Source organism: Hemibagrus wyckioides, linkage group LG09, assembly GCF_019097595.1.
Source record: "Hemibagrus wyckioides isolate EC202008001 linkage group LG09, SWU_Hwy_1.0, whole genome shotgun sequence".
NCBI classification, from domain to species: Eukaryota; Metazoa; Chordata; class Actinopteri; order Siluriformes; family Bagridae; genus Hemibagrus; species Hemibagrus wyckioides.
This window is the reverse complement of record NC_080718.1, coordinates 15957755-16101933: the sequence shown is the minus strand read 5'-3', so window position 1 is coordinate 16101933 and position 144179 is coordinate 15957755. Positions and strand designations below refer to the sequence as shown.

General features: G+C 39.0%; 2 protein-coding genes across 5 annotated transcripts; one reads left to right on the top strand and one right to left on the bottom strand.

The window, feature by feature from the left end:
• Nucleotides 1-23538: 23538 nt before the first annotated feature.
• On the top strand, nucleotides 23539-26095 carry insm1b (insulinoma-associated 1b). The gene has a single exon (XM_058398342.1). It carries the CDS (start codon nucleotides 23768-23770, stop codon nucleotides 25163-25165), a length of 1398 nt encoding a protein of 465 aa, XP_058254325.1. The 5' UTR covers nucleotides 23539-23767; the 3' UTR covers nucleotides 25166-26095.
• A 3149-nt stretch (nucleotides 26096-29244) lies between these two features.
• Nucleotides 29245-120942, bottom strand: ralgapa2 (Ral GTPase activating protein catalytic subunit alpha 2). 4 transcript variants are annotated; one of them, XM_058398466.1, is made up of 42 exons: nucleotides 120706-120942; nucleotides 101615-101725; nucleotides 99355-99404; nucleotides 87893-87950; nucleotides 86076-86119; nucleotides 84890-85070; nucleotides 83906-84021; nucleotides 83233-83371; nucleotides 82500-82702; nucleotides 81828-82058; nucleotides 81432-81608; nucleotides 80630-80758; nucleotides 80268-80416; nucleotides 79182-79293; nucleotides 78807-79044; nucleotides 77857-78030; nucleotides 76557-76700; nucleotides 75655-75777; nucleotides 75431-75525; nucleotides 75243-75333; nucleotides 74677-74868; nucleotides 73423-73557; nucleotides 72696-72889; nucleotides 72457-72555; nucleotides 72109-72264; nucleotides 69142-69270; nucleotides 68238-68366; nucleotides 68093-68151; nucleotides 66957-67065; nucleotides 65702-65812; nucleotides 65514-65582; nucleotides 65198-65335; nucleotides 62064-62247; nucleotides 60096-60906; nucleotides 59531-59602; nucleotides 58257-58380; nucleotides 57978-58133; nucleotides 53913-54071; nucleotides 52783-52910; nucleotides 37908-38032; nucleotides 31510-31546; nucleotides 29681-29818 (listed from the first exon to the last, which is right to left on the bottom strand). In XM_058398466.1, the coding sequence occupies exons 1-41, from the start codon at nucleotides 120809-120811 to the stop codon at nucleotides 31542-31544; spliced, it is 5955 nt and encodes a 1984-aa protein (XP_058254449.1). In that variant the 5' UTR covers nucleotides 120812-120942; the 3' UTR covers nucleotides 29681-29818; nucleotides 31510-31541. The 4 variants fall into 4 exon arrangements, with proteins under 4 accessions (XP_058254445.1, XP_058254447.1, XP_058254448.1 ...); XM_058398462.1 differs by lacking the exon at nucleotides 31510-31546 and having other exon boundaries at nucleotides 29245-29818; XM_058398464.1 differs by lacking the exons at nucleotides 31510-31546; nucleotides 73423-73557 and having other exon boundaries at nucleotides 29245-29818.
• Nucleotides 120943-144179: the final 23237 nt, after the last annotated feature.

The following is a 144179-nucleotide window of genomic DNA, read 5'->3' as shown; positions in this document are numbered from 1 at the left end:
ATGGTATGCTGTTACTCAGTTGTGGCTCATATAGCAATTATCACAGAATTATAAAGCTAGAGAGCTTTTTTGGTTTTTATTACACTATGCGCTTTTTCAAGCTTGCTATAAGCTTGTTTCATGTGTAAAGGGTTGCTTGGTCATAGTAATAAAATTCTCAAAATTCAGGGTAATCCATTCTGTGATAAATCATTAAATCAGCTAGCCTTTACTTTTATCACAGCAAAAATAGATATTTAATGCCAAAACACTAATATAATGCTGTTTCTATCAAATTCCATTTGCCTGTAGGGATTGTTTTTACTGTGGGAGAGAATTTCTTTTCACACAAAATACTGTTAATGAACTGCAGAATACCCAGCATCTTTTCTTCTTATTCTAACATAAACCAGATGCAGATAAGTGTATCCTTATTTGTCCTTAAGACTGTCTAGTCCATATATACAGACCTGAAACAAAAGCCAGTGAAATCGTTAGAGAGTGTGTAGGCATGTGGTCTCTTACCTTACAACTTTCTATTCATTATGCCTAACTGGCTAATCAAAATTAGAGAAAATAAACATTTTCTGCTTTAATGGAAACTTAATGGGCTTTGCATAACTGTGTTTATGATTCCCTCGTCTTTATGAGGAAAAGTAGTTCCTAAGCCTCACCCTTGTATAAGGCCCTGCTTGAATAGTGGCAACTGCTCAAGACTATTACATGATTACTCACCCTGTAATCAAACAAATTATCTCTCTACCATTTCCATCCATGAAATAAGCTTCAATAACAAACATTTGGAATAGTGTTCCGACTTGGGAAAATGCCCATGTGTTTGCTGGAGAAATAATAGATTGACATGTCAGTCAGTTAACCACTAGTATATTAATCTATGCCTGTTTTATTATAAATGGGTTAGGTATTTCTGGAAAAGTGGATTTACCCGTTACACATATAAAAAGTATTAAAACTGTTTTCACAATTGGCATTGCCTCATGCTATTCCAAAGAAAACGAGTAGATCACTGCATGATTATCTAAGATGATTCAACCCAAGAGTATCATTTATCAAAAACTCAGGAAAGAAAGTATGAATGGTAATATTTTATTATTACTTTCAGTTCAGGACAATGTACCATGGTGCATGTTTGTGGATGCTCTTGCTATGAGTCTGAATAAATAATCTAGCTGATCTACCACAACTGAGAAAATAAAATCACCAATGAGACATCATTATGTAATCACTGTGTAATCAAATCTAGATCTGAATCAGATGCTGAACAAAAAAACTAATTATCAGTAAGACAACCTTATGCAGCCTGGGTTCCCCTAAAACATTACTAACATGTTATGACTATATGCAATGTTGAACAGTGGTGACTCATTTCCAGAGAATATTCAAGTAAGGCCAAATGATCAGCCCCTAGGTCATATCTAAGAAATCTCCAGCAGTTCTTACGTGCTATTTTTCAAGGAACTTCCTTGTGAGAGTTACTTGCACTTTTTTTCTATAATTTGGAGGTTGATGGTTTTGAAATCTGATGGCATGGGAGCTGCTATTTAACGGACGGAAAAGAAAAACTGAAAGGCTATATTTGAAGTGATGATTTGGAAAGTGTTTGAGAAGCCTAGAGGCACAGTGGAAAAGCTACTGTTGTTTGTGGTCTGAAGGTACCCAGAGCTTGCAGACCTCAAGCTTTCACTCTTCAACCCTTTCTGTGTGCTTGAGGCATTTTTTTTTTTTTGAGCCTCAGGTTTAATGGGATAAAATGCACTCATCTGCAAACCACACTTTTAAAAGCTAACAGATAAACCATTAAGAGGAAATTACATTTTTCAAGTTAAGTAGAAACGTTTTCTCTGTTGTGGTTAAACTGCAACTTGATATGAGTTTTGTGAATGACAGTAGATATCACCAAATATGATAATGTTGTAATTAGCTTTTGTAATTAGTTTTACAAATTTGTCTCCTTAAATATTACTCAGATATACCCAGTCTCCTGAGGAATTGGCTTGAAAGAGTGAAGGTAATGTTGTTTGGATTGCATAGGATTTCATACAAACGAAGTTTTATGAACAGTTACGAATACTAACGAATAACGAATGCTAACCCTTTCATAAACTTTCATATGAAGTGAGTTGTTCTTGGTTCATTGTTCTTGGTCAGTTTTTTTCCCCCACATAATTACAAATAATTGTCCAATTATGCAACAGGAGAATTTTATGAAATTTACAAACCACTGTTTTTGCCAACTCCTTATGCCTGTATGTCATTTACCTCATGCATAATAAGGGCTTTAAACACAGAACACAAGCCTTCGCAAATGTGAGACGTGGAATTGGTGAACAGATTAGAGAAACTGCAGATGTGTCAAAGAATATCTGGGAAACCAAAACATATTGTAGTTATTCGCACATTATTTATCAGTACTGCGTTGAATAGTGCTGACAGTATTATTTTGTTTTATCAGCACATTCTCTGACTGCTCTGGAGTGGGATAGATACATTCTGCAGGATTTTTCTTCTTTATGTTTGTTGCAGAAAGCATGATGTGCATTTCAGTTTACCAGTTACTATTAGATGGCAACATTTCCATGACTTAGTTGTCGTCATTTTTTCCTTGGCTCCACAGCGTCTGCTGGAAAGAGCCCTAAGGAGGGAATACATGTCCTCTGTGCCGAGACCTCCTGAGCCCTTTGTAGCCAATGTGGTGGATCATGCATCAGAGGCTGTCTAGACAAGATAATAGCCTCCCTGTGCCTCAGATATGCAGGGACATGTTCTCAGGTTGATGTATCTTCTCCTTCTTTCCAGTTTATTGTTGATTTGCTGTATTACTAATCATTTGTCAAAGTTGCAACTTAGGTTTGGCATCAAAGCATGTTCCATATATTTTCACGGAGATGTACAGTTCAACAAGATGGCCAGGGGTTTTCACCTCTGCTTACAGTGGAGAAATAAGACCAAAAGGTTAGTTAGGTCAGTGTTATGTCTAAGGAAACTTTTTTTGTTGTGTTATTCTACCTTGTTTAACAGGGGTTTACGGATTAAAGGAATTATTATTTTCAATTCCAGTATTTACCCATGGTTTCCTGGCAAGGGCTGCAGTTCCTTATGTTTTTAAACTGTTATTTATACATTTATTTATTGGTGACTGTTCATTTTTTTCCCATTAGACATGAAATGAACTAACGAGACCGCAGTCTGGTTTGGAATCAACAAAAAACAGCTAAAGTTGCTCAATACTGGAATTCTTATGTGGTTATGTGGAAGAAAGAAAATTCCATAAGCTAGCTATATATTTAGTTATATAATATTCCTGGTATACTGTAGTTCCTCAAAGTGGAGAGGATTTCATTTTTCCCTATAAAAGAAAGAAAGAATAGTCAGGAAAGAAAATGGTCAAGTCACAGTGTGTTACAGAAGAGTCTGGTGTTATATTACATATTAATGAATGTGTCATGTGAATGAGAACCTGGAGATGGTTCATATGTTCACATGTGGAAAATTGTGGCCGTGAATGGAAGCACATGGTCAGCAATAATCAGTTAGACTGTACCATTCACATAATGATTGAGACCCAAAGTGCGCCAAGAAAACTTGCTCACTGCAAGTTTTTTCTTTATTTCACTATTCTAAATAAACCTGACTGCTGTGTGTGAAATCCTAGGAGATCAGCATTTATAGAATACTCAAACCAGCCCGTCTGGCACCAACAGAGGTTCAATTTTTTCCCCACTTGATGGTTGATGTGAACATTATCTAAAGCTGCTGGCCCGTGTCTCCACTGCACTCATGCCACCCGATTGGCTGATTAGATAGTTGCATGAATGTGTAAGTGTGCAAGTGTTCCTAATAAACTGTTCAGTGAATATAATTTGGTGTATTATTTGGTACTACATTAGGGTACCTCTGGATATAATTTTTCATAAACATTGTATTCGTTTCCACTTCTATGATGATAACCAGCCAACAGGAACCCATGCTCTTCTGGATGACCCTGACACTGGATGCTGAAAAATCAGAAAATAACTTTCCAATTATTTACTAAAACAATTGATAGTATTTCAGTTACATCATAGTCATCAAGTAGTGAAAGAACTCTGGATCTGCCTGATTCGTCTTGAATGTCTACTTCTGCTTTGGAGCATCTGCTCATGTCACACAAATTCTGCTGCTGTGGAAAGTCGCATATGGATATCCTAAGAACCAAAAATATATGTGTATGTAAAATACTCTTTTTAGTGGATAATCTCACCTGGATGCTGGAGATTTGTTGCCTTAAACCAACTGCTGCTATAGCCATAAAGACTCTTCTGTTTATCTTAAGTCTTCCGTATACTATAATGAGTTATGTTCAGGGTCATCCCGAAGAGCATGGGTTCCCGTTTGATCCTTGTACCTCTCGAGGTTTCTTCATTTTGTTGTTTTTCCTTGCCTCTGGCTTGCTCATTAGTGATCTACTACAGCCATGTTTCTGTAAAGTGCTTTGTGACAATCTATTTTAAATGTGCTACACAATTAAAACAAATAAATAATAATATAATATAATAATTTAGTTGTTTTAACTATTAAAGAGAATGATTTTGTGAAAGTTATTAGTGAGGTTACCAAACACATGATTATACTATTAAGGAATTTTTATTAGGAAGAAAATATTTTTAAAAATACTTTAATTACCATAAAGTGTATGTCTGAGAGCTTTAACTGTTTAAGTTTGTTATCACTGGATAGGTGTAAGTATGAATGAAAATGAAAAATGAAAAGAAAAATAAACGAAAGAAGCATAGTAAACATTGTGCGGTCTGCCAAACATTGTAGGCCACTTTTATGATATTATTTGGTAAAAACTGTGGTGGGAAAAAAAATCACATCAGAGAGATTTATACCCACCACAGGTCCTGCAAAAGTCTTTATACTTCAAGACAATATTTAGATAAGGGCTTGGGCCGGTCAGTTTAAGGGCGAGTCAGTGGTAAGAAACTGGGTAGAGAGGAAGGAAAGAAAGAAAAAAATGTATGTCTGTCATATTTCTAAGGGAAACTGAGTGGTTTTGGAAACTCTTCATTCTCCTCCAGTTCATTTGTTCTTTTAATAACACTGAACATGGGTTTATTTTAACAGCCTAGCTGTTCATCAGTCCCCTGCACCCTGCTACTGCATTCATTTGAAACTTGTCTCAGCCTCTTTTGGCTAGATCTAAATGTTTCTTGACATGTTTCATTGACTATAAGCCATGAATAACTGGGTCTGTGCCCATGCTCATTAAAAAGCAATAATTTGACAGTGCAAATCAAGCAACGGGAAGCCAATGGCTTCCAAAAGCTTCCTTCTTCCACTCTTAATGTCTCTGCAGTTCTAAATAACAGTCAAAGCCATAGAAAGAGATGTTGACCTACCAAGACATAAATGTTCTTGATTACACTGATTTGAGTACAGAAATGTTCTTTGGTATTTGACTTGAAAAAATAGTTAAAAAGTCACATTTAAAGAGAAAAGTAGTAGTTTACTGCAAACTGTATTATATAAGTATATACCATTAAAGCTTAACCTAATTCATTCACAGTTCAGCTTCTCAATGAGATCAGATACTACAGATCCTGTGTCTAAAATCACATAATAATTATGAAATATTTATTCTCAACATAGTGTTCTCCTGCCCTGCAACCTGTCAAATTCACACCCCCTGATATTGCATATCTCTCAGTGATTATCACGAAACCAGTGGAAATCTGCATCTGCTGAATTACAGTATGTGATGGAATAAAGCTCAGGGTTTGCACACTTTGTTTTGAACCTGATGTGATTACTGACAGAGTATTAGTTTTTGAAACCTAGATTTATTAATCAGTATGCTACATTTTATACTCTTGCGGTACGTGTTTTGTAGACCATTTTTCCAGAGAAGAAATTCTGGTCACAGGATTTAAGTAGTGCTTATCAGGTTGCAGGATTCCATTACCACCCAGGAGTTTATATAATTATACTATTACATAACTGTTGATCTGTTTGGACACATTCATGTTCCATTACACTCAGATTCACTGTTTAAGTTAATCAAAAACACAACGCTAGATCAGAGGCCAGAGTCGGTGCATTTGGCACTGCTCTCACTGTTAATTGAGCAAACGTCTGATTTTGTATTGAATTATACAACAATAATATTTGTTAAATATGTATACTTGCAGAGCCATGTGTAGCTATAATCAAAATCAGAATCAGTTTATTGGTCACATATGTCTGAACATATACCAAATATGACTCTCGGTAGCTCTTAAAATCATACACATAATTTTAGTAATTTAATATAAACTTCTAACAATGAACATTTCAGGTAGTTACTTTCTGATTCATTATTCTTTATCAAATTTATTGAAGTTGTATTTTTGCATTACTTAATAATACTGGTGTAGGAGTGGGTTGGAGCGCTGGTGGCTCGAGGTAGGATGGTATTAAGGTTCAGAACCCACAGTATATACACGGATAAAAGTTATTAAGGTTTTACTGATGATTTTCAATGAATAATGTTGATTCAGTGATTTCTGTGATTCTGTTAGTTATAGTTCTAAACAATGAAAATATGGCTTTCATCAGCAAATGCTACATTTAGCAGAAAATTCAGGACCACTGTGTTTAACACTGAGTGTGCCTTGCCTTTCTCTCATAAAGGTATAGTTGGTCTAAATGTAAATGGATCCTGAAAGAGGACATACCATGTCTTTGTTACAACAACTGTTTAGCATGTTAGAGGGAATCTTCTGAGTGAGACATGGGGAATCTTAACATATAACAGCCAGTGCCGTCTAATCAGAAGAATGGTATTTGGAATAACAACACCTTACACACCACATAAATCAACCCACCGGCACCCAGCCATGCATATGTCATCAACTAAGCATACATTGACACTCATACACATTGTAGACAGGCGAGGATTATAATTACTCACACACCCCAGGCTAGAGAGGCGAAACTATTCCTCCCTAATGTGGATAAAGTGTTTAGCCTTTGTGAGTGTAGGTGTCATTCCTGGTTTTTTCCTGGTCTATACAAGTCTAATTATGTATAATGTGCAAGACTGAAACTGCTCCATTTACATGAACTCATATAGTGGGATGTAGATGCCTTACAATGATGAAGCTAAATAAACACGCAGGCTGGGTGGGATGAGAGCTCAAAATGATTTCCATGACATTTCAGCATGTCATGCCAAAAAGCACCTCAAACAGGAAGGCAGTGCTTTTCTAAGCCTCACAGTTATTGTTTACATTTAGTGAAGTCTATATGAGTGTGTGTGTTAATAGTACAATACAGATTGTGCTTTCATTTCTGTTTTATATGACTGTACTGTGAAAATGGTACTTAAAGCTACAAGTTACATATCAGCTCAGTGTGTGTGTTTTCCATAAAGCCTGTGAGTAAACACTCTGTACGGTAGCAGTACTTTTCTCATCAAATTATTGTTGCTTTTTTTTATTTTTAACCACATCAAAGCTATTTCAAATGCTCAAGGCTGATTAAATGCTTGTTGGTTGAGGCACATGATGACAAGTCTATGCAATCTTCACAGATGTATACACCCATGGCTCCTGTGACAACAGCACAAATGCCTCAGGGTAGGAATTTTACAAAAGTATGATTTTTACAGCTAGGACATTTCATCCTGAACGTGTAAAATAAAAAGTCAAATTAAAAAGTATGAGAAATCAAATAAAACCATTTTTTGCATTAAAATAAGATTTTCTACGTTTAAATGTGGGTCAACACTAACTAACACACACTTAATGATCATGTCAAATCTTCGGTATCTGCCAGACTAGTTAAAATCCAAATGTCTAAAATCGAAATATCTAATAATCGAAGTGATTATTGTTTAAGCAATTGTATTCCTTATTATAATCTGTCAAGTGTAATCTTTATCTTAAATGTTCAGTAATAACTAAAGCATGTGTGTGATGACAGACTGATTGTAGTAATTACTCATGTGTATTCATCTGTTTCCTGTAAAGTCTGAATTTATCTCTGCTTTTCTCTCCACCAGCCAGACAGCACATGTCAACATCTGGTGAGAGGACATGCTACACTGCCACCTAGTGTTATTATTAATATAACAATAGTGTTATATAATAATAATAATAATAATAATAATAATAATAATAATAATAATAATTATTATTATTATTATTATTATTATTATTATGGGAGGAAAACAGAGTACCCATAGGAAACCTCCAAAGCATGGGGAGAACATGCAAACACTAATAATATTTTTTATTATTAATAATAATAATAATAATAATAATAATAATAATAATAATAATAATAATAATAATAATAATAATAATAATAATAACTGCTTGTTACTTCAAATAGAGATGCACTTGGTATTGTGTATAAATGGTTTTTGACTGTAGCCTTACAGAATCAGAGAAAAGCCCATTACCACCCATTAAGCCTTTTCCCTGCTGACTGAGCAACTTCCCCCAGGATCCTGTTTATGGCAACTGCCACTGAACAAAATATACCATAACAGTCATTTACTGTGTTTATACCTAATGTGGCCATGTGTTTGGTTTTCACTTTAAGTGGCTTTTCTGAGGAGCACATGCATTTCCCCTGCCGCTTCATTGATGTTTATGTTTCCATAAGAGCCTCACGCTAGGGAAGGATGAGAAAGTTGAAAGCGCAACATGTTTATGGAAGCTGGTATCCCTGATTACATCCAGGGCATGGAGCTGTTTTTGTGTATACTATACCATAATGTACACGATCGTGTTGCAATGGTTGGTTTCACTGTATCAAAAATCTCACTGACAGTCGCTGGGATTCATCTTTGGTCACATTGGAAGGTCATTAAACTGCCAGGAGTTAAGTGCTGTGTTCTTCCTAAAAGAAGAACCTTTATCTTAGACTAACATAGTCAAAACATTGACATACTACACCTGTAGACAGTCTCACACTGACAGACGCAAACCCACCAGGTTAAGGACAAATGAAAAGTCAAGCCCTTAATATATTGCTGTATTTAGGACTGTGTGTCCTATTCATTTAACTCAAATACTGCATATGGTAAAGTTTGCAATGCATACACTACACACACATTGTACAGTATGTTCCTTTACAAGGTAGTCTGAAATGCTTTGAGAAATTCTTCCCATCTGTTCTGCAGCACTGTTGTGTATTTATTGGATTTTATATTCTTTCCCCTGCGGTTATCCAGCACGGGTGGAAATGGCTTCATTTCATGTGATGGTATCAAAAGTGCAGCCATCCTGGGGCTAATTGGAAGCAGTCCTGTTCAGGAAGGCGTGTAAGCTATCTATGTTTTCAAGGCAGGCCACATAGAGCACCTAGACACAGCTGAAGAAACAACACTCCAAACCAACCACAAAAACCAAAAGTCAATGACTACAGAGAGATTGATTTATCTACACTATCATTTTGTGTATTAAGGTTAAAGACAAATCTGCTGTTATTTTCCAAAATTTGTATGAAGCCTATATAACAGATAGAACGAATAATTAACCAGAAAGAATGAAACTCAGGTTTAGTCTCATAAAATTGGAGAAGCTCAAAATTATGTTGTTGTTTTTTTTTTTTAAATGGCAAGAGATTGTGCTGTCAAAATATGATTGATAAACATCATTAAACTCACATAATCAACATAATTTTCAGTTCACATGACCTCAAGCAAAACGAGCACTGCATGACTATGTTTCTGCGATTGTGGCAGCACAGGGCTTAAAATGTTGGATTTGCATCAAGCCTTAAAAGAGCCAGTCTTGCAGTAAGTAACACATCGTTTCCAGATGTGTCTGAGAAGGACCGTATATTATGCTGCATTATGCCGCATTAGGTTGGTTTGACTTATATGCAAGGCTGAAGGTATTTCATTTCCAGTATTTAATTACGTATATAATTAAAATAAAACATATGTGCTCTATATTCACCTGGGGCACTAAGCCATTTCAGTATATTGAATCAGGCAGGATTTAGGAATAAACATTTAAAGAGGATTTACTGAACTTGCTAAGAATTTTATTTTTGGTCAGACAAATGAAACTAAGGTGAAAGTCAGCAGTAGTGTTCTGTGTGCTCCATATATTTTTAAGCAGTAGACAGACACATTATCCGATAAAGATGTAAGCAGTTAAATGCTTAATGAGGAGGAAATAAAACGCTTACCTCAGCATTAGCTTACCGAATGTGGACCATTTCGTTGTTGCGCTTCTCCAGCAGCCTCTTCATTGTTAATAGATTTGGATAAGCAATTATTTGATGACAAAGAAAAGGACCTCATGTTCTATCACTGTATTTTCTATTCAATCAGTTGGATATTTAGCAAATCCTTCTACTATTTATTTGTCTAACATATTAAGTTCAGCTTTAATGACTGAAACATTAAGAATAATTGATAAAAATACTACAAGCAAATGATTTATAGGTTTTTGCGTGTTCTTTCTATGTCTGTGTGAAGTGAACTGACAACACTTAAACTACCCCTAGGTGTGAATCTGAGTGTAATCCGACCTTGAACACAGTATTCCTGTAATAGGCTCCAGACCTAGAGTTACCCTGACCTGGATACAGCAGTTACTGAAAATGAATGAGTGAATGAAGGAATCATTCAGAAATCAACATGTGACACTTTTAAGAAGTTGTTATGCCGAACTAATCTGAAACATAAAGTCCAATGAACAAAGATGTAACATTTGAATGATAAAGAATGATTACAAATAGGGATAACGTCTTAATCAAGGTCAGAAATAATGTAACAAGAGCATATCTACCAGTGAGAACACCAGATTTTCAAAGCACTGGAATGATACGTGAGAAACAAGTAGATCCGTACAGAATTTACATGAACCAGGTCCTGAGAAAGCAGCACATGGCCATAAAATAACTGATGTCAGAAGCTGTTATTGTGTCTGGATGTACTTTCCAGTGGTATATAGCACATTTACAGAGTTTAGCATTCCAACTGGCCCATGGCTTTACAGAGACCAGGGAATGTTTTTTACTGAATTTATCATCTGTGCTCTGCTTTACACGCTGTGTGCGATGCAGATGTAGGCGTTGTGTTGTGTCACTCTCCCAGGACTGATATGTTTGAACCTAAACTATTGCCCTGACAGCACAGTGTGTACAAAACACCACACATACTCCCAAACAACCTCTATACAATTGCACAATCAGGATCATTACAAACCAGAACATTTCTACACAGATTCATCATCCCAGATGTGCTTACAGATGGGTTACTGGCTCCAAATGCTTAAAGAACTTTAAAATATGAGACAAGATTGCTTAATATAAAGCAACAATACCTAGGTTATGAGACATTTCCTTCCTGTTTAAAAGTAATAATGAAGTATGTTGCCTGTTCTGGATATCACAACTAGTTTGCATGCATGTGCATTGCTAATGTCAAACAAGTGTTTCACAATTGTGAATTACTTTCTGCTGCCTGCAATCTCCAGTGCAGTCCTACATGGTGTCCTGATATCACATGACTCCAAGTAACAGAAAGCAAATATACCCAAGTATATCACTGGCAAATGTTTATCACAATGATCACAAGGCTGTGGATGATGAGAAGTTTAGGATGAATTACAGCAGATATACATGTTAAAGCCAGATACATTCCTTAACATGCGTGAAGTGTAAGCACAGCTTGCTTGCAACATCTCTGTAAAAGAGTTCAAAATCAGAACCAGTTTTATAATTCGAGTGGGAATCACATACGAGGCTTTTGGAATTTGGCAGTTGCTTATGTTAAAACAGAGATTGCAAAAGAAAAAAATAACAAATAGAATCTGTGTATCTCTGTAGAATCTCTCTCTCTCTCTCTATGTATATATATATATATATATATATATATATATATATATATATATATATATATATATATATATATATATATATATATATATATATATATACACAGAGCTATGCATTGATGTGTACTATAACTGTCACTGGTGATGAATCTGAGGGCAGAGTGAGAAGAATCCAGATGCTTGGGGCAACAGAAGAATGTCCATACATACATATCACACATATCACATAGAATAAATCAAGAACAGGCTTGGAAACTTGCCTCTCAGCAGTCACCCAACCATTTCATTAAAGGAAACCAAATCTTCAAAAGAAATTTTTCAAAAAATAAACAATCAAAGCCAAATGCTATTAAAATAATAGAATATGCCTGTGTACTACTGTATTTGAGCAGAAACAAATTATAAACTAATATGCTGTCTCTGTTGTTTTAGAGGTCTGTGTACAACAGCATGTTGCAGCGTCTCCTCTGACGGGATGGTGCCACTATACTGGGTGAAGTAAACAGGTCCATTACTGAGGGTGTGAAAGTGCACACTATGGTGAAAGAGCAGAGCTTTCTGGTAGACTGGACTCTTTCCAGCTCAAACTTTGTTCTCTGCAATGCTTCATATTGATTCACTCAGCGATGGCCTCAGTGAAGTCCCAAAACATGATGGGAGTATTTCACTACAATTTCTTTGACTGTGCAGCAGGACACAAGCTGGTCCACTTCTCGCCTGCACTGTACACATCAAACTAAATTATGGGATACGTAGTGTGACACTTTAAGAGCAGTTTAATGTAGTGTTAATACACTGCAAGTTGTGATAGTGAAGATAGTTAGCAACACATCCCCTGTGCTCATGAAAATCTTGAAAAGCAGTATATGGATGAACGAATCCTGAAAGACTCACAGTGTACACATTCAGTGTCGTCTTCAGAAACTGTAAAAAGGACTGTCACTGGTATGAGACAGGTGAGACCTCATGACTTTTCTTAAGATGAAATATAAAATATAACAGGACAAGTCTCAAGGTGCCTTTTAACTATTTGAATGATGAAGGCTATTTGGTGAAGTGTAAAAAGCTTTAGTTTAGTGTAAGAAGTTTTAGTTTTGAAATCCAACATCCATTAAAAGCAGTAGTATTGGTTTAATCTTTTTAACACAAATGACTTTTGTTTTGCAAATCTTGACACTGGCATATAAACTGGCATTCAGTGACATGTAATGTTTACTGATTGTCAAACTGATGTAATCAGTATTATATGAGGGCGGTGGTAGCTCAAGTGGTTAAGGCTCAAGCCCCAGCACCGCCAAGCTGACGCCATTGGGCTCTTGAGCAAGGTCCCCAACCCACCCTGCTCCAGGGATACTGCATCATGGCTGACCCTGCGCTCTGACCCCAAGGATGGGATATTCGAAGAAAGAATTTCACTGTGCAGTAATGTATATGTGACAAATAAAGACAACTTAACTTAATGTAAGAAGTCTATTTAAATGACACTGACTGGATTTTACCTGGCACGAAAATGATACTGTGTGCTCGAAATTGGCAAGCTACAAGAATTATTCAAAACTTACCTTGTCACTGTGCATGCAGATTAAACAACCTGTATGTCTTTTCGACTGTATTGTTATACCCCACTTTGACCAGACGAGGGCAGTCTTCTTTTCCTAACCGCGTACACTGCAAGCTCGGTATTTTATGCCTGTGGTTTATTTGCACTTCAATATTATTACCACATTGTTGATAAATGTGATTAGATTCTCCTTATGACATTTTACAGGTTTTAAAAGTATATATATGGTGTAAAAAAAAAAACAAAAAAAAAACAACAGGATCACAGGTTCTTCTGATCAGAAGTGTGTAAGTTCTAATCCCAGGACTGCTGCTGTTACTGTCCTGCTCTAGGGCAAGGCCCTTAACTCTCACACTGAACTCTATGCTTAGATTGTAAACTGTTTCAGTGATCAGTCACTTTGGATAAAAGCTTATGCCAAATATATAAAATGTAATTGGTATCCTGGACAAGCCGTCCACACATGGTGAGTATGCTCGATTGCCTTGAAAGCAGTTCCTTTAAACTGAATAAGGAGAAATATTAGTCTGAATTAAAAGTGAAATGGTGACTAAAATCAATATCACTCTGTGGAAAGCATTACTTTTCTTTTTCCATTCCAGGAAATCCTAGTGTGTGTGTGTGTGTGTGTGTGCTATGGATGAGTGAAGGCAGAAAGAAAAGCTGGAGTGTGTGAGGAGATCTTCAGAGGGATGAAGGCTTCTCCGGGGAGGATGTGATTCTGCACTGAATCCTTTCAGAGTGTCTGTTAATCCTGCTCCACTCCTCATGGAGAGCAGCTCTCCTGAATACACTGCCACTATGACAAACCCCATTCACATTAGCTGTGTGAAACGTCCCAGCTCTGTATGCACAACCCAATACTGATTAGAGATTAGTGTCACTCTCTCTGGGTTCTCAAATTGAATGCCTCATCGTCTTCTCCCAACAACACAATTAAGTATGGCGTAACCTCTCACTAGTGTAGAGACTTCCTCATATTGTTAATTTTCCTGAACAAATTTGAATCAGATAATTTGATTAGAAGGTTTGAACAGAATTACAGTGAGGCAAAAAAAAAAAAAAAAAGAGAAAAGAGACAGAGAGGAGAAACAGAGAAAACCCGAGCACAGCAGAGAAGTCAAAATGATGTGCTTTAACTAAATTAGGCAGTGGAATTCTAATGTGGATCAGTAAAACATGGCTGTGATTAATTCTCAAAGAGAAAAGAAATCCTTCAGAGAAAAAAAAAGAAAAAGCTCTCCATGTCAGAGCTCTTGTTTTTCCCTTTCCATTCCCATAGAGACAGTAACGTAATTACTCAGCTAATTAGCATCATTAGTACTGGCAGCTGTAGACGGTTCATAGCTAGACTCTTGAAAGCCTTGTTTTCAAACAACCAAACCAGACCCATGCTCCCACACTGCTGCTACATTTGCACCTTCTTTCCTCCTCCTTCTCCTCCCTTTTAGTTTGTTCACAAATGGGAGATTAGAAGAGTTTGCCTAAACCGTCCTACATCTCAAGACTGGACCGTCTGAGGTTCCACCACATGAGGGCACCAAACCCCAAACACTGCTGATGTACTGAAAGCTCACCTAAAAACTGGCCATTGTCCTGAACAGGAGCATTTTGACTCAGTAAGTTTTTCCTTTAATATTAAAAAGATGATGTGTTTGACTCGCAGGGATTATAAAAAAAAATATTGAGATACATTGATATAGAATCTAATCTATGTACATGCATTATTTTTTAATTAGCTACATTGCAAATGAAGTGCTGCTTATTACAGCATAATAAGTAAAATAAAATAACTTCAGTGGAAATGAATTACATTACGTACATCACACAGCTAAAGTTATCTCAAATGATGTAACGCAACCTTAAAATGCTAGGATTTAACTGATTTTGTCATTTTTTTTATAATAGGTAATAGACCTTTTAAGCCTTGAACAATGCAATCCATTTATTTCAGGCTATTTTGTGTATTAATAATATTATTAGCAAAACATCAGAACGTCTCAGTGTATAGCTGACATAATGGTAACCTGGGTGATGACAGCAAGATCCAGATTATTCCTGCTTTTTCAAAGATATATAAGTATTGTCATTTCATTTCATTTTCAGGCAGTTCAATCAGTAAATGTCTCAAGTTATAATTAGTAAATGAAACTGGTACATTGCTCATTTGTTTCATCTTTTATTTTACACTGTAAATAAATCATCTTTCGTCTTATAACAATATGGCAATTTTTTACATAAGCATCCACATATATGAAAAAGACCTTTCTCTTTCTGACCGCAAAGAGAATAAAAACAATTTTTTTTTTCTTTTATCATTTTTAATGTTTCTCACTTATCTATCTATCTCTCTTTACTCCAATTAAAAAATGCCTTTTTCTGATTAGCATTATAGTCTACTACAGCAGACTGTCCATATCACCATATCATCCTTAGTAACCTTAGCAACAGGGTTGGCATTTCTGGCTTATGTCAGCCATAACTCTTCATATGGTGAAGTAAATGGTATTGATGTTGTGGAAGTTTACATGCATGCTCTGTACAGTTTGATTCCTCCGAAGGAAATGATACCACTTCTACAAAATCAGAGCAAAGCTGGGGACTTATTATTAATCATTTAAGTTACATGTGATGAAAATATGATGGAATACAATTTGAAAGATTCTGGACAAGTATGGACACACAATAAGAACTAAGAGCAGATTTTAGATTTTTTATTCATTTCTATTTCTTTTAGTGCTATATTTTGTTGGAAAATCCCTTGATTATATTAGAGATTTATTTTATATATTTTAAATATATTTTAAAAACATATTCAAAAGATCTTATCTCAATTTTAAAAAATCTGTTTTGTTTTTTTTACTGAAAATACATAATAATTTATAACAGACAATTAAAATGTAGATGCTTTAAACATTTTTATAATGCAGCAATTTGGATTAACGACCTATGAATCATGTATATATAAGGAGTCCCTGGAGTGTAACATAATTCACGATGCCTCTAAGTGTAGGGTGGCATTTGTTATTCTGTTCTGGCACAGTTTATGGTAAATTCATATTCAAATTCATTTGTCATGTATACTTGCTGTCATTCCTGACACTAATGTAATATTAATAAGCAACAAAAAGGACATTTTGATGATCTGAAGTGCATCTCCTGAAATTGGCTTTTTTTATTGCCAACGTCTAGTGACAAGAGGAGACCTGTATAAGGATTGTGTCCTAGAGTGTATGGGGAGGTAAATGTCATGCACTGCTTGTCTTTATTGGAGACTTCAGTGTGATCTGCCCTTTTCCGTTCTTGGGCGCTGTTGTTTAAATAGGCACTTTTAATACTAGGCACCAGATGGGCTCTCAAACAAGTGTGGACTGAGGCATGTTTACCGCTCAGCAGTGTACGTGTGCAGAACAGGTGAAAATATCAAATCCTGCGCACCGATGGCTGAGCGGCAGATGCCAGGCCTGTAAAGCTTTATTGGGCATATGCAATTGTTTGGGCGATAATAACACAGAGGAGGTAGGACTGGATAAGATATGTGTAATGATCTGAAAGACAGTCTGGTGTGGGGTTGAAAAGGGGTGTTGAAAGCTCTACTGGGGCTGAATGATAGTTTAAAAAAAGAATTTTTATAAAAACACGAGAAGTGGAGATCAATTTTATCGGACATTAATAAATAAATCAAATGCATTTGATTTAAACCTAAACATTCCTCGCACAAATCTTTCCAATCGAGTTGAAATGCAAGTTCCAGATCCTGACTCAAACAAAATATTTACACATTTTTGCTTCACATTTCCATTAAATGTCTTGTTATATATGAGCTCTATGTGCAAATATATGAACACCTGGCTCTTTCTGTCAGCACAGGATCAGATTATTGTGTACATGGCAGATCACACATGCGGCCCTACAGAGTGACACAAAAAGGTTCACCATTTCCTGTAATTAAAACGAACAGCCAGTCCATAACACACATAACTTTGATTGACCTGCCTTACAGTCCTTTGATAACTGATCTGTGTGACTCTGTGTTTAATGTAATGCAGGGTGCTGTGTTGACATGGTTCTTGAGTTGATGATCTCCATCCAGCACAATACAACTAGATTCAACTAGAAGGGTAGAAACATACACCCATAGAAGACATTCACAGAATTACAGAGCAGTATGTTATAGGAATTTGATATTCTACAGGAGGTGATTGCTCTGATGGAGACTTGTTTATATCGTGATATCTGGAGATTCATTCCACTAGATCATTGATTCCTGCTTAAAAACCACCACCCAGACTGCAAACATGAATAAATCCTACCTGGAGTGCAAGACCAATGGGAACCTTTCAAGATTAAATAGTCTCCATCTCCAGTGTAACTGAAAAAGGTTAGATCAGTATTCAAGATGTATCATCAATAGCAAACCCAAGCCCTTTCTCATATGATTACCTTAAAATAATTTGTTGTTAATAAATATAATAATGACATTAAAACAACGATAAAGCTCAGATTTCTGACTGTGCATGCTCTCCTGTCTGTAAGAGTTTCCACAGGGTTCTCCAGTTTTCTTCCACTTCCCGGAAACATGCAGTAGACAGACTGTCCACTAAATTGTCCTACGTGTGACTGGCATCCCATTGAGGGCATATTCCTGCCTGATACACAGTGTTCCCAAGATGCACTGTGACTCTGAACTGAATCAAGCACTTATTGAAAATGAATGAATGAAAGTGTTGTTTCAGGTGAATGTAGTGTTTTTGTTCCATTTCCTTTAGCTGTTTTACTACAGTTTAGATACAGTATTGGTATGCACGATTATTTCTCTCCTATATTTACAACCTTTAATGCTTCCATGTGGCCTCCATTCCCTAGGTAAAGGGACATGTTGTAGTATTTTGTATTCATGGCTGAACAAATGATTGTTTTGTATTAAACATTTAATTATGGAGCCATAACACAGTTGTGATGAACATATAAATGCATAAACACGCATGCACAGCATGTCACTTCCTTTAATCTTACCAGCTGCTTCTGACCCTTGATCATTGGCCTGTTCATTCGAGGCATGTGCTGAGATGTCGTGAGCTCCCCTGCCATCACTCACATAGACAGCTCCTTTTCCTAACAGAATCAGACACACAGCCCCTCCTAATCCCCTCCAAGACAGAGACGGATGGGTTCATGCTGACCCGCACCTTCTCTCTCTCTCTCTCTCTCTCTCTCTCTCTCACTCTCTCTCTCTCTCTGCAGTTCAGCCACAATGGGCATCTGTCACAGAGCATAATAGCAACAGCCAATGGTGCAGAGATCAGGTCAAGTTTGGAAATTTCCACATGGGGCCACAGTCAAGCTCGTCAAATCCATCATACTGCACACGCAGCCTGTCAGTGAACAGATTTCAGATAGACACCTTAATGGATTGGCATGGGTTTGACACACCTTATCATCCAATGTACTGTATGTGGAGTATGGTGGAAACTTTCTGTTCAGTATTTGGTGATGTTATTTAGAGTGAATGACAAAATCCAAAATACTGATAAAGTGGTAACTCCACTGCTCTATTGTATCCAGATCATAATATCATTCTGCACAACAGCAACAGGAAGTTCCGACATGTGTATATTTGATGGGATGTGCGCAGCACCCGTCTGCCCCCACATCTTACAGAACATCTGTCAGCTCAGCTGGCCCACTGCTGACTGTGCTGGAGGAATGCAGCTGTGGATTAGACCCTCCTGCCAGGCTGAGATACCAGAGCACTACACCACTGACATTTCCACATGACATTTGAGATCCCCTCTCTCTTTCTCTCTCACTCTTGGTGAACGACTCGGAGGAGAGCGCTTCTCTTGTAAGCAGTCATGTCATTTGAAGGATAGATCAAACTAGAAAATAATGAACACAATCACATTTGCACACCACAACTTGATATGAGATAAAAGGAAAGCGTGCTGGGATCAACAAACAGATTAGGGTGTACATTGTTTCAAACAAATGTGCTATTGTGCTATGTTAATGTGCTATGTTATTTTATACTTTGTGATAGTTACATTTAATATGCAATTCGGTGTGGTTGGAGTTCAGTAGATCCTGAAGGCTTATTAACTGTTTACAACAGTACTGTAGACTCTACTACTTGCTTGACAGCATTCATACAGGACCTTGCATATGCAGACATCTAGCTTATGGAGGTGAAAAGTGACACAGTTTCAAAAATAAAAGAAGGATAAAAATGAAACAGGATTAACCAAATGATTGAGAGGCTTTGGTCTGATTACCTAATCACATTCTTTGTATGTTGCATCAGCCCTTTGAAATACTGTTGTTCTGGTTCATTATGGCTGATCATGTGAAGAGAGAAAGAAATCAGCTCAGAGAATCTTAAGCATTAGACAGTGAATGAGCATGATTATTGTAACAACAAAGACTATGAGTTTATTTTAACACAACTAACCATGCCAGAGCTCATCAGCAAGCCCTGATTATCAAGAATCAAGTCTACTTCATCTCAAAGCCTGATACTGCAGATGGATGCAATCATAGGGAATATGCAGTTCAATTTGTCTAATTTATAAAAAGGTGAACTTACACAATAACACTGCTTAATATCATTACCCCAAGTCCAGTCCTGTATTGATTCTACCTAGAACTGGATTGGTGTCTAAGCATAGCTGCTAGTGGTTTTGTTTTTTAATGGTTATAGATCATTAACACAAATTCCCAATGAACTGTTAATCGACACGCCACATACACTCAGGTACACACTCTGTCTCCCACTCTGTGATATGTTGGATGAATCCATGAGGGAGATGTAAAGGCATTGCCTGAAGCGCAGGGTCTGATCTCATTTGCTGCCTCTTATTATGCAAACCACTCCCTGACGCCAACCTTCTAATTAGTCCTAAATTAATTTGAGTACAATCTTTCATGTCTCAGGCCTGGGCTGTGCCTCTTTCCTCCATTTACAGAATTATATTAATGTTTGTGTGGGAACACTACTCCTGCAGATGAAAAGACTGATACAATTAATTAAGTCCTGCCTCTGTTTTCCCCCTCCTCTTGCAGGAGAAATGATAAGTGTGATGAGCAGGCTCTGATTAACCCCATTATACGGGCTAATAAGGAAGATCATATAAAAATCAAGGAAGCTGTACAATTATGAGGGAATGCAAATTATGCAAGCTAACGAGCTACATGTCAATTTAGGAAATGCTTCGTTGGGAAAATGTGATGTTCAGCATTCTCAACACAGGGTCATTTATTCATTTGTATGTACATGTGTGTGCATGCATAATTGCAAGGGGCATACGAGCGCGTGCATGTGAGTTTGATATTGTCTTTGCGTCTCTGTCATGCTGTGTTTGTGCGCTGCAACAGTCTGAAGCACGCTTTCAGAACCATGGACAGCAGCGACAAACACACGATATAATTCTTGGCCATAAGAGACGCGGAATAAATCATATATTTGAATGCATTTATACATCCTTCCATTTAGCATTAATCAGTATTATTTAGAGTGGCAATAATTTGCTTACCTGCGACTTGTTTAGAAGCTGTACATTGGTAGATCTAAAACTGTTGCCTATTTGCTGCTCTCTGTCTCACACACTGTGATCAACAGAACGCATAACCTTTGTACACCACGTGTAATATTGACTAAGAAAGTATGCCAGGACTTTAATAAAGATGTATAAAGTGCAGAGAAAGCTGTTTTGGGATGTTAGGACAAGAATACCGAAACAGAGTGAAAATTCTACTACATAATAGCATTATAAGTATATAAAGGTAGGCTTGCACACCACTTTGTTTTATTTAATTTACTTTCTAACGTATAGTATAGTACAGTATAGTACAGTATAGTATAGTATAGTATAGTATAGTATAGTATAGTATAGTATAGTATAGTCTTTACTTGGGATGGTGATTGAGCTATAAAAATGCACTTATGTCCCCACTGTTCAGTCTTAAAAGCAGTTTTTCAAATCACGGACTATACAGCATTTGTCTTGTCTTGAACAACTCATTTCCAGAAACATGTTTTCAAACAAAGATTTCATATTAGACATTATGCTAGCGAATAAAGCTTTATAAAACTCCGGGCGCAGAGTTTGTGTGGAGAGTCCCTGGGGGAAGCCTATGGCAGCTGTATGCAAATGAGAGGCCAGACAAGCATGCGCCACAGAGCAAACACACACACACACACACACACACAGACAAGAGCCTATACAGTGTCTATATAAATGCCATCGAGGCAAAGAATCTGCAGGACAAATTACGACAAAAAAGAATCACCAGTAAAAGTTTTGAGTCAGTAAATACATTTGTTCCGGAATATAATGCTATATAGTTTGGGAATAAATAAATAGTGCAAATGAACAGTTCTTTAACGCTACATACTCAGTACGCTGCTTTTCAAATATTTGTAAGGCAGATGCTCTTGCGTTTACACAAGTACATATCGAAGCCCATCCTTCTAGGCACACGATGTAAAATCATACACTTTTAATAAGTGATGAAAGCAGAACAATGAGGCATTGCAGTGTTGCAGCCTGGGGCAGCAGGAGTGTGATGAAGGTGGAGGCCTGTAACTCAGAGATGATTACAGCACGCTCATGCAGCACAGCTTTATGCTAATGAACCCAACAATACGCCATGATGCCTGCACATTCACCCAGATCGGCTTTCCCCGACCACCCCGACCTGCACCACTACAATGCAATACAGTTTTACTAAATACACTAAACACGCTCTTTACAACACAGGGTCAAAGAAAGGGTTAGGCTTCTGCCTGAACAAATGCAGACAAGGATAAATATTAGTAGAATTTGTCTTAATAAATATGTTATGGATAAACGCTTAATACAGTTTTGTTGAAATGGTATAGAACTTTTTTGCAAATCCGTGTCAGAAATGTAAAGCCCCGGCTATAGTTTCGTTTGCCCCTGTGCAGTATTAAACAAAATGCCATTTGAAATAAATGCTCGTTCACAGTTGAAATAAAAGTCGGAAAAACAAAACAAAAACAATGAGACAGGTACATAGTGCTATGTCAGGATCGTTGCAATTCTATTGAAACAACCAGATAAAAAATTTTGATGGTTCCGAAAATAGTTGAAGATGTGGCTAATCCGGGAGGTTTCTGAGATTTAATGGTGTCTAACTAGTGGAGTGACCTTGAGGGCAGCACCCATCTCCCTGATTTCCCCCAGCACGCGTCTATATTTGGGCCAGATTGCTTGTGTGTTCTGTTTCACAGTGGAGAGGTCAATTTGCTTTTCAAACGCAAAAGGCTCTGACGGCTGGGCAGACGCGGCCATTGTGTTAAAAGATGAGAGCCCTTCTTATTACTTATGTATGCGCTAGCCGGCTGATTTATAAGTCCAGTTAAACTACCGAGAAAGACACGTGCCCTATTAAATATGTGCCTGCTTGAAACCTCTCCATTCCTCTCCACTTCTACTGAAGGCGTTGCTTAAAGCTTGTAGTAATAAGGGGAATTAGAAAGGTTTCTTATATATATATATATATATATAGCTTGATAATATAAGAAAGATAATAATAATAATAATAATAATAATAATAATAATAATAATAATAATAAAATAATTAAAAATTAAAAATTAATAAAAATTAAAAATAATAATAGCAGCAATTTCCGCACACTTCATACTGGTCCTAGTGGGTGAACTAAACGGAAAAGAAGCTGAAAAAATAACAGAAATAAATACAAAAGAAATAAAAAACACGTACAAAAATGTACATAACAAATATCTGAATAAGAAAAAAAGTTATTAGAAATTTTTGACTAAAATTACATTTCTTTTTATTTGCATAAAGTGTTCTATCTGAATTCCATTTTAAACTGGGATTATTGTGGTGCTGATAAGCGTTTCCTTTGGGCAGATCGGCGGCCCCTGAAGACACGCACACTGCCACGGCACGTGTTCATCTCTATAGAAAGCCATCAGACCGTAAACGGAGAAAAAGTCTCGGCGTGTGTTCTCTTAAGGGAGGGGCTTCGAGGGCGAATTAATATAATAAAGCGCAGGTACATCTGCTCAGCAAATCGGCAGCGTTTTCCTGTGCAGCCCCCAGCCCAAGTGCTCCATTCCCTCCCACAGGCAATTCCACAGAGATCCACCGGGCGCCTGATTGGATGAGAAGCAAACGATAAGGGGCGAGAACAATAGCATCATCCCTCCTTAAAAAGAGTGCAGCTATGTATTAAGAGGAAAGAAGAAAAAAAAAAAACGTTACGGGGAGGGGAGGTAGGCACACCCTGACCAAAAGGTACTGCACCCGGCGTGTCTGTAGCCAAGTGCACAGCCGTGGATCACATTCAACACACATCGCATCCTCTCCAAGTGCCTTTCTTCATCCTCCCGCCGACATGCCCAAAGGTTTCCTGGTGAAAAGAAACAAGAAAGCGGCGCACGTCTCTTACCGGATTCGTTGCGATGATGATGATGGACAGGAAGCGACGCTGGAATGTCAGATTCAACGCGATGCGTCCCCGCCTCTGTCCGGTACCTGCAGCCCGGAGATCGCAGCATCATCACCATCCGATGCAGCAGACACGCCGGTCCACAGCCACGGAGCCAAACCGGTGCAGTTTGGTAATCCGGAGGCGGTTTATCAAGCCCTCTACAGCCCCACCCGCCCCATCAGCAAGGACCATGAGAGGAAATATTTCGAGAGAAGTTTCAACCTGGGCTCGCCCATCTCCGCCGAATCATTTCCGACTCCTACCTCTCTCACCAGCCTGGACCACCTCCTTTTTGCTCCGGTAGACTTGAAAATCGGCTCCAGCAACAGCACCGCGCTGACATCGGCTGTTAGGAGCGCTGGGAAAAGGCCCTCCACCGACAACGAGCGCAAAAGTAAAAGCGGAGCCAAGAAACCCAAAGCCATACGGAAGCTGACCTTCGAGGACGAGGTGACCACTTCACCGGTACTCGGCCTTAAAATCAAAGAGGGCCCTGTCGACCTGAAACCGCGAGCCTTATCGACCGGTGGCAACAAACCCCTGGGAGAGTTCATCTGCCAACTGTGCAAGGAAGAATACGCGGACCCGTTCTCTTTAGCACAGCACAAGTGCTCGAGGATAGTGAGGGTCGAGTACAGGTGTCCTGAATGCGACAAAGTGTTCAGCTGTCCTGCTAACTTGGCCTCTCATCGCCGCTGGCACAAACCTCGCGCTCAGCCCGCACCCGGCGTGCCAACTTCACAGACAGCCAAGAACGACGCGTCCAAAATGCCCGCTGTCTCCAGAGGCTTCGGAGAGGAAATCAAAGACGGAAGAGAGTATTCGAGCGAGAGGGACTCTCCGAGCCCGGCTTTGTCCGAGTCCGGCTCAGAGGACGGCCTGTACGACTGCCAGCGCTGCGGGAAAAGGTTTAAACGCCAAGCGTACCTCAGAAAGCACGTGCTGGCCCACCACACGCTGCGAAACCAAATGATGGGTGATACCTTTCAGAGCGCTGAGAGAGGAGAGAGCCCGGAGATGGCGCAGCACTCCGGAGACGGCAGCCCGAGTCCGAACCTGAGCCCGCTGAATTTAAGCCCCGCTGACTGCCTGCCGTGTCCGGTTTGCGGTGAGATTGTGGCCGACAGGGCGAGCCTGGAGAGGCACGTGCGCGTTCTGCACGCTTCGCAAGTGTTTCCGTGTAAGCACTGCCCGGCCACTTTCTACAGCTCCCCGGGTCTGACCAGGCATGTCAACAAGTGTCACCCCACAGAAAAGCGCCAGGTTATTCTGCTTCAGATGCCCGTGAGGCCCGCGTGCTGAAGAACACTGAAACGGAAACGTGCAGGAAGCGCTCACACTCTCAACCCTCACACAGAGGCTCACGAGTTCCGTCTAAAACTGCACATTTCTATACCACACAGTGCACCAAAACACGGAGGCGTAGTATTTGTACCTGCATTACGCTTTCTTGCAGTTTTAGACGTTGTAAAGATTAGGAATCTCTCCTAATCAACTAACAAAATTTGGCATCGACCTAAAGTTGAAGTGACTATATTTTGAGATTTCTCACGCCAAGTAGCCTAAAGAAGAGTATTAGTTTGGTTGGTATTTGGAAATGGTATTTTTCTAGGGCCGATGCACACGTGGTAATGTAATAGCTTCTAGACCTAAGATAACGTTCAAACGTTGGTGTACCTCTGTGAAAGCCTCGAATTCACATGCTGTACGTTTCTCCCGTCTGTAGCTTTAATCTAGTATGTGAATTGCAGGATGTGGGAATTTTCTCTCCAAAAGATTCCCTTTAGAATAGCCAGAAATGCCTTTAGAGAAACACATCAAACACTTGCTGTATAACTGCCTTAAGAACTCGGTGTACTGATTGTTTTCATTTCTTTTTTTTGAATGTCGGCACATATTTACAATTTACTGTCAATGTAATGTCAAGATGATTGTGAAATGTTTAATCGTTAATATTTATTTATTTATTTATTTACAACTGTTTCATGTAAGTTATTGTGTTCTTGAGTGATTGAAGTTCTTTGTCCTATTTTATAGCCAAATTGTTTGGTCGGGTTTGAGTTGTGTAGGCCTGTGTCTTCAGTGCTCTTACAATCTGATCAGCTCTTGTAAACGTGAAGCTCTTAGAGATGCAATCCTTTTCTATAAACAGCTTATTTTCTTAAATGTTTGCTACTAGCGCTGTCCTTGTTGTGTTGTTACTAAAATAAAAAAAATATTTTTAAAAATGAATCTTTATGAATGAATGTTTCATTAAATTTTGGACCTCTTTGATTCACAAAAACACTAGATGGATGGATAAAAATTGATTATCATTTAAATCAGTTTCTCCAAAAAAAATGCTGATGTCCATCTATTCATTCACTTTCCTTTCTGCATTCGTATAAACATAGAATCAACAAAACTTAAATTAAGTATAAGACTTAAACATTGACATGTGGCTATTTTTTGGCTTTGATTTGGGAAAAATAGTTGACTTGGTTGGTTTTATCTACATTTTCACTGATTTATATTTAAACATAAAAATAATGAACAATGGGATTAATGCTGGACTGTGGCTCCAGTGACTCTTTTGTACAGTGTTAGCTGTTTATAGCAGAGTTTTTTCAGCAGCCTTAGGTGTTGGAGTGTGTCCACCTGTAGTGTGTGTGTGTGTGTGTGTGTGTGAGAGAGAGAGAGAGTGAGTAAGGGGGGCGGTATCGCCTGCTGGAGAGTAGTGAGGAGACAGATGGAGGGGGGTCAGGTTACCCCTGCTGTGCTCTGAGCTGCAGTTAAAGAACAGGACAACCTCTAACCCCCAAAACACCCCTCAGCCCCTCCCGCAGCAGGCCAAGCAGCCAGCGCATCACTCTCTCACACACACACACACACACACACACACACACACACACACACACACACAGCTCAAAGATGCAAAAAAATGACCCTGTCAATCCTCACAGATCCAATAATCGCTAAACAATTTTTTAAATAATGAAAAAATAATTCAGATGTAAACTTAGTTTAAACAGATTAAATATGAAGAAGGCACATGTTTTTCCTAGCTATTATAACTCACAGGGTTTACTATAAAATAGTTTAAAAATAGTTCAGAAAGTTTGATATCCGAGGCTTGGACTAAAGCTCTGATGGACATTCACAAAACCAAATAAAATAAGTTATGATAGCAGCATATAAATACATTATCCAGTCAATAATAATGCATTACACATTTTGATGTTACTAATGTTTGATATTTAATTAAACATAATGATTGAATTATATTAGTAGGTAAGTACTTATTTATACAGAAAATGTAAAGTTAATAAGCAAACATTAAGAAAAGGCATTGAATAAATACACTCATTTGTAAATCTCATTCTGATTTAATGAAATGTTCTGATTTCACTTTCCTAGTAAAGATAGAATGATTATTTTTCCATTAAAAACAGTCTGATATGTTACCAAGTCATGATGAAATCTTCAAGATTTTTTTTTTTCAATTTCTTTTACAAAGATTATATTACAGGCATTAATATATTTATATCCTTCAGGATTTGGAGCCCTCACAAAGGACACAATGTACAAGAACAACAACTAAATGTAGCATAAACACAGATGACACTTCACTCAAATTAGGCCAGTTGCAGTAGGACAGATCCCTGGCACAAACCACATCAGCACCTTAAAACCAAACACCAGTGAAGCCTACATAGTAACCATACCAAACCTAGAGGAAAGAAGAGTGTGTGCACTATAAAGCCGATCACACAATGCAATGCTCGTAGTTCAGAGAAGTTGTGGGTTTGTGACTTGGAATAGGGCTGTAGTTTGTATACATTCCTCAGTATTCTTCATTCAAGATCTCCTATGTTCCTTATCAGTGCTTGTAGAAGGGAAGGAAAAAAAAAATCTCAGGACAAGAGGGTAAAACAAAGACAATAGAAAGGTGTACAGGTAAGGCGAAGTAGTGCAGCTTGGGCGGGGCTTGCAGAGTGTGTAACACCTGGCCTCCATGGCAACTCGGCTAGGGCACTAGGGGAACAGAGGGTAGGTACCATGGAGTTGGCAGCACCAGGCCGCCGCCTGCTATAGAGAGAGGGAGGATTTTTGATGGTGTGGAAAGAAAGAAAGAAAAGTGTGTGTGTGAGAAGGGGAGAGGGGGAGAAAGGGAAAGAGAGAGAGACAGAAGTGCTGCCATGTGTCCTATTTCCCCACTGGTATGGTAAAGGGGACTCAGAGTGGCACAGGGGAATGAAGCGGAGCAGGTGGAGGAGGACTGCCATTCAGGATCCCATCAGACGAAAGCAGCTCTTACAAAGCAGTGAAATGTATGGGATGAGCCCTGAAACCCTCTGCTCTGCAGCTATAGAGAAGAGTCACAATCAACTTCTCTTAAAACAGAAAAGACTAAAGGGGTCAGAACAGCGAGGTGAGGAAAAACAACTGATTGCAGCTTGTAGTGAGTGGATATATGAACAGATTTTTACACAGGCACTGTGTTAAAAAGTCTCCAAACCCCACCTAAACACACACAGACACACACACACACACACACACACACACCAGTGCATGGAGTTAAGATTCACCTGAGGCTCCGGTGGCAATTTAGCATGCGGTCAGGAATAGATCGTAATTCTGATGGTGGAGATTATGCTGTATATACAATATGAAACAAAACAAAAAAAAAAATCCCACAGGAAATAAAAATTTAAAAAATATGTACATCCAAGAACTAAAGGAAAAAAAAAGAAGCAACAAACACCACCTGTGATGAAATATTGGAATGTCATAGTAGCATTACAAGACCAAACCAGGACTTAATTTATAGATCATGAAGAGTCATTAGAACAAATACACATATACAAACACAATTATAGATGCAGACCACCATGATTACACAAATCAGACATAAAACTGTTATACCAATAATTTAAAAAGTACATGATAGCAAAAACAAGCAAACAAAAACAAACAAACAAACAAAAACAATAACAGCCATTCCAAGTCATCCCATCATAAAAAGACCACACAGGCTGTCCAATCAGATAAAGCAGGCCATTTTCACAAAGGAATAAAGAAAGTTTGAAACTTGAGATAAGAAAATTTGATGTAGCTCATAGAAAGGACCTCTTTAGCGTGACAGACTGCCTTTAAACACCTATGACAATGTCCCTTTTTCCTTTCTAAAGAAAAGGAGTGAATGGTCAGTGGAGAATCACAAAAGACAAAAGTGCTCTGCACACATTCACACTATCCTCCTCTTAATGGCTTTGTAATTTTTTTAACCTTTCAGTGTTTAAGACAGGAAACTTGGGGTAAAGGAGATTCACATATGGTATTGTCTATGGTCATATCACAGAAGTTTTAGGAAAAGGCTGCTTTGTTGTCTGTTATAATCAGTCTGCAGAAATCTGTTTCTACGTTTGTGTCCCACAGTTCAGCGTGTTTCAGAGCGATGATGTTACAAACGTTTGTTTGTAAGGTTACGTTATGTGCATTATTGTCAACATTCAATCAGTCTGTTTAACATTTACTCCAGCGAAAAAGGGACAACGTACCAGATGTCACTCAGATGCCCAGATGTGTGAGAGCTCAAACTTAGAGAAGCATTGCACTAATGTGACACTGACTCATTTCCCAGTGCTACCGAAACTAAACCAAAAAAATCCAGTTAGAAGTGACAATAACAACACTACCCATAGCCATCATAGCCATACACACACACACACACACACACACACACAGAGAGCACAGTTTTAAGTTCTCTGCAGTCTGAAGAAGGTTGATGAAGTGCTTATTTTTTCCAAAGAGGAGCTCAGTTGGAGGACTTGCTGATGGCGCTGGCCGAGCGCCGGAGTTTTCCTGAAACCCGGCTCTTGGTGGCACGTGGCATTGTGGGTGAAGCTTGCTCAGTGGACTCGCTGGTCGTCACAGTAACGCTTAGCTCAGCGCTCGTGCTGCCAGTGAGGGAGCCTGAGGAATGGCAAGTGACAAGACAAACATCAGCAAAGGTGCTGTGACTCAGAATCAGCTAAACATGCTTTCTTATGGAGTTAAGCCAAATTTATGTAAAACACATGCGAATGCAGCTCTGGAAAGGTCTCTCAAGGTTGGAATGAATTAAATTAATGAAAGTAAACAGTTAATTAATCTCAATTAAATCATTTGGCCTAAGGAGTTTTGATAAAAAAAAAAAAGAGAAAAGCATAAATGCGGATGTTAATTACACTAAAAAGTTTTTAAATGTAATTAGTCAGTAAGAACAGAAGTAACAGGGCCATGCTACAGGCTGACGTTCTAAGCCGTTACAGATTTATTGTCATGCATCAAAAAAAAAAAAAAAATGTGGATTCCACTATTTGGAGTGAAATTAAAAACTGAAGACACCACAATTATTCAAATTATACATTACAATAGTATTTCTTTCAGCCAGCACTTCTAGAAATTGTGAAATTAAAATAAGCTTTCCACATTGTAAAGCTGGCATCTGCTCGGCTATTTTATTTCTGCCGTTCTTTTCTGCCATTTTCTTTCTTTTTTTTTTCATGGGCATCTCAAATTACTGAGAGCAGATGGTGTAGGGAACATGTACTCGGTGGAGAGGGCCGCAGCCTCTGCAGCCTCCCTGCCCTCCACTCCAGGGCTTCTCAGAGTGAGGGGGAGGAGAGTGCAAACAACGCTCCCATAGCGGCTCAAAGGATGATGAGAGGAGGGAACGAGGGTGGGGAGGTGTCCCTTCTAGGCGTCATCCACACAGAGTGCTTTGTTAAGCTGCCCAGCTCACAGGATGCCAGCAGTGAGGATGTAGACTAATCCATGTGTCTCTCACATGGCATAATGCTTGCTTGCTTGCTAACTCGGCCTCTCGGAAAAGTTAGGCATTGTACATGCGTGTCAGTGTATCCTTTACGATTGTTATTTTTAAGTTGTCATGTTTTTAAATGGTAGCTGTTGAATTGTCCATGGGCAAGAAGTGAGAGAATGGTGCTTTTAAGAGGAAAGGGAATGAATTTAACCAGTACCTGTTTGGCTATTAAGTATAGACTTTTCACAGTACAAATTCTTTGAATTCAAAAGAACCCAGAAAAAAAACAGGTGTGAGAAGTGTATTTAAATAAAAAATATGTTGGAAGAAGAAAAACAGAGAGAGAGAGAGAGAGAGAGGAAAACTAGAGTAAAATAGGCTTCATCCCTATTGGCTCCCAGCAGCAATCCAAACAAAGCGTAAGTGGCAAAGACATTTTCCAGTAGGGCAGGTGTTAGTGTCAGATGTGGCCCCAGGCAAATAGGCACACGCCAAAGGACAAAAAACAGGGGGGGGGGGGATAAAGCAGGGACATGCCAGACAGAATTAAAAAAACAAAACAAAACAAAACAAAAAAAACACGCAATGAGTGCACCCATACCATACATGCTGTTACTGTGTTGCAACCGGTCCAGCTGTACGGTTCTCTCGGTAATCTTACCAACCTGATAGCCATTCCCAAAACAACTGTCTCTCTGCATTCATTTCAAAGCTCTGGGCAAATGCAGTTCATTAGTGAAAAAAAGATAGAAAGATGAGTAGACTAGCAAAAAAAAAAAAAGAAAAAGAAAAAGAAAAAAAAAAAAAGAGGTGGGCTTTCTGTGATAGTACACAAGCTTCCGGACAAAGGGACTCTTACCTTCATTTACTGAACTGACACCTGTAACATTTCTAATCTATAAAAGGAGAGAAGACAATAAGCAACACGTAAGACGTACACAGTAACACGGAGAAGGGAAGTGTGTGTGTGTGTGTGTGGAGGATAAGGAAAAAAAACAAAACACAGGCAGGAAGGAGCAGAGGAAGATGATGAAAGGTGCTGAGGGAAAGTGTGGAGATGCTGCAAAAACTTGTGTGTCATTACAATGTGTTAGAGGTTTCCTGTGAATAAAAGTAGGACATCACGGAAGAAACGCATATATAGAGAGAAAAGAAGAAAAACAGTGCACTGAAGCTTGGTTATCAAGAAGCACAAAAAGGGAAGCATCTGTCATCTGTTCAGTTTGTCCTACTTCAATCCTTAGCATCATTTTTTTTAAAGACAAATCTCAATTATTTGTTGTATTTGTAGTCATTAGAAACTCTTTGTCCAAAACTTTAGCTGATTTTACAGAGAGAAAAATATCACACACACACCTTTGAGTAACCCAGTTCCCTCATATGTATTCATTTCACTAATGCATTTAAAGAAGCCATTAACATCATTTACGCTAAAAATTTGGATATACTGCACCTTTAAAAAGATTTACAGCAGCGAGTTATCTATTATTATCTATTAGAGTAAAGCCTTAAAGGTACACTACATGCAACTATAACACAGTCCAAGCAACCACCCAAGGAAAGGCAAGGATTATCACTTTTCTTCTGACAGTATTAGTCTTGGCATTAACATTATATTAACATTTGCCCACTTATCTTCTAAGCTGTAAACTATCATACTAATCACTCATAGGCACAAGAGAGACACACAATGTTATCTTGAATTAGCAGGACAACAGGGTTAATAACTTGAATGAAGAAAATCATTCTTCAAATGTGTTCCATCTGCATAATTAACACGCTAGCTATGTTAGCCAGGAACCATGTTTAGCTATAAGTCAGTGATAAAGTCAGAGCAAGTTTGTCTGCTGGTGGAACGAAATGTTTCGAATACTTTTTGAAGAGCTTCTTCATCTGTATAAGCAGTGAGCTGGGGAGGGAGGTAAAACCGTTTAATATTTGAAGTGACTGACGTAGAAATAAAGTAACAGTCATTTCATGGTGTTAGAGTTCAGAGTTTAGATGAACTCTCTTGCACTTGCGCTCCCACACTTCTCTGCTCCCGTAGCAACAACTAGTAGATGCCATTAATGCTCCTGAAGTGTCTCAACACTTGAAAGGAGAAATGCTTCCTCTTGATGGTAAGAAGGTGCTCGACAAAATGATCAGCCAGTCTCCCCTCGAGTTCTCTCATTACCGCTTTACAGGAAAGACAATAACCGACTCCTGTGGTGATGCACAAAGAGTGACAGGTGACAGATCTGATCCTTCAGGGCCCGTGATTTTATTGGCTGGGTTGATAAATTTACCAGTGGAACACCTTGAATGGTTGCATGCAGAAGCATCGCAGGTATTACTACACTGATCGTTTGATTTACTCCCTGATATGAAGATCTCTGATGTTTTGTCCTGTCTTTATGAAATGAGTTCTTAAAAAGGGAAGCATTATTCACTATATCAGTAATCTTCCCAACCTGATAGCCATCCCCAAAACAATTGTCTCTCTGCATTCATTTCAAAGCTCTGGGCAAATGCAGTTCATTAGTGGGGGGGGAAAAAAAGAAGAAAGATGAGTAGACCAGCCTGATATGCAAGTCTCTGATGTTTTATCCCATCTATTTGAAATGGATTCTTAAAAAGGGAAGCTGTGCCAGTATTCAGGATATCAGGAATCTCACCCACTTGAAAAGTGTAGCTGTCCCGGTATAATGTGAGTCAATATTTTAAGTGATAAGCACCAAAGGAATGAGTTTTTCATAAGCTGGCACATCCATTCTCTCCATATACAGTAACACAGCAAAACTGATAGCTTTTTATTAAGTAGTACCTGGTTTCATCTCTTACCGCTTACACTGTTGAGACACTCTTCAGCTTCCCTGGAAAGCTTGTGTTCTAACACTTAACGCTTATTATAGCTACAATAATTCAATCATGACACCGGGTTTTGTACCATTTCCACTCAATGACCTGCATAGACTGATGGTCAACATTTATGCAGATAGAATATACAATTAGAGAGCGGGTTTAGGTAGTAAAAGATATTCTGTAGCTTCAGTAATATTTGAAACAGCTAAGACAAACCTGGTATGTCTTTCCTAATGCTTCATGTACATTCCAGAAATTCTTCAAACATGATACTGAAGATCTGTCACTAAACCTCTGCTACCAGGGGTAGGAAAATAAATAAATAAATAAATAAATAAATAAATATAGCATTAACTAAAATTTAAATATTGTTACAACACCACTACACCATTAAACAAATAATAATAAAAAAAAAAATTAGGATCAATTTGAGATTTTTAACAGTAATAAATATTAGAAAGTCGATTCCTCAGTGAGATGTTTTATATTCTGAACATATTTATTTGTGGTTCAGTTTTGTCCACTTTTCTTCAACATGAGGATGGGAAATGAGGAATGAGGCGGAACCAGAGAGGAAGGTGTGTCATCACCCTGAACTACCACACCGGCTATCCTAACCACTGACTCCGGCTCCAAACACTGGTACCTCAAGTGGTCAACACTACATAGCATAGTGTTATCACACATCTAACCAGACTGCTTATATCTACACACAGCATTATACTCATTTCCATTAATTTTATGGAATTCAGGAAATATAAAACACCAGTCCAAGATTATTTCTCAGATCAGTGTGAGAAACGATGGACTTGTGAGCAACCGGTAACTCCGAGTTCTCTATAGTATATATGATAAAGTGAAACAATACAGCATTTCTAACTGCTTCTTCATTGACTAAAAAGTATTATTTTACAGTATTATTTAACTTAGAGCTTCACTACAGCTTTATGAATACTGTGTTAATTAACTAATTAAGAATCAGAGCTTACATGAATACAAAAGCTGTATTAGGATTGTTGTCAGTTCCAAACCATGCTGCTACGGTTAATGGTTCTTAAAGGAATCTCCCAAAATAAGAGCAGCTAACATCAATAGAAAGCAGCTAATGGAGGTAGGTGGCTTCTGATGATGTTACTATTACTACATAGCTGAACATTCCATTCTAGTCCCCTGTTTGCAGTCCCCTATAGCAGCTTTTTGGAAAGACTTTCCACTAGAGTTTGTAATGTGGGCTGTGGAAAGTTCCCATTCAGCATTAGTAAACTCGGGCATTGATTTCAGGTGATGAGGCCTGGTTCAGAGTCAGCATTCCAGTTCATCCCAAAAGTGATCAATGCAATTGAAGTCAGATACAGAATACAAAGAAGAAGAAAAAAAGATTTTGAGGTAACGGTCTAGAAAAGGCCTACATATAGGTGTGATGGTCAGATGTCCACATATTTCTGGCCTCTGGTGTATCTCTGTAGCCTATCACAGTCTAATTTCAGTTCCTTCACTGTGTTTAATGTGAGGTAACACTACTCTCCATGAAAAAGCCAACTACTATGAGTCAAAGTGGATCAGTGAGCAGAAGGAAAGAAGTCTGATGTGATTAAGGAGATGTCATATTCCTACATCTTATATGGTTCCTCATGTCACCTACTGCAAAACAATGTGACCCATATCAAACAAGCTGACAGCAGATTATAGCTAATAGGTATTTTAGGGTTAAAAAAAATCCCTATTTTAGAGATATTAAAGACTAAAAAACAAATACATAACCAAAACTTATAAAAAAAATCACAGTTAAATAATAAACATGGAGAATGAATTTTGACTTGAAACTGATCAGCTATCTTTACAATTAAAAAAAGAGCTACAGGTGGTACACAAACACTGGCTCGAGGTGTATAGAGTTCACAGTATTACTGTGCTATGGGCACATGCAGGGTGAACCAAACTGGAGAACACTTGAAGGAGAAAAGGGTTTTTGGGTGATGAGGCATACGGGGATGACATGCCTAAATAAGGAAATGGGGAAAAAAGGCTTACACTCCAGTTTAGCCCAAGAGCACTCCATGTCCCAAACCATGCCTGGCCATCTCCTGCCCGCTGTCATGGATGAGATGTTAATGAAGAATGGAGCAGGTATACACAAAATACACACAGTGCCACACACACACATACACACACTTATTGCAGCCTGACATTAATGACATTTTTACAAGGCACAATAAGAAGAGATTCCTGCTGGGGAAGCAGTGATGGTTTAATATCCAGCCCAGCCATTAAAGCTAAATCACTTTCAGACACAATTATCCTTCTGTATAGATTAATAATCTTTTATAATAAATAACGCCCAGTAGTAAAACAGTTAGAAATTCAGCATGGAATACTTTGCATGATTCTTTGCTGTGTGTTGGTTCATCGTAGCTGTGTCTATTTTTGTTTGTAAATTCAGCAGGTCAAACATGTTTCTAGACTCAAACCATTAATATTTTTATATATATATATATATATATATATATATATATATATATATATATATATATATATATATATATATATATATATATATATATCGAGAGAGAGAGAGAGAGAGAGAATGAGAGAGAGAGATAGATACAGAGAGAGAAAGAGAGATACAGAGAGAGAGAGAGAGAGAGAGAGAGAGAGAGAGAGAGAGACTATTGTCACATTTGCAGAATTATAATTGATAGCCAATTTCCTCCAGAAAAAGCCAATTCCATTAAACATGACTATGCTACATAACGTCTTCATTTTAAATCTGGTATGGTCTTCAACAAACCTTCAGCTCCAGCAACAATGACCAGATCAAGCACAGAGAGGGTAAAAGTGTGCACATTGGTGAACTGTCTCTAAGTCATGGCGTACAATAGGACTCCACAGCACTTAAGCAAGGGTGAGAGTAGCATGGGCAATTGTGTGGACTGTTTACTATTGAGTTTTCGATTAACAGAGGTCTCATTGGTGATTTTCACTGTCTTTTTAGAAAATAAAGGGGTTGTTGCTATGGAAATATGCCCTAGCGATGCCCAGCTTTTCTAGTTATCAGACTTCTAGTGCAATTGCTATAGAAACGTAAAGCAAATATTTGATCCAGACAAAGCTCTCTGCAGGTGTTTTGATAAATTGTGGTTTAGGCATAAAGATGAGTTTACCTGTTTTAACTGATTACAATGCATACCTGGATCACAATGTACTATTTCTTTTGAAATCACACAGCTACTAGCAAATACTTCTAATTATTATACCTGAACCAAAAAGAGAATAATACCCAGTATATTTCTTTACTATGTAAAGTATAAATCATTTTGAAAAACATGCACTTGAAGTAAGAAGGGGATGTCATTTTGATTTTACGCTGTTGCCTACAGGCAGGGAATACAGAGGCAAGTTCCCTTTCACCTCATCTAGACTGCAGACTTAATCCAGGCCTGCTGTATAATCTACCCTTAATATTATCTCACACTCCATCTTCTTGTGTCTGCTCTACACACTCTGACATGTAAAAAAAAAAAAAACACCCCACCAAACATTAAACACTGCACTTCTCACTGCTACTTCAGGCGGAATGATCATCACTCACATCAACCTTGATCTAAGGCAAACTGTGATTTTTTCCAGAGCTGCATGAATAGATTCACCTTGCTAGTTTTCTAAAAGAAACAGTCTCACCATCGTACTATCTAGCCTTATTCCAGATAGCAAGTAGTTGAACTGGCATAACTCCGATGAAAGGCTGAATAGTTATATTTCCCTGCATATGAAAAACGCTTAATATTGAATTGCCTTCCTTTGTCTAAGTGCTGAGTTTTAATTTCACTGTGAAGCCATGATCTGGAGTCAGGGCTTTTAATTTAAAGAGACAGTTCAACAGTATGCTTACATACAACTCAATGAAGGGTATTCAGCCCTACTGATGCTATTTGATAGGTTAATAATGATAATAGTCATAGCTCCTGACATGCATTTGGAATTCACTTGCGATTTCCTGCTCTGTGCTGGCAGTTTTTTTCCCCTCACACATTTTTAATGGTTAACACAAACTCTGTTTACCATAAACACACCTGTTAGACGAAGACTGAGTGAATGCCTGTTTATTATTAGCATGTCATTACATTAACACATTCAACTGAGGGGCATGAGCACTGTATGGGCGAACAATCCCTTTAAGATCTGGTGCTAATAGTGCCAGCTGGACTGCGCGCACACGCGCATGCTCAAACACTTACACACACGCTCATACACACGTCTTGGTAAACAGCAGGATGGGAAAATAGCAGTGAAGAGACGGGTGCAGCAAGGACAGGGAAGGTGTCAGACCTTGATCTCAATTTGAGAAAGAGATAGACAGACAGAGAAAGAGAGAGAGAAAGAGAGAGAGAGAGATCGAGATGAAGAGGCTCTTACCTGTCCCACTTATTGGGTAGTAGGTAGGGGAGGGCGAGAAGACCTGGGCAGCAAAATCCTCAAATGTCAGACTTTCCTTGTGGTTCAGAATGATGGCCTCCAGATAGAGAGCTCGCTCCTCATAGCTGAGAGAGAGTGTGTTAAGGAAAACAAGTGCAATGGCAGAAAGAGCAAAATATATTATAACTCCCCATAATAAATGAAGTTATAAAGTGCAATTATTGTGGCTTACAAACATTCTGCTGAACAACAGAGATTATAAGGATAGGAAAAGTTCAAGACTCAATTCATTTGAATGACTTGATAAAAGAAACCTAGAAGAATACAAATCATATTAAAGCCTCTTATAATCTCCTCATTACATCAAAATAAAGAGCTCAAAATGTAAATGTAATCTGCTTGTTTAAACACTGAGCTTATTTGCAGCAGACTCTATAACGAATTACTGATGCCTTATGAAACAAAACCGAAATAAAAAAGTTTTGACAAAAGTATAGATGTTTATCTAATAATATTTTACTGACTGTGTTTTAATTAATGAATTTTCATCAGCTTATCAAAGGATATTTGCTATTTACACCCTTATTAAAGTAGCTACATTTTATGATAATGGCAGTGTTGTGGTATGAGTGATAAATGATGAAAGGGAGAAGGGGGATAAATGATAAACCCATAGGTGTATTAGAACTTTCCTTTGAGCTGTTCCTCTGTGGTCTCATGTTCCTCATGTTTTCAGGATGTAGTTACATTTGCTATACTGAAATATTAAAAATTTGAGGCATACTGCATCTGCATCATGCAAGTTCAACCACATTCTCTGGGTATGAGGAAGGATTATGGAGGTTAGAGGTATATTAGTAAACCTCTCTCCCCCTTTCTCTCCAGCTTTCCTTTAGAAATGTATATTTCTAAATGCTTCAGATTTTGGAAGCTCCAAAGGGCACATACACTGATAATGGTAACAATCCAGTTGTGGCAGAAAAGCTAAAAATAAAATAAAGATATGGGGAAATAAAGAATTTTGATGTATTTAACGTGTACGGTGTATTTTCACTGTCATCTGATTGGTCATGTGCACACAAGTTTCAAGGCCATGATGTTATTGCTCAATGGTTTAACTATGGCACTAGCAAACTTGAAAAGTTTCTGACTATGAAACAAGATGATTTAAAAACAGTAAAAAAAAAAAAAAAGACAACCATTCTACTAAAGAAATTTAATCATACTTTCAAAGCTTAAGAGTCATCCTAAATATAAGGTGAGTGTCTACGTTTGCAGTTAACAGTCCATATAAACTGAGGTGTTTCTGCAGGGTCTCATTGTGTGTTTTCCTCCTCCGTGCTTTCTCTGCTCTTTTACAAACAGTTGTGTCAAGTAATGCTTTATGCCGCTGTGTACTGTCAGAAGCTGGGTGTTTTATGTGTCATAACTGAAAGTTACAAATATGTGTGGTAAAAAGCAAGTACAAATAATGAAGAATGTGTGAGTATGTCTGCAAGCAGAGATGCTGATGACTCTACTCTAATGGCTGGGTTGGAGTGGAGGCCGGGCTGTCTACACGCCTGCCTGCTGAATTTCTGAAGGACCCCACTGATGCCATTCCCAACTCATTAGGGAGGCTGCTTATGCTGCCAGGAACTAGACTGTTGCCAAGCCCCTGCACTTCATCATGACCATGCTGCCTGTCACATACCCCTCCGAGTATGCGAGTGAGTGTGTGACTGTGTGTGTGTGTGCCACGTGCCGGCGCAGCAGGGGCTTAGGCAGCCATGACAAATTGTTGAAAAGGTCCCTCTGAACCCAGCACTGACAAGCACCTGAGCCTGAGGGCTGTACACGGGGAGAGAACAATCTGCTCCACTCCTGCTCTCTTTCTTTCTTCATCCTTCCATCACCCCAAAGTGGGAAAGAGAGGACAGTGGCAATAAAAAAAAAAAAAAAAAAAAAACACCAGCAGAGACTTGTAAGACAAGACCGCATACAATATTAGCTTTGAACAACACAAAGTAGCATGATCATTACCTGCTGAGACTTAGAAAGAAAACAGTTGAGTTGTGTACTTGACTCTTGACTGCACTTACAATTTCTGATTTCGAAAACCTCACTTACTTAGATGCTATGGCAACATGGGTCATAGTACAGTAATAGGTCACTTCTTTGGATTAGGGAAGAAAAAACATTCTCTAAAATGGGGGGTATATTGACCAAGCAAATTTCAGGCTCATGGTGGTATACAGAGAATTAAGCAAAATGACAAAAAAAAAACACCTGTGCATGCAAAAAAGAAAACAGGGAAAGAAATACTAGGGAAAAAGAAAATGGGATATGAGAACAGGAATACGGGTGAGAGATAATAACCCTGATCTCACTAGGTCAACACAGCCATATGGCGCTCCATTATGGGCTATGCAGATGACAAGTGTGCCTCTGCTATTGAGATTCCTAAAACAAATATTGACTCGAGGCTGAACACCACTGGCCGCAGCCTCCAGCCTGCACTCTGCTTCCTGTGTACTCCCCCGCATTTCAGAGATGAAGAGACACAGGAGGGTGCAAAAGAGACACAGAGGATGCAAAAGAGAGACGATCAATAACAAGCATGTACACCAAACAAATCCAGAAGCTAACAGGTGAACAGGCATGACTGGTTACTGATATTTTGTTAGGAACATATTTTTGGTGGTATGTTAACGAAACCATTTTGTGACCGGTGGACATGGGGTTTGGAATTTTTGCGTCATTCTAGCTCATCTTCCCTCACTCCCGCCTAGACACTCAATCACTCTAATTGTTGTGCACTGGGTACAGCCTGTTCTGTTGAATAGATGCGTTACAGAGAAGTGAATGTTGGCTATGTGCATTAATTCAATAAAGTGGATGTGGGCTAGAGAGCAACCATCAGTAAACCTGATCTGATGCTATCTGTGTGGGAGGCTAACAGTAACTTAGAAACCAGCAGCAGCAGAAGCTGCCAGCATCCAACCCAAATTATCGCATGAAGACCAGCACACTAAATCTAAATAAATAAAAATAAAAAAATAAGTCAGCTTTACATACAGCACTGGCAATTAACATATATTCAGCAGGACTTAACATCACAGAAGGTTTGGAATTTTCCAGTGAACTGTAATCCAAGTCATCCTTTAAACACCTGGGATGGAAAAACATTTAGTTGGTAACTAAGCAATGTGTGAGCAGGGAATTTCCAAAAGCATTCACTGCTCCCGAGTCTCTCTGTAGACTGTATGAAAAAATATTCTAAAGGCTAAAAATGAAAAACTTTTGTAAGAAGCATAGACCAGTGTGGCCACAGTGACAGGAGCACAGATTTAAAACCACCCTGCCATGTAAAATAATGTGATGACCTCACTGGCGCACAGGTCAACCTGTGGGGAGATGGGAAATGAGGGGGAAGGAAGAAAGACAGAAAGGAAACACAATGGCACTGCTGTAGCAGAGAAAGAGAAACAGACAGCTTAAATCCACTTAATGGAGAAAAACATCCTCTAAGCATTTTGCCGAAGGGCTTTAACAGATAATGCTCTTTTCCTACTCTTGGTGGCTCCTTTGCCACCCTATGGTGCACCAGGTGACAAAGCAAGGCATTAAAAGTCGGATAAAGCAGAAGTCTGGGGAACAACACTGACTCATCCAGCAATCAGAGATGGGCATAAACAAACTCTAACTCCTCAGGTTACATTAGTCAGCTAAGGACATGGAAGCAGCACACAGTGAAAACCTGATGATAGAAATATCTGAATAAATGTAAAAGTAAGGAGGATTTCTGATGTGTAAAGCCATTTATCAATGTGTGTTTTGGTGTGCATGTGTGTGAGAAAGCATGACGAATACACAGGTCTGAGACTACATAGTGTTGTCCAGATGGTCAGGGTTGGTCAGTGGGGAATTGAGAGGTCAATCAGTTTGGCGGATCAAAGCCAAGGTCAGGTGGTAGTGGTGGCCATGTTCAAGGTGCATAGAGACTCAGATGGCCTCTCATTAGCAGTCCACTCAGGCCCCAGCAACCCCTGGGACTTCAGAGGCCACCCCACCCTCATACTCCTCCCTTTTGGTCCCCTGTCAGACTATTCAACAAAAGAACTCTCCACACAGGAGTCCAGGCCTGGGTACAACCTCATCGACACAGGGTCACAACGCCAGCGACACACTGCACATAAATCTGCCATTAAGACACATGCATAAAAAAAAGGTTATGACCACTAATACAACAAAAAACAGAGTTAAATGTACAGCCTAACTGAAGAATACAAAGTGTCATTCAATTATAATCGAGATCAGCATCCTGTGAAATATTTGGTAAATATAGGACTTTCTGTGGAAATGATCTTTGGAACAATGTCATTTATTTAAGAAGAGCTGGCCTGGTATCAGATTTATCCAACCAAAATCTGAACATTCTAAAAGTATTTTTATTATATCCTTTTATGGAATTAATGTGAGTGAGGAGACTGATTATAAGTGTGAAAAACATCACTTCAATGCTCTCTCCACATTTATTTAACATGAAGCTTATTAAAGGTGGAAGCAGAAAACAGCGTGAACATGAAAGCAGCAATTATTATTGTGTCAGAGAGCAGGTTCAATACCAAATGTCTTGTGTTAATGCATCAGTTTACCCAGGAAAGATGCAATGTGAATTCACATATGTATATCATTTGGATTTCTAGACAATGCTCAAAATTATTATTATATTTTGGATAAATTTGAATAACTATCATCATATAGAGCTTACTTGCTAACCATCTAACCAATTAACCCCAATTAAAACTGTGCTTTAACTATGAACATTCTGTAATTAGCTGTAAAGTCCTTCATCAGCTGTGTAAGCAAGGACTTCTCCGGCTATATGAGGTAAAACCGCTGACAGCCTGGACAAACCTTTATATAAGATATACTTTCTATTAGATAAACTAGATGATTTATCTGAAAGGATTTCTAAGTGACACATCCGCATGATGACCATTTTTAATGCTACATTAGGCAGTTATTGAGTAAATAAAGACAAGGAAAATCCTTCACTTTATTAAAGTCATTATCATGAGTAAAGCCAAGGTTAACAACACATTTCCTTTTCCTTCTCTCTGCTAGTGACTAAATGGGCTCTTGTGTGAAGAGTGACAAGTTGAAGAAGTAGAGAGTGGCCATGCATGCTCGACCTCCACTCTAGCCAAGCACCAGCCATTAACCTCAGCCAATCACAATGACCTTGCTGTCCGGCTAAGGAAGAGGATAATTGGCCAGTTCGAGAGATGGGGGGGGTGTTGGGAAGGGGGGGGGTCAGGCACTTGTGAATTACTGTCTAGGCTAGATTACTGCTTATACTCTCGGTTTCTAAAATTTTGAATTTCAGTGCACAAAAAGGTGCAATCCCACATTCGATGTCTGCTGCAGATCAATTAAACAGTCACAGCATCTTAACTACTCTAAGCACTTGATGGAAGACAACTGGCTGCAAAACAATAAGCACTGTGTGCAAAAAAAAAAGTCTTTTACTGCAAAAACTTGAGTATGTCAGCGGACAAGGCAACTCCACGCTAACGGCATAAAAGATAAACAGTCCTATTTTTCTTTTGACTAGTGACAGTCCGCCCTCTTGTTTGCTACTGGCTCACAAAACCAAGGTTCACAAATTCACAGGTCAAAGTTCACCTCAATAAAGTCAAGAAGCAAAAGTAATCGCTACCAAGAGCAGCATCATTCATGTTCCATATCTTTTCAGCTTCAACTGAATAAGCTTTTCCACTGGAAATATAAATTGTAAAATAATATATATCTATTCTAAAATACATATTTAGCTGAAATATCAGAAAAGCATAGGTTTTCTGGTGTCTCCCATACTGCAAGGGGTTAAAAATCTTATCTTTACATTTTGGTACTTCTTTAATATAAATAATTGCTGAATGCATATGCATAAACTGGAAGAATTAATCCCTTCTGAACTAGTACTGAAAAAGCATCAAAAATTCTTCTGTTCTGAATCCTAAACTAGATTGTGTATCACACATAATTCACTTTTAAGCATTTTACAGCGGGGAGAAAGACTGAAACAGAGGGGTGGGGGCAAGTCATAAGAAGAGAGGAAGAGTGGAAGAGAGAGGTATTATGTCCCCAGTGTTGGACTATATGCCGTTTTCTGTCAGCTACATGAGCCCATGGGAAAGCAGGTGTTGATTGGTGAATTTCTGGGCCACTGCTGCAAAGGTACCTGTTGTCACGCCATTGGACTGAGGCGTGAAGTTTGTCCCAGTGGAAAAAACCAAGAGAAGGTGTGAGGTGATTATAGGTTGGAGGGAGAGACACAGAGACAGGATGACAGAAAAAAAAGAATAAAGGAATGAACAAAAAAATATACATGGAAAGAAAAAGAACATATACAACAATGGAGATGATGCCATTGTTTCCTCATAGGAATATATCCTCATATCATATATCCAGTAATGCTGGCTCAAAACAAATCCAAGTAAGCAAACAAACAAAAAAAATGTACTTGAGTGTAGTTGAGTGTGTGTCTTTACACACCTATCCTAATTAAGCCCAGAGCTGTGAGGCTGAAGGTGCAGGGGAGGGGTGAGGGGTGAGGGTAAGGACAGGTTAATTGAACCTCCAGGGGGACGTCCTTTACATCTCACCTCACCAGCATCCATCTGAGAACCAGACGCAAAGAAATGGAATTATGAGCATGACATCACTGCCAGCGCAGATTCCCACAAAGACCCGACAGACTCGGCTGGCATGAACACAGATTTATAAGCCTGCTAAATCAAACGTCTGCCACGTCGAGAGATGAACACGTAACATTAGCTCTCTTAATAGCACAGTAACTATTGATCCGACCTGAGGAGCAAGGAAGAGGGCTTGTCAGGATGGAGTGAGAATGGAAAAGGTCAACAGGTTGCACCATTCTAATAGCGCCACCGAAGGGACATGGAGAGCACTCGTATACTACATCACTGGGGAGCAGATGATGTGTGGAGAAGGAAATGTGCGGAGTGACTAAGCACTCTTTATTCCTCAGAGATGCACAAATCCAGATTAGTCAAAAAAAAAAAGTACCATACATCTTGTAGTAATTTTGGCTCATCAGGTAAAAACCTCTGTGGAGGGAAACAGCTTTGTTCAAAAACAAAAAAAAACAAAAAAACAAAAAACAATTCAATAATAAATCTTTCCATTTGTCAGAAAGGACAACAATTTATGTGATGTCTTACTGAATACCTAATTGTCTTATTAATCATTCTGGCACTGAAATAATTATGGTACTGTAGTGGAATTGGGATCGCAAGTCACAACACACATTTCAGTGATATGGCGGATATTATCTGAATTTTTATTACAATTGAAACTCAGACAATTTTTTAATTTGCAGGGAATCTAAAAAATTGATAAATGTTCACCCAATGGCATACATTTTTTTGTAATGTGTCTAATGTTTTCAACATTATTTGGTGTTTGCCATGTCCAATTCTTGTAAATAAAAGTAAATTTGTTATTATAATTGCTTCTTAAATCACAATAATATTTTTGTTAAATCCCTTAGTCCTAAACTGAGCTTTATATCAGTTGTACAAGATTTGGTTACTGCTGTATTCAGATGACAGAACAACCTCTCCACTCCTTTACAAGAGCCCTAGCAAAGCAGCCGCTTAGATATCTAACACAATGGGGAAAATAATTAAACAAGCTGATACTATAAAATGCAATCAACGGTAACCAGTGCATTATGGAGAAGTTAGAACACGATGGATGCATTAGTGTGAACGTGCCTCAAGTACGATCGGGCAGTGTAGATCTCTAAAAAGCTTTTATGTCCGACACAGAGATTCTCAGGATGAAAGCTTCATCATTCTCATCACTCTTCATTAAAGCAATGAGATTAATTCATGAGCCATTGTACATACTGAATGTTTAATAATAAGCTAAACATGAATATCTCAATGGACACAGGTTGACAGGGACTTTGTGATGTTACATGCTGAAGAGGACTACAATGGACTTGAAAGTCCAGTCAAACAAGATATCTTTGATAGAAAAGTGAAAGCTACAGGAGGAGCTGGGTCATGGTGCTGTGGACAGCTCCGCTCATATTCACAGTGCAGCTGCTTCACAGGCAAAACCAGGGATCTAGGACACAGACGGAAATACATGAACGCAGCCTCCCAAAAATTAAAACCAAGATGGATGACAATCCATTAATCCTCCATCTTTTGGATGAAAGGACTTGGCTTAGTGTCAAAACAAAGAGGGCCAGATCTACCTGAACAGATTAGAATAAAGTAAAAGGCAAGAATATATTACATGAGAGAGAGGGGGGGGGGAAGAAAGCCAGAAAACAGACTTCTGGTTTGGCAACAGCTTTTCTTCCCCTTCATCTTCTTTTCTTCCTTAATCCTCGCCTTGAGGCATTCTGTGCAATCAAGCGCACTATTACACGGCAACAATTAGCTAGACTGTGGAAGCTGGCACCTGGTCCGAGGCATTCAGTGGCTTTCAGAGGCAGCTGACTGTACAGCCCCCCCTCCCCACCAGGTGGTCCTCCTTCAATGACATTAGCCAGTCACTCCAGGGTTAATCAAGAGCCTGCTCAGAACAAGTATGCCTGCATGGAGCTCATTTAGTTAGCTGTAGACGCTATGGATAAGGTCTTAAATGGGGCAAAAAGACAATGAACTTTTTCAACTTCTTGTTAAAAGATGGCTGATAATTTGAGAATGTTGCTGCACTTGTCAACAAAATACATTTTGGACAAAGCCTAAATTCAACACAACTCAGGACAGACCACAGGAACACTTGTAGCGCTCTGCCCCAAGGCTATAAAATTCACTCCACTTCTTTTTAACAATACTGAGCAACATAACACCACTGGATACAGTGGATATAACTTTTTCATAGAAGTTTGAGCTCATCTGGGATGCTGGATAATTGATTAAATCTGTTTGTCACCATTGTTTGGAGTCAAAGCCAACAGGATATGTGAGGACAAACACATTAGAGGAAGAGGAAAAATTTTCGGCCTGTGCTGGAGGGACGAAGAGCTTTTCAGATCGGAGACAAAAATAAGAGGGGGTTACTGCTTTATATGCTGAAAATTCTAACAAAGCCTATGGTATCCTCAGCTTGGGGCTCTGTGCACTGAGCATGAATAACACAATCTGAATAACAATGGCTATAGATTTGTAGGGTCTCTCAATACTAATTAGGGGCTATATGCACTGTTTGTTGCAAAGATGTGCACAGTGAAATGAGATGCTAAGTGCTTTATTTCAGAAACAAATCGTACGCCTTGCAGACCAATGAAAGAAATGAAAGAAAGCCTTTACTACTGGCAACCAAGTGTTTAGAAAAAGTTCTAAGAAGCCCTTGTTGATGTCTGTCTCAGAGGGGGGAATGCTTTGTAAATAATCATAAAAATATGAATAATGTAGTATCCAATTATTTTCACACACGGTCTATGGCACCAGTATGAACACAGGCCATGTTTCTCTTCATGCCTTTACACCCTAGTGTGTAGTTAACTCAACAGAAGCACAACGAAACTCCAAGAAAATCAATGATGCATTGCAGCCTAGCCCTCCATTGTATCTCTTAAGCAACCAACTGCAGTCTTCTACTTTAGAATGTAAAGAAACTCCATTTCCACATCAAAGACCACCTCTGGTGTAGAGAAGGGCTGGACAAAAGCATGATGCACACTTTTATGTTGCGCTCTTGTTTTCTGCTGTTGTTTTGTTTATCTTTCAATGCAGAGGACTCCATTTTGTACAAAGATGCAAATGACAAACATAAGGAGATCCTTTAGCGTAATACAATTACATCCAGCGTGTGGAGGAGCCCTCGCTGCCTTTGAACTATTTAAAGTGGCATTAATGCAGAACTTATAAATAATCAACTAAACCATCCTCTTTTAAGACTGTCAGTAATGAGAAACTGAAAGAGCCACGGTCTTTAAACAAACAGCGCTGAAAGACCTGCGTTTACAATCGAATAATCTGCATAGTCCAAATGAGACTAATGAAAAGATGAGAAGATCTAGATGAGAAAATCCAAAGTGTGCATTAGATTATTAATTTTAATCTATAAAAAAAATAAATAAACCATTGACTTGCCTACCTAATTAGTACAATGTTGCTGAATAAACACTGAATAAAAGAATAGCTATATAAAAAGATAAATCATTTGTATTAATTATAGAAATGGGTAAAAATGTGTCAAAATACTTGGAGCTATCTTCGAGGTTGTAATAAAAAAAAAAAAAAAAAAAAAAGATTAAAGAAAAAACAGAGCATAATACCGGCGGGTTACATGGCAGGTGACATTTTTGTGACATTTAGTGAAAGAATTGGATATGTGTAGGATAAGCGAGGATAAGCGAGCAGTGCTGTGCTCTATTCAGGCCCAGCCTGGTGGGACAGAGCACAGACGCCTGCCTGGAACCGAGGAGACTGAATAGTAATCAGTGTGGTACTGATAATGAATGATTGAAGGCTCTTTCTCAGCATTGGAGAATTTCAATATCACAAGAGCCCTAGAGGCAGGATTCTTATCAGCACAAGCCTCAGACAAAGGAATCCACAGAATAGGAAATGTGCTTAAACACGGGCCAGTCGTGAATGACCAGGCCGATTAGCAAGAGGAAAATCAGAGAGAGCAGGAGAACGCACACACGTACGCCTACAGCCACTAGAGGCTTCTAAGGATGCGTTTGGGAATGAGTATCACATTGAGGATAGTGTTGGTGCTGCGAGTAATTTCATCCTGATGAGCAAGAAACAAAATAGAACAGACCAAAACCACAGTGCCAGTCATACTTTCACAACCGCAATCACACTCAAACATCCTCTCACACTCTCAAACACTTAAATACTGAAGCTGCCGGAACGTGCTCATTATCACTGTGTTTAAGCAGCGGCACATAAAGTGGGTAAGACAGATCTGAAAAATCTCATACAAAACTAATCAATGAGGACCTCCATTGTATTCATGGGAAAAAGACCACAAAGCACCATCCATTTGGATAACCTGAGAGGACTAACAGCTATGTCCCAGTGTTAGCAGTCTGGCAAGGGAGGAGAAAGAAAGTTCATTAATTAAAGAAGGCTTGGCCAGACAGATGGAACGACTAGCTGGATGCTAATTACTCTGAGAAGACAAGTAGGTTTAACACTCCCCCTTCGCCTGCCTTGCCATCAATCACAATTAACATGGCTCCTAAACGGTCACCTAGCTCACTCGGCTAAAAACAAGCATGAGGTTCATGCGCTCCCTAAATGACTGGCTGTGATTTATTATATTAACCACAGTGCTGTTACTTTTTCCAGAGTACAAGCTTATTATCAGAGAACGTAGTTTGCTATTCTCTTTTTAAATAAAGTACAACATATGATATTATAGAACACTAATACTCCTAATAATAATAATAATAATAATAATAATATGCTTATTCCCTTCACAAGTACACACAGGGCAACACTCAAACTGAGGCAAGTGTGAATTAACAGACTCATCCTTCATGCTTAAGAGGTGATTAAGTAACGTTTTCCCAGCTTGCCTGTGTGCTACTCCTGAGGGAGCAGTAATAATGGAGTGAGTTCAAGGTAACTCTACCCCTTCATGTGCACAGAATTCCCCATACTGGAGGATCTCACCCAGACCTAGCCACACCACCCCCCCTCATGACACTGCCAGAACACAGACAGCTGTCAGGCACAAACGCCTACTGGAGTTCACTACTTTTAAGGGAGGGGCAGGAGGGTTGGGTGGGGCTGATATTTAAAGGCACAGTGCAGGACTGTGTACCACAGTGGGTGAAGGAAGACTCTTTTTGGATCTTATGAGGATGCGGCTAGTCTTATCACTACAAACGCAGTATACAATTAACAATGAGTGGCGATGAAACAAACAGTTGTTGTACAAACACACGCACACACACACACAGCTCCACCGTATCCATTGCCACCTGCCAGTCACTTGTTAAAAGTTTACAAACTTGATCTCTACCTGTATTTAAACTGGTGTTACCCAAAAGAAAGCATCGCCCCAGGGTGATTTGTGCAAATGTGCATGTTTGTCTGTGTTTGTGAGAAACAGAGAGAGAGAGAGAGAGAGAGAGAGAGAGAGAGAGAGAGAGAGAGATGTCTTTGTTCCAGGCCTCATGAGCAGAAGGAGAGTTAGAGAGAGAGAGAGAGAGAGAGAGAGAGAGCGAGCAATAATACTATGAGTCATTCAGCATTAGAGGAGTGTCAGAGAACAGAGGGAGGGGAGAATACTTGTGCATTTCATATGAAGCAGCAGCTATACACCATATGCCATATGGGGCTGAGTGACTCTCTAGTCAGGGCTGGGCATGACAGCCCTGTGGAAGAGAGCCACCCACTTCTTAAGAATATGCATGTGTGTGTGTGGGTGTGTGGGTGTGTGTTTGAGAGGTCATCAACCTAAAACCGAATGTACAGACCCTCTTGTTGGAAGAATAGCAGGGGCAGAGTATATGAGTTTGCGCTAAGGTTGTTTTGAGAATAAATGGAAAGAAAGAGTGGGAGAAAAAGTGGGAAGGGGGATTGGAGGGGGCTGTGTTGGGGTATGGGGAATCTGAACACATTTGATATTGTAAGGAGCCTCTGGGAACAGCTGGTGAGTTGGGAGGAGCAGGGAGGCAGGCGGGAGGGGGAGAGAAGCCAGTGTACTGGAGTGAAAATGGGATTAGAGTCACCACATTGTGACTGGGTGGGGGCACTGGACTCTTAACTCACACAGGCCTGCCTTAGACATTCTACCTATAGGCAGAAAAAAACTCCACAGAGTATAGTACATTTGACACGGTAGATAAAAATTTAAATATTTACTTAACCCCGGAGGGATAGATATTTCTGGAAGGCAAAAGAATAGCATTAGATTTTTTCTATATAATTCCTGACTCAAAATAGGTACTTATAATTGTGATAAGGAAAATGTCTAAGGCTCTAGAAATATCATAAAATACCCACCATAGGGTGAAAGCCATGTCATGAAGCTCATTAAAACTGATTAATTTAAGATTAGTGATGAAGAAAGCATCAAGGAAAGGTAGTACTATTGGGTAATAGCCCTCCTCCCTCTTGTCCTCCTTCTGATGAGCGCTAAAAGCTGGAGCTTGCATGACTGGCGATGGGTAGGAACAGATTATAGCTATTGATTGGTGCCTGGAGCTGGATCTGACTGAAGAAAAGAGGAAGAAAGGGCCAGAGCAGGGAGAGAGTGAAGGAGAGAGAAAGAAGTCAGGAAACATGCTAACACCATCGATTCCGGTCAGCAGGGAAGCTAGTGAGGCAGACTCACCAGGTCAGTGAATCTCAGTCTTACCTCTTAAATCCCCACCTGACCACTGTTCCAAGTCCCATGGTAATCACCTCCACTGTCTGACATCATGACAGAGAGATAGTCCTCAGAGAGTGTCATGAATATTCAACAAATCATAAAGCCAATAAACACCAATATTCCAGTTAATATTCTTAATGAATAAATGAATCCAGAAATTGACCTTAGTAAACACTTTACACACATTTAAATCCAGCTCATTCACAATATTTATGCAGTATCTCAGAAGACCCTTTGATACTTTCAAATATTTTTTTTTTTCAAGGCATTTTTTATTTCTGGAACGTCTTTCTTTCTGGACATCTGGGAGATGAATTTTAAGATTATGAACCCTGTCCTCTCACACTTGAAAAAAGGGATCTGGCACGCCAGACTTCAAACTCACAGCAGCTATTTTTTTCAGTAGAGCTGAATCAATAATAGATGACACATTATGTGTGATTTGAAAGGGCTGTGTAATACAGTGTCAGCAGGAGAGAGGCTTCTCTGTCCAAAGAGCTCCCACCAGGTCCTCTGGAATAACACTACTTCTCTGGCTGCACCAACCCGAGAACAGCACCACTGCACAAGGTGTGGCAAAGATATACGCATGAGCAAGAGCACACTCAGCTACACAAATGCACAAACGTGGCATGGGGCAGTTTAGGGCAAGGAGGTGGACTGCGGTGCACCTGGCCAAGTGCTGGTGGCCATTTCTCCACAGCCCATCCAATTAGATGTGAGTGATGGTGTAGCAGAGAGGTGGGCTGCTGGAGGCCTCTCCAGAGCAGCACCTGCTTTTATCAGCCTGCACCCCGAGCACAGCCGCTCCCTTTGAAGAAATATTCAGCTAATTACCTTGGAGCACTGTCGCACAACAAGACGGTAGATTGCATGGACCCCGACCATTGTTAGATGAGGAAACTCCAGAGGAGATTTCATCTCTGCACGAATACAGTCGCCTTTCAGCGACAAAGCCAAGGTTATTGTTCCGAACAGCGGAGGAGAAAGAGACATAAGGCATGAGAAAGAAAATAAAAGGAAGTATGATGAAGAGGCAGAAATACTGAAAGGGGTAAGAGCAAAGGAGGCAGACAGAGATAAGGAGAGCAGAAACGAAGGTCTGAGTGGATGTGTCTGTGGATGTGAAAAAGGTACTGTTCAGCAGCTGTTTCTGCAATGAGCATGAGTCAGACAGTTTAATTATTCATTAGAACAGATCAAGCCTTTGTTCAAAGCTGTGAAAAGTGACCATCTTTTTGCCCTCTTATTCCCCTTTTCAAGAGACGGAAGAAAGAGAACTATGGTGCGTAGACTGAATGAGAAAGGGATTCAGGAAAAGGCTGAAACCTGCTTCATATCATTTGTTTCTGCTTAAGCCCTAATAAACTAGGAATGCTTATAAACTGTAACATAAAACTGTCCATAATACATTTTTTTTCAGATCCTACCTTTGTACCATTCTTATTTTTTCTAATTGGGTTTAGATTAATTCTGAGATGTGAAGAATGTGCTGAAAAGATACAAGCTCTGGTAGAGCATCAGTCGAGACTTCACCGCCCTGCTGGCATTGATGCATGTGGACCGTACGAGACTCGGCAGCAGCGTTCCTGAAACTATTGCTCCATCAAACAGAGGGCCAAAGAAAGGGACCTGAGAAAAGAGGAAACGGTCTGATTTAAAGGCATCGGTCACTGGGAAATGTTTTTTCTAAGACAGATGTCTTTAAAATCATTAACAGAATCGAGGGATGAGCATGAAGGCCTAAAACAACGCGTATTGTCGCACGTCGGCTTAGCTGAGATAATGATCACTCTATTTTCGCTCTATGACAATTACGCATCCACATCGCCAAAGAAAATCAATAAGCATGACAGACCAAAATGACTCCAGTCAATAAGGAATGCTGCACTTCCCTCTCTCAAGGCTTGTACTCATTGAACACAGCATTGAGTTATTTGTCTTGGCACTGATGCAGCCAAGGGAATTTCATCAAGTACAGCTCTGCCTTCTGTGCTTTTATGGATGCTTTTACCACTGTGGCACTGCAGGATAATTTACTGTGTATTGTTTTTTTTTTATACTGGCTTTCATCATTGCTTATAAAGTTTTCAATCCAAAATGTATGTGAATATGACAGCAATTGTATATTTGCTATCTAAAAGCTCCCCGAATGTACTACTGTGTAATTCAATTACGCTTGTAGAGAAATTATCAATGGCCCTACTTTGGTCACTCATGAAGCTTTTGACCTGTCTGACGTCCAAGCATGCAACAGATGTGTGTGTGTGTGTGTGTGTGTGTATGTGTGTGTGTGCACACGGTATGAGTGAACGGTGAAGATGAAAGCTAGTCGGGAAATGATGAGAGCAGCAAGCCGACAGTGCAGTAATGGTCTCAGGTATGGGAGGGGGCATTTATGGATTCTTGAGTTGAGTAAGGCATGCAATGGAGGCAGACTAACAGTCCATTGAGTCAAGAAACCAAAGATTTTAAAAGATATAGCTGTAAATATTTTGATATAACCAGCAAACTCTATGGTTCTATATTATTGTATATAGTACGTTATTAAAGGTAGACCATATTATAAACATTTTATCATCCTTTTATCATCCATGAAAACATGCAGCACTTGGACATGAGCAGTGGGCATACCTGTGGTTTCTTCATGATCTGAATAAAGAACATGTGGTTCTTCATTGGGTAGATGATGATCAGTACATCCCCAAAGTCGGTAGGGATGATGCCCCGCCGGTAGTCCCTTGTGTGCTCGGACCACACAATGTGCACTTCATCGTTTCCCAGATGACGAAGCTAGATACAAGAGGCAGATATATAAAAACTGAAAGACACATACATTATAGATATACTGAGGAAAAATCAACATGATGTATCTTGGTAAGTACTGAAGGGATGGAGATCAAAACATAGTCAGTCAACTGGTGTCTCGATGATTGGTGGTGGAGAGCGATGTCTAATATGTTGCTCCAAAATCTCTCATCAGTGTTAATTTATATTTACAAACTTTTTTTGTGTGCTGCTAGCTGCTGGAAACCAATAAGTGAGTTAACCAAAAAAGCATGCTCTATGACACTTGGTGTTTCCCAAACACCTGACTTAGCATGATTAAACAAGTAAAAATGATTAATTGAGTAAAATTTTCACTGTTTCAATTACTAAAACCACTGATGACTACCTGACCCTCTCAAACAATACGTTTACAAAGTCTCGATCTCTTAATAGCTAGTGTCAGATCGCCAAACAAATCTGTGTCGGATCCACGTGCACAAAAATGTTTTTGACAGAGTGTGAAATAAGCCAGTGCTCGTTGTCTAAGACAATATAACAATCCTTGACTCACGTCTGAGGGCAACAGCCAGCTCATCTTTAATAATCGCTTAATCCTAGTCAGCCGATTTATAAATTATATCCTGGATGGAACACCAATCCATCAAAGGGCAACATGCACACAGGTATTTGCAGTTATTCACATCAATAGGCATTTTTGTCTGGTTTTAAAAGCTACAACATTGAATTTAATAACTTGTTGGAGAGGGTTATTGGAAAGTAACTAATACTGATGGAGATGAAGGAGGTCAAATCTAAATAATACTAGACAGGCACCTTATTAGGAACACCTAAACAACCAATCATGTGACAGCAGTGCAATGCATAAACGCATGCAGATACCAGCCTGCAGCTTCAGGTAATGTTCACAACAACCATCAGAATAGGGAAATATATGGTCTCAGTGATTCTGATAGTGTCAGATGGACTGGTGTGAATATCTTTAAACCTGCTGATCTCCTGGAATTTTCATGCACAACAGTCAATACAGTAACGGTGCAATTAAAAACAAAACAAAACAACAACTCAGAAAGCCACTGTGTATAACTGTGATGAACTGAATAGCAGAATCTTTGAAGGGGATGGCATACAAAAGCCGAAGACCACTTCTGTCAGAACAGAACAGAGTCTACAGTAGACACAGACTCACCCAAACCTTGGGTCTTCATTCCTTCATAGCAACAAAATACCACCTTCTAATGGCTACTTTCAGCCTGATGCACCGTGACATAAAGCAAAAGTGGTATCATGAACACGTCAGAGAGTTCGGACCCGAATCTAGCAGAACACCTTTGGGATGTGGTAGAAGGGGAGATTCACAGCATGAAAGTGCAGCTGAAAAATCTGCAGGACTGTGTGATGCAGTCACATCAACATGGAGCAGAATCTCAAAGGAATGATTCCAACATTTTGTGGAATCCGTGTAAGAGGTACTGAGGCTGTTCTGAGAGCAAAGGGAGTATTAGTGTTCCTAATATTGAGAACAATGAGTGTATATGATCATGTTTGCTGTGACTGACACATTTAATGACACAAATTATTAGCAATTTTAACATAAATTAAAATGATAAATGTTTTCCCAAGTGATCACTATTAAACCGAGACTTACAGGCTTATCATCCAGTAGCCACAAGTGATGTTACTTTAAGAGCACTTTGGCCTGATTCAAAGAACACACTAATGATTCAATTTCCACCGGACACTGACAATGTGGACACACTCTAATAAGACTTGATTATGAAAATTTGTTTTGAAGAAGCACTAATTTTAGGTTCGCAAAAATGGCCCTGCATCTTGTAATAATGCTTTCAAACGTAGAAAAAATACGCTTAAGAGATTGGATCGTAATGAGGCAATTACAGATTAAATTTACTGCTCTGCCTGTCAAATTGCAAACATTTTCATTTTACATTAAAGTAGGAAATACATTTCAAGGAAATATTATTTTTTCTAGGTTGTACTCCAAGGTAAGACGACCATTGCGAAACCAAATGTCAGCGAATGAAACAAATTGTAGTCCAATCTCACATATACAGCATAGTTTCTATTAGCATATTATTAATTATTATAATATAGCAGAATATTCAGTCTGCCTGTGCAATGTCGGGTATGTAGTTGTAGAGTGACAGGTTTAAATATGAGGGAAAAGTTTAATGACATGACATTTCAATTATTTTAGCTATAAATTAACGTATATTTAAATGGTTAAAATGGACAGAAAACAAATTGAAGCTAAGGCAGGATCTTTTGATAGGCTGTGGAACATCTGCCAATGCACTGGCGCCTAATGAGCCATTAGCAAAACATGCCCTCTCCACCAAAAAAATGCAATTACTACATTTTCCCCTAAGCCCTTAATTATGCTAATAGCCTAGAATTAAATAAATCCACAACAAGCTGATTGGACTAGTGTATGCTGATCCATTTCAGTGACAGCAGAAGAATCAATGGCATGTAAATAGGTCAGGGGAAAGAGAGGAAATACACAACATGCTGTAGACGTATTAGAGATTCCAACTAAACTGAAATGTGGCAGGTGTTAAAGACAGCATTGTGACGATGCATGATTAGGATGACTAGAGCTGGATAGTAGAGGAAAAAGACAGGTTTGTTAATATGAATGCTCGGTATTATTAGCCTCATTTAACCCTCACCTAGCCTCATTTGTAAGAGTGAACTGTGAACACATACTCACAATATACTCTCAAACACAAATGAACTATGCATGCCCCGAATACAGCAGTGTTCCTCCTCCTCTCCAGCATGCCTCTATGACTCTATGAGGGAGAACGGAGTGTGTGTGTGTTTGTGAGTTGTGTGTCAGGCTGACCGGCTGCCTCCGACAGGCCGTGGCCTTGAATGGCTGAGCCCTTCAAATAACTGCATTACTAGCACAGCCAGCTGCTCTGCCCCCCAGCACAAAATTGAATTCAGGAATTCCTCTCTTATTCTTTTCTCCTTCTCCCATCTTCCCCTCCTCCTGACTCAAAGTTACATTTGTAATTTAGAGGGTAACTTCCTGCCTGGCTGTGGCTGATAAAGCAGAATTATTACCCCCTCCCTCTACACCCTTGCAGCACACACTCGCCTCCTGGTTACCACCAGAGAAGGAGCAAAGCAATTAAGGGGCCCCAAATGAATCGAACACAGCTTACAGCACACACCCTTCCACCATGAGCTCACACACACACGGACACCTACACACTGCCGGACCACGCCTCCAGTGCATGCGTTGGGCTGGGGGAAAATCGAATGTGCCTGAGACAGACTAATAAAACACTAACAGTGAGCCGTGCCAGTGTGATCTTCCTGATGAATCTCCTCTCTGTGGGTGCGCACATGATCAGATTGGCGGCATTCGCAAAGCAGGAGCCTGGTGGCTCATTTCGCCAGTGCTAACGAGCTAACGCCTGTCGATCGCTACCCCGCCAACACGGGCGGAATTTGACAGCAGGGCATCTAGCAGGACCCTGGCCTTGGCACAATGACTTAATGGGATGATCGGGGCCCAGGTCACAGCACATGCAGGAATCGAGAGAGTCAAAACCATTACTGAGGCAGGACATGACTACTGCTCTCTTCGGCTCTACAGTGCTTCAGCTAACAGCAAGCACACAGAGCCTGGTAATCAACAGCACAGCCACAGAGTCACGCCTTACGTGTGCCTGTCACATGCTTTGTGACACTAATCTACTATCAGCCTAACAGTTCCCTAGATACACCAGGCAGTCTTGAAAATTGTATGAATATGTAAGTAGAGACAGGAAAATATAACATGATTAGTTGTATCAAAACATATTAGGATAAAGTCGCTTAACTATTTAACGACAATATACTTTGAATATCAGTGAATAAAGATGAGATGACCCATACCTTTTTAGTTATAGAGTCATCTGAGTCAGAGGGCATACGCGTGGACACATGAAAGATGACCTCCACGTTTGAGGTAGCGTAGTATGGTGCAGTGTTTCCTGTGCTACCGTTCCTCTGCAAACCTCCCATAAACCCACAGTGAGTAGCCAGGTCCACCTGTGGGGTTTGAGACAAGAGAGAAGACAATGCTATTCACTCAAGAAATGGAAATTCCCTGTTGTAGCATGTGTATAAATGTGCCAGTGCAAAAAAGTAACAGATTGAATGGTTGATTTGTACCTCCCATCCAAGCCCAGAGACAAAGTCCTCATATGCTTGACTGCCCTCAGTATTGGACAATATAGAGCACTTATCCTCCTGGCCTTCACCGATATAGAACACAGCAATTTTGTGTGTCTCTCGACTGAAACACATGGACACAGTAAAATTACTGACACTACATTTAGTATGACTTTCAAATATGACAAAAAGGATGCCCAATAAATTGTCCAAATTTTTGACCTAGAATCTAATATTAATTAATTATGATTATGAAATAAAATTAATTATGATTACCATACAATGTGATAATTTTATTATATTGCAATAATAAAATTATCACATTCTATGGTAATCATAATTAATTATAATGAATTATTATTTATTTATTATTCATTAATTAAATAAAATCCCATAAACATGCAAGTAAGTGGAACAAATTTTAAAAATGAACAGAAAAGAGCTCAAGACATTCTTATGTTTTTCTTCTACAAAGCTGACCAAAAGCAAAAATGTGTCAACCCCTTACCAGTATATTAAACAAATGAAATGATAGAGTGTACATTTAAGTAGATAGTACGTGAAAATATAGTAATTAAAAAGGTGCGACTCGTGTAAAATGAATAAACGTTATATCCTCTTCTCCATCATTTGAGCAGTGTTGCTGTGGAAGCACCATGCCCTTGCACTGTGATGCTCGGCATGCTCAGACAGCGGTTGCTATGCACAGGGCAGGTATGCGCACAGGGAGAAAGTTTGGGCCGATCCTGGGGGTATTCTTTAATAAGCCTCTGTAATTAGCCACTCTGAGTGCCTATTGATCGCTGTGGTTTGAGGAGTGCTGAGCTGTGTTCTGCCAGAGATGGGCAGGATTAGGCTAGTAGGGGGTTGAAAGAAAGGGGTAGCTAAGAGTGGCCTTAAGACATGTCTCACTAATAGTGCTCTTAAAAGGATTTAGCCACACTGGGTATTGCACTAGGTGATTTTTTCAGCAAATGCATGCTATAATTGAGGTTTTGAGTAATCAGCATGGTGCAACAATGTATCACAAAAAAAAAAAAAAAATATAGCTTTACAACTGCTTTCAGTTCGGCTTTACCTATGCATCAATGAGGTAGTTTCATTCTTTGCCTTATCATATCTGAGCATGGTTTAGCATTTTCCGGTGCAATTGTGCATAGATAATATAACTAGTCTTTGTTCACAAAGAGTTGGTAATTAGAGCTAAAAGCTTGCATACCATTTGAAACCTAATGAAGCACTTAAAGATGAGCATGAGAGCATCTAAAACCTACCACTGCCTCGAATCCAAATTCTTCAGTTCTCTTAAGAGCTTTGAGTTCTTCTTCAGCAGATGAAAGCTTTTTCTGCAATTAAGAAAATGCAATCAAGACAATACCTCTACATAATTATTTAATGCATTTAATTCGCTCTCTTATCTACATTGTTCTCTCAAAGCTGTTTCAGTGAAGATAAGATTTACAACATGGCAGACACTGACAGTATTAAAAACAATTGGTTGCATGGGTTCCGATAATTATAGCACCAAAAAAAAAAAAGCCATGTCATTTATCCACAGGTGGCCACTCAGTACTAGCAGTGGTGTATTCTTTGCATTAAATAGAGAATGTGGAGCAGAATGGAAACAGTGGGAGTGCATCGGCACAGAAGCTGAGAAGCTGAATGGAAAATGGTAGAAGTGGCTGGAGATTACAGTTGAAGATGTGGTACTCTAAGCTCCTCCATGGGTTTATAATTGCTAAAGAGATTGAACTCAATACAGTGATCCAATTAACGAAAAAAAAAAAATCTCTCTCACGCACCAGTGGGAAAAGTAAATGTACAGCAATGGACATATACCTGCGGTCCCAGGAGTTCATGCCAAGCTCATTTAGCAGAAGGCGGCAAAAATAGAACGGTGCTTTGGGCTCCTGGTGAACGGGCTCCCTCTGACTGACTGCTTTGACACTGGGGTCTTCATTTCGTCTGCAGGTGAGCTCCTCCTCCTCTTGCTGTGCTTGTCTGTGAATAGCTTCCATGATGGCACCCTCTGTCTCTGGGGTCATGCCCACGGGTGCTGGAGCTGGTTGCGTAAGTCTCTGCTGAGGCTGAGGCAGGCACTCAGGACTGCTGTGGCCCAACTCCTCCAGCAGCTGGTCCAGTACATCCACACTATCCTCAACTTCCAGCTCTGAAGGGCATCTACTGGCCTGAGATGAGGTCTGCTTGGAGGAAGTTGATGAACAGTTATTGTGGAGGTGTGAAGGCTCATCCCCTGTGCTGCTACAGTGCAAGTTTGTCCTGTCTAAAGTCTTGTAAAGTACACTGCCGTCCCATGAGTACTTCCCAGAGATGTCCCGCACAATCACTCGCACTTCAGGCGAGTTCTCTTTGGAGTTTGAGCTTGAGAGAGACATGGGATCAGCAGGAATCTGCAGGTAAGAAACGAGTGTGCTGTCATTGAAGACGAAAAGCTGCAGGTTGGGGCTCTTGAAGACCTCTGAGGAGAGTTCAGACGACTCCACGTAGGGGTTGTCATGATTTTCGTTAACCATGCTGTGCAGTAGTGCAGGGCCGCCGCTGAGAGGTTGGTGCCCCAAATGGTTGACGAGGTGCGTCATTATCATTCTAGCTGTCAGAGGAATCAACTCCATGTTCCTTCGTTTCTTTTCTGCAGTATAAGTAGAAAGATTACTCCATGTACAAGTTTGAAATCATAAGCACATATGTTAGTATATCAGTACATTAGGCTGAATATAAAATCAATTTGATTCTGGAGGAATTTATATTCCTTTAGCTGTCTCTGCTCATGATTACCAGATTCTCTATGTAAAAAAAATAGAGGGTTTTGCTTCGGCTCAAAGAGTCATGATACCAGCTATTAGTTCTAACCAAAAATCTCCCTTTTGTGTCATTTTTGCATAGTCACTTTGCAGGTTTTTGGGTATCTTAAGACTGAATCAAAGACACCTTCAAAGGCTCTATTCAGTCTCCACAATAAAAAGGAAAAAGTACTCAAAGAGCTGCACTAATGAGCATCACACCTTTTACAGTGAGCTCAACAGTACTCTGGGAATAACAGCTATGCAAATGCTGAGGACGGCTCAAAGGGGAATTCTAGTGTTGTGATGAGAGTGAAAAGGATGCGCACTTTGACAGTGCCATCAATACCATCACAACCATTAAAGCAAAAAAAAAAAAAAAAGGAAACCTAGTGCACTGCATTAAGGACAGAGATGGCTTGAAGGTGAGCTAATCAATATGAGTGTATTGATATTGCTTTTAATTTGATCTTTAGCAGCAGTTGTCTTGTATATAAGTATGAAAGGTATATCAGTGGATTTTGGTACAGTAAAAAAAAAAATCTGTTTCTTCTTCTATCATACCATCATAAAAAGCATGACTACTGAAAAATAGGAACCTCTAAAAAAAAAAAACCATTAGAAAAGTTTTAAAAATAACTTAATGGATGGAACAAGGTCAAATGAAGGGAAAATAAATTCTTAAATAATTAGCATAAATGGGCTGCTTTTAAATAGAGGACTAATGCATGGCTTTTTAGTCGTTTCATCTCAGATAGTGCTATATTTCGTCTAATACATTTTAAAAAATGTTGCAGAGCAATAAAATCCTACTGGCATCCTGCATCCTTGGATAGGAAAATGAGACGATGGAGAAGCTTTACAAATACGCCACTGCTCTCTTAATAGCTCATATAAATGCAAACTTGGCATAATTATGGAAATAAAAGAAATACTGTACACAATAACTTGCTAGAGTTCTTGAAGCACAGCTAAATCTAACTCATTAAGAATAAGCTGAACTTACCCTCAGCCACTGTGAGAAGGTTGCCAAATTCCCCTGTGCTATTGTGCATAGGTGGGGGCTCAGAGTTTTTGACCTGGCCTAGTGTCAGGAAGGGGTCATAGTCTGCAGACAGATCTGCCAGACTCAGGAGGTAGTGGCTCTGCTGTGTGTGCAGGTTAGAGCCGGATACACAACAGTGGAGCACCTAAACAAATAGGAAGAAAAAGGACACAGATGTAACACATATGCACATTCCATATGGGCTCCACCAACTGGCTATACTGTGACCTTTCACTAGAGCTTCTGAACAATAACAAGTCATTTCTTTTTTCATTTATTATTTTTGATCTGATGGGTAAAAAGAGATAGGTAGCTTAAGTTTAATGTTAATTTTCATATAAGCGGTCTAATGTTATATAATCATGCGACTTCATCCAAAATATTTAATCGGGTTAACTAACATCACAACATTAGCTGAATAATAATAATAATAATAATAATAATAATAATAATACAACACACATTGAGTTCATGAAAAAAAATCATACTGTTTAAATCTATCATGAAAAATCTGTCCAATGTTAATCATTTTCAAAAGCATCTTATTTTCAAAATTACACTGTCACATCAATTAAGTATAATCCTAACATCATCACTGTGATAAAGCTACAGAGCTTTTTTTTTTTAATAAATAACATCATAAGATTGTATCTATTATCAATGAATGTTGAGGGATGTTTAATCATAAGCAGCCAGACGGACCCTTATAAAAGCAAACACTGTTCAAACTCGCAGTGCGATAAGGTTCTCAGCTAAAATGACTGATCTCTATAAAGTAAACTTAATGGAAAATTTAATTTTCTGCTCCTGATGGTATTTTCCTATTGAAAAAAAACCCAGAGCAAACACCCTTAGGAACAGTCTTTAAAATTGAAACATTATGAGCGAATGTCGGCGCATGTGGATTATTCTAGCTGAGCCCTACAGTAGGCCACCATATGGAAGCGAGACATTATTTACTGTGCTAAGCCAGAAACCCTATTCAATGGGTTTTATGGACTAATAATCAATTTCTCATGCAGTATGGCACTGTATGAATGTGCTTAAACAGATGGTGATGCCTCTGTTGGCTGGACAAGATAAGACACGGTCCAGCACAGTTTATCACAGTGCCTGAACAGGGCTGCTTTGTTTGATTTAATTAAGACTTTATCCCTTTGGCTCATTCTCAAACACAGCACACACAAGCAAGTCCAGAAGGTAAACAAACATGATCAGATACTGCTTAAAATCTATATTAAAAAGCTTTACTGATTAGCTATCTGATGTAAGTCACAAGATGTTACTACTTCATTATTTCAGAATTACGTGCAGACAGCAAATGTTTCTCTTCATGCCGTAATAATTGTGCCTGGACTTCTACAAAGATATAATCCTATACGGACTACACGAGAAATCCCATAATGCACGGTCCCACGAGCCTACTAAATCATCTACAATTATATTTCAGTGACGATCCCTCAATAGTAAAATGCTCACCGCTGATTCTATCCAGGAAACACAAAGAGAACACTGGATTTTTCGCATGAGAAATGAGGCAGATGCTCTCCTAAGGGGTTGTGTGCTTGGTGACTAAGTGGTTGTCGTGCATAGCAACAGTCCACTGGACAAGAGTAGAGGAAGCTACTCAAACAGAGTCATCTGGAGCTTTATACACACTTAATTTCTTACGGGTCAATTCTGTGTCATTAGGATCCATCTCTATCACTAGAAGCAAACCTATCATGTACATAGCGCATCATAAAATGTATAAAAAAAAAAATCTATTTAATAAAAAATATAACTATAAAAACTGCATAAAAAAAACCTAATATTCGCCTGACATATTGTTCTAAATTGTTGTTTATATTTTTGTGCCTGTATATTTTTGTGTACTTGAATAGCTGATGCTCCACTTAAATTGATTTAAATAAACGTGTAATGATAGAAGATACAATAAAGCTTTTTGTAAGGAAATATTTATTTCATCATTATGGAAGGAGTCTCCAGTGCCGGTGCTTTGTAACAGGGTTAAAGCTGTAACATCACGCTTTCTGTCATGATAAAGATACAGGGCCTTGTGGGTTTTTTTTAACAAGCTGTATTTCTGTCTTATTAACTTATTCAGAAAAACCAAGGTGGTGAGAGAACGATTGATTCCAGCTGTTATAACCTGTTCTCACAATGCAATAGATAACATGATCTGTTGCATATTTTAAACAAATATTAAATTGTAATATAAATGGATATTAAATGTACTTTTGTAAACAACAAAATATGGGTCAGTGCATGCTGGTACTGAAAAAGAATCAAATTTCGGGGTTGTACCAGGTCACCCTATTCACATCGGGCCATTGATTCAAGTCATTGATTATTTTGCTGTATCAGCACACCATGTCTTGTTTTATTCCATGGGTGTAATACATTGATGAACACTCAGCAGTTCCAGTACTGCAGGGAATCTCAGCAGACATCATTAAAATTAAAAACCATCATGGTTAACACGAGAACGTGTTTCTGTCTAACCCACAGTAGCTGCATTGAACTAAAGTATGCTCCACATGTACGATCGTTTCTGCATTATTCTCACCACAAAAGGCAAATAAAGGCATGAGTTATAGTAAGTGCTCTAGCAGTGTACTGTCCTTAACACTGATAAATTAGAAAATAAAGTAAACCCACTGTGCATGTAATGACTATCTGCAAATGATTAACAGTCATATGAGTGAAGGGGGAAACTAACAACATTTATTTCGTCCTTTTTTTTTGTCCTTGCACCAGGTGCAGTTTCTCTCATATGATGATGAGTTGAATTCTCAAGTTCAGCATTCATTGGCAGGCTTATCAATTGAACAATAGGGTATTTAAATAATTTGGCCATTTTTCCCTCTGAGCATGACATCAGCACAAAGGTCTGCGGCCGACCGCATCTGCTCAACAGCAAGGGACTAATATCTCATTCACTCTGTGCCCTGGTTCCCTCATCAGTGTTTGATGCTTAACTATGAGCTTTCTTTACTACGTGACAGAACCTTTGTATGGAATCAAGAAAGCATATACCGTACCATGAAAGTATTGCAATTGCACTATATGGAGGCTATACTGAAGTTACTCACCCGGTATATGTAGTCCAACAGAGGTGTTTTGTGAGAGGCAGGATCGTCCAGCATTGGCATGGAGATGGGCTCTAGTAAGATGGACAGCGGGACAGTCATGCACCAGTCGAGCAGGCAGAGCAGCAAGGATACCATTAACTACAGCATGAAAAATGGGGAAAAACACACTCCATTTAGCTATGTCACACAACATATAAAAAAGAGAAAATTACTCAACAATTGCCAGTAAATTAACACTATACAAACTGTAAGAAAGAAAGTGGGATTGGGGGACAAGGTAAATAAACTTCACTCTCTTTAGAGCACCTGTACTAACCTTTTTATCTGCCTCTACCGTAGAATGCTCGGCACTGGGCAGAAGAAATGCTATCGTTGCTACAAAGATCTACAAAAGGGAAGGAAACGAAAATCAATCACTGTTCTTCCGCAGCCAATGTACTGTAGTGAAAGCGGTAAATTACGTCCACATTTTGTCTAGTCAAAAGGAGACCCGCATACACATACTTCAATTATTCTTTTAGGAAGGGACTGCTCCAGTTTCTGCAGTTGCTGCCAGTGACAGTTCAGTAGCTGGAAGATGTCGCAGGCTACATGGGCCACGACCTTATTGCCAAACTGAAAGGAGAGAGGAGGAAGAAGAGATTCATTTACAGAAGCAAAAATTAGAGAACAAAGATCTATGATGTAACTGCTTCATGTCAGGAATTAATATTCCTGGTAAATAAAATAAAGAAGATGGACATGGATAAACAATAATATTAAATTGTATGCTTTTAAGGTTTATAAACTAAATCATTACTTGATAATCTAAAACAAAATAGAAAAGAAAAAAAAAACCCTGCAAAGCTACAGAGTTTTCAGTGTAATGGATTTTGATTATTGCTAACCACACACAATTATCTGTAGAGCTGGGCTTTGGTCATTTGGAATTTGATTAAATTCTCTGGTACTGCATGAATGGTTTGCAAACCATGACCCGATAGACAATCTAATAGAAGACTAAATAGCGAAAGACAAAAAAATGATGCTCCAATAATCCTCTAGCTGCTTTTAGTGCTCTTAGAGGAAGGCTCCCTTTACCCACCACCTACTACCTCTTTTTCTTTCATTCCATGTCAAGTTGTGCACCTCAAAAAGGTCGATTTTTGGGTGGGAGAGGGCATAGAATGAAAAAGCTTAAAATGGGATACATCATCCGAGTGTAAGTGGCTTAGAAATGATTGCACCATGTCCCTGCACTTTTTGTTGCTCTCAAAAACAGAGAAAGAGGAACAGCAGAGCGCTCTATTGTCCTCTCCAGGTATTCCGCTAATCATGTGAAAACACACATGCATGCACACACACACACAAGTAATATGATATTAATATTAAGCCAATGTACTATAAAGTCCACACACTCCAAGGGGTTCATACAGTATAGTCAGTTGCTGTTATAATGCTGTTACAGAGCAATTAATCACAATCCACCTTTACCAAAGTTATTGTATTTATTGCTGGGTTTTTTTTTTTATAATTATTAGACTGTTTCTGGTCAAGTGAATTGAAACAAGCAGGTCTATACATTAAAAAAAAGACGTGCCTAATATTTAAATTATTTTTATTAATTATTATAAATTAACCTACACTGACGGAGGTCCGATTTTTCATTTTTATTTTTTGATTGTTATCAGTTAAAGAGGTCCATGGCAGCAAAACGTTTGAAAACCCCTGCTCTATAGCACCACATTGGAAGAGAGCATGCAACAGAAAACACACTAACCTTTAAAGTGACACCGAGAACATTAATGGCATCATTTACTTGGTGGTGTATCTTTTGCTGCCCCAGCTCCTCACACACCCAGAGACCCAGACTGCAGATAGCAACACACCTACAAAAATACATACAGACATGGCTTAGTGCTCTCTCTCTCTCTCTCTCTCACACACACACACACACACTCAATTTCACAAATAACAAGAACACTAATTTTTATCCTGTATTTTGTTTTACCTGAAAGGTGATTAGTTTGTTTTTAAGCTCAAAGTAACAACGTAGGGTTACAAATATCTCTATTTTCTGAGGAAGACCAATGTTTGTAACAAGATGCTGGAGATCTTCTACCAGCCTGTGGTCGCGAGTGCCATTTACTGTGTTGTGGTCCGCTGGTGGGGTGGGGGGGGGAATCAGCGCCAGGGTTGCCAGCAGGATTAACAAGCTAATTCGCAAGGCTGGATCTATCATTGGACACAAACTCTACAATACACTACTGAGTCAGCAGAGCTCATTCTCCAAAAGACTCATTCAGATTCACTGTCACAGAGAACATTACAGGAGGTCATTCCTACCATTTGCAATAACATTGTACAATAGTTTACCGGGGTGTGAGAGGTGATAACACTCTCACACTGAACTACTACAACTATTAACACTATTTCTAGACTCTCAGGCTGCTTCATATTTATTATCTACCGCCAATTTGCACATGTAATGTAAATACAAAAAGTTTATCTATTTATATCTGGTGGATTAAAATGGTAGTGGTTTTGAAAGTGTCCTATTCCCTGAGGCCTTCTGCACACACACACACACACACACATCTACTAGAAGGTTTTTGGCACTCCAAATTCTATCAACACTGCTGACAGTGATCATCAAATTTTAATTTAAATGGTACATTTGTATTTCTATAAATCTTTGAAAGGAGGCGTGTAGTAATTGGACACCACAGCAGCAGAAAACGTAAATTTCCAAACTAAATCACCACAACAAGGTCACGTCATCAGCAATACAGGCTACAGCTCGGGAGATAAGGGGTTTATTTTCTTTATTTACTGGTTTGAAAATACATTAACATATAATTAGTGATTTTATCATCTGTCTGTGGTACTCGGAATAGAAATAAGGCAAATGTTTACCTGGCTCCTTCATTTGGCTCACTACGTGCCGTCTTCAGCAGGGTGTTTACTAGGTAGTCCTAAAGACAACAACGACATTCACATGTGGCAACTAACCAAACAAATCATGTGTACATGTGAAGGAAAAGACCGTACTGCAGCATACCTTCAAGTCGTCTTTGCCGACCGTGATATCCTGAGATTTTGGTGCAGACTGCAGTGAAGGCATCTGCTGGTACAGGTTGGGGAAGGAGACCAGAGAGCCGAGCACTGTTTGAGCTTCAATCCTGGGAGACTGTTAAATAAATCCAGTTAATAACTTTACTACACTGATATCGAATAAACAACACAAACATATTTGTTATTTTATTTTGTATACAGATGAGAAGTGTTAATAAGTTAAAGCTATGACAGCCAAAAAGCTACACTATTTCTTTAGCGTCTATTGTACCACCCTGTACAGTTCATTTTGTGCTTGGTTTGCAACACTTCAGTCAAATCAGCTGGATAAGATGACTCAGATGAATTAGATGGCAACCGAATCAGTCGAATCAGACACACCAAAGTCAGCCAAGAGAGATGATATATTTGAATCAGATGACACACCAAAGTCGGCGGAATCAGATGACCTATTTGAATCAGATTGCACAGCCTAATCGGACGTAACAGCCAAATCAGACGAGTCAGATGACAAAGCCGAATCAGACGAATCATTTGACTCAACCGAATCTGTGCACCACAAGGTCCATCAGCCAAAGTGACAATCAAGAATATCATAACTGCATGTCTAAGTAGAGCACTAATTAAGCTTTGGTTTAGTTTAAGGTTTTCAGTCTTAAATGTTGCCACGGCCTTTTACAAACACAGAATCCTTTATTAATGAATAAAGCTTAAGTGATAATTGTGATTCATTTACACAGATCACTACCTCCATCACTTGTTCTATTAAATGTTTATATTCGGTACTGCATAAACATCACAAATCTCCAGACAAATTATTTCTTCATTCAGCTTGCATTTCTTATGTCTTTCTAAGTGTGTGAGTCTACACAAGACAGAGGCTCTGATACCTCCGGGTTTTCTGAGTTGAGGACACGGGCAGCAGCAGAGATGAAGTCCCTGACCAACATGGTGAAGCCAGGCATGCCAAGGAAGAAGAACCGTGGCGAGCACCACCTGATCATTGTGTTCAGCACATCCTGGGAGTAAGACAGCCAGACAGGAGAGAGACAAGATAAAACAGCTTCACTTATTATGTATGGTAAAGTACAGAGCAGACTGCACTCAGCATATCTTTCTGGGTTTATGTGTGAGTAGCGTATGCGCTTTTATGCTTTCTACTAAAACGCACTTTTGAAAGAGCAGACAACAGAACAGTCACAAACCTTTACATAACAGTCACAAACAAACAAACACACACACAGGCACAAACACACACACATCCAACATGCATGACTGCTTTGTATATCTGAATTCATCTCCCTTAATTGAATGCTTTGTGTAGAAAGGTGGGCAAAAATGCATAGAAACCAGAAAAACAGGACATAACACAACCAATAAAGCATGAAGGGGGGGGAAAGAGACCTGCTGGGATAAAGATGTAAAATTGGTGGAAGCGTTGAGTTCACATGGACATTTTATGCTCATTTTGCAATAATTGACCTTTGCGATGCAGAGCAAGTAGTAGTAATTAACTGCCATAAAACTGCAGGATGATTACTCGAAATGAATGCTTCGGAGGAAGCAGCAATTCTGCCAAAGCGGTTCCATTATGCAGCTGTAAATACAGCAAACTCAATCAGAATGTAGTTTGTTTTGAAAAGGCACACGCAGACCTAGGGGGTGGGACTACTGACAATAGTCTGCAAAAAAAAACCAAAAAAAAAAAAACCAGAGTACTGCGCCTTCCACAAACAGCTTCCTTTGCGAGAGATGAGAATCTGGCTTACAGTACAACTAGAAGTAAACATTCTGACTTAATATATTCCAATTCTTCTTCTTTCCTCTATATTAATGAATTAACCAATGGTGAACGTGGTGTTGATCAATGAGTGAAGTCGTCAAACACCTGCCTGATTTGTTGGCTTATCTGTTCCTCCGTAATGTGCAACAGACACGTGCTAAACATTAACCACAGACCCTATTTGAACAGTGCACCAATACATACATTTCATAAGCCAATCTCTTTAACTGTTTACACTGTAAAAACTGCAGATTTTTTTTTTTTATAGCTATACTCTGAATGAGAAAAATAAATAAATAGCTTATCTGTGCATTACGTATATATCCAAATGAATTCTATGTTCACGCCTATGCGGTGTTTAGGTAATTGCGGAGGCATCTGGAGCCTTCTATCACAAACAGACATAAGGCATGGACCGATCCATGGGATTGTGTTACACTTCTGTGGTGGTAAAAATCTGAACCCTATGTGTCTCTTGCCTTCTGGAGCACTCTCGCGAAAAGTAAATAAGAAGTGAGGGGCAGAGGGGTACTCTGAGGGAGACAAGAGGACACACATCACTACTTTGCGACCTTCAGTTAATCCCATTCACACAAGAGAGCTCCTATAAGACTTAATGGCATGGGAAATATTATAATATTGAAATCATGCACACTTGCGTGCACACACACACACGTACACACACATGCAAAATTAATTTTAATTTCTTTCCATATGGTTATATGCTGTCAATGATTGAAAAATAAGTAAGAAACATAATATGTGCAATTTATACAAAGGGTAACAGTGTTTAATTGCGAGCTCTGGTTGCTTTCTGTTGGAGTTTCTCATTTTCTCTTCTAAAGATTAATAAATAAATGAACAAATGCATATAAAAAAAAACAACTATTATTAAGCCCAGCTTAGAAAAAAGCAAAAATGTATAAGAGAAACACTGATACTTATAAAAATAATTTTAAAAATATTAATAACTGTATGAGTAACATAACATGCATGATATTATAATAAACACAATGAGGCTTTTATAAAATATACGAGTTCCCCATCTAGAATTTTTGGCCGTTGTTAATACTAGAGTGATTGCTGGTTTGAGAAAAAAAATCATTGTACTGACTACAGCACCATCTGGCGGCTAAAGCTTATATTCTTCTAAATGTTATATCAAAACAATAACTAAAACATTTACTATAAAATCTGATGTCAAGTGTGGATTAGGTTTAGGGTGTAGTGTACTGTTCTGACTAAAGAATCAAAACCTAATGTGTGATCAAATTACAAAATATTCTTTAAACAAGCAATACAACACCAACACTATGTACAAATTGCTGGCTCCATCTAATGGTCACAGTGTGAATGTAAGCATACACTGACCAGGCATAACATTATGACCACCCGCCTAATATTGTTTTGTTCCCCCTTTTGCTGCCCTGACCCATCATGCACTGTGTATTCTGACACCTTTCTATCAGAACCAGCATTAACTTCTTCAGGAACAGGAGCTCGTATGTTGGATCGGATCACACAGGCCAGCTTTCGCTCCCCACGTGCATCAATGTGCCTTGGCCGCCCATGACCCTGTCGCCGGGTTCACCACTGTTCCTTCCTTGGACCACTTTTGATAGATACTGACCACTGCAGACCAGGAACACCCCACAAGAGCTGCAGTTTTGGAGATGCTCTGATCCAGTCATCTAGCTATGACAGTTTGGTCAAACTCGCTCAAATCCTTATCCTTATCCTTCCTGCTTCTAACATCAACTTTAAGGACAAAATGTTCACTTGCTCCCACCCACTAACAGGTGCCATGATGAGGAGATAATCAGTGTTATTCACTTCACCCGTCAGTGCTCATAGTGTTATGCCTGATCGGTGTACTGCGCCATGGTCAATAATTTTCAGTTAACTAAAATAGAAAAATATGAACCACATAATTTTGTGTAATGTACTAATAACGAGGTACTGATGTTGTCTAACACAGGTAAAAAAAAAAAATATCCTTGTGCCCCCACAGTGCAGTTTCTTTAGTTCTTTTATGTTATCAGTCACAAAGAATGTGTGGAGCAAGAACTGATACCTGGTCATCACTGGTGAAGCCCTTGTGCATGACGTGGTACAGATGTACAAGAAAGTCAGTGTTGGGTGGCACATCCTGATGTTTAGTCATCATCTCACAGATCAGCCTATAAGCCTGCAGTTTCCCACTCTTAAACTCTGCAGGCAGCATGGTGGCCTGGGGACAAAGAGAAAGGTGCAGAAAATCAATAAAAAAATGTGAAAGGCATGATTCATGGCAAACAAGTGTGAATGAAGCCACACCAAAAGATAAAGCTGACCTTTCTGAAGATTATTCAATCAACATTCCAGTTCTATAGCTAATTCAGTCCTCACATAACCCCGGGTGGGTCGGAAATAAATGACTCACCTTGAAGAGCCAGGAAGCTAACATTCGAAGTGGAGGAATGAACAAAGTTTTGGGCACAGCTGACTGGTTATCCACATTGATCCCAAGGTTATCTCTTATCTGGGAAAATAAAAAAAGGCATTTACAAAAAATATCCGAGAACACATCAGCAGCAGATTTTTTTTGTTGTGACTGCTTCGTTAAGACTATATAAAGTCACTACTTGGAAACCATATTTCTTGAATGATCAGAGTCAATACCTTGGCCAACTTGTGCCAGAGCTCATACAGGTAGCTGAAGACCTTAGCATGGATTCGAGGGCACTGGATGTTGTTAACATCCCCCAGGATGCCCAGGATCCTTCTCCATAGTACAAAGGCAGAGTCAGCATGCCAGCCAGTCAAACAGCCACCGGCAATGATGCTGATGTCATCAGCCAGAAACTCACTGCTGTCTGTAGGCAAACCAATACATTACAGAAAGTCAAAATTTGCTATATTCGTGTGTCGACTCTTACTATTAAAGCCGACAGAAAGAGTCTTGAGAGCAGGCTTTAAGGAATATTCCAATATTTTTTCTCACCCTGATCTTCGTCTGAGTTGACCTCCCAGAAAACCTCACCATATCTAATTTTATTTATTTATTTTTAAACCTGTTTATGTAAAACATTCATGACACAAGCCTGTATGTACGCAGTTACTACACAAACAATAACATTAGATCAGGCTCTTTAATATAAACCTTTCATTTTACCTTTAGCCGGCAAGTCATGCCGATATATAAAATGAATCAAGACCTTTTGACCAATCAGATTTAGGAGTTGCTGTGGTATAAATATTAACGCAAAACATTTTCAATACATGCGTTCTTAAATTCTTTACTGCGTTTTTACAATTCAAGCTGAAATTGTCATGTAAGATCACATGAACAAAGGAAGACAGGAGGTTTGGAGGTCAGCGAAGATGGAGAGGAAAACTGATTCAGTACCCAGATCATGAGGCATGTGCATGGCGTCCTCCAGGAGCTGAGGGTCACCGTAGCCCTGGGGCAGGAGCAGGGTGGGAGAAACGGGGGGACATGGGGACAGAGGGGCAGAGTGGTGCGAGTGGACACACTCAGAACCTACACACACAGTGGTGAAAGCACAAGGTGGAGAAACACGCACACAATCAATCCACAGAACACAAACAAAAAACACATGTGGCGCTTTGAGCTTTAGATGATTCACCAACAGCACCTTTACCAAATGTAAGAAGACTTAACATTTGATCGATTAGTGCTTTGGATTTCATCTTTAAAATGAACCTGTTAATGATGAGAGGGATTCACAGAGGAGGATGGGTTAATGTTTACAAACACAAACAGACACAAAAATCCACAAAACCACTTGGATATGGGGGACTGTATAAAGATGTGACACCCTTCTTCATGCAGAGCAATGAATTCACATACTGAATACAGAAGACAAGTATGAAGAAACATAGACAACACACTTGCTTGCTGGGATGTTGGATGAGGGGTTAGGAAGGACAGGGCTAAGAAAGGAGTTCCATATATTCCATTAAGAGATCAATGAGTGTGTGTAAGAGTAAGCTATGCAGCTATTATTAGTAAACCTTCTCATGTGTTGGTGGTGTGGTGGTGCTTGCTAACATCATACAAATCTATGTGCCTTTGTTTTCTTGAATTTAATTCTACAATGTCTCCATCCTCCAAGCTTTCTTACAACGATGTGAGAAAAGTAATATGTTAATAAATAAATATAACATTTATTATTTTAGTAGCAGTAGTAGATGTAATATAACAGTTGAAATATTAATAGTAATTATTGTAGATGTAGCAGCAGTAATGGAGCAGTAATAGTTGTAGTAGTAGTCGTAGCATTAGTAGGTATAGTCTGTTAGTACTGTAGCTGTAGCAAACAATAGTTGTAGTCCTATTAGCTGTGGCATCTTTGAGAGCAGTCTTTATTGAAGGAGCAAAAATAAACAACATACATAGACATAATCAGAAATGCTAGTTATTTCTTGTTTATAGAACTGTTGTATACATAAAGGCAACATTACACACCCAGTTGTGCTGTTATAGTGAATATCAGCATCACTGTGACTGGGCCAAAAGCACGAGGCTGCAGACTGAGTCCCAGAGGTAATTACAGCTGTGCTGATCTTCATTAAAACAGCACACTTAATGATTATTAAGCAGCCGACTGTCCTGTTTGTTAACTGAGGGTTGCTGTACCTGCCAGTGCCTCACTCTGACTCAGCAGTAGACTCCTCTGGCTCTCGGTATCAGTGGTCATTCCCAAGTTAACGCTCACACTGACATCATTGGCAGAGGAGGAGTCTTGCTCCTCCTCCACGGCTTGCCACATCAGGAGATTTACATCAGCGTCGTTGAGGTAGTTTGAGGTCTCGCTGCTCACACTCTCACCTACAAATAGTAAGCGCAGAGAGTGCTGGAATTACTCACCATTTTCTTCTCACAAAACTGTGGGAAAATTCTTTACTACCTTTTCTCGCCCCGTTATGGAATTGAAAAAAGAAAACACAATTTTCAGGAAGCATGACGCGCTTGAAGGAAGCATGAAGTTCCCAGTGGATTTATTCTGATTCTGTGGTTTGTGGCTTAAAACTCCAAGGTGAATACTTTATGAAATATTTCTACTTTACTAATCATGATTCTTTCTAGACTTACATCATCCATTCTTCATGATCAAAAAGAAATACTGAAATATAAATAATAGTTGATGACAAAGGAGATTTCTTGTGATTTTTGAAAAGAATCATGCTCTGGTAGCAGCTTACTCTTCTCTCGGGTCTTTGTTCTTGCATTCACAGCCCCGGCTTCTCCTGGGCAGTCAATATCTCCCGGACTGCTGCTACGCCGAACCAGAATCTAAGTTCCACATAAGAGAAACGCACAATATTATTTCTAAATATTTCACACAAAATGATCTACAGAGGTAAAAAGGGATGTGTGCAACAGGACTGACCGTGGGTGTTTCCCGCTTGCCTACTGAGCTGTTGTCACAAACCCAGGATTTGCCATCAGAATAGCTTGCACTTGGAGAATCCTCCTTGTTTTGACCTAAAATTTCAACATACACAGAATACATAGACATAAGGGCTATAATACACCCTGACCTACAGATAACATAGACTTAGTCCGAAAGAAGGCAGTTGAGGGGTGTGTGTGTGTGTGTGTTTGTGTGTATACCTGGGAATGATTCTGTGAGTTGTTGGGTAATATCTGAGGTGCTACTGCTACGAGGGAGGGGACTGTCTCCTTCTCCCATCTCTCCTTCTCCTCCACATTCAGATAACTGACATTCCTCAACATCTTGGGAAGAAAAAGTCATACAAAGATTCACCCATTATGGAGTAATAAAGACTTATGCAAAAGAAATAATTAATGCTAGTTTGTTGATATTGTGGTATGAAAAACTAAGGGTTAGACCGGTCAGATCGCTATCAAGCTGATACTGGTCTGAATTCTGTGCATAAGTTTGTTATATTGAATGACACAATACAGATATTAGAGCATAACATAAGAAACACTTATTCTGGAAGCACTCGGCCATCTACGATGTTCTGCGTAACTTATGGCATTTTCACACTTGCAGTTAGTCTGGACTAATTGGGGTAGGGAAAGCCCAGCATTTGGTACACTGTATTCTAGGAATGTGTAAATATACCCTGAAATAATGAGCCACTTCCACAAACAAGTCTAGAATCAGTAATGGGTGTATCTGAACTCATGTATTTGGGCCAAGTGTGAAAACACCCTCAGTAACAAATGCTTCTGAAGTTACCATGCGGTTGCTGGTGTCTGAGTATCAGCCAATGCACAGAGATTAGTCATTGGCATAATATCAACAAAAACGTAATAAAGGAATAATACAGAAATATAATGGCAGAATATTTAGATGCCACATGTTAAGTCACTACCTAATTTACATTATCTAACGTTACAACAAATTGTAGAAATAAAGCAGATTACAATAATTTCTGTTAGTACAGATCAGGGTTCAGGTGGTCATACTTTATAAGCTGCTGAAAAAAAGGTGATGAGAAAGTGAAAGTACTGGAAAGACAAATAGACTAAGACAGGACAGTTACCTGACAGTCTGTGAGAGCAATGAGAGTTGTGAGAGATACCAGGCAAGAAAGAGCTGACAGTGTGCAGCAGCATTGGCACACTCTTGGTGGCCGGCAAAGCTTCATACAGATGCACACAGTTGCTGATAGACTGGCTTCGCTTAGCTACCCAAGGAATTAGCACAGAAACAGACAGAAATAGAAAGACAGAAAGGGGGGAAAAAAAAGAGAGAAAAAGAGAGCAAAGTCAACCATATCCTACAGTGGAGAAACAGGCGCATGCTGAGAGCTGTTCGCTGGAAGTGTTGAAAGGACAGAAATATAATATGGCAGTTTGGAATAAGAAGTAACCAAACCAATTCTATAATTTAATGTTTACATTTTGGACTTATTGGGGCATGGCATATACAATTTGCATACAGAAATAGTTACAGCAATGAATACTGACATAAAACAAATCTTATTTTTTTCCATTCCCTAAACTGATTAATTTATCAAGCTAGCAGTCCAAATCTGTCTATCCTGTGATGTTAAAACTTATGGCACACTGAGAGTCGGCACTATTCAGTGGCTGGGTTAGCTCTCTGCCTGGGAATCGAACCCGGCCACGGCAATGAGAGCGCGGGATCCTGCCGCTGGACCACCAGAAGGCTTCAGCATATTTCATAGAAAATATTTTTCCTTATGTTGTACATTCATGGGCAAGAGCATGAATTAAAAAAAAAGTCTGGTGATTTTAGAGCTCTAAGACTAAATGCAAGAAAATCACCAAACTGTGCTACACTGGGTTAAGAACCCAGATTTCTGACATTTTTAAGACATCTTTTGATTCAAGGTGGACATCTGAAGAATATATATTAAATGAGCTTCTCTGCATGCACTGATAAGATTTTACATTGTGTTTTGACACCGCTTTGTCATATTTAGGACTCTTCTCCTCTCTTCAGCGTTCTTTATTCATGAGCTTTGCTTCCAGCTAACATCACTTTCAATGTATTACCTTTTTATGCATATTAATGAGAATTAATTACATTCTTAATGAAACTATCAAATACAGCCCGCCAACTGAGGTGATAGCGGCAGAATGCTGGCTTGTTTGAAGATAAATGTGGAACAAATCCAATTAGGCAAAAGGAAATGAGACATATGGAGCCGTGCTGTTTCATGCGGCTCTTTCGCACACGTTTGCTAACACACGTATCTATGCGCGGCTCAAGAGAGGTTCAAACACATCTGCTCCAAACTCAAGCAGCTCTCCACATAAAGAGATACAATCTCCTCCTACGCAGTAAAAGGCAAGAAAGCTAATGTGGTAATGTACCTGATGCTTTCTGTCGGACGTTATTGCGAGCTTTCTCCACAGCAGGAGCGCCGGTGGTGGTGGCGCTGCGGATGCGCATGGGCTCCTGAGTGCCAGGTTGCTCTCCTGCATTCCTCCAACTCAGAGAGAATGACCTTGACACCACTGATGATTTCTGAGAATCCTGCATCACTCCTACACATGCACACAGAAACATATACACATATACAATTTACAGCACCTTTATGTTAAAATAAAAAGCATGAAAGCATTTTTGTATTAAACTGATATCATCGTGGTTATGCATTACAGATGTGATCAAGATAACCCATCGGTACATAATTACTGTAAAGCCTCTGGAAAAGATTAAGCTGTTGGAATTATTTACAGTATTGCTTTAATGTTGGAAAGTTGGACAAAACTCTACTGATATTCTCAGATGTGTTTCATACTAAGTGTGTTTTTTATTTAATGAGTTTTTCTGCTCTTTCCTCTGTGGTATTTGCATATAGACTGCAAAAAGACTTGCCCATTCATGCAATTATCCAAACAGCTATTCATGTGTTAGGAGCACAGTGCATGAAATCATGTGGCTACAGATCAAGTGTAGGGCTGGCACAAATAAATGAATATAAAAAAATCCTTGATGAATATGCTGTATTCTAATATCCGGCCAGTTGACACCAGACAATGTGCAGAAAAGTTGACTTAACAACAAACCACAAGGAAAAGCACTCGGCTACCTGGTGGAAAGCAACATGCAAGATGCTAGCTCCAAGCAGGATATGGAGCGGTCAGTTAGTGAAGAGAGATGTACTTTTAAACCGTTAGAGGATGTTTAATGTTCGCATGTGTTTTTTTATATATACTCTTGCATGTGTATAGAAAATTGAGGGTGAATGAAACAAAACTGAAACATTGTTTTTGCTTAAATGGTCATGTAAGTGCTGTGAATAAAACCACACACACACCTCTGCCCCGCTGTTTCTTTTCTTTTTGCTCAGAGAGCTTGTCAAGTGGAAGGTTGTTGAGGTCCAGGCCATAGACACAACGAGCCAGCACAATGGTCAGGGAATCCATGATGCTGGCCCACTCAATGACCAGCTCCTCCCAGTGGCTGAGAGAGGACAGCACTGCCAGCAGGTCGTCCCACAGCTCACGAGAGATGAACACACTGAGATTGGCCCGAACCCATGCCACAATGATGGTCTAAAATAAACAAGCATCTTACATTTCAGACTACAGCAAAACAAGAAACAGTATGCTCATTATTAATAAGACTCTGCTCCTTTACATGTTTAAATGTTCTGTTATTAGTACACCACAGTCTGTAGCAGTTTACTCACTCTGAATAGAACACTAGCCAGGCTCTGGGCAAAAGTGTCTTTTCGTTGGTCATCCTGTGACCTTTTCATGACTGCTTCAGTGATTCTCAGCAGTACCTGCAGCATCTGCTCCCTGTAAAACACATTCAGAGCAATGGCATGTGAATACGCATTAAAATATGACGCTTTCCACCTCAGCAGTGTTCAGGACCCTAAAATGCAATAACAATAATATTGTAGCTAAAGTAAGTACACTAGTGCATGGTTGTGACAAATGGCTAAGACATTGTATTATTTCTTCCCTACCCAATTGCGACAAATCATGCTTCCTGCTCTGTGATTGTTTGGCCAGTAATTCCAACTGGGAATTCACATCACTGTAATAACCACAGTACAAAGATGAAGCGTCACAGTACACCTTTCATCACATCTATATACCGACAAATGAAAATTCGTCTCGACTCGTTCTTTTTGATCGGGAAATCAGTTTCACCTTGCTGTTAGGTCCGGGCTTGTGCGCTCATTTCAGGATACATTAAAGTGAAATAAAAGACTAGACATGAGAGTGGGCACTTCTGATCTGCTGCACAGCTGAGATTGGTGTGAGGACATATTTATTAATATTACAGGCATGGACTTGTTGCCCCCCGCCCCAAAAAAAAAGAAATCAATGTAAAAACGATGGATACTGGAAGTCAGAATGAACACATTCTTCATGTTTTAGTGTCTCTTAATTTTCTTGAATGAAAGAAAGAAAAAGAGCGGTTATTGTCAGATTTGCCATCAACGTACATGGTAACAGATTTCTTTACATATACATGTGTGTTAGGTAGCTAGATTTGATTTTAAGGCATGGCTTGAACTCATTTTAAGTTTTTGGAGCCCAGAACCTCAATCACCTAAGCCACCATTTCTCATGCAAGCTAAATCTACTTTTGTCTAAACTGACCAATAAATAAATAAATAAATAAATAATATTAAATAAATATAAATTATTTATTATTTACATTAAAAAAAAGTCACACAACAAGTCAAGGACATATTACTAAATGTAATTTCACCATGCAAACAAATGTTTGTGTGGGTAATAGATTGAAGAAGCTGTACCAAGTCTGTTGGCTCATGGTGTGCTCCATAATTATGTGACGGTAGATACTGAGCACGGCTCTGCACACCTCCACTTGGTTCTCAAGCAGTTTGGGTACATCGTGACAAGGCTCCAGCAGGAACACATTAGAAGAGTTTGTCAGAAAGACCTGTAAACAACTATACAAATTAGATACTGGTACTGTAATAGATAAGAGTCACCATTCATTACACATACAGTGATGACCACTCAAAGACATTTCACACACTGTCGGCCTTCTAAAGCCATGTACAGTCATGAAATCTAATTCTACCCACATGTCTAAGTGGAGATAAACGCTAATCTATTTTCACGAAGCTATCGTGTGTGTGCATGTGTGGACCTGTAGTGTAGGCTGAATGCCAGCTTTCACATCATGGTTCTGTTGCTCGGTCAGACAGCCTCTGCTGATGGCACTGCTGAAGGAGTAAGTTCTCCCCCAGCTGGATGACCTCTTGTGCCCAAGGATCTCCTAAAAAGAGATGTTTCTATTATATACGCTTAAAAAACACACTGATCTTCTCGAACCTGCTTGATTTCTGTAGCAGCAGGGAATTTCTTATTAATCCAAGCCATGCTTTTCTTTACTTTTATGGAAAACGTCACAATATTATTTATCGAAATCTAAATTCTAGAAATCTTAATCTCCGTTAGAAACAGTGTTTACTGTGATGACTGGTCACAAAATTGAATGGAAGAGCCTAAAATTCTACCTGATAACTAATAACTGCTCAATTATTATTATTAAAAACATTATAGTTGAGCCATATAGCACAGGATCTCATCACAGATGTAAAAGAAAACACAAAAATACCAACACATACTTTCTCAGGGGTTTAATATTTTTGTGTCATTACATAACTTTGTGTAAATATACAACATTCGATTTAGTTACTTCAACAAAATAACACACTTTGTGCAGGTTTATGTGTAATTTTACTAAACACACACAAAACCTGGCCAGGTTTAACAATATCATTGTGTTCTGTATCAGGGAAAAAACACTTTTCTTTTATTGTAATAGGAATTCCCAGATTCTCCCAGTTTGCTCTTCAAGAAAATGGTAATCAGATAATAAGCTGAAGCAGTTATTCATCATCATAAATCTCTATTCACATACAGAGGTGTGTATATGTGTATAGTACCTGTGAGTGATGTGTACTATCAATCTCTACGGGTGGCGGTGTCTCCTCTGTCTCCTCTTCATGATCTGTCTTTTCAGGCTCATTCATGAAGGTGGGCCTCTCCTGCAGAATCCATTTCTTGTACACTTTAATCACTTTACGGGTGGCTGACGCCTCACAGGATGGCAACAGGAAGGCCTGAGCGGGTGACGCAACATTGTCAGGATTAAATACCTAAAACAACTATCTTACCAATAAAATAGATGTCTGTTAAAGCCACAACTGCAGTAACACTTAATAACATAAACTACATTAATGCAACAGAGCCACAAGGTGGCAGCATTGTAACATAAAACATGTGCAAACACTGCACTTGGCAGAAATCTCAGCTATATGCAAGTCAGTATTCTGTCGGACCTGGTGGAAGACCTCGTTGACAAAGTTGACATTGTCTCGTGTAGAGAGCAGAATGCAGTGCACCATGTCGTAAACGGAGCGGTGCTCCTCCTCAATGCTACACAGGCTGGAGTTGCTGCCTCTGCGGTCAGACAGCGTGCTGCTGTTCGAGTGGCTTTTCTCCTGCTCCGCTGGCCCATTGGGCTCTGACTCGCTACTCTTCTCCTGACTGATACTGCCTGCAGTTACAGTCTGGAATAAACACACACAGAATACATCACTACTGCATTTTACAAATTGTACTCTTAAATTATCTTTAATCTTTCATCAAATCAAACAAAGAAATAAAGGCACATAAAAAGGCTCTTGCACCCTGTTTTCAATATAAAGGTGAACGTGTATGAAGTAATTTAATCTGGATTTTAGGCTGCAGCACTATTTGTTAAAGGTCAATTATTCGGACAGAAAATATAAAAAGTTAAATTCAAATAAACACACACCTTTCTTTAGGTTTCTGAACTAAAAAAAAAATATCCCCAAAACAGTAAGCTTGCCTTTGTGACAAACAACATAGCTAATAGACTAGTTTGCTTTTTCTCATATGTTTAGATTTTGGGGCATCCATCAAAAGGTTTTTCCTCTAAACAGATATTTTACTGATAGCAAGAACCTTTTTGACCTTCTTGTTTCTACCTGGATGATCTTGGGAAGAACTTCTCCTCCATTTTTAGTGCTGGTTGAAGCTGAACTAACATACTTCTTCTCCAGGAAGAAGCTGACCAGCCATGTGATAAAGGCTACGCGGGGGGCCAGGTACTGATCACGTGTGCAGAATGTGCTCTCGCTGTTGCGTGACACCCGCACATATAGGGGTCTGGGTCTGTGGTGGGGAAGGTCTGAAAGAGAGATGGCGGGAGGGAGGGATGAACAGACAGGACGTGATATTGGAAAGGGAAATCAGAAGCATGTTCATGTGAAAGAACACCAACAATAAGAACTGAACTAACCAAAAGAAATAGCAAACAGTAATGTCCAATTAAAAAAAAGGACACATTCAAGCAGGAGGCCTGGCGTTCACGGGGTCTGGTGGCATTTATCCTAAAAGTCAATACTTTATCGAAAAGATGATGGTAAATGTAGCCCTGAGCAAGGCATGGTGCTGTGTTTAGTATAATGCTCTATTGTCTGTAACAGTTAATAGTGAAATATCTCACTTGATATTAGATTTCAGTATAAACATTGGCTCATTGCAAAGTGACACCTTATTCCGTCCTAACATGTACATGCATACAGGAGTTTCTTGTGTAAATTAGGCCAAACAGTAAGATTCTGCTGAACACTGTGACAGTATTTACTCTATGTAATGTACGCTCTTGTCAAATCCGTTAGGGTTAATAAATTTGAAGAATTTCATGTGAAAGCTTACCTAACAGTGGCTTGTATAGGTTTGTGAGCTTGGTGAAAGAAGGAAAGAGGTGTGGAAGGTAGTACTTCTTAAAGAGGGCGAAGAGAAACCTGAAGCCTGAGTCCTGTTTGTCTTTCTTGTGCCATTCCAGGCTGGATGCCTATAAAGAGAGATTAAAATCACTGAGAAGCAGAAATAACCAGGATCCAACAAAAGAAACTATGCTTGCAAATATTTTACTTAAACTGAATGTTGTCTTCTGGTGTACTTCATTTAGTGGTGGAATTTCTCATTATTTTGAATATCATTTCAAATAAAATATAAAGGGCACATTTGCAATATACAACCCTATATTTCTTTAACCTTTCTATGACAGACACTGAAGGAGCACTTTTAGTCTGAGATGACAGAGGTCAAATTGATTGGCTAAAATGTTTTAGATGATCATGAAGATCAGGAGAGTAGCAGATGGGGCATTGTTGGTTTTCAAATCACCAATTTTCCAAATCTATAAATCAGAGGGATTTCTCAGAATAACTGCAAAAGCATACACTTTAACAACAACAAAAAAAACAGGTCTCAATAGACCAAGGATTTAACATTATAAAGACTTCATATTTGAGCTCTTTATCTGAACTGCCCATGAATTTGCACTTAAATGTTTACAAAGAGCTTTATGGAATGACCTTCTCACCTGGACCACCATGAACCTTAGCACAGTCTGAAGAACGTAGCAAGTCTGGTCATCTACAGCCTTCTCCCCAGGTACAGCAGGCACCAGAGGGGTAATCTCCTCAGGTACAATCTTGGCTGCACCACCAAAAAAAATAATACACAAAATAAATAATTAGGAATGTAAGGAAGTCACTTGCCAAACACCTCTGGTTATGAAAGGCCTGCAAATTTAATTTTCAGTCCTTTGAAACGGTTTGTTTAAAATGTAATAACAGAAGTGACAGGCTTGTCTAGGATAAAACAGAATTTATCCAGGGACACCATACAAGTCAAATAAAAAGTTTCAATGGCGTTTGGACTATAGACGCTCTGTCCATTCCTTTCTTTATATTATTAAGTTTATTAATAAAGTTCTGTCACTACTGAGGTGGTCACTGGAACATCAAGGAAAGTATACTTGAGTGGAAATTGGAGTTTTTGATTCAGTCCTTTCAGCTATGAAATCTATTCAGATTTCTGGTCAGAACAGCAAAAAACACTACAGTTGAAGACAGTTGAAGGTCACAAAAGAACTCAAATTTTAGATATCTGGAAAATTCATTCCTTTCAGTATCTGGGTCTTTTTGTTCCTTTACATTTTTCCTGGTGACATTTAATTTCATTATTATGCTTTTGTGCAAATATACTATTATTTGAGGACGATGAAAAACAATGTTCAGAAAAGTAAGGTCACGGGGGTTAATAATATCTGACATGAAGCACAACAACAGCAAATTTTGCAAATCAAACAATGGGATAGAGATTACAGGAGCTTTCCCTGTGTGGTCATTATCATTAGGAGGCCATCCCACTTCCACAGTGCTTATGCTAGTTGCAAAATGGAGAACAATGTAAATGATTCAGTTGAGCTGATGCAATCATTTATCACACACTTCATTTATCACCACAGCAGAAAAGACAGTTAATGTAGATCAGGCAACTGTGAACATGTATGTGCTCTCACCATCAGGAGGATTGGAGAAGGGGCTGTAGATGATGGTATCTAATGTGCAGGGACCTCTGGAAGAGGGAACTGCAGGGAAACCAGGAACCAGGCAAGCAAAGATGAGCAACTGCTCTTCAGAACAGTTTGTCTGCAGAGCCTGTAGCCATAGCAGGAAAAGCCGCATGCCCTCACAGCGGATCTGCACACACACACACACGAATAATGTAAATATGATGTACTACAATACACTCACTGAGTGTTTTTATTGGAACACTGTACTAATACTGGGTAGGGCCTCCCTTTGCTCTCAAAACAGCCTCAATTCTTCATGGCATTTGTGGATTCTACAAAATGTTGGAAACATTCCTTTGAGATTCTGGTCCATATTGACATGACTAGATCACACAATTTCTGAAGATCTTTCAGCAGCACATTCATCTTGTGAATCTCCTGTCCCAAAGGTATTCTACTGGATTCAGAACTGGTGACTGAAGGACTCTAACTCATGTTGCTTAATCATGTTAGAAGTAGCCATTGAAAGGGGGTAAAGTGTGGCTATAAAGGGATGCACATGATCAACAACAACATTTAAATAATCTGACTGATTGGCATTAACGGGCCCAAAGCATGCCAAGAAAATATTCCCCATACCATCATACCACCTTGTGTTCAATGATTCACGCTGTGTCCAAATTCTGACCCAAAATCTGTGTGCCTCAGCAGAAATTCAGATTCATTAGAACAGGCTATGTTTTTCCAGCCTGGTCCAGTTCTGACTAGGACCTTTGTTCATCACAGCTTCAGTTTTCTGTTCTTGGCTGACAGTTGAATGTGACATGGTCTTCTATCTGAGTTACTGTAGCCTTTTTGTCAGCTCCAACAATTCGGGCTATTCTCGGTTAACCTCTCTCATTAACAGTGTTTTCATCTGCAGAACTGTCACTTGTGTGATGTGTTTTTCTATATTGCACCATTCATACTGTTGGGTGTAAAAATGTCAGGAGATCAGCAGTTATGGACATGCTCAAACCTGCCTACCAGTCACCTACAATCAGTGAGACCACATTGTCCCCCATTCTGACGAGTGATGGCTGATTAGAGAATGGCATGGAAGATTAGGTGTTCCTAATAAAGTGTATATCTGCCAAATGCATGAAATATATAACTTATTTACATCATATATTATAATTTCAAGTCATCTCACCTTGAAAGAGTTGGCAGTGTGTAAAAGCTTCTTTAGAATGGAACCTGCAAAGATAAAAAGCATACAAGAGTCCTTTAATACTGCAGAATAAATAAGAAATAAACGTGCAATAAAACCTTAAGGTCTGCTATTTTTTACACTGATCAGGCTAATGCTGCAATGACGGAGAGCAGTTTCTTCATATTTCTATCTCTCTCTAAATCAAGTGCTTTCTAACACAGTCCTGTAACACACAGCATGTGAAGGTAACATGAGGACAGCAGATTTAAGAAAGTGCTTCACCCTTCAGTGTGTTTGTGTGCATCTAATAGGAGGATCATCACTGAAATGAGCTACACTAAGCCCAGATCGACTGCATCAATCCCTGCTTCAGTGCTTTAACAGAGACATGGATGTTGAGAGGAGGGACTCTAAATGAGCTTCTGGCCTCCTGCTAGAGAAACTGAAACCAAGTGACGCATAATTCAATTAGCAATCTGCATTTCAATCCGTGTTTCTCATTTGCATTTCTCATTTACTCACCTCACTCGTACGGCAGTTAATTATTTTCTCTCACAAACCAAGTGTTAGGCTTAAGCCCGATTACACAGATAATAATTTACCTCATCTAAGCTCTACATCTGGCTATGTGATCAGAAGAAGCAGTAAGTTGTGAAATTGATGATAGGATACTGTTAGCAATAAAACAGTCTGTTATTAAAATGTTTGGTGGGCTGGATAAACCAGTCACATGTCACTATGAACAAATTCCATGAAACACCCAATATGATGATCTGATTCAAAACGAAAATCTGATCATAAGTGGGTTTTTCTGCTCTTATATCTCTCCTAAGCATGTAAACTTCCCTCTTTCAGGTGATGTGATGAACATATGCAGTTATAACAGTTAAACAAGTAACAGTGATACAAGTTCAGTGTGTTGTTTCAGCACCAATACAATTTGGTTTGTGTCTGACTCTGAGTCAGTTCTGTCAAATTCATGTTTTTCATCAAGGGAAGGTCTTCAGACCAGAGGAAAAAGGAGAATCTGGTGAGGGAGAAGTGGTTTATAACTTAGTCATAACATTTGAAAAGATATGAAAAACCAAGCTTTTGTTGAAACCAAATGTATTTCTCAATCACTCAATCATTCACTCAGCCACTAAACATTCGTAATTAGGTATTCTGACACCTTTTTATCAGAACCAGCATTAACTTCTTCAGCAATTTGAGCAACAGTAGCTCGTCTGTTGGATCGGATCACATGGGCCAGCCTTCGCTCCTCACGTGCATCAATGAGCCTTAACCGCCCATGACCCTGTCACCGGTTCACTGTGACACTGTTCCTTCTTTGGACCACTTTTCATAGATACTGAACACTGCAGACCGGGAACAACCCACAAGAGCTGCAGTTTTGGAGATGCTCTGATCCAGTCGTCTAGCCATCACAATTTGGCCCTTGGTCAAACTTGCCCAAATCCTTACGCTTGCCCATTTTTCCTGCTTCTAACACATCAACTCTGAGGACAAAATGTTCACTTGCTACCTAATATATCCCACCCACTAACAGGTGCCATGATGAGGAGATAATCAGGCTTATTCACTTCATCTGTCAGTGCTTATAATGTTATGGCTGATCGGTGTATACGTGTAAACTTATTTTTACGTTGTGTTGAAAAGTTGAGTTGAAAATACTTCTGTTAATAGAACACATCACTTATGATCAGCTCAATAGTAACATCATAAAAATGCACAACAACCTGATGTTTAATACTAAGGATCAGTTAGCCTGCCTTAGAGTAAAGAGAGCTACACCACAGTGGTTTAACTGCACTTACCTATACTGTGAAACTGCCATCGACTGTTGATTTTCTCTGGTAGCAGTTGAAGTATTTTCTGCAAGAGGACATAATTCACACAGTTAGCTATTACAAAAAGTGAAAACACCAATATACAACATTGAACAAAATTCACAAGCCAGACATGGTGTTCAGATCAAACCCAGCTGCAACCTCACAGACACACACTACTGCTGTTATCACTTCATCTACTGACTGAATTACTGCATCTTGCCCTTTTGACACTGCATCATTATGACAAATTTAAAGAGTCCACAGGGAGACTAAGTGCCTGGGGAGCTCGGGAATTGAGTTGGGTAATGACGTGAACAGCAGTGTTTTGTGGGTAATGACAGAATGACAGTCTAATACAAGCTTATCAGATCAGAGCAAAAAATAATAATAATAAAAAGATCCATAAGTCACAGTATGGCTCAAATTCTTCCAGGTGTGAAACACTGGTGCTGCGACTATACTCCGAGCATGTTAGTTGTGTCAACTGGAAGTGGATACAATCCCCCACCCCCTTGCCTTTCTCCTCAGTCTTAGGGAAGATGTGACAGGCATCAATCAGCACGTCAGCATCACAGTCTCAGTGTGTCAAGCTCATTTACTGCCTGGTCTGATCTGAGGCGTGATGACACATGAGCCATGGCGCATTGTAGCACGTAGTTATTGATCCTCTGTGTGTGCTTGTGTGTGTGGAGGACAGCTCAGGATTAGCGCCTGTCCTTGCCTTTAAGAAGCAGGCGCGTTATTAGAGGTGATAGCTGTCGAGGAGGTTCGGTTAAAGCCTGTTCACTGGGAGTCCAAAACAGAAGACAAAGGTTTCAGAAATGCTTCGCTCGCTCTCACGACGCTGGCAGAAAGCGATCCCCCGCAGAGCCGCACTGGCTGCTGAGGCAGTGGATGTGAGCTGGGCGGGGTAGAGCCCCGGAGTGGCCGTGCGGATCTGCTCGCTGGAGTCCGCTCTAATCTGCTATGGCTCTCCAGGCATAAGGCTGAAGCATTACAGCGGGCTGCGCCTCGCCTGCCTCCGCATTTACATGATCCGCACTCGGCTTTCCTGCCACATGGCGTGCATGACTGAGAATACGGCAGCTCCAAAACACTCTGCTAGCAGGGATTTAGAGCGGCACATCCACAAAGTACTTCCAGAACTTTTACAGCCCTGGAGAATGAGCAGCACATTGGTAACATCTGAGGACTTGAATTAGGATTAGTCAGAAACAAGCATAATTTCTTGAGAGAAAATAGTTTTATTCTTTAAAAAGAACTGACAAAAATTCTGGAGTTATTTGCAATTATTAGAAAGAGAATTAGGACATAGAGGTAGTAGCTAATAAAACTGTTTCCCTTGAACATTTCTACTTTAAGAAAATTAAGATAGCCAGCACGGAGTCTCAAAACTGGTTCCACAATAAATAATAGAAAGAAAATGTATTTAATAAACATGTTATATTTGTCCAAGATTTTGAAAAAAGGCAGTCATTTGTTTTGTTTGTGCAGATCTGAGTGAGTGTTAAGAGACAGAGAGAGAGAGATTCAGTAGAATTATTAGTATACAAGACAGCCGTTTAATCAATCAACTTTTTATCAACAAGCGTAACAGAAAAGATCCTACAGAAGAGAGCCACTGGACTGACACACATCATCCCACTGCAAACCTTTCACAGAGCCAGAAAGCAAACACGTAAACATATCTTATTGATTTGCTATTAGTCGATCCGATTCAAACAAAACTCTTGAATCATTTTCAAAGATGACATGATAGCCATTATTTCATACAGCTTAGATCTGTTATGAGCCAATCAGGCTGCCTGTAAGGTTCTGTAAAGCTTGTGACCAGAAAAGCAGACATTCATTCATTCATTCTTTCAATCATTAAGCAACTTTAGTTTCTTTTCTTAACAGGAAAAATGAATGAATAAATGAATAAATAAATAAATAAATAAATAAAGTAAAAATAAATAAATAAATAAATAAATAAATAAATAAATAAAATTAAAAAATAAATAAAATAGCATTAAAAATAGCATTTACACCATTTCAGTTTTTTCTCTTCAATGCTGCTTCTGGACAAAATATTACAGATAACTGATGTCATTTATGTACTAGTCTAATATCAGATAGGTTGAACATACTCTGATTCGCTTTATATCACTGTTATGAACTCAAAGCAGAACTACTTTTACAGGAAGAGTTGAAAACCTGCATGTGTCGAGAGCCTGCACATGAGATTAGGAGAAGGGGCAGGATGAATCAACGTGATTCGGCCGTTTTAATGGGGAGAAAAGATTGCACTTTTAGTACATCTTTAAATATAATGTATACACCAAAAATGCATAAAGGCTGGGAGGACTGGTAATGTAATATCATCAAAATAAATACCACTGGATAGGATATTGCAAATGTGTGGAGATATTATGATACTACATGAGCCTAATAGCTAGTATAACTTACAACAACAGGAATGACAGGCTAATTACTCAGGAATATTAATTAAGACCATGGATGTGAATAAGGATGTAACATTACCAGAGCATGACCACTCAACAAAACAGGAAATAGATAGCATGCACTATAGTTAGCACCAAACGTCACAAAGCACAAGTGTGAATCACATGGAGCATCGAGTGCAAAAAAGGTCAAGTCAATAAGAATTTCAACATGCTCTTTCAACATCCTACTGAAGTTATTTGTCTTCCTTAAAAATAAAGAAGGGAGGACACATTTAAAAAGTAGAGAAAAGTGAGAAAATGGATCTGAATTAGCTCTTAATCTCAGCCCACTGCCCTACTTTCTCCCACATCTAACATACCCAATTACAGAAAACCTGAAGCTTTGCTGGCTTTAGTGACTGGCTCTGCAGTATCAATTCAGTCCAGAGGATGGCAGCAGTGCTTCACAGTTGCTCCTTATCCATCCCTTAATCCTCTTAAAAACCTGAGTACTGAATCTAACCGCTGATCTCAGAATAGACTTTAGTCCTGGGCGCCCAAGAGCCGTCATGTGACTTACAGTCCACTGAAAAATGTCCCTTTTTAACCTCCAATAAATCATCCATGGGAATGATGCCTGGCAATGTAGCAAGACCATGTGAAAGATTTGAGAGTATAATTTATAATCACCTCCTTCGTATTTATAACTGTGAGAAAGCATGCGACACTATTGCACACCTTCAAATACATTTTCATGTATTCATTTGTGAAAGATCTCTAACTCAAATTCAGTAATGATGACACAATTTTAAAGGATGAAATGCAGGCACAACCTGTCACCATCAACAAAATGGGGGGAAAAAAAGCACAGGACATAAAGCCTTCCTCCAAAAGAGCAAGAAAAGTCATCATATCATAATTATGTGCATCCAGAGTAAAAGGTAATTCCTTTGCACAGTCAAAGTATGTGACCCAGGAAACTGAGCTACTGATGGCAGCCATTGGTTCAGCTCCATGTTCTTTTATTCATGGCCAATTTGGGCCGGGTACAAAGCGGACTGGTTTAATGGCCTGCCGAAGTCGAGTCTGAACATCGATCAGTGCCAATCTGTCTATGAACCAGCGCACAAAGAAAATTGGCAAATAATGAGAAATCCATTGCCCATGTCTGCCCATGAGTTCATTTTATAATTTAGTACAGTAGCACTCTGAGCTGGGGGACATTAACTCACAGGAAAAATAGCTATAGGCTATACCTAATGCATGATCATGCTTGTCTGCCTGTTGGTACTTTATTAGACTTACCCCTTTAAACCACCACGTTAGACATAAAAATAAACATCAGGCATTCTGAAGCCTTGACAGGGTCATGTGCTGAGAGAGATGTTAGCTGGGTACAGGGGGAGGAGGTCTGAGGATGTGTCCTGTTTTCCTGACTTAATGTCCATGCTGACTCATCACCATGCTGGTCAGTAGGTCAAAGGGCACAAAGCTGAAATAAATACTGGTGATTTGTGTTTCCCACAGATATTAAATATATCTGGATGGAACTCTGGTGGGGGTTGTATCATCTAGAACATTTTATATAATAATTGCTGTTACTGGTTATATCCACATTAATCATTTGACATTTTTCTGACTGTTCTGTGTGTTCTCCCAAGAGAGTAGATTAGAAAAGGGCTAAATATTGGAAATATTATAATGACATATTTTAGTAATGCAATCCATTCAAATCAGGACAAACAAGATGGTGGATGATGCTGTAATACAGTCATCGTAGCTGCTACACATTTTCATAGCTTATGTTTACAAATGTGCAGTACAAATGCATTTCAGAAGTTTTGGTGTGGATGAGCAAAAGACAGAGCGTTTTCAGATCAATCCAGTCTAATCTGAACGCAGGCTGGGGTAACATGACCATAGCTTTTTATTCCTTTTTGGTTCCGTTACTTTTCTATAAACAATTCCTGAATATTTCATTAATCCTGAAAGATATGCCTTACAGCCTTCCCTTCTCGGCCTGCTGGAATCTATTTTTTAGTAGCTCGAGGATCTCGAAACAGAATCAGAGCTGCCTTGTTAGCCCAACTCAACCATGATAAAGTCCCTGTACAATTCCTAGTAAAGACATCTTGGCTGTCATGTAGGAAGTAAAGGAATGATGTCTTCAGCTCCAATAAACAAGCAGAAGAAGCTCCTCACTAACTGCTGAGTGTAGCTTAGCTCCAAGCATTATAACTAAAACGCACATATCACTGGGAACATGTTTGAATAAATTGTAATCAAGTCATTACACCTTCACCCACTCTTTCACACACCTCCACTACCAGCCTGACCCTTTACTCCCACACCCTGGTCAAGTCGCTGACGGCTCACGGACACTCGTGACAATGTCTCCACACGTTCCTGTGACTATTGGACATGTTACAATATTTCCAAGAGAGCTATTACTATTTTATTGTTGCTAAGGACTCATTTCAGTGTGCAATATACTGAATCTATCTATGTTATACCCAATAGGTATATTACTACATTTTATTTACTGTCATTGTTTTAAATACTTAAAAATCTTATTGTTTTTCAAGGAAACACACACAAAATTAGTCTGAATAGAAAACAGCAAAGAACAGGACATGCTGACATGTCAGAGTTAGAAATAATGACTTTGAGGGAAATGATGAATGTTTTCTTCAAACTTTGCTGCAAAAGGTGTTTTTTTTTTGTTTTTTTGATGAAGGCAATTACAGCCTGGGCATTCTAGCTGTCAATTATTCAAGATAATCTGATGAGATTCCACCCCATGCTTCCTGGAGAATCTCCTACAAGATGGATTGGCTGATGGAGTCTTCCTCCGCAGCTGAAATCAAGCTGAAATATGCAAGTGATATGAGCAGTAGTGTGTGTGTATATATACAGCTCTGGAAAAAAATAAGAGACCACTGCCCAATCTCCAGATTTGAACCCTATTGAAAACCTCTGGAATGTCATCAAGAGGAAGATGGATGGTCACAAACCATGAAGCAAAGCTGAGCTGTTTGCTTTTTTGCAAAAAGAGTGGTATAAAGTTACCCAACAGCAATGTGAAAAACTGTGCAAATCGGGGTTATTCTACCAAATACTGATTTCTTAATGTTATTTAGTCAAAGCATTAACCCAATTTCTTTACAAATTATTTGCATTTTGTTTTATTTGAGTTATTAAAGCTCTGCAAATACTGCATGATCTTGGGCTATAAATATACTATCTAAATAACAATAGTTATATATATAGTCTAGAACCACTGGACTAAAAAAGACAGGAAAACTTTCACACTATTTCAGGTTTATGGAGAGTATGAGGATTAGGGGAGGTGTTTCCAGGAAATGCCCCTTACTATCAGTAAGATGAAAACACATACATCAATCTATCCAAACTCGTGTGGCTCATCTTTTTTATCCGGGAAAAAACGTGCTAGTGTTCTCCAATGTTAAATGAATGCAAAATTCTGGTAATAAAGGTCACTGGATAATGTGGTAACCATGACACCTATTTAGTTTGATACATCAGTTCAGGAGGTTAGTGTTTTTATAAGAAACTTTGCCGTAGCCTAAGGAATTAACTTCATGTTTACTGGGCCATTATTTCCTTAATTTAATCACTAGCTAACTAAATATACAGCAAATACAGTCGAGCACAATATAAAATGACTTCTATATCTAATTAGAATTATGTTCAGCACATAACATCAACAGTTTCACACTGAGAAGCAAATCCCAGCATGACATTAAGATGATATAAAGAAGCATTTATTTTGGGAAAGTGCTACTTGCCACTTTAAGAGATGAAGAAGTCATTCAAATGTGTGTCTTGTTTTGCCTGACTGCCTCCCTAGTGCTATGAGAGGCTCTTTGTGTGTGTGTGTTTGTGTGTGCATGTGTGTGTGTTTGTGCGTGAGACACCTGCCACAGTGAAGGTCTGCGAGGTCCAAACACTAAGGCACTAAGAGAGAGAGCTCATGGCAGAGAGGAAGCAGCCATTATTCCCCCATCTGGATGTGAAAGAAACTAGTGAAGCTAATAAGCAGTCAAGAGCAGAGACTCTTTAAACATGCCGCCACTTATCAAACAGCATGCCATCAACCATTCATGCACTGGCTATACTGTCTGCTTTGCACTCTGATAAGCAATTAACACAACACACCACTCCAAACACACTTTATTAAACAATAAAACACACACATTAGTGAGGTCATGTTATATAGTAATGCCAAGGTTCGTATCTTAAAGAATGTAACCCTGCTGAACAACACAGAGGATAAACTAACCTGGCTAGACACAAAACGATTATTTACTGGCAAAACACACTAATCCCGTCAATAAAGCCTACAACAGAACAGATATAACTTGTGGTCAATTTACAACCACGGTTATTCTACAAAATCCTGGCGCATACAAGCTGCTTCTTACCGAATGACTAATTCACAAAAATGCACACTAGCTCTAAACTTCAACCAAGTCATTGGGATTAATAATGAAATAACAGACTGGGGTTATCAACTGGTGGGCTGTGGTCCAGAAGTATTTCAGCAGAGTACTTGGAAATAAATATGTAGCAGAGATAATAAACGTGTAAATAATTAGCCAAAGTGCAGCGACTCTAGTTTTTATTAAACATGAACTAGCTCAGCTTCAGTAGTAGATCCTGTGTTGCAGTTTATCCAGTCACATGCATTATGTCAATTATTTAGATTAAGGCAGCTCATCAGATCAGAGCCTAGCGACAGGACTAGAGAGAACAGACCAAAAGGGGAAAATGGTTTTTCACAGATTATTTCCTTTTTATATACCCTCTATGGTCTGGCAAGAGTTTTTATTTATTATTATTTATTCTCCCTGCGTAAATGTAAAACACATCTTCTATTGAGTTTGTGACACTAGTCAGACAAAACACAACGCCTCATTAATATCCATAAACTAATCACTGTAAATCATTAAAAGGTAAACTGTTGCTGTTTACAAATTGTATTTGAATACCTTGCATATATATTAAATATTGCCTGTACAATGAATGATAAATTTTGGAAACAGACGCATTGGTAAATGCCAACGTGGAGCCAGACACAAAGAGATCAGAGAGAAGAAAAGGGTAGGAGAGAACAATAGTCTACATTTTAACTCTGACAGCAGCCTCAGGGATGAGCCCTTAAAGAAGCGGGTCACATACGTCACCGCACAGAGCAACGTGAGCTAATCCTCTACGCTCCAATCACAGCAAGAATACAGCTGTTGGCTTTTCACAAAGGGCCAAGTTTCCGTGTTAACAGAGCCCTGTTTCAGCGTGATATGGAGATTACCCAAACTGCATCAGGAAATTCCTCTCCCGTAAAAGGAGGAATGGAGGAGAGAAAAGGCGGGATATCATCTGTGTGTGTGTGTTGCTACATTAACTCACACACTTCACACAGCATTGATCCACTAATGGCTCCTGTCCTGCAGTCAGCTTATTCTTAAGGCTCTGTTAAAATGCTTCAGCTTGTTCATGGGCTAGTGATGGGCTGATCACATGATGCTGATAAAGAAGCAGTTTTTCTTCACAATCAAATTTAAATCTTGCAGCCTTCTTGTTGACAGGAAGAAAACAATTCTACAAGAAGATAGCCTAATACATCTACAATATCTTAGTTCTTTGTCTACGGTTAGACAAATCTTAATGCGTCAGTATATAAGCGCTAATGTTACAATTCTGACATAATATAATAATTCACAACCCAAGATCAAAACTAGGGCAACTGTCATCGAAGATTGATCAGCGGTGTCTCTGTGTACGCACATCTCTTTAGCATGCAGGATAAATGGCCACACTAATCTGTACTTTGCATTAATTTTTAGTTATTATACCCCAGTGCTTTTTCAGTAGTTTACCTGTCATGATAACAGAGACCTTTAGCACCAGGAATTTTCTAATACATTTTTAATAAAGTGTTCTAACCAACAAAAAGTACATCACCTCTTATAATATAACATTATAGGGGTGGTGGTGGTTCAAGTGGTTAAGGCCCTGGGTTGTTGATCGGAGGATCAGGGTTCAAGCCCCAGCACCACCAAGCTCCACTATTGGGCAATTGAGCAAGGCCCAGCACCCTCTCTGCTTCAGGGGCACTGTATCATAGTTGCCCCTGCGTACTGACCCTGTTGCAATTTATTAGTTAACACTGAATAGTAATAAATGTGGGTTATAAGAATTGCAATTGCTTTAATGTTTGTGATTGATGTTAACCTTCACAATATACTTAAACGAACTACATTTCCCATGAGCAGCAGCACGAGAGACGAGGAAGAGAGGAGGGGATGCTGAGATCGTTGGCCTGCTGTGAGCCGTCTATGTTTTGTCAATCATAAACTTTGTTCTGAAAGGCTCCTGTCTCATCTTTTCGCTCCAAACTACATCAGACCCCTAGTTCCTCAGCTAGGATATGCAAAGTAAAGAATTCCACTGTGCTGTAATGTATATGTAGTGATGATAAAGGCTTATTGACATCAGTCCAGATCTTCTTCTAATGTCTTCAGTTGTTAACTGGTTTAGTTGCATTTCCATTTTTATTTAAAATGTTTCTAAATTAAGAAACTGGTGTTTAATGGTTTGGGTTTGAATTGCACTTCTCTCAGTATTCTGTATAGAGCTGAGGAGAGGCTGTGTCAGAAAAACACTTGCAACTCTCCTGACAGATATTGTACGCAAGTAAAGCCTGGTTTAGAAAACAAATGTCGTATGCAACGTCTGAACAACTGATACATGCAAAAAATCAATTGCAGAGATTTTTTACCATCCGTAATCTAAAAATGTCATATATCGTCCCTCTACCCAGTGCTGCTGATTGCTCAAATCTGACTCCTCAGAAGCTGTTGATAAATTTCCTTTAACAGTATGAATCTGACAATAGTTCCTGCTGAGGGGTTTATACTATTGTGCTCATTCTAATACATGATCATTTCTCTTGCAACAACTAACACATCAATTGTACGTCAATGCTTAAAACAAATGGTTATTGTAAAAAAAAAAAAAAAAATCATTGTTTTGAGGTTTTCTGTGAGATCTTTGACTAGCATTTTTGACAGTAGTCTCCAGTGTCTGAGCTTTGTAATAGACACAGATAAAGCTGTAATTTTTGGTTTTCCAACATGAGCTGAGAACATTTCTGTTTCTCATTAACATGAAATGCTACTTGTTTAGTGTGTGAGAGAGAAAAAAGGAAGGCGGCTGAGGTTACAACTGTTCAACAACTGCTCTATCAAAAGGGATAATAGGAAGTAACTAGTTCTGTGGACATTCCACAACATTACACAGAACTAGAAATGAAAGTACGACATGGCTTTCTCTAATTAACAGAAAATTGCACTTGTTGAAAAACTGCAGTGGTATAAGAGCAATGAATAACTGCCAATAGATAATAATCAACTTCAGACTAGGTGTCACTGATACACTCACATAAAGTTTTATTATTTACTTAACAGCTTCCAAATATACATTTAACTGCTAAGCCACTGAGATATACACCAATCAGCCATAACATTATAAGCACTGACAGGTAAAGTGAATAATACTGATGATCTCCTCATCATGGCACCTGTTAGTGGGTGGGATATATTAGGCAGCAAGTGAACATTTTGTCCTCAAAGTTGATGTGTTAGAAGCAGGAAAAATGGGCAAGCGTAAGGATTTGAGCGAGTTTGACCAGGGCCAAATTGTGATGGCTAGACTTCTGGATCAGAACATCTCCAAAACTGCATTCTTGTGGGGTGTTCCCAGTCTGCAGTGGTCAGTATCTATCAAACATGGTCCAAGGAAGGAACAGTGCTGAACCGGTGACAGGGTCATGGGTGGTCAAGGTTCACTGAAGCATGTGTGGAGTGAAGGCTGGCCTGTGTGATCCGATCCAACAGACGAGCTACTGTTGCTCAGACTGCTGAAGAAGTTAATGCTGGTTCTGATAGAAAGGAGTCAGAATACACAGTGCATGATGGGTCAGGGCTGTTTTGGCAGCAAAAGGGGGACCAACACAACATTGGAGAGGTGGTCATAATGTTATGCCTGATCGGTGTAAAAAACCGCACACATACACACACTACTGTATATACAATGTTCTTATACCTATTACAGTTTTTGCACAATGCTATCTATCTATCTATCTATCAAAAAAATAATGCACAAAATTCCAATCTGATGTTTTTCCATGAACAGCCTGAAACACACTGATGTGGCTTCCATACAGCAAATGAAACGGTGCTGCTTCTCCTGAATGACCTTTTCAGTCGACCTCTGTTGACACAATGCAAACAGTCTCCTTATTACCATACTGCATTTTTCAGCTCTCTCTGCAAATGTAACTAGAGAGGTCTGTGCCTGCCAGCCTGTCTGTTTGTATTGGAAACTAGAGCTGCCATTTCAGCCAGGTGTAAAAAACACAAGATGACTTTGCCTCCAGGAGGGGCACGAGAGCAAAAGACACCTGCTGACTGAATTCAAACACCTTCACAATACCTGAATGGACAAACAGCTAATCATGATTTCACAAAAATAGCTAGCAGACAGAGCTAAACTGCACAATGTGCTTTGAGTCTGAAGACTCCTTTTGCTGCCTAAGGGAGAAACTGTTTGTTTATCCAGACAAAGGGAATATGCACAAACGTCTCAAAAATAAATTTGCTCATACAACACTGCAAAGCCAAAGACAACAGAAACCTGGCTAGACACATCATAACGTATCATAGGCTAGTCATGTGAAAAGAACAGTCTGTTTATCATATCCCCAAAACAAGTGGATATCTTTATTATTTAGTCAAGCATATGGTCACTGTTTATAACAGTGACATCATGTACAATATTCATTTCTCTTTGGTCAAAGTTTCAAGAGAAGGAGTACAACAAAACAAGGCAGAACGGAATAAACACCATGGCTAATAGTACTTCAGCAATAATGCTCTTCAGTAAACTGCTAGCATGCGGGATAGAACGGCAACAACAACAGCATGAAAAAATACTTACTTCAAAAATAAAAAGGATAGAGTCCAGCTCCTCCCTTTGAGATTTGTTCCCTGAAAGAGAAATACAAGTTCAGCTTTTGTTTAATGAAACATATAAAGATTTTGCAGGACAGAAAAGAATAAAATATTGTTTTTATTACACAATGAATTCACAACTGTGATTGGTCAGGAGGTGCTGACCAGCTCTGTCAACAGTACAATACAAATCACAGCTTTTTATTAATGTGTTATTACTACTTTATTAATTAATCAGCTTTAACTTGCGTCTGGGTCACACACCATCCTGTAGCTGTTCATTTTCTTTTTGTGTTTTATTTCTTATGCGATCAAGCTGTCTACAGATTTCTATACATGAATATTTTAAGAAGCGCTCAGCATGAATGTTTAAACTGGAAATGTAACACAATTATACTACTTAATGCTCATCCAGACAGCTGAAATGTACTACTACATTATATCTCTATATGCTGCTTTATTAGGCAGACAGTGACAGCTGGAGAACCGTATATCGGAATCTATGCTACAATACACTTCTTGTCTTTATCAACATATATATTCACCATAAAGTGAAGAGCAACACGGTTTTGCTCTGTGATGTGATGACTCGAAAAACAAAAAGTATTAGTAACTTCAAATAAGGGAACTCGTGGCCCCTAGCTCGGCTGAACGTATTTCCTGACGGTTATGTCATAACTGAGCTTTTGCAAACAGAGAGAGTATGAGTTTTAATAATTCAGAAGCTCACAGTGGTTATGTTTAAAGCCTGCTTGTCATTTAGAGTGATCAGCAAATAATGCAGTACACTGTGCAAGACTATTTTCATGCATTAAACTATACATGGATTACAGTAAAAGTTATCTGTTTTCACCTTTTAAAAATAAAATTTAAGGCATTGTTATTTTTCATGTATAACGTCATACAGATTCACACATATACACTCAACATACTGCATGCTCACTGAGCAGTTTATTAGGAACACCTGCACACATACTCATTCATGCGATTATCTAATCAGCCAATCAAAAAAAAAAAAAAAAAAAAAATCATAGATACAGGCCATCAGCTTCAGATAATGTTCACATCAACCATCTGAATGAGGAGAAAATGTGATCTCTGTTGGTGCCAGACTGGCTGGTTCTATCATTTCTGATCTCCTGGGAATTTCACATACAACAGTGTCTAGAGACTAGAGTCTAAATTCTATGGATGGAAACGCCTTGTTGATGCGAGATCTTAATGGACAATAGTTTGCCAAATTAGTACGGGCTAAAGAAAGGCTATAGTAACTCAGATATCCACTCTGTACAATTGTGTTGAGCAGCAACTCAGAAGCATCTCAGAATGCACAACAGATGAACTACAACACCATTTCAGGTTCAGGTTCAGGCTGCAGTGGGCACCCAAACTGGACAGCTGAAGGACTGGAAAAAACATAGCCCTGTCTAATGTATCTGGATTTCTGCTGAGGCACACAGATGATAAGGTCAGAATTTGGTCTTTTCCTATGAACCCATGGCCCAATCTGCCCTCTGTCAACAGTCCAGGCTGATGGAGATGGTGCACTATTGTGGAGAAATGTTTGCTTAGCACACTTTGGGTCTGTTAACACCAATCAATTATCATTTACATAGTACAGCCTGTCTGAATATTGTTGCTGACCATGTGCATCCCATTCACCATCTTCTAATGGTTACTTCCAGCATGACAATGCACCATGTCACAAATCAGCTGTCTCAAACTGGTTTCATGAACATGAAAATACATAAAGTTCGGTGTTCATCAGTGGGTTTCAGTCCCATGGCATGAATCCAGTAGATTTACAGCATGAAAGTGCACCTGAAAAATCTGCAGGAATTGCATGATGCTGTCATGCCAATATGGACCAGAATCTTAAATGAAAGATTCAACATGAATGCCATGAAGAACTGAAGCTGTTTTGAAGGAAGCCTAAACCAATATTAATATGGTGTTCCTAATAAAGTGATAATTGAACACTACAGTTAACATCTCAACAATGATGTTTTATTAATTTCATGTTTGATCAATTCCACAGGACTATTCTGTATTTTCTTCAAATAACAGTTACTCAAAATATCCAATAGTTCAGACTGATTTGATGCTCCAGATCAGATAAAAGCTTTATAGGTCTGTAACATGATGCTGAAATGCGTACTAAATACTACACATCTGAATGCAGCAGAGAGAGCTGAGCTGTTGAAAGCACAAAAGACACGTTCAGAAGATGTTAACACAAAACGTACCTTTTTGTTTCAAGTTACTTTCCAGTGTAACAAAATTTTCATAGAAGATAAAATAAATCTGTGAGCAGTTGGTCTCGAAAAAAGTCTTCAGTTCTTGCCTTTCAGTGAAATCTGTCAAAAATAAGAGAACACATGGTTATGAAAACAGTCACATGATGCAAAACATTCGATCCATTTAAATACAATTTCTATATAGTACTTTTATAGAGCAAGGGAAAAACTCTCTGAGACGACATGATGAAGAAACTTTGAGAGAAATCAGGCTCAGAAGGGAACCTATACTCATTTGGATACAATAGATATGTGCAATTATGGGTCATTACACTTCCACAGCTATATATCATCAAAGTAAAGTTATCCACAATGACTTGGACTTGAACGTGAACTGTTTTAAGAAACCCAATAAAAAATGACACTAATAGTATTTAATGATTTAGTATACATGGTTAACCGTCAACCGAACACGATCTTCTCAAGACCATTAAGAAAAGCTCTAAAGATGAAGCTTTGTGTACATTCTCTAAAAATATTAATCCCACTTTCTCCACTGCATATACACTATATTGCCAAATGTTTTGTGACACCTCTCCAAATCATTAAATTCAAGAGTTGGATCTTGAATTAGTTCCAGGGAAAGGAACTCTTAATACTTCAGTATAGACATTTTGGACAATTTCATGCTCCCAACTTTGTGGGAACAGTTTGGGGATGACCCCTTCCTGTTCCAACATGACCGTGCACCAGTGCACAAAGCAAGGTCCATAAAGACATAGATGAGTTTGGTGTGGAGGAACTTGACTGGCCTGCACAGAGTCCTGACCTCAACCAGGTGCAACAACTTTGGGATGAATTTGAGCAGAGACTATGAGCCAGGCCTTCTCGTCCAATGTCAATCACCTCACCTGACACTCATTCAGTCTAGAGGACTGGTCAAAAATTCCCATAAACACACCCTTAAACCATGTGGAAAGCCTTCCCCAGAAGAGTTGAAGCTGTTATAGCTTCAAAAGGGCGGGTCAACTCCATATTAAATTCATGTTCATGCAAAGGCAGATGTCCCAAAACTTTTGCCAATATAGTGTATCTCCCTTGTGTCATGATCTGCTAAGACATTCTGTTACTAAACATGCTAAAGCCTGAGTACAGGATGTAAGGATAAATCTTTTACAATGATAACACCTACAAGAAGAGCTACAAAAATGAATAAATGTTATTCCTATTTTTCTGTCATAGCAGTATTATAACAATACACTGGTCTGTACAAATGTACCACAATTAGGATCTGTGTTTTTTATAATTAATTATTATTATTATTGTTACAGTGGTGGACAACACAAACTGAAACTAAAGTACTTAGTGTTTGCTGTGCCTGATCCCTTTGTACAGCAAAGGATTAAAATGAATCACAGAAACATTGCCTGAGCAAGTATAGTACACAATGGACAATGCTGTGCAGCCTGCTATTATCTACAAACCTGAACAGACTGACGAGATCTGGATCCGTGAGCAGGACACAACCCAACATGGGTGAGGATGTTAAACGTATAACAATACCACGTTTGATCATAAAACCTAAGGATGTCTAGGACTTAACAATTCAGCACGACCACAGTAACCATCTGAACTGCAATCACGCTGCTGCAGAATAATCTAACATTAAATGAGGAAAATGCTGAATATATTTGCCACTGTAATGACAGCTACAGGCAGTATAACAGAGTTGCGATTGTAGGATCTAAGATCTGCTCAGAAGAAAGACAGAGGATTCCACTCAAGCCTATATTTAAGTAAGTTGAACTGGTTCTTTAGTGCACACCTTCTGCTTAAGTTAAAGCTGGAAGATGTAATCATTATTGTGCAAACACAAGACTGGCTCATTCCATTGGATCTGCACAACACCTTTTTCCATGTTTCCATCACCCCAAACACAGACACTTTTTTTTTCCAATTTTGACTTCGAAGGACAGGATTTTCAAGCCGGTTTCAACTTGGCCAGAAAATCCATCGAAGATTTTTCTCCCATAATAAGCCACTGATTTTATTGTTTATTAAGCTTAATCATACTGAGTGAAGAGACAGAGCTGCTAATGAGATGTGTGTGGCTGTATAAGTGTGGAAAAGTAGCAACATTACAATATTCTAGGAGAATAAGATTATTTCTGTCAGTGATGGTGATAACTACAGCCATAACGTGAATGGACAATAAGATAATGCAAACATCTGAGAGAGTGTACCTGAAGTGTGAACCTGTACATGAGCCGCCTACTAACACTGCAGTGTCTTACATTAGGAGATTAGCGGCTAGTAACCAGACAACATCCAAACACAAACAGGAAGGAGATTATTTTACTCTTTCTTCTCTTATTAGTTTGCTATTGCTGCTGCTGTGCCTCTCTTCCTCTCTCCTCTCCCTCTCATGTCTCTCTTCCAATTTCTTTCTCTCTCTTCTTTCCCTCCCCCCTCTCCATTTCCTTTCCTCCTCTCTCATTTCTCTTTCTTTTCTCCCCTTCCTCTCTCCCTCTCATCTCTTACTCTCTAAATTGCTCCGTTCCTTCTGCTCTCTCATCTCTCCTCCTTCACTTTCTCTCTCCTTTTCCCCCTGCTGTTCTCTTACATTAATAAACCGGATGCAACTTTGAAATGTTGCTGGTACACCTCAGCATACCATGTGCTCAGTGAAAAGGATCGCTAATGTGTGTGAAACACTGTTATTGTAACATTTGTGCATTTGTAACACTTTTCAGAAAACTGTGTAATAAGATCAGGCATGTGTTCAATTGTCCACACAGAGCCTAGACGTGCCAACAATATGAGCCAAGTGATGCATCAGCTCTGGCTTGATTTCCAATAGCACCACGGAATGAGAAGACATGTCAAATGAGGAACAGATCTGATGGCTGAAATACTCAGCTGACACCTCATCAGCCTTTCGGAGACACCCACTGGATGAAGGACTATGATACGGAATCAGAAAGCTATTTCTGGGCTCAACAATTGTAAATGTTTAAGGAACTATTTGCATTTAATGACAATGAGCATATTTTAGATCATTCTCATTCCAAACTACAGGTATCGCAGCACCAATCACTCAGCTCCAGCAAATCACTCTGCAAATAAAAGTCATCTTTAAACTGATATCACACCGACACCTCGGCCGCTGAACTGATGCTGAAGGCTTTTCACTTCGGCTGATGACCAGTGCTGATTTGACAGGACACACCGAAGACCACTCTAGACTTTAAATATAAATTCAGAACAGGAATGAAATTGCTGAACAGGAAGCACACAGACACGCCAACAAGAGAGCAGAAATAATCTAATGGGTGGAGCGCTTTTCATAATGCCTCACATGCTCCTGCTTTCAACACTCCTCATTGTGTTCGGTTTCTTCCTGAGAGTCCAGCAGCAGCCATATACACAGAGAAAGAGGGACTATAGATATGAATTGTGTATAGATACAGAGAGGTGAGAGCTGGCAATGACAACCGCCTGAGATGTAGAGACATCCATCATGAAACATTCAACTCAGGAGGAAGGTTATACTGCTCTAATTTCGATCTCTCGTACGTTTCCTCTCGGATTCATGTGACGGTGAAAGCACACTGCAGCATTTTGGGCAGAACATTTCAACAGTAGATTGGATTAGCTCGATACGGCTGCCGTTTGAACAGGAGACAAGACTGAGAGATTCTGTGTTTCTCCACTGATACGATCCCAACACAGTGCCAGCCTCGGTTTGGCTGCATGTTTTGCATGTTTGGCTGCATATTTTGAGAATATCAGCTATTAACTAAGTCAATTAACTGGAACAAAAATGTTCAGCAGGAGTGCGGGTAGAAATATATCCACGAGACATGCGAGTAAAGAGAAACTGCACAAATGATTCCTGACATCATAGTAGAGATTTTGCATTTTTAGCTCAAAATAATTTAATCCTTGCTCCAGGCAAATCAAATCTTTTTTATCAGATATAGCCCTAGATGATGCTTTATTAGGCCAATTTCTTCCTTTTCCATTATACTGTATTTTGTAGAGTAATTTTGTAATGTTATCATGGCATAGCTCCAGCATCCTCTCCAGAGGGAACACTGGGAATGAGGCAGAAACATACCCTGTATGGGATGCCAGTATATTACAAGGCCCCCTACACACACACACACCACACACACTCCCTATAGTAACACTAGTGACTGCGTCATTGTTTATATATATGCTGCAATTTCAGCGATATGTCTGACCCAAGACTTCACATCATTTCCAGCATTCCTGTTGGTTTTGACAACATACACATAAAAGGCACTTTCTTACATGGTCCAGCGTGAACTTCAAATACATAACACAGATAACAGCTGAACTGGAATTGCCAAAGGATTCAAAAAAAGCTATGTTTTACCTCATTCGCTTTTAGCCACACTCTCTCTCCTCTAATATCTTTCTCTCTCTTCTCTCTCATGTTCTCATCTTTCCTTTGCCTCTCTCATGCACTAAACCTGCCCCCTCCCTTTCTCTTTCACCCTCATCTCTTACTCTCTCTATTACTCCTTCCCATGTCATGCTCCCTGTTGGTATCAGACAGCTGTAGTTTTCCAATCCAGTGTTCAGTTTAGAAGTGTTTACTGGCTCAGAAAAGGTTGTTCATGTTTCAGATTATATACATACTTATAGACTGCAATCTTGAGATCACTTCTAAATAAAATTGGTTTAAAATCACAAACAAAATATGAATGGAAAAAAGTGGTGATAAATCACTGTTGTTTTGTAATACACACTGATCAGGCATAACATTATGAACAGGGAGAGGAAGTGAATAACACTGATTATCTCCTCATCATGGCACCTGTTAGTGGGTGGGATATATTAGGCAGCAGGTGAACATTTTGTCCTCAAAGTTGATGTGTTAGAAGCAGGAAAAATGGCCTGGCGTAAGGATGAGCGAGATTGACAAGGGCCCAATTGTGACGGCTGGACGACTGGATCAGAGCATCTCCAAAACTGCAGCTCTTGTGGGGTGTTCCCGGTCTGCAGTGTTCAGTATCTATTAAAAGTGGTCCAAGGAAGGAACAGTGGTGAACCGGTGACAGGGTCATGGACAGCCAAGGGTCACTGATGCACGTGAGGAGCGAAGGCTGGCCCGTGTGATCCGATCCAACAGACGAACTACTGTTGCTCAAATCAGAAATATGTTGCATGGACAAAGCGCTCAATTATGACATGATGCTGTCCTTAAAAACTGACAGCAAGTTCATTTCCATTTTTAATCATATTTACAATGTTTTAGTAGGGTTCATCAATCAATGTAGAGGGCATATAGAAAAACCTGGAAAAGCTTTGTATACTGTATATACCTTTCTAGTGTGAATTAAAATAGGGAAGTTAAAATAGAAACAAATAATTCCCTACACAGAAAAACTGCAAATTTAAATACAATTTTGATATTGTCTTCTTGTGATTTCATCAGCAGAGGAAATTGGTATCAATCACATATGCACACACACGTCTATCCTAACACACTAGAGCCAATAACAGCAAATAATCTGTGAGATTGTTCTGGCAGTTAGTTTCCTATACTATTATAACATTAGTGTTTTCTCACAAACATGTTGCTTGTACATGCGGACCAGTCATGTCACTAATTTTTCAACGCGTGCCTATGAAGTGTTTCAGGGAAAATGTAAGATTGCATTTACATTTTATACAATTTATTCTTTTCTGCCAAAAAAGAAAAGAATTGATCCTCTTCAGTGTTTAGTTAATGATGCTTGTGTATGTCTTCTTTTTTTTTCAATTACTGTTTTATTGATTGTCACTCGGATCTAAACGCAGGAGGACTGTATTTCACTCAAAACTTGACTACAAAAAAAAAAGAAAAAGAAAATAGCTAATGAATAATTCAGGTCACTAACAAGCATGAATGTTAGCTGTAAAAGCACTTTTCCTCGAGAACAATAACACCAGTGTCATGCCTTGGCTAAATAGTGAAATGAAGCCTCACACACACTGACTTGCGGCTTCCTAATCAGCATGCTTCAGGTGTAAGAGAGGAAAGTCGGGATGTTCTGCTCTGTTCTATGCAGCTGTTCATTACTGTGGCACCTGGAGCAGAACTGGACAGATCACTGCCCCGAGACAGTCGCCTGGAGGACAAGGAGGTTCAACAAGCTGAACAAGACAAAATAAACTGCACTTCTTATTGACATTCACAAAAAAATACCTCTTTTTGGTATGAGGTATGTTTAAACTTAAAGTGCTGCAGGGTTATATAAGATATGATAATGCTGTTACTATAACATGATCTACTCATTCAGGATCCCAGCAGCTGCTGCGCCTCACACATCTCACACACACACACACACATCAGCCAAGTCGATCAGGTGGACGGGAGAATGATTTTTATTAGTTGGATTAATTATTACGATATTTTCAGAATCAGGAACTCGTAACACCTAAATGTATTCCTTCAGGGTCTCGGGCAGTGGTTAAGGCTCTGTCCAAAAGATCGAGGTTCAAGCCCCAGCACCGCCAAGCTGCCACCGTTGGGCCATTAAGCAAGGCCCCCACCCACCCTGCTCCAGGGATGCTGCATCATGGCTGACCCTGCGCTCTGCCCCCAACCCCCAAGGATGGGATACGTGAAGAAAGAATTTCACTGTGCAGTAATGTATATGTAACAAATAAAGACAACTTTATTTAAACACAGACTGTTTATAAACTCATGAAAGGGGTCGGTTTGGTTTAAATTCTTTGTTAACACACATCTGTATTTCCACATCTGACCTCTGTTTGATCTCTTGCTCAGAACGACATCCTGTACCACATCACACATTGTTTCGATGGCTGGAAATCACCTTTGCAATCATATGGTCAGGGCTGAGAGGACAGGACCAAGTTCACATATTCAGAGATTTTATCTCTGCAAGTAGGCATTCCTACTTCTGGCTACCATAATAATAACATCCCTAGCACTCCAGATCAGTTTTCTTGAAACATCCTGAAGGGAGATTTAGCGTTTCTATATACACTTCAGCTGTGTTTAATTTCATCATATCATGGGAGATGAAGCAGCAGCAGTGTTTGCTTTCAGTCTTTGCCACAGGTCACTCTACTGTCTTCACTCTAATTGGCAGTCGTTGCAGGAAGTTGCACCAAATTTGTGTAAAGTTAAATTTTGCTCAAATTTGTTGCATCGCTGGACACACCTATATCTAATCACCAAAAGCTGCTGACGCCCTCATGTCGGTGGCTCTCAGTGCTAATGAATGGTCTCCAGTTGCTTTGTTGCTGCTGTATGTGTGAACATATAAGGAAGAGCTCCTTCTCTTAAACCACTAGAACCATCCACTACTTCAGCTCCTAACACTAACACACACAGCACCAGAACCTGGCTCATATATGGCACACATGGCGTATTTGCACTGGCCCAGGAAACTGTTGTGTATTTACATATGTACACACTAGATACATAAATACACAAGTACCTTTTTATATGTATTTTCTGTATGCTCTTGAGCTCTTGCACTTCTGCTTAAATTCTAACTGTTTGTATGTTGTATTTATAGTCTAGTTATTGCTCTTCAGTCACTTTAGCTTTTGTACGAACTATCATATGCAACAAATAAAACTAAAAAAAAAATAAAAATAAAACATACTTGTGACACTGTAACCTTACATATCAGCCGATATCATGTTTTTAAATGATTTAGCTTTAAAATTATTTTCTCTACAAATCCTGACTTTACAGTTTTGTCCATTTGATAATAAATATCCAATCAAGTTTATACATAAACATTTCCACTTTTCCACATGACTGATATGGCAATAACCCACACATGTGCTTTGCTCATTTAGCTCACTGCTTTTTGTGAGCCATGTGGCTATTGTTATTGTATGACCCATTTTAACCTTCTGTATTTTGTTGAACTAAAAGCAGTTCTGTGAATTGATATTTCAGGTTATATTTGTTACTGGACTGCTAACCCTTACCCTAAATCTAACCCTGTGTTTCTCACGTCTACATCGAGTCTGAGGGCAGTGACTTCAGGTACAAATCTCTACCATGTTCCAGCGACAATCACCACAATTACATATGTGCACTAACTGAATTTATTAGAAATACTAAAATTGCCACATTAGTTAAAAAAAGTTGAAGATGAATCTATTCTGCTAATATCAGCACACTCATCGAACATTACCATGAACAGATATGATCAGCCACCAATATTGTTCAAACTCTACTAAAAAATTTATCTTCACTGGTGAGTAATAACACGAACACCATCTCTATTTCAGGCAATTTGTAATGGTCCTACAATTTTACCGCGAAAGACATGACGAGGTCCGTTCAGCTGGAGCTAAATCTCATCTCTCTCGTCCCCGTGTAAGAGACAACAAATAACAAATATTTTACATGTAACTTGTGCAATTTATTTTACTTGCTGAGCACAATGGAAGGTGAATTTAGGCGTTGTGTTTAAACTGTTATCTGGGAACAGGCCTGATCACCCTACACCACTCCCTATCCTGCTAATGTTCTGACTCTTCCCTAGCAATAATAAAAGCTGTTATTATAATGAGAACATCAGATATGGCACTCCTTACAGCTTCTGAATGCCACCTAACCGGTACTGCACCACCTCATATCTTCTCACAATGGGCCAGAAAATATCACCACTGGAGAGGCATAAAGATAGTACACATTCACTCTCTGAGCAATTTCAGTAAATACTGAAACAACAAATAATGCTCAAGATACCATATACAGGGGGTCCTCGACTTACGTTGGAATTCCGTTCCTACGGTGCAGCGTAACTCGATTTTCGCCCCAAGTCAGAACTCACATACTGCCGTCTTCCTCGTATAGCGCTGCGTGACGACGTATTTGTCCGCTCCGCTCGCCAACTAGTCCCCGTGCAAAATTTGTTTTAACGTTGCAAACACCGTAAGTTGGAGATGGCGACGTAACCACGAAACGCCGTAAGTCGAGGACCTGCTGCGTAATCCATATCATAGTCTTGCAGGCCAGAATCATAAGACCTCCTTTTCACAAGAGGGCTTTTCACTCTTAACCCTGGACCTATCTTTCTGAATGACGTGTACAAAACAGTGTTTGCAAAAGCAGAGCATCTGCAGGGCTCATAAGTTACAATTCATCATTTAATGCAGATCAGATTAGATACTTTAAGACCAAAGTTGCACGAACCAAATACAAAATATAAAACAAGGTAAAAATGTTCTCTCTAAACTCTAGCTGCAGGTCCTCTTCCCTTAACAGTGAGCACAGTGAGTGAATATCAGGAACTACAGCAACAATAATGACAGGTGCTGCACCTTATTTTTGATGGATGCTCTGTTTCTAGTTTGCACTGAACTGTTGAGACTCAAAAACTCAAGCAATAAACGAGATTATTTGATTGTTAGACAAGATGTTATAAGGACACTAATAGAGAAGAGGAAAGAGGTCACACATGTTCACAAAAGTTCTGTAAAAACTCCTGCACTCTAGAGCTATGTCCCTGATGATGTAATACACACTATGCACTAACACTATGCACTCTTATGTCCAGTGTATGAATGTTAGTAGGGTCGTATCATCTGAAAACGAGCTCTGACAGTTGATGCCTAACCGAAAGTCTAAGCCATTCCATTCCATCCCAGTCGATGGCAGATAAAACCAATAAAGTGAAGCAGCTAGCTTTAGCAGAACAGAGGGAATTTTTTCTTTTGTCAGCACCTGGTAGCCCCGCCCCTCTTCCACTATCATTATCATCATATTGCACTAGCAAAACCACAACTGTTGAGTGCATGAAGTGTCTAATATTCCACACTTTTCCCACACATATTTTCTCAGGCATAGCCTTTATTTGTCACATATACAAGACAGCACAGTGAAATTTTTCTTCGCACATCCCATCCTTGGATGGTTGGGGTCAGAGCGCAGGGTCAGCCATGATACAGCGCCCCTGGAGCAGAGAGGGTTAAGGGCCTTGCTCAAGGGCCCAACAGTGGCAACTTGGCGGTGCTGGGGCTTGAACCCCCGATCTTCCAATCAACAAACCAGAGCCTTTAACCACTTGAGCCGCCACCACCCCATAATAAATGGGGCAGAATAAGCGCATACCTGAAGCGATATGAACACACTACTCACAGAAAACGGTGTAGTATAATGCTTAAGTATGGAATTTGGGATGCACTTTTTTATTCAAATCTGATACCTGTAAAATAAATGTGCAATATAAAATAACATGTACAATTTATACTAATCTTATTACAGCTCTTTAGACATGTAAATCTTGTTAGCTGGCTAAATCCGTGTGAAGATACAAAGCTGTAGTGATACATTATAAGATCAACAATGTCATTATATTTTATATTTTCTAACACTCGTTCATTTCTCTGTTGAAGTAGAGATCATGGCTGAAGCTCTGCGCTCTGTTTACATTATTCAACACTGATACTGATATGATAGTCAGTTATATTGTGGAGGTTGGTATTGTAAACAACACAGGGCTGTTGTATTGTAATAGCACCCGCAGAAGCGTGTGCCCTTGAATCAGTTAACATTTGTGCCTCTAGCATTAGAGTGAAATTCTCATGCCACTCTAAAATATAGCTGGCTTATTTACATTACGCAATCACTGGGCTGAGTGGTTTGAGCTATTTTGCTGGACTCAGAGAGGCATTTATGGACGGGAGCTGGGGATTATGAGTGCTGGTGTTTCAGCTAACAATATGGCAGGACACATAATTCTGAACAGAGCAGAAATCTACACCATCACCATCCTGTGCTTAAATAATGTTTATGTAATGAGGATTTTCCTGTCACTAAATCAGGCCCTTATCACATACTCCCTTGTTTCTTAGTAACATTTTCATTGGTTCAGTAGGTTCACTAGTAGTAACTTCAGCTGCATTTATTTCTAAGCATTGCAGCAACGTTTTAAGTAATGCAATATAAATGGCTTATTTTCCTATTTGAATTTGAGAAAATTACCCTGGTAGAGGTGAAATTTCCCAAGTAATACTTTTACACAGAAACAAAGAAACATGTGATGGGGGCTCTACTCTTCTAACAGGTCATTTGGTCATTTGCATCAACAAGCCAGACATTCAAATGAAAATGCAAATGCAATGGAAAAACTCAGATCTGTAGATAGCCTGCCTGTAACTGGTGACCAAACCTTCACAACATATACACCTATACATAGAAAACCACATATACAGCAGAAGTCTTTCTAGAAGTCTTTCATGCCAACAACAAGAAATCAAACATTACATCATTGCAATAACTTTTACACGTTTGACGTAATTAAATATAAAGTTACAAAAATAATGCAAAATAATTATTTATGGTACCAGGATGTTGATCAAAGGCAAACAGTTTTGAATGCCACCAAGTGTGTACTGCGATACCTTGCCTAGCTCGCATATAATGGTTTTCATTTTTCAAAACTAATGAGCCGTCTTAAGAGGTCTCTGCCGGCTGCTGTAAGACAATATGAATGCTCCCTGAGACGCATTTCCCCACCAACACTTCTGCCTGAGAAAGCTGCTGATAAAATTTTTCATATGTATTGTCTGCCTGGGAGAAAGGAACAGAGGCACTCTAAAGCTTGGTTTAAACTGTACGAAGTCATCTATGACTAAACCGGAGATGGAAGCTGGCAATCACATTACAAAGGTGCTCACACAGTAAGAGTGCTTCATGGTGTAGCTGCTCCTGCTGAGCGACTGGCCAAAGTTAAATGTCAATACCATTCATAATTACCTTCGTCTGAATATTACAAATAGGCAGTGACTGCGCAAAGACTGAGCCAATTTATGCACTAAAACTAAAACACAGTGAAGACAGAGTTACTGCATGTTCCCCATAAATCCCCATGAGGAGTTCACATTTATGAGCTGGGAAATCGTAATTACAACATGGGTGTGTTCAAGTCACATTAGTTGGAGCAAGATGGGGGGGGGGTCTACCTTATATAAATTAACTACAATAATAATACAGCATGGTTGGTTTACTCATCTTCTCGAAGATGAAGAACAAAGAACGCATCCAGTGATTTAGAAAACTTTTGTAAACTTAATTGTTATTGTAATTTGCTTGTATTTCAATAACTTGATGCAGAAACTAAACACATAATAACTGAAATCAGTTTTTGAAATGAGTAAACCTTCAATTTGCTGTAGCTATAGACATCACATCCAGTTATTCCACCATGTTTTCTTACTGACACACAATCCAGAACTCGTAATTACGTGGTGTTCATGTGCATTCAACTCGTAAATATGATGTTTCCAAAATGACTTAAATGCACCATGAGCACATGGAAAACCTCTGTTCAATTACTGACACCTGGTTCCTTTAGATCCTTTTCTTCTTCTGGAGATTCGACTTAACAATTCCGCACATTGACTTGTTTGGGACTCAAACTCTCGATTTAGAATTTACGACTTGGAATGCCTCTTTGGAATCTTGGGAACCTCTCCCCAAGCCCTATTTCCGCAAGCGATGTCAAATCAATACAGCAGCTCAACTTTACTATTAAAGGATCATACTCTTCATACTCATATTCACTTTAGATGACTCAACATACAGACATATCTTATCTATAACAAAGAATATGCAGTTTGAGAAAGTAAATGTACACAACTCATCACAGCAGACTAGTCGCATTTCCGAGTCTCATTTACTTTTATCAGCTCAACAAAAAATATGAAGTGAAAACTAATAAATTAGGATTACAACCTGAATACTGTAATAAAACTCTAATAAATGTACTTATTGGTCAGGTTGGGACTATCATTGGTAGTAATTTATCCACAAAGCTCAAAATCAGTAATTAAGCATCACACTGAAGAATAACAGAGCAGCGTTGCTGGGAGAAGAGCTGCTTTCATCCCTAAAGGATGAATCAGAAATATTCTTGGGTCTCGAAGATTAGAAAAGGTAACTATATCCAAAGCATGCTACATTGGGGTTCTGTTTCCCCTCAAGTGATAAGACAGGGCTGCATGCATTATCCACAACATTGTCCACAAGATGGGGGAGGGTAGGGAAAACATGCAAACTCCAACCTCCAATGCAGGGCAGAGGCGGAAATTTAACTCTTAACCCTAGAGGTGTGAGAAACCTGCTAAACTCTAAGCCACCCCCAAATCGGCATGCAAGTCTGAAATGATTTGCACAGGTATTCAATCACCTAAAATCATTATTTATCATCCAGCTAAGGTTTTGCGATTGCCCTGCAATCAACTGAGAATATTCCACCATTATCTGTGCTCCTGGAAATCATTTATCATGATTCTTTTTAAATGCTAAATCATGTGCAGGGTCAAATCAATACCATACAAGCCAAGCGCAGTGACGGCTCAAATGCTTAAGGCTCTGAGTTACTGATCATTAAGTTGGGGGTTCAAGCACAAGCACCACAACACTCCCACTGTTGCCCTTAAACAAGGTCTTTACAACCTCTACAGGGCTGCTTTATGGAATAAATATCCAAGCAGGGCTACTGACCATCCTCAAAGAAATGCAATAAACATAATATATTGTTAATGTAGTCTGAGAGCAAAAAAAACACCACACCTACAACAGACAAAACATTTTTGGGAGGAGTGTCTTACACAATCAATTATGATGATCTTTCTATAATAATATTAATAATAATAATAATAATAATAATATAAATCCATGGAAGTATGAAGCCAGGCCCTGTGGCAGGATCCACAAGACACCCTGACATAATCAAAAGGATAAAGCAGGCCTTAGAGAACAGCAGTGTTAATGATTGCAAAGTCACAGATTGGCTTTAACTGCTGGTGTTAATGTGTTAATGCAGTGCATCGTTCAAATAAGCAACAGCAAACTGCACTAGGCTTCTGAAGCTTCTCTGACATCTGAAATCATCTCACAGCTTGGGCAAACACGTTTACTGGACGTTACTCTCTCACGCTGTGCAACAAACACCATATGATTCATAAGTGACAATGTCAAAATCACACTGGATGGTACAGTGTAACACATATATGGAGCTCTTACACACGGTTCATCTGTTGTTATTGGAAACTGTATCTATGAGTTTCATGGCAATCAAGGAAGAATTTTCAATTGTCAAGTCAAATTAAACAGACACAACACAATTAAAAGAAAACACAAACAACACCCAGCTGTACACTGGAAGTAAAATGTGCTCGCTGTTGTCCTTGTTCCCATAACAGAAGGGTGAGGTAGACAGGCTGTGTGTGATCAGGTGCTCCAGTAATTACCAAATGCAGCCAAGCCCAACCGAGTGCAACACACACACACACTTTCCCGCCCCAACCCATATCTTTCAAAGGTGGAGCAAAATCTAACCCATGGGTGTATACACTCATATTAATCATGAGAACCACGATTGTCAAGCTTCAAATAACTATCATTACACAAAACATGGCATGATACTGAAAGTCACGCTGTGCATGTGATTTTTAAAAGCATAATAAAAAAGGGCAGCAGAGGGTACAAGGAAATAAATGACATGTGAATGTAAAAAGAAGAAAAAGGGAAAGGAGGTCTTACCATCCAACACCCCATCACTCATCCTCACTTCCTATCTGTACAGGAAACAGCCAGTGGGAGGAAATCCTCAGTATTATGAAAGCACAACACTCTGTAAGTCTGGAGTGGTGCAAGAGTGTAATGTAGGGCCTAAAAGGTTAAGCAGACCTGCCTTATCTAGCGTGATGCATACAGACTAAAACAACATAGAGGGAAACGATGGCCGTGGAGCCGTCTGTAAGTGCTGATTACTAGACTTGACATTGAACCAGGAGCGGAGTCAGCAGAACACACACTGATACGACAAGCACGACTACTCAAACACGACCGCTGAAGAAACCGTAAATGCAGTTACTAAAAGCACATGATCAATAGAAAAACAAATATAAACTGTTGTGTCTTGTGATTGCCACAATATTCGTAACATACAGCACTAATTTGCTGAATCATTCAACAGTAATGCTTAGTCAGTTTTAACGTCAATTTACTGAGGAGAAATTTTACACAATTGGCACAAACACGCAAACTAACACTGGAAAACAGACAATGTTATGAGACGGCTCAACACAGACAAATGTTAGAAAGGAACAAGAAAGGAATAATACAGCATGTTCTGTTACACAAGACTATGGTGTTATTCTGTATATTGTATACTAAAGTCATAACCCCTAACCTCTGACTACAAAACACCAAAGAAACTCAGAATTCGGACTCTGAACCTCTGGATGGTCTCCTGACCTCTGAGTTCAGCGAAGTGATGTCAAATCAACATGGCTGCTCAGCAGCAAATATAGCAGCCCTCTGAGTTATCCTGTATACACTGTGTGCTTTAAAACAGTCAAAACACAGACAAAAATACAGGACGAGGCTTGGTGTTGCTAACATAAGACGAACGTATCGGTGTCCATGGGTTTTCCCACGTTATAGCACAGAGGTCAAAAATGACATCATTCTGAGCTCTGACTTTCCACTAATGAGGTAAAACAATGCAGCTCTAATCAGACAGAAGCACAGCTTGTCTCATCACTGAGCAGGCAAAAACTCTCTCCTGAACACGGTCTCGTTCTTACCGACGAATACAAAACGTATAGAAAGCTTCAGCATATCAATGAGCATACATCTTTGTTAAACAGCAACACTGTCTGACTGAGTATTTTTATGCACTGTCATGTAATGTACATAAAAAACAGGCTCTAGTTGGTGAATGTTCATCTAAATTTGACAGGTACTCCAAAAAATGAATATGATAGTCATGTGTTTAAACATGGCATCTCAGCCAAACTGTTAACAAATACTTAATTCTTGTATCCAATTATATTCGATAAAGTTAAAGTATTTAGAAGATTAGCCTAGCCCAAGACTTAATCAGTGAATGCTTTCTTTAAAAAAATGCATGCAAAAATAGCCATGCAAAGCTAGCCAAATCTTTCCAGCTGCTTTCAACAACCTTCAGCTTGAAACTCGGCATGCTGCGACAACACTTTATAAAGCGAAATTACTAAATCGAAAAAAAAATACACCATATTGTCAGTCAACTGCTTAAGCAAAAATGGCTGCAATTCTGTGAGCATTATCCATCACATAATAGTGGACACTGATGCATTGACCTCAGGACCAATGACTTCTGCTTGAAAAGCTTTCTTAAACTCTAGGCTTTAATATCCTCAAATCTCAACTTGCACTGTAATGAATCATAATTTAGGAAACTTATTGAATAAAATAAAAATATATAATGGGCCCGTGTCATTTCTATAAGAGTACTGTGTTAAGACTGAGAGCCAGACAGCATGTGCTTTGACGCCATGTTATCAGTTGGAAACTTGCTCATGTTGCATCTGAGGATTAGACTGATAACACATTGTTTGACCGAAAGCAGTTTTTGTACCACTTTAAAACTACACAGAAAACGATAGCACTAGTAATGCACAGATTAATGCATGACCAAAACACCTTCTGACATGAAGAGACTGTCAGGACAATCAATACTGTTCTTCATTACATACTAACGCCACGTGCTTATCTTCAGACACGTCACGTTTATTTTCGAGTCAGAAGGTACTGCAGGTATGTAAAGGCTTGAGAAGATGGGTGAAAAAATGCTTGGGCGTTTCTTAACAGAACATAACAAGCTGGATAGAAGCGCTCTCATCACTTACAGGCACTGAACCTGCTGAACCCATATGCATCTTTCCACTGCCTCAATCATCAGAGGCGCATAATTAATAAAGTCAGGGATGTATCACCATAACCACCACTTAGCCAAAGGTCAATTTCATACCTGGGCTTTTTGTTCTGTACAATAGTTGAATACTAAACTGTTTTGAAGCTCATAAGCAGTTCAGAGATCTGACTTCTGCTCAAGCGGATACCAGTGAACTGAGCTTTGTAACTGTTTATCCGGTGTGGAAGATATATACTTTTAGGTATGTATGCTGATCAAACGTGTCATGTGACGTCCTGTGATGCCAGGGAAAGAGTTAATATTGATGGTGATATATAAAAGCAGACTTACAGAATTGGAGCAATTTTATTAGCTGACCATTGTGCTTCCACTGAGTACACAAAACTGTTACATTTTTGCAGTCATTCTTGCATAATAACATGCCATGCATCAGGGAAAATAAAAATAAATAAACAAACAAACAAACAAATAAATAAATAAATAAATAATGTGGGGAAAAAACCCAGCAAATTTATGAAAATTGTGCCTTCTATTTTTTAAACCTGCATGCACAAAATGAAACTGTCCATGGTTTGGGAGTTATTCCTCAATCCTATGATTATCAGCCATGCTTCCAAACAAATCCAGAATCAATCCTGTATCTTTAGTCAATACAAGAGCATGAACAGTGGAGTTCTGCCATCTCCAAAAGGGACCGAGTGAACTGCAGTACATGGATTAAAGCCTTAATCGGATTTTTAAAACTATACTGGGATTTCAGACCAACAATCTGGGTGTACAGTATACACCTGAGTATGTGTGCGTTAATCTAATATCTAATTTGTGAAAGATCTGTGCATGTGTACGAGTGTAACCAGCAACACAGGCACTAAACCTGCAAAAAGAAAACGCTTCTAAATAAATACACGGCACTAAAGTGACTCCAGGTTGAGAATTATATAGTTACCACTGCACACTGCAAAGCATATAGGCATGTACATGTATGAAGATGTGATCTCAAAGGTAGAAACAAAACCAAATATTGACTGACTCATGTAGTTTTCCCCCAGTTACTCTATTATCCAAAGTGCACGCAACCACACTGGATAAATGATTACAAGACTGACTTACTTGCCATCATCACTTTATCTTGTACATATGATTAGGGCGTTGGGTACCAAAACCCAACTCATTAATAATAATACCCCAGAGTCACTTTAACTATGATGAGCTGGTATATATCAGATGATAAAATGTCTTGAAAGCAATGTATGCATTTAAGTCAAGATTCACATCACAAATGTGAAGTGAACGTTAGTTGAAATTTTGGATACTGGTGTATGCAGAAATAGAAGGTAAATTTATCAAGCAGTCAAGAAGTCACTCAGGCTGGCTCGGTGTTTATAGGACATTAAACATGTCTGAGGCAGCAATAAAAAAGCAGATTTGTTTAGTTTGTCAGCAGGACACTTGGTCTGCTGCTGGTCGTGTGGCTCAGCAGGATAACACAACAGGAAGTATACACAATCTGAGTAGGGTTTTCTGCACCAAACCTGCACATGGATCATCAGCCTTAACATCTCGCCATTATATTATATATCATTGTAATCAGACTTGAATTTTTTTTTTTTTTAACTGATATAGTGGCAAAGTAAACAACACCTATGTGTGAGGTAATGGCGATTTGCAAGGATGTGTGTGTGTGTGTGTGTGTCAGTGTTCAGGGTTATGCATTAACAGATCTGATGTAGCTTTACAAGAGTCAGTTCAAGCACATAAAACAGCTCGTGTGCATTAGTATAGTCTGCTACTGTCTGAATGAAGGACCTCAATAAACTTATTTCATTCACACGCTTTTCTCCTTTTTTTTTGGACAGATCACCACAAGCTGCTCTCAAAGCTCGACCATATGCAAGGACTGGGAACAGACTGGATTGAACCCAACTGATCCCACATGCCCTTTCTCACTTTAACAGACGGCTATATTCCATTAACAGCGGGTTGTTAAAGATCACTGCCTCAGTGTGCTACAAAGCTAGCTCTCCAGCTAGCACGCTAGCCAGCTACGCCAGAACAATTAAACCCAAATGACACCTGACACTAGCTAGCATCGCCACTTGGCCGGCTGTTATACCCAAAGAACACAATGTACACCAAACATACTCACACTCCCTTAACACAAAAGCTAGTTAAGAGGTTGCGTTATCCCTGTTTACAGAAAGGCAGAGCGTTTCATTCAGGGAAACAATAGGCACGTCATGTATCTGCAGCTAGCTAGCCTGCTAGCTCGCTCACTCGTTGGCTCTACTGGTCCATACACCTAGCCACCTAGCTAGGCTGCTAAGCTAGCGCACGGTCCTGTCAGTGAGTCGCAGCCTCTGTCACAGCACCAAAGCTCACCTAAGAGTGACCGGAGATGCTTCAAGCGGGTTAAAACATCCTTCTTTGGGTCCAGAACTTTCTGTGTAGATTTCTTGACGTCTCCATAACCCCTTCGAGTAAACATTCCGCTGTAAAAGTCAATTTTGAAGCCCTTTTATCATTCAGTCGGTGTCCTATACGCCACCACTCTCCCAGCTGCTGAACGTTTGACTTGTGTTATTCCAGCGGCCGCCTCTCCGCGGTGTGTAAACACGGAAGCGCTCACATCTCGCTATGGCCAGACATGCCCCTTGACCCCGCCCTCCATCCCCGCCCCCATATGGCTGTAGTAGGTTTCTGAACATTGTCATATATCTTACAATTACATACAATCCAATACTGTCAATAATCTGGATCTTAACGAAGTACGTGGGGTTGCTTCCTTCAAATAAAACAGAACAATTGGACATCACTTATATTACAAGATAATCTACTTATGCAACCGAATTGGTTAAAGGCCTTAATGATTTCTTAAACATAATGTCAGGTTGTTGTTGTTGTTGTATGTAACGTAATGCTCCTGGGCTTTTTGTGTTTGTTAAATCGGCTTTTGGTATAAGAAGAAGTAATGTTGCTGTTTTGCACAGTGTGAGTTTACAACAGTGTTATTAGGTGAATATAGTTGTTATGAGATAATATGCCTATAAATAGAGTGCTTGCAAGAAAATATTCATATATCAGATATCATATATTTCCATATATTTAATATGTGTTATAATTGTGGTTCTTATTCAAAATATGTACCACTGTAACATGAATTAAACTAAAACATGGCGAGAAGCATGATGCCAATGAGTTAAACACTCCAGAGTGCCATCTGGTGTCAAAGAATTAAAATGACTTCACTAAATTGCAACCACGATTTTGTTGTTGATCTTTCGGTTGCTCCCTACGTGTGTGAGGGGACATAAATATTCACGTCTGTATGTCCAATTCATGTTTGCCTTTATACTTAGAGAAATCTTTTATTTGGGCAAATGGCTAAAATATTTACATTAATAGTTCATATTCTCTCTCTCTCTCTCTCTCTCTCTCTCTCTCTCTCTCTCTCTTTGTGTCTCTGTCTGTCTGTCTGTCTGTCTCTCTCTCTCTCTCTCTCTTTGTGTCTCTGTCTGTCTGTCTGTCTGTCTCTCTCTCTCTCTCTCTCTCTCTCTCACTCACACACACACACACACACACACACACACACACACACTGGGCCTGAGCCTCTCAATCCTTCTTTGCTGATTCCTGGTTGGCCACAGCTGAAAGGCATCAGGCCTCTCTGCCTGGCACAAACTCTATACTGCCTTTCACTGTCTTGCTTAAGCTGGTGGCCGGAAGCTTTTACTTGGCAATACAGAAACCTAATTTAATGTCAGACATGCCTCCTATAGTGTAAGTGAACTGAAGGTTTGACTGCATTAAGTGAAATTCTGCTTCCTGATTTAGCAGATTATTAAGATGGCAGTGAATTAAAATTCCGAAGACATTGGAGGCAGAAATCTTTGAGCTGACAGCGAGAGAGCAATTTAGTGAAGATGGGTAATTGAATTAAATGTGATAAATTGCAAATGCCATTTTGGATTTGCTTGATTTGCTTATCTTTTAATCCTTCACAGAAGAAAAACAATCTCAGGTCATTTCTGGTGAGGCAGACAGTAGTAGTAAAGTTAATCTCTCTTCTGCTGTCTGTTTTCTCTTTCTATCTTAAAATGCATTAGCCTATAATTAGTATATTTTGATACCACTGTTACTAACTGTGTAATCTATGCAGTTCCTGTTGGCAGGGATCAAGTTCTTCAATATTGGCCATATCTCTTTCATAAAAATGGGCAGAGGTATTGTTCTAAAAATATATTTGGATAATATAATAATATAACCAAGGAAAATCAGGGTCAGGTGTCTTGTGATTAAGTTAATGCTGCAGACATTCAAATCTTCCAAAATAACCTGATATACTGCACCAGCATTAACTGTAGAAATAATGCACTGACATAAGCTCAGTGCTTAAGGCTCTGGGTTAATGACCAGAAGGCTGTGAGTTCAGATCCCAAGAGTCACGTATAAGCTTTAGTGCAAGTCCTTTAATCCTGTTCAGCTTTATGATAAGAATGTATTGTGCCATATCCTTGAGCCACATCTTCTTCATGTTCTTCCTGTGTGAGAATATATTTTTAAATTTTTAAAATGATATATTAAATAAAGTACAAGTCTCGCCTAAGGTTTAGAAACTGATAGAGGACACGTATGTCTAAATTCTCAGGGTATATTCTGCATATTATAAATTTACTTGCATTTTATTTATTTTACTTACACCGTGCAATAGGCCAAATACACTGACCAGGCATAACATTATTTTGTTATTGTATTGGTCCCACTTTTGCTACCAAAATAGCCCTGACCCATCGAGGCATGGAATTTGAGCAACAGTAGCTAATCTGTTGGATCAGACCACACGGGTCAGCCTTCACTCCTCACGTGACTCAATGATCCTGTCACTGGTTCACCACTGTTCCTTCCTTGGACCACTTTTGATAGATACTGACCACTGCAGACCGGGAACACCCCACAAGAGCTGCAGTTTTGGAGATGCTCTGATCCAGTCGTCTAGACATCACAATTTGACCCTTGTCAAACTCGCTCAAATCCTTATGCTTGCCCATTTTTCCTGCTTCTAACACATCAACTTTGAGGACAAAATTGCTGCCTAGTATATCCCACCCACTAACAGGTGCCATGATGAGGAGATAATCAGTCTTATTCACTTCATCTGTCTGATCGTTGTGTCTTCTACTTACGTACATCCATCCAGTTGCACTGTCACCATTGTTACGGGTTTAGATGTACTTCAAAATGGTCATCAGCCTCCATTACAATGAAACAAATATAACACACACTAAATGCAGAGAGTGGAATTTTGGGCTTGAATGTACAGGAACACGATCTAGCTTTATTTCAACACAATGCTGTTTCACAGATCAAATGTTGTTTAAGGAAAACTTTATTACTGGCATCCTTGCAATTTCCATATATTGATGAATCTTCTCTCGAAGAGAATAATAAAACTGGGCACATATACATGGATCTTGGACCAGTTCCTTCAGGTTGAACATTTAGGCCATTTAAAACTGTTTATTTTTCTCAATAATTTCTGGCACCATACCTTTAATACACTATTTTTTTTTTTATTATGAACCCTATTGTGCTTAATGGTATTTTTATGTTTTTTTATGTCTGTTTTAACGAGTATTGCATTTTTATGTCTGTTTTTATGTACCACCTTAGAAAAAAATCTCCACTAGAGATCATGGTATTTCCTGTAGCAAAAAATAAAGTATCAACACAATGACATTTACTACCCTAGGATTTTTTACATGTGTTCAGCAGCATCCTCTGAACAACTATTTAGAAGTACTTATCATAAAAAGGCAGATTTTAAGGTGTTACCTAAAGTTTCTTTTTCCTCGTCTGGAGACCATTTTGTATGCAAAAGGAAAACCAAAATAGGCTAGATATGGCAAATGGTCAGCTGAATATCAGTTATCAGGATTGACCGTTGTCGATGCTAAGCGGGTTAGCAATTGGTGTTGGGTCAGATATTGCCAAAGGTTTTGGGACACCCCTCCAAATCATTGAACTCAGGTGTTGTTTTTCAGGGGTTGGGTTTGGCTCCTTAGTTCCAGTGAAAGGAACTCTTAATGCTTCAGCATACCAAGACATTTTGGACAATTTCATGCTCCCAACTTTTTGGGAACAGTTTGGGGATGACCGCTTCCTGTTCTAACATGACTGCACACCAGTGCACAAAGCAAGGTCCATAAAGACATAGATGAATGAGTTTGGTGTGAAGGAACTTGACTGGCCTGCTCAGAGTCTTGACCTCATCTTTGGGATGAATTAGAGCGGAGACTGTGAGCCAGGCCAAAACTGGGACGTCTGTCTTTACATGCACATGAATTTAATATGGAGTTGGCCCGCCCTTTTCAGCTAGAACAGCTTCAACTCTTCTGGGAAGGCTTTCCACAAGGTTTCTGAGTGTGTTTATGGGAATTTTTGACCATTCCTCTAGAAGCACATTTGTGAAGCCAGGCACTGATGCTGGATGAGAAGGCTGGTCAGTCAGGCCAGTCAAGTTCCTCAAAACCAAACTCATTCATCTATGTCTTTATGAACCTTGCTTTGTGCACTGGTGTGCAGTCATGTTGGACACCTGAATTCAATGATTTGGAGGGGTGTCCCAAAACCTTTAGCAATATAGTGCACAAGGATTCTGAACGCAACACTTTACTTGTCTTTCATTTAATAGTTTTATTCCTGTAAAACCTTATGATGAAATACAAAGAAGGACCTGAGCAGAGTATATTACATATAGTAGTTTTAGAATAAACATAGTTAATAGTAATCAACAGAAGATGAAATGACTGCTGAAATGTTCTGAGAAAAGGGGTTGAAGTGGTTATATATTTTCAGACAGCAGGTGGCGCCATGAGCCCACAAATAAACCTCCTCCAGCCTCTTTTCACCAAATTTAATCCCAGGTTTCAAAAGCACTTGTGTGCGCTAAATTGACATGTAGAGCTCGGAAATACTTGACTCTTCTTTTCGTTATTGGTTTCCTTTTTTTTTTTTTTTTTAAGCTAATGTGCCCCGTTATGGCATATAATAAGATGCTAATGACAAGATGCCACCGCTGAATATTTCTTTCTCTACTACAAGGAGCCCAGCACAGAGGAATCTGCAGTGGTGAAGTAAGTCAGAATCATTACTGCACACATTAGAAGACAATTAAGCAAGACATCTAAAGGCATTTAAGGGCATTGAAAATGCAGGGCGTCTTTAAAATGTCTTTAAATTCACATGATCAGGCTAAAACAGTATCTTTGTGGTTAATAATCATTACTAAATGAATAAAGAAAGAAATGATTAAAAGAAAATGATAAAAGGCATCATTCCATTGAACCGAACTGACCCACTGAGTCACAGAAGGGAAATGTCATGATGTTGTTTCACACATGGACACCAGGGGTCGCTTTGGAGTTCAACTGCATGCTAGATAAAGTAGAACACAATATGGACGTGTGTTATCATTTGATATCAGAAGCATAATCATTTCATTTTTCTTTGCCTCATAATACACATGATCGAAGTATGCAAAAAGAAAAAAACTGGTTTGCTCCAGATTTGAGATGGCGAATAAAAATAAACACACAGCCCCATTTATGTGATTAGCGTATTCTTCAGCACAGTGTGGTTTAACGCTAATGTGAGCAGTACAGTTAACAGTTATCAGCAAGCCTGTGTCTCAGATTGGTGTGCTTATGCTTTGATATTGGAACACACCAGGCTAGTTAGAAGAAGCACTAGCCTACATTTAAGTCATCAGAATCAGGCACATTATATCATGGCTGAATTTTACACTCCTGCTTCTTAAAAAAAAAAAAAAAAAAGGTTGCACACACTTAATTAAAAGTCTGTCCTGAAAGCATTTTATATCTGCGCAGATAATCTGTAGTGAAATTAATAAGCAGAGAAAAAGCGAGTGATTATAATGGGCAAGAAGGTGTTTTAGCTGTATTGCATGGCATGGGTCTCTTTATCTTCGATGTGTGATACATGCTACATAGTAAATGGTTCTTCAGTGTTTTTTTTTTTTTTTAGTCATAATCTGATTCCAATTTTGCCAGTCATCACGCTCTTAGGAGAAGAACGGGTAGATATTTAATTGGGGTGCCTGTGCTTTAATTGGGTTCACCTAAATGTAAGACTAGCTTCTGAAAAACCATCTGGCATCTTTTAAACTCTTCACGATGGGTTTTTTTTAGTATATATATAAATCAGTTCCGCTGATGAATGATGTGTGCATTCAACAGCTCATCATGGAAAAGAATGGCCACATCCTCTACACAACAGCCTTATATTTCAAAGGCTGAAATTTATCTCTCAAACCGATAAGAATGGCAATTTTTTTGGGGAAAAAAAATGAAAAAAATCATTTTCAACGAGAATGTGCTTGAGAAATCTTTAAACACACTCTTGCGATAGTCAATCATAAGGAGGATTTAGTTATCATAACTAATGATGGCTTAATCTAAAAAACAGAAATGATGTATATAAAAGCTTAAAGCTTCAAACCTTGTTTAAATAGACAAATGTGTTATTGATATATTTAGATGAATTCGATATGAAATTAAATACTGAAATAGAATTAAATACTGTTTAAAATTCATAAAATGTAAATTTAAAATAATCTATCTATCTATCTATCTATCTATCTATCTATCTATCTATCTGTCTATCTATCTATCTATCTATCTATCTATCTATATATATATATATATATATATATATAAAATTTTATTTCAAAGTTTAAAGATATTTTTTAAAATAAATCAATGAATGCCCTCTTAATCATTTTTAAGGCAGAACAGAATTTCTAGAACAAACCAACCATTTATATGAGTGAAATAATTCATGAGTCTGTCTGTCTGTCAAGAGAGATGCAATGGAAGGGGGTAATTTTTCCCCCCCTAAAAAGGCCTTGTATATGAATATCTAACTGTGCATGGATAGGAATGACCTACCTACCTTCAGGAAGAGCTCACAATGAGGTGTGGAGGGCCACCAGTAGTAAATCTAAGAGTTCTATAGTAGACAGAATTCAGTGGTTTTATCAGAGGCAGCCGCATTCATGCTGTCCTTCATGAGCTCTCGTTTGTGTGTTTGGTTCCTATAGAACAGCTTATTATCAACCGAAGAATACTGAACCGTTTCTGCAATACATGGTCTCAAGTTCAATTCACAGCTCTATTCAAGGAACAGATTTTATAATTAGACCTCTTAGGAGAGAGAATACATTTAGTCCTACTGTTCAGCAGAAGGGTTTTCATGCAAAAAAAATCTAATATATGAAAAATTACTTAAACATATTTTCAAAAAATTAATTTCCACAAGTAGCACAGTAAAATGCTGTGTCCTTAGATTGAATGCATTATTAGATTTTCAGGTGAAGATTTGAAAATGAAATGAATAAATAAATAAATAAATAAAATAAATAGATATTTATCTATCTATCTATCTATCTATCTATCTATCTATCTATCTATCTATCTATCTATCTATCTATATATATATATATATATATATATATATATAGCTACTGATTATTGATACATGCATTTTCTGGTGCTATTTCCAATTCTATTTGGTTTCATCGCAGACATATTGGTCAGATGTTGTCACAAGTACCCTCTGCTGTGGTAGGTGGAGAAGTACAATATGACAAAATTAATAAAAGACTTAATAATGCTTTTTCTTTGACAGTCTGTATTTTATATACAGTTGTGAAAGGATCTGTCAGTTTCCCGCTGGCTTTCTGCTTTTGATGGTTTTTCATGAGGCATATGATAAAGCATTATGTGTGCTTGTCGAATGGTTTGCAGCATTGTGCACGGCAAAGTTCGACAACAGCTCTGCCTAACAGCCACAAAGTACAAACATGTCAGCCTCTCTTTAGGGGCCTATTTGTTTTGGCAAGACTAGTTGTATCTGTGATAACATCATTAGCTGGGTTCCCTCTCTAAGTTTGTTCACTTTAAAGGACTGTTTGCCAACTTCGGGATCCGTGTCTAGCCACAGGGGTGGGAAATAACAAGCACCAGTGGGATTTCAGCCAGTCCATCATGGGGGCAATACAGAGCCATCCAATGCTCTGAAACTCCAGCTTGGTCTGTGGGTTTTTATACTGGCCATGCTTCTTCTGAGTAAAGTCAGTCTTGCAGTCACTTCAGTGAATTCGCCCTCTTTGTTGTTGACACCAAAATGCTAGAGAGGCCAACCTCATCATTATCTTTTCTCCCCACCGAGAGCTCTCCTCCCCGACTGAGCCCATCCCTCGCTTCGATGCTGTGCTTGTTTTATTGCTAGCTTCTTCTGCCAGTGAAAGATCTGTTTCATCGCTACCATCTTACTGCATCTGAAGCATGGGTGTGAAAACAAAGAGCCCCTCTTTTTTTTCCCAGGGTCCCGATGTGCTGACAGGAAATCAATAGTCGCTTTCCCATGGCCGGATAATTAACACAGTACTTGTGCAGGGTTGGTTCACGGGTAGGAGCCTTATGTCATGAGATTGTCAGTTTAAATGCAAGAAAGAGGCCAGACTGCAGAATCAGTGTCAGAAAGTTGCATGTAAACACACATGGTGGGGTGTGTGTGTGTCATTTAAAGCCAAATGTGGGAGTGTTGTTTATGTGTGTGTTTTTATGTGTGACTTCTTTGAAACCCATATGGAACAAAAAAAACACATTTGAGTGTTGCCAAAGACTCACCAAAAATCAAAATGGCCAATCCATTACTAAGCAAGAAGAGTGACACTTGCGAATTTGCAGTGTGGACATGGTGGCAGTACAAACGCTGATGGATGGCAGGGAAGAAAAGGGCTTCTCACAACAAACTTTCAGAAAATGTCAGCCTTTCATGGTGTTGAGAAGGCCTGTTTCATATCTATTACAGCAGGCTTTCCATGGCCGATATTTCAGATTTTAATGCTCCCTGCACTGCAAATCCTCTGCCAATCTTTCCCATAAGCATCTCTGCCAGCTCCCCTGTGATGCATTCTTCCCCTCTGTACCTCCCGCTCTCACTCTTTTGATGTGTCAGAACAAACCACGACCTATTAGGATTAAGGCTTTGAAAAGATCTTTGATGCCGTTCAAGGTTCCTTTAAACTGGTGAGCTGACAATATGAGCAGTGTGGAGGCAGCTGCTGAATGAGGTGATTGGTCATCCTCGTTGAGGTTTGGTGCACTCCCTTCTCCACACACACACATGCACACACACACACACGCACACCCCCACTTCCACTCTTACACCTTATAAACCCCTAAAAACACAAACATACACTCTTTTCCCATCAAGTCACATCCTCAGGCGTGTCAGACACTCGCAGGCGTCTGTTTCGATCTGTGTGTTTTGTGCTGCTTTACTAAGGACTCTTGCAGCAGATGACTTGGCTCAGTGCCCTTGTTGTATCTGAACTGTTATCCAGAATCAGCTGAAGACAATGGCTGTTTTTTACTTTCCTCTTCTCCCGAGGACACACAGGCAATGTCAAAGGCAGCAGCAGGCTGCAGAGCTAAGGAAATGTGAAGGACAGGGATAAATGCAGTGCAATGTTATTCAAAGGCAATGAGCTGTTGAAAACCCTTTTAAAAGAAGAGGGGAGAGAACCCCTCGGCCACTTTTCTTTAGCTAAATTGATTTTGACATGCACCTGTGAGTGGTTTTGTATTTCCTTGAAACATGGTGTTGCAATGTTTTGTTAGTTGTAGACAGTGGATAAGGAATTAGACCTCAAAAAGCAGTGTGACTCTTCACACCAGTGTTTATTGAATGCACATGTTCAAAAGAGAGAATGTCTCCTATCTGGCATGGAAAACTCGCAAACACGCTGGAATGAATTGATGATGAATTTTGCGCTGCCAGGTCAAAAGTGCTGCAGTCTACATAATTACGATATCATTTCATCGGTGAACTAGCGCATTCTCTAGATCGGTTCAGACCTCATTTTTCCGCTTTACTCCCTGAGTGTAAAATACTTGAGCGCATGCACGACAGAAAAAGAAGTAACCTTATCTAACATTCCCCATTTCTATCACATTATCTGAAAACCTCTCTGAAAAAAAAAAAAAAAAATGTCATTTTCTGCCTCATTTCTGTCTTGCCTGTAATGGATTGGTGGACATGAGATTAAAATTCCAGCAAAAGATTCTTTGAGAATATTGTAGAGGAAGTGCTGAGGATCCCATTAAGATACGGCCTCTCTCTGTGTCTCCCACAGCCCCTAGCTGAATCACTCAGAATGCATCTCAGTAAATGACACTGATCACTGGCAAGACAGAACATTATAGTGCGGGATTGCTCATTTCCACAGAGACAGACTGTCAGAAGATTGCTGCCGCACTGCTAGTACTGACCTTATCTTCCTAACCTTATTGACCTTATCACACTCACTCTGCATTTATATTCTCATAACCAGCTGAAAGCCTCTTGGGTCTAGAAGAGTGCATCCTAATCTTTTATAAAGCGTCTCAAGTTGCTTCCTAGTTTGGAGAGTGCATGCCAAAAAGAACTTCAAGGAATGTTACACCGAGTGTAAGCTTTAATCCGTATAAATCTGACATCTCTAACCAATTCTCAAGTTGATGTTATAAAAAAAAACTTCAGTAAGTTATGCAGAATCACATAATGATCCATGGCGTAGCTTTCCGTGTCAGATACGTAACCTAAGGCAAGTTCAAGAAACTCTCAGGTAATAGTTAATAGACTTATTTAGAATAAACTTTATAATGACTTTATTCAAAACTTGCACATCTATGCACTATTCTGTACCATTGTGTAATTATAGTGTGAGTAGTGTTTACAGTGAAAATACCAAGAAGAAGAAATGCACTTCAAGTACCTTATGCACTTATTCAACCGTAAAAGTGAAGTGGGGGATGTTCGACATTTCCTGCACTCAACACTCCACTAGTTATTTAGTGGAAAAGGGGCGGAGCTGCCAGGTGCTGATGCTAGATAAGGTAACATTTTCAAGATGGCAGAGGATACGCCAGTGAACAAGTGTCTTTTAAATGAGTAACATTTTCAAAATTCACTATATACTATTAAAGCTAGTGGCTTTGGAGCACATGCATTTAACATCGCTTGCTGGGAAACAAGAAACTTTCAGTTTGTAAAAGAAAACATGCTCCATCTGAGACGACACTATTCTTCTAACACTCATATGCTAGACGCTTGAGAGCATAGTGCATAGTGTTGTAGTCTATAGCACATCATTCGGGGACACAGCTTTAGATACAGAACCTTGTGAAAGTATTCACCTCCATGAACCTTTCCATAGTTTCGAAAATTTACATGCCTGGAAATGAAATGGACTTATTTGGGATGTCATGAATCTAAACATAATTACTCAATAAAATGGGAATGGGTGGAAGTCAAAATAGTTTAAAACATTTACAAATACAAAATGTCAAACTTGTATGTTTACATACTGGAATATCAAGAAAGTCTCAAAGGCACTTCAATAATATAAGCTGTTGTGTATTGATTCCAGACATGAAAAAACAAAACAAAAACAAACAAAAAAAAACCACGTAACCTCAATCCATTTCAACTCCAGGTTGTAAAACTACACACAAAAAAAGAAGTTTAAAGTGGAATATAGACGAATAATGAGCTTAGAAGCTGACAAATGTATTCGAATAATTATTATTTTTTTTTTTACATTTTAATTATATACAAATGTTCATTTTTGTTTTCTGAATACAAATAATAAAAAACAAACTTACAGATTTTATGAAAATGAATTAAAATGACGAATTAATTCATAAACAAGGTTTTATGTTTTATTCTAACGGCAAGTTTTCTACAGAGATGTTAAAAAAATCAGCGTAATTATTTAGTTAATGTCAAGTTAGGTTATGCTAATGTTAGCTTACTGGCAGTTATTAGCAGCTAACAGCCAAAGATAGGAATTTAGCTACTTAATTAAGACTACTCTTTTGCCCAGATCCTTCACCTATGCCATAATTTATGTAAAATCTAAATTTTTGATATTTGTATTTAGGATTCTGATTTTTTAAACAATTATTTAAGCAATTTTGAAATATCCGCTTTAATAACCAATTAACAACAAAAAATTTGTTTTGTGTAGGATTTGGTGAATGTGTGTTGTATAGATTTCAGAGGCGTCTACTACAAATACTAATACTACTATTACTACATAATTCCACTATTATTACACACGAATGCATTATTATCTTTTTTTTATCATCTTTAAATGCATTCTCAGGAAAAAAAATTGTTCACTGCACAGATATAAGAAAATAAAGAAACTAAAGAAGAATAAAGAGAGCCGTATTTCACTTGGTTAGTGGGAAGATGTTTTAGCTGTTATTTTAGTGAAGTGACTTTTCATTTTACATCATCCCTCAGTATATAACCAGCTTTCTTATGGTTAGAGAAGATGATTTGAAGATGAAATGGATAACTCTTGATACTTTAATGTTACCACTTTAAAGCCTGAGTCTTTTCAGGTAAGGTAAGAAATGAATGCTATGATTTTGCTTCATTTTATGTTACCTATTAAATCGTGTACAATACAGCATTAGCATGACCTCCACTCTTTGGATTCTTTGTATATGGCAGACTTCACACAGAGGTGAAACTTGAATGTTCCTGTGTCTTATACTTTAACTAAGAAAGGCTTACTGTTGTAGAAGGTACATGGATCACAGTTTTATTGACCAAATGCAACAAAGCCACACTGTAAGCCATTTCATGATGGCTATAATGCCTTAAAAACTCAACTTGAAGATATGCTTTGTTTCAACTCACAAGACAATGGATTCGGTATAGTTTCACCTTTCGAACCTTATAAACTTATGTTCAATATCCAAAACTTGTCATGACAATTGAAGTTAAAGGGAAGATATAAGTTCACATAACTTAATGGGGCTCTCATGTTTTGCAGTGCATGCTCCTGTTTGGACAGAGCAATGGACCATCATGTGTTTTGAGTTATCTGTAAACTATAACAAAGCACCATCTTGCAATGATGTTAGATTTGCTCCTTTCCATAGCTGTGAAATATGTTTGTTCTGATAAGTTGTGGCCTCAGACATTCAGAACTCCAGGTTTGTTTTTAGTCTCTGACTCGTGCCACCCATGTTAAAAGGCCTAGTGGTGCATTTCATTCAGTTCAGTTTATTTACTGCTCTGCTACAAATAAAAACAAAATAAGGATGCATTTGATTGAAGAGTATTCGCTGGCCCTGAATATGATTTGTGTAACAACCCATGGCTAAAAAAAATAAAATAAAAAAAATCCCCGGGTGAGAATAAGGTCTCACAGACAAGAACATTTAATGCTGCCCAACCCAACCCCCTTCTTTCTGTCACTGATGCTAGATTGCCTCCATAAAGTGGCTTCTTTTTGCCATTGTTGGACTAATCATATCCTCTTCACTAATTTTACTGGATGTGAAAAAACGAGACACCAATCATTAATCTCTTATCGTTTAATCTAAAATTAAAATGGAGCCTAAAAATCTCAGGCAGAGAATGTGGAGTCAATTTGTCAGTAAGTACATTAGCTTGAAAAGACAACATTAATTTGTGCAGTTATCTGTGGAAAATTCCATTAAAATTAGGTTAATGGAGAAGCTACGGTTTCAAAACCTCCTCATATCAGAACATATCAGTAACAATAAACTAGGGATATTTTAAATGGCATAAACAGACTATTACTTTTGCATAAATTTAGAAAATTAACTCTGGAAAATACTAGCATTTAGACAAACAAATAAAGGGAAGTGGGCATGTGCGTCTTAATCCATTTCAGTGAATCAGTGGCTTTATGAAACAATAATCAATACTTTCACTTCAAGGTCATTTGGGAGGATGCTGAGCTTTAGCTCCTTGTTATATTCAGATACTGTACATTAGCTCACAGAAAACTCGCTTTATTATACTTCTTCTGTGGATCATCAGGACTTCCTGTTTGTACATTGTATACTAACCGTAGTCCTTTTGGTTTCTATTCTGGTTTTCTGTTATCATTTTTGTTATTACATTGATTCACTTATAGATTCATTCAGTCATTCATCTCCAGTGATGCTTGTCGATAAACTGAGTTAAGGGTTGTCAAAGGTTGTGTGAGGTTTTTTCTTTTGACATATGGCTTTCTACTTCATATATAATAATAATGATAATAATAATAATAATTAATTAATTAATTAATTAATTAATTAAATAATAATTATTATTTACAAATCGTGATCAATGTATCATTTTAGCATTTTGCATCAGAATAGAAATAAATATGAATACAATTATACTGGAAAAATCGTAAAACTTTATATTGCAGTGTTTTTAGGAAATACAAATAAATAAACATTTAGGCACCACAGTTTTATTATTATTATCATTATTATTAGTAGTAGCATTTAAGATAAATAAATAAATGAATAAATAAATAAATCACAAATCTCGCTCAATTATCGTTTTTTGAATTTTGCATCAGAAACTTTTTCTAGAAATAACATTAATTGGATGGAATAGGATGAATGGGTTGTAATAATAATTCAATTATTCTTAAATCATTATTGGATAATGTGTTATATTTAAATATTAATGATGTTTATTACATCAGGACTAGGCTAGTGTTGTTACACTCATGTTCTTACCTTTAGAAAATGAGACTGTTATCTCTGCAGCACAATCAGGTGCAGTGAGTGAAGAGAAATTCAAAGAAAGTGTAAGATAACAAAAAGAAATCTATGGCTACATTGAGTTAAGATACAGTGTGTAGTTACATTGTCATGAACAGGTAGGAGAGAGAGAGAGAAAGAGAGACACAGAGAGAGAGAGAGTGAGAGAGAGAGAGAGAGAGAGAGAGATGCTCCTTTGTTCGCTCACCTCTCGAGCGGATAGTGTTTGACTTCCTCCCAATAGGAGTGGGTAATTCAGAAGCACTGTGTGAGCTTGTTAGATCACCAAGCCTTGCGATGGCACCAATCTTTGCAGACCCTTGACAGCAAATATGTAGTAATGATATTGTCTCCAGCTGGGTAATAACACACAATTCAGGCAGCCACATAGTGCACAGCTTCAGAAATAGAGGGGAGAGAAGAATTGCTCTGAAGGACTGGAGGAAAATGACAGTAGAAATGTCTCCAACCACTGAAGTGGAGCAATGAAAAAAAAAACTGCAGTCAATAGCTTCTTTCTTCCTCAACAGGCTGTATGTATGTAACACACAAACAAGCACACAAATACCACATAAATAAAACTAAGCAATTGTGCATTTTATCCTTAACATATTACAATGATGGCCATCTTGTAATGTCAACACAGTACACAGTGCTGACTAACAGAAGTGACCTTGAGCTCCCTTGTTAACATCGAACAGGCAATAAATGTCAGCTCTACCCAAATCACTACAAAAAAAGGGTGTGATCCAGAGGGGATTGGGGGGAGCTGCACGCTCTCCCCTACTGTGGTGTGAAATTGTGGCATGTGATCCTTAATGTGTGTGAAGTAGACAAGGCCTTGACACAATGCCTGTGGGCCTCAGGGGGTCTGCTCTGGCACTGGGTCTTAGCATGTATCTGGGATTTGGCGCAGCCTCAGGAGTCACTTTCAGCCCTTTCAGTCAGGATCGTATGCTTCATAGATGCCATTAAACTAAGTGCTGTAACTCTGAATTCTTTTTTTTTTTTGTCTATTGACGTATACACTTGTTTTGCTTGGGTGAGGTGTGTGAATAAGATCTGTTCTTCATTAGAACTGAAAATTGCTGTAATATTAAATTCCCCATGAATTTTTCCCCCCAGGCAGTTGCAATTGTTTACATTGAAATCAATCATTTCTTTGCATTTTTATTTATTAACTCCATGTAAACAATCCAAACAAAAACAATATTTATAAAATCAGTATTTATAAGGATAGAAAATAAATCCTCTTTGTTTTGAATGCATTATTTATACCCCATCTATGCCTACATAGATATTAACTGGGAATGCAGACTTTATTAACCCCGGCCCTAGCCCTAAGTTTTCTAAACTTTTTTTTTTTTTTTAAATTGAGCTTTGTGGGGCTGTTCTCTAATGTCTGGTTAAAATGACTTTATTCAATTCAAATGTCCATTATTTTCATTTCATTCCTTAAATATTATTAAGCATGGCCACTTTTATCAGTTGCTCATGGAAAATAAAACTATGCCGCAGAATTTGAGCTATAGACTATGTAAATGTAGAAATATAGACTATATTTATATTACTTTAATATAGAAATATTAATTGTTTTATTTTATTTTTTTATAATGTTTGTGTGTGTATTTACGTGTGTGTTTTTATTTTACTTTTTTTTTTTTTTTTTTACATAGTTTTTGTACTTGTCTTGGCATTCACTGTGGACAGCAAAGAAAGAATTTCACTGTACAGGGAAACTTGTTTTTTCTCCCTGTGCACATGACAATAAACGCTTTGAATCTTTGGATCTTGAATCTATATATATTTTTTTCAGTCAGATATTCTACCCTTTATTGAATATGATCTTGTATGTGTATTATCCACATCATCAGTGTGGTTTTCTTGCACTGTTTCCACCCCTTTCCTGCACCATATTTAAACTCTAACATTTTGTTGTGTGTGTAAAAGTGATTTATCTCATAGTTTTTTGGTGTACACTTTGCAATTCTGTGATCCTGACCTTACAGACACAGGGCCTCTTTCACAGCGATGCATATGTCCTCAGGCAGAACCCAATTCTTTAATCTACGTGTTTCATCTGAGCTATCCCTCCTCCACAGCTATCCCTCCTCTTGATCTCGTTAGCAGCCTTGTCTCATGGCCATGAACTTTAACTGCTGACCAAGCACCGAGCAAGCAACATAAGAGAGGAAGAGAAAGAAAAAAATAGAGAGCTTTTCTCATCTTGTTTTTTCTTCTTCTTCTCTTATTCACATATTTCCTTCTGTCTCTAAGGAGAGTATTGTGTAATGTGAAAATAATTTTGAATGGTATGTAAAACGTAACCTTGATACTGGTGAAGAAAAAAGGCAGTACATTGAAATCCATCCTTTTTTCCCCACTCTCGTGCTCATGGTCTGTAACTGTTTCATTGAAATCAGTTTAATCCTCACTTAGATTTGCATACACATAACATAGATAAATGACCTCAAGCGATTGAATTCGGCCCATAAAAGAAACATATTACCAATGAGTTGGAAGTAGGAGAGGCATTTTTTTCTTCTGAAATAATTTTCAAAAATTAATGGTGCTTTCATGTCCGGTAATTGCTGTTTGTGTGAAGCTAACATTGAACGTCGACACCTTTTGAAGTGTTGGCATAATAAACAATTATTATTCTCAACAGCATTTCCTCTGAGTGGCCAAACAGTAATTCCCAAACATGACCAAAATCAGGTTCATATTAAAAAACGTGTTGTTTATTCGCTGGAAATATGGTCATAGGTGAAAAACAATGTTTCTCATTCAGACAAAATTAACATTTTGCTAAACAGTGTGAAGCATAGCATACTAGTGTTTTATTGCTGTCCTGCATCCTGGCATTAATGATGATTTACAGACTTGCTCATGCTTTCCCAACATGATGGTATACCTAGACCTAATAAAGTGGATCAGCAAATCAGTACATGCAAAACTGATCGATTGTTGTGTTGGTGCAAGGGATCAGCGTTAAAATACCTTTCAATAAATGCGTAGTTTGGTGGATTATTGATATCAGTTCCAACAAACCAATGACACAATTAACCACTAATACGTCTTATTACATATAGTAATGTAAAAGAACATATTAGAGCCTAACATCATGACTTTAGTGCACTCAAACACTGTATTTTGAGTATTTTTGTTTAGTCTGGGATACGCTGCTGTTGTTTTCGTAAGTGTCCCTATTGAGTAAAACCCCTATTTATTTAATTGGTTGAAAATTTACACACAATACCATGATGGGCTTTTAGTAATATACAAGCAAATCCACTTAACACACAATTAAAGATGGATCACGTTGAAAATATATTTAAATTACAGCATGAATTAATACATGGAAAATATATATATTTTTTTAAATTGTCATTCTATTTTGAAATTTGTAAAAGTCATAATTATGAGACATTCTCAGTATTTCAGTATTTCAGATGCTAAATAATGAGAAATATACTCATACTCATTATTTGGCAACATAATTTCATGTTTCAACACTCATTATTTAGAGACATGAAATAATAATTTCCAGAATAGTTCTCAGTAAGAATTTACTGAAGAGAAACCTTTATTATTATTTAACTGCATTAATATCTTGATATCCTATAAATGTAAATAATGTGTTTCTGTATTTCGACTGTATCTGTATTTTGATCAGATATTACATCTTGCCTTCTTTTTAACGATTTTGTCCTAATTTTCCCATTTTTTAATAGCAGTGTAACAATTCTCTTTCCTAGTGAATTTTACTATTAATGGTAGGAAAAAATCAAAAGGAACCGGACACATACACAGCACTCCAAGAAAATCTTTATAAATGACCAACAGTACTGTAGTGCAGGAGTCTTCAGTCTTATCTGATGGACACCGGTGTGGCTGCGGCCGTTCATTCCTAAAGGCTTTCATGAAACCTCCGGCCACGCCATCCCTTTGTGGATTAAAGAGCCAGGGCTCTAGAGTCCCTTGATGTGCTGGGAGGAGAGCATTAATTGACACACCAACATGCTAACTATGTAATCTGCTAACTGGCTAACAGCACCTAGTGTTAAACGAGACTGGACTCTGACCATCTTACATGTCCAATAGTGTATAAGAAAAAAAAAAACACAATCAAACACTTCTGTTCATTTCTGTGGGATACTGAAGGATAAAACAGGATTATTGCATAAAAATGTGCCACTGTCCTTAAAGCCATTGCCAGTGCACAGTTTCTCACGTCTCCCTGAGCATTTGTGAGAAGGATGAGGTATAATGCAGTCGATTGTGACTCATATTGCTCTCAGAATCTCTTTTGGTGGTCAGTTGACAGGTTTATGGGATTGTTTTGCTGCTTGTGCTGAGGGAGTGTTAATGTTTGCACACCACTCTCCTATAGACAGCACCACTGCAGGTGGGTAAAAAAGCAATTTCATGGTTCATTCTGCACATAATGCGCTGCTGTAATCTTTGGATAGAGTCCGTCTTTTTGTGTAAGTTTTACTGAGTGTTGGGCAGAGCCCTGCCTCATTAATCACTCAGCTGAAGTAAACAGTAGAGAAAAAAATGGGTTTGTGTGTCAAAGTGTAGTGTGTGTGTGTGTGTAACTATATATGTTATAGACTCGTCTGTCTTGCAAATATGCTGGGCTAACAAAAATGCATGGAACTTTGTAAAATTTCTAATTGAGTGCATCCTGGCCTGCTTTGACTATATGATCAGTGTTGCATGTTGAATATACACTGATCAGGCACAACATATTGACCACCTGCCTAATATTGTGTTGGTCCCCCTTTTGCTGCCAAAACAGCCCTGACCTGTCGTGCACTGTGTATTCTGACACCTTTCTATCAGAACCAGCATTAACTTAGCATTAACAACAGTAGATCGTCTGTTGGATCAGATCACATGGGCCAGCCTTCACTCCCCACATGCATCAATGAGCCCTGACCACAAATGACCCTGTCGGTTCACCAATGTTCCTTCCTTAGACCACTGACCACTGCAGACCGGGAACACCCCACAAGAGCTGCAGTTATGGAGATGCTCTGATCCAGTCGTCTAGCCATCACAATTTGGCCCTTGGTCAAACTCACTCAAATCCTTACACTTGACCATTTTTCCTGCTTCTAACACATCAACTTTGAGGACAAAGTGCTGCCTAATATATCCCACCTGCTAACAGGTGCCATGATGAGGAGATAATCAGTCTTATTCACTTCACCTGTCAGTGCTCATAATGTTATGGTGTAGATATAGTGAGGGGAAATAAGTGTTGCTTTGGATTTTTTTAAACATCTCATTGCAATGGCACTTGTCAAGGTGTGGGATATATTAGGCAGAAAGTGAACAGTCAGTTCTTAAAGTTGTGATGGAAGCAGAGAAAATGGGCAAGAGAAAGGAACTGAGAGACTTGAAGTGCCAGACTGTGATTGTGGTTAGAAGAGTAGAGTCAGAGCATCTCTAAACCAGCAGGTCTGGTGGAGTGATCCCAGTATGCAGTGGTTAGTACCTACTAAATGTGGTCTAAGGAAGAACATCAGGTGAAACAGAGCCAGGGTCATGGGCACACGAGACAAGGTCAGGTCTGATCCCACAGAAGATTCCATGTCATGGAAGGGAAACCTTTATGGACACATTAAAGGAGAATGTAATCTTGTGAGCTAAGAAGCTGAATCTGGAGAGGAAATTCATCAAGACAACAATATCAAACATGCAGCCAAAATAACTCAAGGACTTGCTTAAGCTTGCCAATCTCCTGATTGGAAAATGTATGGAGGATTTTGAAATTGCAAGTCCATCAAAGTGAGCCTCATTACTTTGTGGATATTGAAGATGAGCCAAGAATGGGCCAAAAATGAACTGCAATGCTTCAAACAGCTAAATACTTCCTACTGTAGAATTTTGTAACAAACTACTAAGAAGACCTTTTCCCTACTTACCTATAAGTATAAAGTTAATAGATGTTTCTAAATGTGAAGTGGATATAGTATAGACTGGAAGTGTATTATAGACTGGAGGTGTGCATTGAGACTGGGTTAGATTTTGCCTTTCATGCAAATATACGAAGTTTAGGAGATGAACAAAGGTCATGTTTATAAAGTTATTACATTGAAACATATAGCAGGTAGGTATAAACCAGGTTGGGTTGAATTTAATTTAAAAAGACAACACCACCCCTTTTCTGATTTAGGCCACACCCACTTGAGGTTTTAATCTAAATACAAATACAGGTACAGCAATAACAGATACAGATAAAGATTCAGATAGTGAAATTGCATAATATATATTAACAACACATAATTATGTATGTGTGTATATATACAGCATGCTTGTCCAATCTGATTTGAGTCACACTGCACTGTGTGCACATCAGAAGCACATGTACAGGGCTTCAGGTACGTCTTTTTTAATTGTCCACTGACACATTAGCTCTCAGCCACGTCCGCTCACCTTTTTTGTTTGCTGTGCTGAGTGCTAGTAAGCAGCGCTTGAAAAAAAAGCCTATCAACAATTAGAGCATGAGGGTCATTTTCTGCAAGAGCTCACCTTTTCCTTCTCCAAGCAGTCTCTCTCCCAGCAGGAGCGCTAAATTAACACTTCACAGCTGTGGCTCAGCCTTGATGAGTCCTATATCCCATGGCTATGTGCTGTGTGTGCGTAGGGTGGCTGACAGGCATAATGGTGCTACTGGGGGGGAAAAAGAGTGTGGGAAAACAAACAATCTATCATTTCCGCTTGGTTTAGCCCCAAATAAGAGAGCCATTCACCTGCAGGGAGCGTGACGGCCAGACAGGTGACCAGGTGTCTGTGGATATAGAACGTCACCTTTGGCCTAGGTTAAACTTGACGCTGAGGTTGCTAGGCTGCAACTAAATTGTTGTGTGTGCATGCAAGAGAGTGGTGGGTAAGCTAAGGAGAGCCTCTGAATACTGCATGAGAGGCTAACACTTTAGCCGCTGTGCTGAGCACCGGGGTAATGAGCAGCAGGATGTGGTGTCACTCACACCTGTTGAGCTCGCTCTAATTACAAAGCCCAGACACATGGAAGACGCCATTTCTCTGGCACAGCATGAAATATGGAACAATTCATGTGTGACTGGGAGATATGAGAGAAAATAGGGTTAGAGTGTGTGTTATAGGGAGAAAAGCTGTGTGTCCCTGTAATAAAAAGGTCACGTTGATATTGTTGTGACAGCGTGAGAGAGATATGTTGGGTCTGTCAATTATTTTGAAGAGATTTCCCACTACAAAAGCTGGCCACACTTGCATTTCTCTCTCCGACTAGTGCGTGAGGGTGATTTTACAGTGTACCCTGAGCAGGATTCTAAAACATTCATCATCTCGTACCCTCAGTTAGTTTTCGATGTTGTGTTTATTTTTATTCTTTTTTTCCCCATTCCCTTTGTTGTTGCGAGTGTTTATTTGTGTACATAAGAGGGATTTGACGTTTAGTATCTGAGCAAACAGGAGTGGAAAGTGCTTCAGAGTGGAATTAATTAGCGTGCTCTTAAACGCAGCACGCAAGGCGAGTGGCTTTGTTTGTGGTGTGAGGCTGAGCAGTGGCGTGGTGAGGGGGTGGATCACAGGCGGGTTAAAATCACTTGTCATGCTCGAGATGGTCATGATGGGATCGCAATTGGTCAGCGGAGAGAAACAATCAGCATGGCTATCTAGGCTGCACTCCATCATGCAAGCTTACGTCTGCTTGAGTGTGTGTGTGTGTGTGTGTGAGAGAGAGAAATGAGTGCTGTGGTATGAGTCAAAAAGATATCTCCAATGACAGGTATGAGCATGTAAGAACAGAATGCAAACACAAATCCTACTGAAATATCCAACTATTATTTCAGTTGCACTGGAAATCAGTCCAGTTGAGATGATGTTGCGAATGTCTTTATTGACATATTATCCTGAGAACAATAAAATCCTGTTTGTGTGTGTGTTTTAATTGCACAGCTTATCAGTTAAATCTTCATTTCACAGCATCTGAGGATTCCACTCGGGGATTAGCTGATAGCCTTTCCCATCTCAAATTGGCATGACCAACTAAAAGACACAGCTTACAGTCCTCAATTATGAAAAGATGGTACACTTTTTATTATCACTACACTAACAGGTTCAGTGACTACATTTATTAAGTCTAATCTAAGGAATATGAGGGTTTATCTTGCTGTTACCTCATACGCTGTGACCTGTATTTTCTTGTGTTCTACCACTGACCACTGTATATTGTTGTCATGTGTGCTGCCCCTCACCATCATTTTTTGCTGCCATTGAATGTGCTGCTACACACCTGTGTATTCTGGCTGCCACTCACTTGTATTCAGTTGCTGCTACTTTATGTGCTGCCACTCATCTCTGTTTTCTTGCTGCCACTTTGTGTTGCCACTCACCAATATTTTCTTGCCTCAACATTATGTGCTATATACACTGTGCTATATGCACTGACCAGTGTTTTTTTTGACATGTTGTGCTGTACCTCACCATCATTTTTTTTTTACTGCCACTGAATGTGCTGCTACTCGATTGGATTTTCTTGTTGCAACATTATGCGCTACCACTGACTCGTGTTGCTTTTGTGCTGCCTCTCACAATCAACTTTGCTGCCACTTAAAGTGTTGCATTTCTTTGCAGCCAGTTTATATTCTGCCACTCACTTTCATTTTCTTCTTGCCGCTTTGTGTGTAGCCACTCTCCACATTTTGTTGTTTCCTTTTTTGTACCTTTTAAAAAGATTTAAAGTGCTGGTAAGCTTTTGAGATACAGTACATACACCTTTCTAGGTAAAATATACATACCTTGAAGGCATCACAACTAGCAATGAGGAATCATAGAGTTTTGTCATTTATTTTCTGACATTGCAGCTAAGGTGCAGAAGTCATTAACAAGATCATAACCAGGACAATGCAGATATGAATACAGCTGTATAATAATAATAATAAATTGGCAAGTTGAGAAAAGACTTTGTGACCTTTTTAACACAGACACACCCACCTACCACTGCTACCATGCTAAGCTCCCATGTTCTGAAGTGGAGACACTTGAGACACTATAAATGACAGCAACTTACCATAAGCTGTGAGGGCTCTGCCACCACCCCCTGACTTGAGTCTCTCTGTCTCTCTTTCTCTCTACTCTTTTTTTTTTACCATCTACCCCCTTACAACCCAGGGGGCAGGGAGCAGCCATGGGTCAGGAACGGCTCTGCAT

Coding starts and splice junctions, on each gene's coding strand:
- insm1b (XM_058398342.1), top strand. CDS start 23,768: ATGCCCAAAGGTTTCCTGGTGAAAAGAAACAAGAAAGCGGCGCACGTC.
- ralgapa2 (XM_058398462.1), bottom strand. CDS start 120,811: ATGTTTACTCGAAGGGGTTATGGAGACGTCAAGAAATCTACACAGAAA. Junction 73,558..74,676: donor TCAGAGTGAGGCACTGGCAG/GTACAGCAACCC, acceptor CTGTGTGTGTAG/GTTCTGAGTGTGTCCACTCG. Junction 60,907..62,063: donor CCTTCTCACAGTGGCTGAGG/GTAAGTTCAGCT, acceptor CTTATACTGCAG/AAAAGAAACGAAGGAACATG.